We start from the raw sequence: 128065 nt of genomic DNA, 5'->3' as shown, positions 1-128065 counted from the left end.
TGCCGTTTTCATCTGTATGTGTTGGGCATGTTGGGGCTCATTTGATCTCTCAATAGCAAGTTTAAATTTTAAAACATTTTATCAGTTATGTCTTTACACATAAGTTTCAAATCAATTATCATACCCCCTTTCGTCCGACTTTTTCTAGAGAATATTGGAGCTACTTCAAATCTCCTTAACCACTCATATGTCATTGGCATTATGATTGTAAAAATCTCGCTATGCCGTTTTCATCTGTATGTGTTGGGCATGTTTGGGGCTCATTTGATCTCTCAATAGCAAGTTTAAATTTTAAAACATTTTATCAGTTATGTCTTTACACATAAGTTTCAAATCAATTATCATACCCCCTTTAGTCCTACTTTTTCTCGAGAATATTGGAACTACTTCAAACTACTCATATGTCATTGGCATTATGATTGTAAAAAACAGGAAAAGGAAATATCCTTCGAGATCAATGAAATCACAACAAAACGTTGACAATTGCTGACACTCGGGTGTCTGAATGAAAGATAACTTAATTTGTAACATCTCCTACCCCAAATAGCTTCTGTTTTAGTAGTATTCAGTGCTCAAATGTATTTGAACAAATGACCCCGAATGACCTTTTGCAGATGCCACACACCACTTGATATCTGATGTTGTAGTAAAGAAAGATTGCACGAGTACAATGAAACCATGTTGCTTTTATAACATATTCGGCTTGATTGTCTCTATTAATGAGAGATTATTTAATGAGTAACATCTCTCACAACCCAAGCACTAGCTTATGCAGTATTCAACCTCCAACATTAAAAGATTTTAAAATCAATTCTCCCGAAGGACGCCCAGAGAAAATATAAGAACATTGGTCACTATTCAATACCATATGAAAATCCAATCCTTAAAAAACCCCAAAAAACCGGGACAATTTAAAATGTTGCAGGTTTGGGTTTGATTTACCCTCCCCCATTGAATGCAAATTTTGGAAGTAACTGCCAGCGAGAGCAACCGAAATTTCTATAAAAATATCAAGAAAGTTTCAGCCATTGTCGTCTAATTGAAAGCTCTTTTTAATTGCTAACAAACTTTAAAAAATGATTCATAAATTTACTTAAAACCATAACATATGAAACTGCCCTCATAAAATAAATTTTAATTAGTTTGCTTTACTATTTTATGAATAGTTCAGATTTTAATTCCCTACCCATTTTTATTTTTTCTCTCAGATAACATTTTCAATTTAAATGTATTTTATTACTTGACCTTTACTTTCAATTTAGTAATTTTATAGCTATCTATTTAAACAACATGTTTTCAGCTAAAATTTCGCAAGTATTAACAATTACTATATAATCTTAATAAAGCTGCAATCTTCAATCTCACTGGTATAAACAGTAAGCAACAGAACCGTTTCTAAAATCATATACTCTGGATGTAGTATCATATTCACTGACTGAATTGCTTGGATTTTCCCAATGTAAAAATAGAATGAAACTAATATTCATTGACCATACGTCGTAAACTGTAACTACCTGCTCATTGTTGCATTTTGTTCTTTATGGCATTTTTCTCGATTAAGATATCATTACACGTCTATAATTGGAGTTAAAAGATAACATCGCAAAGATGAGTAAACGTTTGAATTACTTTGGTTTCTGCAGCTATTCCGATGTCGTTGGACACTTGACGACATTTTGTTTGTGTGCGTCTTTTGTCCGCAATGACAAGTTTTTATTTGGGGCGGGGGGGGACTTTTGTGTGTTTGTTTGTTGTTGTTTTTGTTTGTTTTGCTGCATTTTCTGTAACTTAAGTTCTCTAAATGACTAGACAAACGTATAATGAAGACAATCACGTTGTACATACATGCAAATGTATATGTGTTGTTATGACCCAAAATTATTTACAACAATATCGTTAATCAATTTCTTCTTATAAAACATGTTTAACAACTCGTATGATATTAAGACGTCTATAGAGGAACACCATTATTGATTTTAAGCTTGAAAATTGACATTGCTGTTAGAACTCCGGGGATGATAATCTGAACTACGTCTCTATTTTGTAAAAGAGCATTTACGAAACTATAACATGGTGGGCTTGCAGATGGTCACAAATCATTGCTTCTGATAAAATATAAAAACTTTAGACAATGGGTTTTGAGAATAATATTTTGGATTTTTTAACATGGCTTTATATTAAATCAATTGAAATCTTTGGAGAGCAAACTTTTGACGTAAGCTTGCTATTTTGTTGGTTCATCAGAGTTTGAATATTTTACCAACATTGATTTGATTTTATTTCTTTTAAGGTGATCTTTCTACAGAATAGACAATAAAAATGAACTATTAAATTGCAAAATATAATTTCTAACACAGTTATCCCCTCAGAATCTTATCAATATTCAATGATCATTGTTAAGTAACGTATTTTTTAGCTTTAAAAGGTAATGAAACTCTTCTTGTTATATTCGTGATTAAGAAGGAAAACAGTTTTGATTTAATTTTCTAATTAAATTATTTCTCTGTTAGAATCCAAACACATATTGAATAAAATAGCTTCCTTGAAACAAATGACATGAATGATAATCATTTCTTTTCGACACAGATTAAAAAACATACTTCTTTCTTTTAGATAAAAGATAAAATCAAAAACATAATTAAATTATTTATACTGTTATACACATTTTCAGGTAAAAAATATTTTAAAGTTTAAGCGTGTTAGTGTTAAGAAAAAACATTTATCAATAATGTGAAAGAAACAAAGGCATCAACATTTTTCCTTAAATCATTTCACCTCTTTCTCACAAATTGCCCGAGATTTCGTCTCGGAACAAGACGCATCTGCCCAACTGTAGGAAAGGGGGCTATAAAATAAAGCACAATCTTCATTTCCGCCGTGGTTTTGGGGTTCAGTGCCTTTCCAGTCAGTGAATGGTACAATATTGTTTGTACCTGATATCTTCCACAATCCTTCTGTTTCTATGTCTGTCATACCAATCCAGTAATGTGCTTCTGAAATACATAGTAGGTATTTTAAATATTAAGATATTTGATTAGCATATGTTTTTTAATTCTTCCAATCTTTGAAATTATTTTCACCGTAAGAAGAAAAAAAGTCTTTATCTCACCTTTGAAATAATTGGCCATCAATGATTTCAGAAATGAATTTTCTTCTTGTGTCTCTAAACGTACTACATGAGCATCCCATTTGCCACATTCCTTCTGAAATACCACAAATATCAAAATACACGCAGAATTATTCATATCGAAGATATGACTATATCAAAAGCTAATCAAGACACAAGAATAAATCAATTTTTGCCTATTACATAGAATTATAATCTAAAATAGGCTGCAACTACGTTGTCATTTAGCCAAAAGTAAATCAAATTTTAATGTATCTTACTGTAACGGTATTAATGTTAAAATATCCGCTTCAATCATGTTTGCTTTTGTATTTTCGATTGTTTATTGAGTTTTATGTTGCACATTTTACTTTAACTTGCCTTAACAGTACTATTATCCTGGCAATACGTTTGATAAAATTCAAGATAACACCAACTTGATAAGGCAATCAAGAAATAAGAGACGCTCAACTAAATATGATATTGAATGATTTCTAGCAAGAAGCATACATATTTCCTGGACTTGACTCGTTTATTTGAAAACCCATATTATAAATAGTTTACTATAAAGTAGAATTTTATAGTAAATAATGGTAAAATATTTTCCTAGGGTTTGGATTCATATACACCTCAATATGTATAACGAAAATAAGAATAACATTTGTAAACATCGAAGACTAAAATAATTCAATAATGTATATCAATTTACTGATTGACATTTGAACATTCAACACATATCAAATACCAAATGTAATATCTTGATATGCACGAAGAAAACAGTAGTAGCACAAGATACCTCAGCTGATTGAAAATCGAGGGTTTTTGTGTCAAACAAATAACACGAATCTTTAAATGTGATCCAGCCGTCCAAACATTTCATATTTCTTGTCATTTCGGATGCAATGTTTCCTGGAAAAAAATTAAAAGTAAATCAGTAAAGACAAAAAAATAACATTGGTTTCTGTGATTTTGCCTGTAAAAAGGTGATTTTGTTGGGTTTTTTTATTTATGTACTTCAACATAACTATGTTTATTTTATTTTTTTAAATACTTCATATGATTTTTGTGTGTATGCTATTGTATATAAGGGGATTTTTTTATGCCGATCGCCACTTAATTTTAAAGCATTGGATAATGATAGAATAACTACTGTCAGTTTAAAAATTTTAAAGAATAAATTACCAATCAAACATTACACTATATACATGACTATAATTATTCTTTGTATAAAACATTTGCATTTTTAAGTTCTGACAAGGTCATCAATTACTTCAATTAAATGGTTATATTTATCTCATTACTAAAAAGGAATTTTTATGAGACAATAATTATTTTATCAAATATTTCAAGTTTGCTACATGTTAAAATCTTACTTTCTCAATTTTAAGAAAATTATATTTTACCTTTACCATCTAAAAAATTTATCTGAAAAAAATTTTTAACTCTTTATAAAGAGGGAAATTTGGTATCCAGTTCCACGTTTTTCAGGGTTTTCCAGTGTACAGTAGAATTAAATTTTTCCATCGTAAACCACCAAAAAACATACAAGTATGAAGCATGTGTTCATTGCCATTGTATACTTTGTTACTTTTAGTCCAAACAAAAAACCTTTTAAAACTTTGATAAACTTTGTTAATCGAATGAACTGGGTAACAACTAAGTAAAAAGACGTAATAATATAAACTTATTAACTTAAGTTCGGTTGTTTATATATACAATGTAGATACATAAATCTTCCTTATGAGACTCTGATGACATTTACTCTTTCAATTGGGCGTTTTCAGCTTCTTATTCTTTCACTCAACAATACGATAGTTAAAACAATTAGGTAGTAAATACCATTGGACTTATCAACAATAATTTTTATATTGTTCGTATACAAATATTTCAATGAACAATAAGGGTCGTGACTTCTGTCAAATTCTTTCCTTCCGACAAAATTATCTTGAGATGAAGAATGCTTTTTTGAATCATGCTTGTTTGAAGATATCTGTACAGAAGATCGTTGTCCTCTCAGAGCAAGATAAAATATCGCTTGTTTACATGGGAAAAAATGTGACTAAAATTTTTCTTTCGCTATTATACAACATGTAAAATATATTTAACATTTAGACGACAAAACTACAGAACAAATAAACGTTTAGTATGTCACATGCTTTACTTTATTGCTTATGAGAATAAAAATATTGTGTGTCTGTTTTAGCCTTTTATGAGTGCTTACCTTAATTTTCGCACGTCAGTTTCGGACATCATCAGGAAAATATATTTGCCTTGCAAGATAAGATTCTAAGTAACTAGAGACAAAAATGAAGTTAAGCTTTACCCCCCGCGTGGGTCTTAAAAAACACTAGTTATTTCCCAGCCATCTTGCTTTTAGCCAAATTTTGGCAATTATTAACGATTATTATACAAGCAACTGCATGTATTAAACTTAAGGTTGAAAATTTACATATTTTATTAGAATTCTTGATTTTGATGCTATATTTCTGCAAAACTACTTAAAGGGTCAATATGCTTCGGAAATGCTCCTACTTTTACCTCTCAAAAGCTTGTTATTTAGGGCAATTTTTTTTGTTATCAAAGAGCTAAAGTTGGCCAATTATCTCAACCATTTTTTTTTGCAAATTGACTGCTGTCTCGTTAGTTTTTACCCATTCCAGAAATTTCATGTAGTATGGGGTTGCCAGAGGAGTCTTGTGCTACATCATAACATGCTTAGGATGACTTATTTTGCCGTTCTGAATGAAATTTTAATTTCAAACGCTGTGTAAGAAAATAGTTACTGGTGCAATATGTTCGCATCGGAATATCCGACCATCAGAAACCCGCCTATAGATGTCCCGATCTGAATAGCAGCATGTAACAGATATTCTTATTCTTCTGAAAATTTTAAAATCTGTTTAAAGTTGTGTTCTCAAACAGCAAACAGATAAGATGTGTAACAAATTAATTGTACAGTTCCAAACGATACATGTGGGGAAATTTTAGCTTTTTATGAACACTATAAATTCTGAAATAAAAAAGCAAATGCCATCAGTGAATCGTTAGAAAATAATTATTTTATATAGTGATACAAGAAAAACTTAGTTTCTAGTTTTTTTTATCTCAGCAAGACCTTGTAAAACTGGGGGGGGTTCTCATAGAACAGTACATTTGTGCACGACATCATATTTCACGAACATATTTTTGACAATTTGCAAAACTTCCTGGTGACTTTTAAAGTTTTAGTTAGACACTCATCTGTCTCATCATGTCGACTATCATGTCGACATGCTATTTTAAAAAAGGAAAAAGCCGAGGTTAAAGAAAATATGCTACCTTTATATTGTATCTAAAACTTTTAAAAAAAATATGGTTTCGCCAATCTTTGTATTTGTTAAACAGATATGGCAGGTCAAAATAGATCAACTAGATATACGCAACTTTAAAACTGTTTTTGTTATTCCTAACTAACGAGATAATCAAAGATTATACGACATGTTGACCTTTTGTTTGTTGTGATAAAAACCTTGAAATATCAAGGAAGAGAAAAAAAGGATGAATATTTGTAAGAAGTCAAGTTAGTAAGTTTTTTACAGCATTACAAAAGAATGACAAAAACATCCTTTCCTAAAACTCGTTAAGTTTACTTGCAACATGTACTTAAAATTTCAAATTAATTCAAAAACATGAGTAGTATTAATAAATACGTTCCATTCCCCTTAAATACTATATTAACACTATTATCTTTTCAAATTACATGTACTTAATGTTATACATAAACAGTTTTGGACTACTAGTATTTGTTAACATGCATAAGAGTAGAAATTATGCATTGTTCTAACTACATAGTAACCATGATTTAAATGCATTTGTACGACTGATGTATAAGCTTAACAAATAGAAGGGGCGCCGTGAAACCGAATTACGATATATTGCGATAATTGTAAACCTTATTGCAATACATATTATTGGGATTATATAGATTTTGATGAAATATTATGTAAAACTAAATTGGAACTTATAAAAGCTAAAAAAAACTATGAATAGCTGTAATATTTAAGTAAGACATAAGAAGGAAATGACAATGAAAAGAACTTGTTAGTAGTTATTAGAGATATTACTTTAAGATACAAGTAGCCATCCATATGGGAATATAGTCATTGGCTTATTGTTTACATCCTAATCAAACTGTCCTTAATAAATTGTACACACGAACCATGTGAGTTAATTATTGATTTTTTAAGTAATAATTGGATATCACATTATTTTCGCATTAATATTGAAACATACTATTTTTGACCAGCATTTAAAGAATGTAGCGGCAACACAAAAAGGTTTTGACACATTTTCAAGGCTTGAAAAAATTCGAAACACGTAAATGTTTATTTTGATTAAACAAAAAACATGTCCACGGTCTATTCATGTTTTTTAAACTTCCCTGTGACTTTGTTTACAAACAAAACTCTTTGAAAATTCGTATAAATCTTAAGAGAGCAATTATTTTGGATTTAAGAAAGACAGAAAACTCACATTTTTATCTAATCAAAGTCATTGAAATTAATAGACTTAAGAAGAAACATAATTACACTAGAATTTCAAAAATAATTTGAACAGAATTTACCATAAATATGCATGATTTATTATAATTATAAATTTCTCCATTCGTTATTTTGATTTTTTCTTGTTTAAACCGTCACGAATGTTTCGGTAAATTTGAATCATTCAGCCACAGTTAAACAGCTGCATCCTTGTACATATTAACAAACCAATCTAGATTTTAACTGGTTTTATAAACTTTATGCTAAAACATATCACTCTGAACATATATATGATTGACTGCTTCCTTCAGTGATGCTCACTTTGAACATAAGTTTCATGTCAAAGGGTGAGAAAAATCTGCAGCCTTACAGGGTCTCTAAACCCCGGGAAAAATCGGAAAACTATTTTTTCTTCCCCCTCGACTGAGCTAAAAACCCGGCCCCTTTTCACATCTTCCCCTAAATAGTGAAAGAAGGGAAAAAAAGAATGAAATTTTTTTAAATTTGGTAAAATTGGGAAATGAAATTTCAGAAGATAAATTTCTCTCCTAATTTTTCGTTTTTTGTTCTGACCCAAAATTTTAAAAAAATAATTGAAGATTATAACCCCTATTGGGGAAAATTTTATAAAAGAAAAATTTCTTTTTAACCAAAAAACCATTTTCCGGGTTTAATTTTTTTCCCCAATTAAATTTTTTTATACCTTTTAAAATTAAAAAAATTTACGAAATGATCTTTCAAAAAATACCTTTTTTTTTTATTTTGTTATTTTCAGAGATAATTTCAATATGAATGGGTTCCCAAAATTTAAAATGCGTGTAAAAATTAAACCCAAAACGCTTAAAATTTTTTGAAAAACACATATATTCACCTAGCGTAGTTTTATTTGTAAAATGGAGATTTGCCCGCCCAAGATCCCATTTATAGATTTTATTAAAAGCTTCACAACATATATACCTTAAGAAATGCAGCTGAACTATACAATAGTTAAGCAATCATTTTAGAATTTGTTTTCAGTTCATTTTACTTTCCAACAGTAAATTGATTGTACCTTTAAAAAAAACAACATTTTAATTTTATCATATCATCATTACCGACAGCATAGCAATCAAAATGCTTCTTTTTGCCCTCACAATCCTTACTGTAATCATCATTAGCATCATCACCCTCATCAATGCAATGAACATATATCCGCTTATAAGCAACATGACTTTTTCATTTATATTTTTCAATTATTAATAGGACAATCATCATTATAAGAATCAACTGTATCAGAACTTTCATCAACTTCATCATCATCATCAAGATGAATGTGTCGTCATCATCATCGTCAACATATCTTCAAATTCTAAGATGATCATCATTATTATGAGGCATAACAGCATGATCATTATTTTGAAGAATGGCAGCATTTATTTATCAACAGCATCATGAACATTATCATTATCATCATTATCATCATCATCATCATCATTACAATCAGTTTACTCGCTTATCTTTATTAAAAGCTATCATTTTACAATTATTAAGAATTATGAGAAGCATCAGCAGGATTACATGATCAGAATCATAGCAATTGTCAACATATTTCCCCGAATAATCATTATTATCATCATTATAGGCCAAAATTCTCCCAATGGACAAGTATTCTCATCCCTCCCACTGATCTGGTATTAAATACCATACCCCAAAAATGTATAATGTGCACCCCCTTCATCATCCCAACCCATTTATGAGTACCTTTTTTACAACTTTTTGACGACACTTTACCTGACCCCCTCCCCCACGCTTGGACTGTTATTTTAAAAAAGGCGTCCGTTCCGACAGGTATCCCATGGACAACCTCTTGAAGGCACTTTTTATGATATACTAGTATATAACTCTACACATTAGAAAACTCTTTTATTAGACTAGTTGAAAAACATGTCATAGCCAAATGTCTTTACTGTAATCAAAATGTTAAACACGGTGTTTTTTTTTTTTTTTTTTTTTTTTTTTTTTTTTTTGTTGTTGTTGTTTTTCAAGATTCCTAAACATGAGATATAATCAAGGAAAATATCTCTTTAAAAAGATGTATTGTTTAAGTGTAACAACCACACCTAAAATTTAGTAACGTCATTTAGGTCATTCAAAAATAATATTTTTAAAATGCGCAGTATGTCAATATTAGAAAAAAGTGTTTTTAACATTTTTTCAAACATAACTCTTTCAAATTTCATCCGATATAACTAAGTTAAATTGTTAAAATAATGCTTTACTAGTCCGACAGAAGTTTGGCAAATAAAAAAAGATATACTAGAATATAAGTTAATAGTAAGATCATCGAAGAACGAGGATATCTGATTTATACAGGGATGGGGGCGTAGTCCCGCGTATGAAACAGATTGTCGAGTGTTTTGATGTTCTATTTTTGTATCATACGCAAAAATAAAAACGCATTCCCTGTCGTCACAATATGAAACCCCAGAAAAAAGGTAACCAACGAGCCAGCATCTGAATATGACTTTTCTATCTTGATCCCTTTCTCTGTCGTTACAATGAGTAAACCCCAGGAAAAGAAAAGTCTGTTAACTACAGTGCGAGTAGTTAATGCATGTACCTACACTCCAGTTTACACACTGTGCATGTATTGGTATACGATTTAATTCTGAAACCTTTTCAAAATAAAGCTCTCCAAAATATGATACTATTAGTTATAAAGGTTTTTGACAGGTTGTATGGCCCTATACAAACGGTTGTTTGTTTATATAACCCGAACTGCTAGGCGGGGGTTATATTGCTAACAATAGTTAATGTATGGCCATATAAAATTTCGGGAGTCTTTATGGCGAATTTATAACACAGCAAACTGCCGTTTCAGGGAAAAAATATGATTTCTTAATAAACTGACAGCTGCCGTGTATATTATTAGTTATAAAGATGTTTGACAGGATACATGTATATGGCTCTATAAAAACGGTTGTTTGGAAATATCAACCAAGACCAAAATCCAATATTAGCGGCGATGTCTGAACGCCAGGATAGGTATAAAAGACGTTAATACTTGGTAACTGCTAAGCAATAATGGTCCTTTAAGCCATTGTGTCTTTTGGGCCTGCGGTCATCAGGCCTTTATGTACATCTTCGGGACATTATCGCATAATGGCGAGCAGCAACCAAGTATTAACCTCTAAATTACATCGTTTAAATGTTTTAATATATTTAGTTACTCTTAAGACATGAAGGAATCTGCCGAATCAAGACGAAAAATGTTTTTAAAGTTGATCGGTCAGAGCACATTTCAAGAAATATTTTAGATATTGATAAAAACAATAAAAACGTATCATTTCGATGTTCCTTGAAAAAAATGTTTATCGAGTTCTACATGATTCAATATGCCATTTATATGATGAATTACTAAATTAATTTATTGTTCCAGAACATTTTATTTTCAACAAAAAAAACATCCATAAATAACTTTTTCATGGTTTGTTATTACACACGATGCTTAATACTATCAACATGATTTTAATGGTATTTCATTTTTTTCCACCATAGATCTCATCACTTTAAATGACCAATTGCTCGCAATTCAAATGTAAACAAGAACAGGTTGAACCGGGTGAGGCTCCCCGAATAGGTTTTGGACACAGGAAAGTATACCTCTTGTTGTGTCAGAGTTATGTCACAGACAAAGTTCAAAGTGTAAAAATAAACAAAGGGCAATAACTAAAAAATTAAGCAAGGCAGAGCTAAGGTTATTTTGCACTGCACTTCTTTTTAATGAGATCAATCTACCTACAAAGTTGCATGTTCATTCCTCTTATGGTTTTATGGTTATGTCTCGGTCAAAGTTCAAAGTGTAAAAATAAACAAAGGGCAATAATTCCAAAATTAGGCTAGACAGAGTTATGGTTCTTTTGCACTGCACCTCTAATCAATAAGATATATCTACCTACAAAGTTTCATGTTGATACCTCTTGTTGTTTCAAAGTTATGTCCCAGCCAAGAATAGCGGTCGGACGGACGGACAGACGGACGAACGGGCAATGGGGCGACTTTATGCCCACCCTTCTGGGAGCATAAAAGCCATTGAATATAGTATGCAACTACGCTACATATTAGGTGAATATGATACTCATCTTTGAAGTCTATTGTTTTGCGTACTTATGCAAATTCATAACCAGATGAGTCTCCGTGTACTTGCCCCTCACCGCTGTTGATTCGAATCTCGCTAAGATTATTTCATTTGAGAAAGCTATCAAGCTAGCTTGCGGAACGTCGGTGGTTCTACAAAGGTTCTCTTGCAACCAATAAAGCTGGAAAATCACTATATAACCTTTATGTTTTGGTGTGACGTTTTAAATTCTAAAAACTCATTAGGACTTTCCAGTCCAAGTTATAAGTTTATAAAACTTATTTGGAGAAGAATAATTCTGATTTGTTCTTTGTATAAAAACCTAATTACAAGTTACAAAGTTCAAATTAGATTTATTTTATATTCAGTCTTTTTAGCTCAACATTTGGACCTACAAAGTCCTTATTAGGATTTTGTTTTATAAATTAGGCTTTTCAAACGTATTATGTTTATCATGAGTAACAATTCCTAATTAGTTGTAACTAGGAGTTACTTAGGAGTATGAAACTTCTTATTAAGTGTATGAAACTCCTAGATGGAAGTAACAAAGTTCTTATTAAGGGTGCATATTTCTCAATTAATTAGATTTGCTAGGGCGTGCAGTCGTGTTGATGATTTTAATGAACGCAATTTATTTATTACTAACAAACTTCTTAAACAAGGGTATCGCTATCATAAATTGCGTAAATATTTTACAAAGTTTTACCATCGTAATTCAGACTTATTTTTAAAATGTAATTGTAATTTAAATATTCTTTTACGACTTGGTATTAGCAAACCTGACTTCTATGGAGATGTGGTTTACAAACTTCGTAGGATCATGGGTCATAGAAATGTTTCTGCCGTCTTCACTAAAATTATCAAACGGTTTATTAAAAGAGGTTATGACCCAATTATTTTAAGGCATACCGCATGCTTGGTGTTCAACCCTTTTACAGTTGGACGCTACCCTTTCCTATTTTAATTACATCTGACTGACTAAGTGGGAGACTCTATGATTGACAATTCTTAAAGCCCTTTGGGACTGAATTGTTTTAATGTTCGTCTTCTGTCTTGCTTCGTCGGGCCCTTGTAGGTGATTTTCTTGTTGCCCTGCCTTCCTTTAAGGCATCGAGTACTTTGGTAATGGTCATTAGACTGTACCTTTTTCTACATATTTACAAAATTTTATTTATAATGTGTTTTATTTATTTCGTCTAATGTAACCATGACCATTGTTAGAATTTCACTTGGCGGGGATTAATTTTATTTACACTTTCATGTCATTCAGGAACATATTGGGGCTAAGAGTGAGGTTTGGCGCGCCTTAAACTGGTTAAAACTCCCCAGTGGTTTAACTATCACTGACCGTTCCAAAGCGGTACCCCTCTGTGTTCCTTCACGTGTTTTTCATGTCTGTATTGTTACTTGTTTCACCCTTACAACCCGTATCCCTTTCATTCCCTTATGGGCCCGTTTTAGTTGATATTATTTCGCATGACATGTCCAACTCCTTTCACCCTTATGCCCGCTCCAGGTTTTTTTGAGTGTGTCGGGGCCGCGTCCTGTGAACGTTGCCTTTGCCTTGCTGATCTTTATTCTTGTTTTTTTATGTTTTAAAAGTAAAAGTGTTTTTTTCTAAGCCTTGCGGTTATTTTCATGTCTATATATTTTATTTTCTATGATTAAAGTATGTTATATTGTTACTTACAACAAACACATGGAAGTGTCTGTGAAACATGTGTAAAAAACATGTTGTTTTATTTTTTATTTGTTTAATTTTGTTTATCGTGTAAGAGAGTAGGTATAAATTGTTTTGGATAATGTATTCCCTCTCTTAAAAAGATAAGCGTTGATACTGAAGAACCTGTTTTTCTGCGATATTGAAGAAAATAGGGGTAAAGAAAATAAGCAAAATGTTGTAGATACCTTTATTTTCCATTTCACGAACGATAGGATGTTCTAACTATTTTGGCAAAACATTTGAAAACTATGTCATAATTTGACATTGAATTGCCTCATCATGAAATGTGATGTTTACTACGAGGATAATTCAATATTTATATTCTGACTAATGAACTATCAATAAAAAAATGTTTTCATATGGATTGCTTAAAGCCAAAATCCAAAGAGCGTATTAAACCTACGTTTAATATCCACCAATGTAGTAACTGCGTCGACCATTAACTATCAAAAGTCAATGTAATACATGTACATGGAAATAAAAAAAAGCTTCAGATATACTCGAAACATTTGTAACTTAAGATTATATGATAGTAAATACATGAAATATTATATGTATGTTATATCTGCCTTAAGCAGTAAGCGATATTAATGGCTTAATGTAAGAAATATAAAAAGGTCATTAAATGGTCTCAATTTTGTTTAGACTTTTCACATGCTACAAAAGCGGTCCTCGAGCTGCAATTTATGTCAGCCCATTTGAAGTTTCCGCGAGAATAAAAGGCGGCACAGTCTTGACCGGTCGGGTCATTCGACTCGTTCTGAGGTTCTCCAGTATACCAGTCGAAGAAGGCAACAATTTTGTCTGTCCCTGTCATTTTCCATACTCCTTCCTTCACTGCATCAGTCATGCCAATCCAAACCAAATAATCTAAAATGTATGAATATTAACAAATTTGCTTACAAATCATAATTCTGTTAAGTATTTAGGAACAATCATGAAAGTGCTGTTTAAAACATTATTGGCCATGCAAAACGAATGCGACTGTTTAAAAACTTAATGAAACTGAAAGGAAAAGGGAAGACAATGAGTTGCCTGAATATTAAAGCATATCAAATGTAGTTTTCAGATACACTACCCTATTGTACAAATATATAAGAATTTTAGAATGTTTAATTCAACATTGAATTGATATATTAAATAATTACTAATATTTACGATCTGGATAAAAGTAACCGTAGAAAACAACAGCAAGTGTTTTGCTGGATATTATTTTACATAAACATTAAACATGTCGTGCAATATCTTCTTTTCATAAATGTTTTTGCATCTTTTATGCATATTAAAGCGGCCAAACCCTTTAAGGTGGTAGAAAGGACATACGTATTTCTGATGAAAATATATTACTTTATTGCTGCGTGTAAATAACAATTTTTACGTTTAAAGGTTTGTTTCTTCCGTTTCATGGTGAAGAACAAGTAATAACGAAGAATAATTAATGCTCAAAACGATTCTCTTTTAGATAAGAAGTCGGAAAAAACAGCATTATTGTGACTCTTCAAGCATTTTTACCTTCCTTATCTTTATAAACCTCTGGCATTAGACTTTGCAAATATGCATTCTTTTCTCTTGTTTCTAAATGTACCAGATGAGCGTTATGTCTTTTACAGAAATTCTGTAAAAAAGTTATTAAGAAAATGATTTATTCTAATTTAAAACAAGTTTATACATTGAATATTCATGTTACATGTATATACAGTTGTATATATACTCATTCGCTCATATCTGTACAGATAAAAAAACTGTTTTACCATGTGCAAAATAATAATACTGTTATTCGTTAACAAAGTAAATAAATATGAAAAAATGACTACCTCTGCCGTAGTGAAATTGACAGGAATGGAATCAAAAAAGAAGCAGGAATCGTTATGTTGAATCCATGCATCTGGGCATTTTCTCGTTCTCTCTAAAATCACACAAATTGTGACATTTTATAGTTTCAAAAAGATAATTTTTTTCGTAAAAATGTTTAACCCCCCTTTAAAGGAGGGGGAAAGGGAAAAAAAAAAAAAAAAAAAAACCCAATTTTTTTTTAAAAAAAATTTTTTTAAAACAAAAAAAATTTAAAAAAACCATAAAAATTTTTTTAAAACCCCAAAATTTAAATTTTTTTTTTTTTTTTTTAAAAAAAAAATTTTAAGTAACATTTTTTTTTTTTTTAAAAATACTTGAAAAATTTTAAAAAAAAAAAAAAAAAAAAACCCCTTTAAATTTTTAAAAAAAAAAATTTTTTTAAAAAAAAGGGTTTTTTTAAAAAAAGGGGTTTTTTTTTTTAAAAAAAAATTTTTTTTTCTAAAGTTTTTTTTTTAAAAAAAAAATTTAACGTAACATTTACTTGAATAGAAAAAATAACAGCATGTATAGTTTACATTCGCAACAATAAATGTTATAGCCATTAAAAATAAAAGAAACACTTCAATGCATTTTCAGTAGTATTGTATTTTATAACAAATTAAATTAATAGTAATACATGTATACAAACACAGGAATATTCTATAATAAGAAGTATTTGATTGGTATGGAGATAAATCAATCTAATACATGTATTTTCATCTTTGATATATGTTGTGAGTCGAAATAATGAAGAAAAACGAGGGAAAAGAAATAGATATTCTGAAATTTTAGTGTTGAGTAAAGCATCATTCATTCATAATAAGGTACCGAGGAAATGGTTAGGTCGGGTACCTTTAAAACCATCACCAGCAGAAAAAAAAAGTTTTGTGATTATCTTCCGCATATATTATGATAAACGAAAGAATATTCTAAATTTAGAATTATGATTGTTGTTTGCGTCCAGTATAGACACACAAACATCTGAAAATGAATGCTTTATTATCACTGATCATCGTTTAAAGATTGAAGATAACCTTTTAAGTAACTTCCTAATTCATAAAGATTATCCGACGAAACAAAATACTTTATTGTGCGTGTGTGAGGTTACGTGCGTGCGTGTGGGTATGTATGTGTGGTTTAATAGGGTTCAGTCCGCCCTTTCCAACACTAAGGTACGGTCCACGAACATGTTACCAGTCATATCCTAAGATAGTATTTAAGTTGCAAAATGGTGACGTATTAATTTTGAATCCAGTAATTTTTGTGACCATTAGTTTATGCATCATGCTAAAATGTTAATGAAGTTGCCAAAATAAAAAAAATAAGTATACCGGACCCTGAAAGTTCGTATCGGACTTTTAAGATAGATTTTTTATTTTACTTTTCTTTAAGAAACTCAACAAAAACAGAAAAAAGAAAGATAATCAAGTTATGTTTTACAACTAAAAACCCCTTTAAAATATGAACAAGTAGGAACCATGCTTCACCTGAACGAAAACAAACAAATATATTTATAAAAATGAAAAAGTAGGACCATATTTTTCCTAAAAAGAAAAACAACAACAACAAAAACAAACCATTTACCTTGAAACTATAGAACTATTTTCAAACATGCGTGAAAAGAAATATAATTATTCATGTATAGAAATAAATGAAAAAGAGTCTCCATAAGCAGTGTCAGGCCGTATCAGCAAATCTTTCAGCTCGACATACGTTTTTGTCCCAAATTTTAAATGTCGAGCTGAGACCCCAGGGAAATCTGTCATTATTTTATTTAAACTCATTATATAACATAAACAAGGGATACAAGTTGTAGCCTCGAATTATCAGCATGCGTTCGTAAAATGCATTTACGCATGTAAACTATCTGAAATATCCTCTTTTCTTCCAACGTTATTGAAAAAGATAAAATATGGACTGCTCATTACCCAAGTTCTCTAAAAACTGTTTATAAGACGTGTACCATTGCAAGAACTAACTAATATTTCAATATTTACTTTGGCTTACCAACTGTCGCCTATTGTACAGGTGCGTTTATGTTGCGAGTTTTTTCATGCATTGATGAATAACCGCTATTCTTTGCGGCAATATGCTATTGTTATCCTTATTATTACTATTCATAAACCAATTAAACTCACAGTCACTCATAGAAATTGGGTTTGGAACATACGGACAACATTCAAAATGGAAGCCAAGGATAGAAAATAAATACAAACCAAATTTATTGGAATAGTTTGTACCATAAGTTAATGATTGCATCTTTGTTCGTGGTGGGTGATTGATATGAATCGGTTTACATGGTTAAACTTCCTCATATGAGCATACGTTGAAACAATATCTCGTTTTATTTGTGTAATTTTGCAAATCGAAATTTTACGAACGTGTGTTTAATAAAAAAAAATGGTAGTTTTATATAAAAGATTGTCCTTGTATTTTTTTAAATAATAAATTCTTTCATGAAAATCCAACATTGAAAAGAAAAATGATGAAACTGTCGTATACTGCGTTCTATTTACTTGCAATTTTGAGTTGTATCCCTTGTTATATTATATGTATAGTAAGAACATAAAAAGATGACATTAGCCCCTGTGGCTGGGTCGTGAAGCAGGCTAGACATTCAGCAAACGTTCAGCTTTATAATCTTTTTTGTCTTCTTTCTTTAATATCTATCTGTGACTTAAAGCTGGCTAGACTTTCAGCACAACGTTTATTTTACATTCATTTTAATCTCCTTTTTCAAATGTCAAGCTGGGATGAGAAGCTAGATAGACTTGCAACAAACATGTGAAGCTGGCTAGACATTCAGCAAACATTCAGCTTGACATTCGGTTTTTTTTTTAGTTTTTTTTTTAATTGTCGAGCTGGCTTGGTATTGTAGCTGGCTATACATTCAACAAACATTCAGCCTGACATTTTTCTTACTCTTTTGGATGTGGAGTTGTGATGTGCAGCTGGCAAGACATTCAGCAAAACATTCAGTTCTACTTTTGTTTGCTTTTGTTGTTTGTTTTGTTTTTTTTTTGGGTTTTTATTTTTTTTTGGGGGGGGGGGGTTGTCTCCTTTTTCAGTGAAACATTCAGTTCTACCGTCTTATTTTTTCTTTCGTTTGGTCTTTTTCAATGTCGAGATGAGATGTGAATCTAGCTTAGTTGTCAAGGTGTTTAGACATTCAGCACAACATTCAGCTCGGCATTTGATTTTTTGAAAGTTGAGCTGAGGTGTGAGGCTGGCCAGACATTCAGGAAAACATTCATCTCGACATTCAATTTTTGTATCTTTTTAATGTCGAGTAAGGATAAAAAGCTGTCTAGATATTCAGCGCAACATTCTTCTCAAAATTCGTTTTTCGTTTTTTTTTTTTTTTTTTTTTTTGTTTTGTTTTTTGTTTTTGTTTTTTTTAATGTCGAGCTGGGTCGTGAAGCTGAGTTATTACTATGAACAACATCTAGCTCGTCCTTCGTTTTGCCTCTGTTGGAATGTGGGCTTGGGATGTGAAGCTGGCTAGACATCCAGCATAACATCAGCTCAACATTCGGTATGTCTCTTACTTTAACATTGCGCTTGGATGTGAATCTGGCTAGACATTCAGCACGACATTCGATTTTTGTCTCTTTTTACAATTCGAGCTGGGAAGTGAAGCTGACTTGATATTCAGCAAACATTCACCTCGACATTGGTTTTTGTCTTCTTTTTTGATATCGAGCTGGGTGTGAAGCTGGCTAAAGATTCAGCGCACCATTCAGCTCGTCCTTCGTTTTTTGTCTCCAATTTCGGTGAAACATTCAGTTTTACTTTCTTTTATGTCTCCTGTTTCAATGTCGAGCTGGATGTGAATCTAGCTTGGTTGTGAAACTGTATAGACATTCAGGACAACATGGAGGTCGACATTCGATTTTTTGTTTCTTTTTTGTACGTTGAGAAGGGGTGTGAAGCTGGCCAGTCATTAAGGGATAAACATTCATCTCGGCATTTGATTTTTGAATCTTTTCAAATGTCGACTGGGGGATGAGAAGCTGGCTAAACACTCAGCACAACATTCAGCTCGACGTTCGTTTTTCGTTTCGTTTTTGAATGTCAAGCTGGGTTGTGAAGCTGACTTAAAATTAAGCACAACATCCAACACGTCCTTCGTTTTGTCTCTGTTTGTTATGTCGACCTTGGATGTGAAGCTGGCTAGACATTCAGCAAACATTCAGCTTACAATTTTTGTCTCTCTTTGACATTCGAGCTGAGTGAAGTGAAGTTGACTAGATATTCAGCATACGTTCACTTCGACATTGGTTTGTGTCCCCTTTTTTCACATGAAACTGGTGTATGAAGCTGGATATTCATCGCAACATTCAGCTCGACATTTGTTGTATTGGATGTTTGGGGGGGTTGTTTTGTTTTGTTTTGTTTGGTTTGGTTTTCGTTTTGTCTCCTATTTGAATGTCGGCCTAGGATGTGAGTCTGTCTTATCATTCAGCACAACATTCATCTCGGTATTCGTTTTCTTTTGTTACCTTATGTATGGCGAGCTGAGTTGTGTAGCTGATTAGACATCCATCCAGCACAACATCCAGTTCGTCCTTCGTTTTGTCTCTGTTTTGAATGTCGAGCGTGGATGTTAAGCGAGCTATACATTCAGCACAACAATCAAATAGTGATCTGAATGTTTTCTGAATGTCAAATCTGCTTCTCATTTCAAGCTCAACTTTCAAAAACGAAACACAAAAAATGAGCTTTTTGTTGTGCTAAATGTTTAGACAGCTTCGAATCACAGCTTGTCATTCTAAGAATATCGAACTGGATGTAGGCTGAATGTCCAGTCTTGACATTGCAAGAAAGAAACGAATGCCGAGCTGAATGTTGTGCTGAATATCTAGCCAGCTTAAAATTTAAACAGAGACAAAAAATCGAATGTCGAGCTGAGCTGAATGTTTGCTGAACGTCTAGCGAGCTTTACATCCCAGCTCAAAATTCACAATGGGAAACAAAAAAAGAATGTCGAGCCAAATGTTTTGCTGTGCTGAAATATCTAGCTAGATTCTCATCCCACCATTACATTAAAAAAGAGACAAAAAATCAAATGTTTAACCAGCTTCACATTCAAATTCAACGATCAAAAAGAAAGATAATGAACGATGAGCTGAATGTTGTGCTCTATGTCTAGTCAGCATTGATAAATCAAATGTCGAACTGAATGTTTAATGTCGATTTTTGTGCCAACTTAATGGAATCAATATTAATATTTTGTTCGTATTTCGAGTATATTTCTTATTGCATCTATTTATCTAGCTTGTATTTTACGTTTCTTTAACGTTGATGATTGATCAAACCGAACCTGCAACATTTTCAATTTCGTTGTTTTGGACGTTCTTTGGGGATTTCATAGTAACATTTATTCAATGGCGTATGCTCCTAAGTGCTAAAATTTTTATTTATGGTAGAGAAGTCGCTCGAGATGTGTGACCTTGAAAACGAATAGAAAATATGTATAATGTTTGAGATACGGTAGAGATATGTGTTCCTCAGATGTTTATCTTGTTAATTGTTATTATATTTCTTGCTTTGTGTCTATGCTAAGTATCTCCTCTTTACTTATAGACTTTTTTCCAATTTAACCTTACCATTATCCTGTCAACTGGTCCCTTTCCCGTGCATCCTTGTCCTTTTATCGATCTTTTAAATATTGCCTTGTAGGTTTGTATTATCTGTTTGGTTAGCCAGTGATCCTGTGTTGAGGGATTTGTTTATTGAATGTCGCTCTACCTTGTTGATATTTCATATAAAATTGAATAAGGCGAATAAGGACATTTTCAAAAAGATAGGTGTAAATGTATCTAAAATAATTGTTTTAACATCAAATTGTTTTGATTTTGTATATTTTGATTTTGAATACTGAAGTGCTGCCCATTTATATTAGGATCGCATACATGGTCTCTACTTTTTACGGGCAAAAAGTAAAACAAAACAAAAACGAATCAATCAAGGATAACAACTATTTTTAACGGCTTTAGCAGTGTTTAATGCTCAACACTTAAAGTATTGGAAGCAACGACCCGAAGGCTGCCACACAACACTTGATATCGGCTGTTTAAGTATAAAAATCCGGAAAAAGGAAGGCCATTTGAGTGCAATAGAAACAAAGGAACAGTTGGCCTTAACTACAGATCCGGTTTGATTGTCTCTATCAATGTGAGATAATGCAATGAGCTACATCTCTCTCATGACCTTAGCACCAGCTTATGCAGTATTGAAATTACAACACTAAATTTTCTCGGAAGAACGCCAAAAAATGAAACAACACCGTTTAACTATTCAATAAAAGAGAGCAAATAGGAATACTTCAAAAACGTAAAAAATGGCATATTTGACAATGGTTATAGCTCGATTTCATTAAGCCTGTCCATGGACGGTAGTGGAAATTGCAAGTAACCATCCACGCTGGCTGCACTGAGTATTTCTATCAAGTATCAGAAAAAGATTGAGCCATTGTCGTCAAACTGAGAGCTCTTCGTCGTAGACTGCTAATTGTGCACGCACTTAAAATAATTGTTGCGATTTGTTCTTTATGACAAATTTCTCGTTTTAAGATATCATTACTTTTTTATATAATTTAAAAGATTTCACTGCAATGGTGAGTATTGACTTAAATTACTTTTGTTTGCACAGCGTCCACGAGGTCGTTTCACGTCTGACTACATATTGTGTACGTGTGTACTTTTTCCCGAGCTTCAGTCATAACTTGCAAAAGCTCTTACGCAGCATTTTCTGTAACTTAAGTTTTCCAATGTCTGGGCATAGTTATACTGCAGACAATCGTTTATGTGCACTATGTTCTGCTGTTAATCGATTTCCTACTATACCCACCCCCTCCAACAACTCGTATGAAATCTTTATGCTATGAAATCTCCTTAACAACTCCTTTGATACCTTTAGTTTTTAAGAGTGGAAGCCATAACTGATTTGAAGCTTAAGGAATTGACAATGCTGTTATATCAGTTTCTATAACTACAAGGTTGGGAATCAGATCTGTGTATTACTTTGAGCCGCTGGGAATGACTAATAATATTAGTAGGTATCTCATGGAACATTACATTTTCCAAATTTTGATTTGTAATAATTTTTGTTTTCTTTTAGGGAAATACAATCGTTGCTCTTCATACAATGTCGACATTTGGTGTTACAAAAGAAAGAAATCAGCTCGATGCTGACCATCAATATGGTAACTGTATTATGGTGGGCTTGCTGGGGATACAGGTCAATGCTACTGCTAAAGTGTTTAAAGTTAAGACTATTTGGGTTTAATAAGAATAGTGTAAAGGGTGTTCTGAATGTCATAATGTAAAATCAATGAAATCTGGGGCAAGCAAAAATAGACACAAAATCACCATTTTGTAGGTTCTTTAGAGTTTAAATATCTATGGACAGCATGAAGTTGATTTCTTTCTGTAACGAAAAAATCAATAAAATGAACTACTAAATTGAAAAGATATTTTCAAACACAGTTGTCATCCTAGTTTAATACCCTTTGCATTTTTGCCATTGGCAGTTATTTTTACCGTTAAAACAAGTATACCATGTTACTAAGAAATTTCGTTTCGGATCTTAAATTATTTTTGGTTGAATAGTCAAAAAATAAACATTAGTTTTCAGCGGAATTTATTGCATGTGAATAATAACATGTGTGTGTCAAAATGGAACAAGCAGACAATTAAAGCATGCAATAAAGGATATTTTTTTTTAATTTTATTCGTGAAATATAACAGTTGTGATAGGCAGATGAAGGATATCATCGTAAATGGCCATGGTCAAAAATCATGTGATGAATATTCTAGATAGGATAACGCCTCGGGTAACAGTATTTTCCTCGGGGTGATATTATACTATTACTGACAAGCCATTGTGTTATTTAAATTATGTTATTCAATAAGCATTGTTTAATGACTTATATTTCAGGTTTAAAAGGTAATGAACCTATTTTTTGTTATTTTCATGATTAAGACTGACAACCGTTTTAATTAAGTTTTCTAACTTATTTATTTTACTGTAAAATTTAAAACACACATTGAATTAAACATTTTACTTAAATATCAATGTTTTCTTTTAATCAGACGAAAATATAAGTCTAACATAAAAATTAAATTAAAAAAAAATTTTATATACATTGTCGATTTAAAGAAAAATATTCAAAGCTCTAAGCATGTTGATGTTAAAAATACATTAATCTAAAAAGTGAATAAAACAAAAGCATCAACATTTTTTTCTAAAATCATTTCGTCTATCTATTTAATACTCCTGCTATCTTTCTCACAAACCACCCTATATTTCAAGGAACATTGCACATCAGCCCAACTGTAGGCAAGGGCGCAAGTTAATATAGCACAATCTTCATTTCCTCCGTTGTTTTGGGGTTCAGTGCCTTTCCAGTCTGTGAATGGTACAATTTCATTTGTACCTGATATCTTCCACAATCCTTCTGTTTCTATGTCTGTCATTCCAATCCAATAACGGTTGTCTGAAATTTATATCGTGTATTTCAAATAGTAATATTTTATTAGCATAATTATGTTGTTTCGTTTTACATTCTATCATTTTGAAAATTATTTTCACAGTAAGAATTAAAAATTTAAATCTTAATTCTACCTTTGAAATGATTGGTCATGATTGATTTTAGAAATGTATTTTCTTCTTGTGTCTCTAAACGTACTACATGGGCCTCCCATTTGCCACATTCCTCCTGAAACACCACAAATATCAGAATATATAAACAATGATACATATTCAAGGTACAACTATATCAAAAACTAGATTACTTTTAAATAAGCTTTCTATGATAGTTCTATTATCCTGATAAAACGTTTGATAAATATTTCGAAACACAAAGTTGAAATTTCAATCAAGAGAAATAGAGACATTCAACTTACGATGTAAAATTATTTCTAGCAAGAAACATTCAATCATGTATTTAAACTTGGCTCCTCCATTCTAAAACCCATATCATAAATTGTTTTAAAAAGGAAAATAGTAAATAATGATAATTTATTTTCCTTTCATTGATTAATGTTTGTATTCATATATTCCTCAATATTTATACTTTATTTTAGAATTATGTATGTAAATATAATAATTCAATTATGTATACATCATTTTACTTTTTTTGATTGACATTTGAACATTCAACATATTTAAAATAACAATAGAAATATATATATATAGACTAAGAAAATTGTAGAAGCACAAGGTACCTCAGCTGATTGATAATCGAGGTTTTTAGTGTCAAAGAAATAACACGAATCTTTAAATGTGATCCAGCCGTCTGAACACTTCACATCTCTTGGCATATCTGACGTCATGTTCCCTGCAAAAAAATAAAAAGTATCTCAGAATGGACAAAATTGATAATAATTCAAATGATGTTTGTATTTATAATATATTTCCGGCATTCATGTATATGTAAGTAAATTTTTCATGCCGTTCACCAATAAAAGCCTTAAGCAAAAAACTGCTTTCAACGTTAAAAAATGATATGAATATAATTTTGTATTTTACTAGTCAAACATTACACATAAAATGTTAAGGTGTATGAAAAATTTGCATTTTTCCGGACAAATGCCGGCTTGTTTCCATCTTGACTTCTTGTAAAATTTACAGGGAAGAACTTAATATAAGAAGAGTTTTCAGTGGTCATTTTAAAAATTCAAAATGAAATCTTGGAATCTCATTGGCAATTGTTAAATAAAACGTAAAGGACAGTTTTTGACATTCTAAGCTAAAATTAAAAGAAGAGTTCTTGTCGTTATATGATAAAATATTAAGGATTGTTCTGGAATAAAATGTACAGGATAGTTATTTAACTTTCTATTTAAAATGTTCAGACATTTAATCTCCGTTTAACAATACTTCCTCACACAAAAAAATTTACACTCAGATCTCAGTATATTTTCTTATAAACAGTTTATTTTACGTAAGAACTTACTGAGTTAATTTTCCACAAGATCTGAGTTTTAAAATTATCCAAAATAACGAGAATAATATACGTACTTATCAGATACCCTACGCTTATGTTGTTTAACAAGTGTCTAATATATTACAAATGTATATGGTTATTGATGTGTACAAGTGATATAATATTTATAATTTTCATATATTTTTGCAAATTGAAAAATTATTAATAAAAAAATAATTGCCTACCGATTGGGTGGATTTTGGTGATAACAATTGAGTTCATTTGCCTTAACACGACAAGTTTGTTAAAATACACATTCATATTAAGAGTCTATTTTCAAGATTTTTGACATTACAAGAAATCATTATGACATACTTTCATTCCTTAATTTAAGATACAAGTTATCTAGTTTTCTTCGGCCGAGAATTTTTTTAATGACACTTCTTGTTAAGATCTGACAAGGTCATCAATAACTTCAGATAATTGGGTACATTTATCATAGATACTCAGTCTAATTTTATCTTGCAAACTGGATATCAAAATATGTTTGCATGTTGTTACGACCTGGTCACATGTTTCGAACCTAAAACTTGTTTCCGCTATTTTGACAACGTTTACAAAACTCCCTAAAATATCATAACTTCATAAAGATAACAACGTTCGCTTCCGTTTGATGTGAGACGACCGGAATGGGTTTCGGCACTGTTTTGCGCTTTCATATTATGCTGCGAACCGAGCATGTTTCTCGAAAAAAAACGTGCAATTTTGTTCACATGTGGAGGAATTTCATCCAGTTATATAACATGAACACCGTGAAATTTTAAAGAAACATAATTCAATAAAAAATGATATTCAAACACTAAATGTAAAAATTTTAACGTAAAAAGAAATAAAATAGTTATATATTAGTTATATAGAGAATAACGTACATTTTCAGTCATAAAAGTCTTTTACGAAATATTCTAGTTTCCCTGCATTTTTTACGCAGTAAGTTGCGGGAACATTACAGTCGTCATGAATTCATAAAAAACATGTGACAAAGTTAAGAAAATTTAATTTAATGTGCAAAGTTTGGGAAAAAAAGTATGATCGGATAGATACTTATATTTATTTATCAGAAGAATATATACTTCGACTGATTTACATCCAAAAGAAATGACATGCAATAATATCAATGTTTGAAATTCATGTAGGTCAGTTGTGTTTATATTTTGAAGATTGGTATCTTCAGGACATTGAAGCGTTGGCAAAAAAATGACTTTTTGAAACGATATGAAATTCTGTTCAAACATGTTCGCGTGTTAGAAACTCTCATACTAATATAAGTAACAAATTAAAATTAATTCTTGTAATAAATAATACTTTAAGTTTTATTTATTCAAGGGCTGTGAAGGTCGGGAATCTAAAATCCGAGTGCCTGTGACATTTATCTTTATACGAAATTGTTTATGAGACAATACAAATTTTTATCAACTATATGTTAAAATATTACGTTCAATATACAATATTTAAATAAAAAACTATGTTACCTTTACTTTGGCGTTCTAAGACATTTAGTCTGGAAAAGAAATCGGCCAACATCTTTTTAATATTGGCAAATTGTGTTCCAATGTCAAAGTTTGTATCAGCGTTTTCCGAGTCGTATAGAACGAATCGGCAGTTTCCCATCGTAAACACACAAAATAGCGATATTAATATGAAGCATGTGTTTATAGCCATTTTATCGTTTATTAATTTTAGTCCAAAGAAAAATATTTGAAACTATGTCAATCGAATAGACAGAGTAACAACTGAGTATAAGACGTGATGATATAAACTTATGAACCAAAGCTTAAGTTTGCTTATTTATATAAATTCAGATTATATTTAGTATTTCTTATTGGCGATTTCAGCTCCTTATTTTTTCACCCAATCATAGGATAATTAAAACAATAAGGAAGTAAATAACAATAGTTTGAATTGTTGGTATATATCGTATAGAAATATTACAGTGAACAATAAGGGTCGTGACTTCTGTCAATTTCTTTCGTTCCGACAAAATTATCTTGTAGATGAAGAATGCCTTAGGGAAATAAAATTGTTGTTCATATTTGTTTGAAGATATCTGTACAGAATATCGCTGTCCTGTCTGAGCAAGGTTAAATAGTGCTGGTTAGTATGAGAAAGATTGTGACTTAAAGTCTTCTTTCGCTTTCAAACAACAATATGTAAAATATCGGTATTTAACTTTCTGACGATAAAATTACAGCACAAGTAAACGTTTAATCTGTCACATTTGTGAATGCAAAATATATTCTTTAGAGTCTGTTTAGGCCAGCACAAGTAATTACGTTGATTTTTGCGTGTTTCTTTTGAAAACTTCTGATAAGTTCGCCCACCTAAAAATGAGGTTCTTAGTGAAAAGCGACATTAAAAGTTAGTCCTCGTGAAGGTCCAAAATAGACACGAGGGAGCAGACTTTGATATTTTGATATGAAAAAGTGATATTGTTCTCTGTTTCTACGGTTAAATGTAGTTATGCATATTTTCTGCTAGGACAACTTAAAATCCTTATCTGAAATAGAAGACCACAATGTCTACAAATACAGGACCACCACATGCTTTATTTGTTATATTCTTAAACATTAATTTCTTTTATACTAGAGAAGCAAATTTGCCACTCAAATTCCTCTATTTCCTTCTTATAAAGTATGTTGGTTTTAACCTTATTACTTGGCGATTTATTTGTAAGAACTATAAGACCATTTAAACATGGACTATCTGTGCTGTTGCAAACTAAAATTTATAATAATATGATTAACATATTATATTCCAAAATGACAGCACTCGTTTCTTATTGTTTATATTATGTTTCTTTTCGTCTCTTATGGAATGCTTTTTTTGGCCCATGGTAGGAGCTGTTATTATAAGAATGTCATATTGTGTTAACTAGTTTCATTTTGATTCTTAAAAATCAAGTAAACAAATATGTTGTTATATTTGTATCTAATAACTTTATGTAAAAAGAATATGAACTGGGATATTTTGTCATGAAATTACAGGCTCAGTTTAACAGTTTGTCCCGAATATTAAAAGCCGGATTCCTTATATCGTTGTGGTCTACATTGATGTCATTTATATTCTTTTACATTTTTTGTTCTTTATCTCAGATTATGTTACTATTTTAGTTTTCAAGGTTTAGTTAAGCATTGTTTATTGTTTCGTTCTATACATTGTTATGTCAAACCTTTTTCGTCAGCAGTTTAAGGTGGTATGTGAGGTCCGAGAGAGGCTATGTTTATATTTGTAAGTCATATATATTTTTAGAATTTCCCTAAAAGAAGAACGTTCTCCTGCAAATGAGTATAAGCATTGGAAATGGAACTGTTAAAAACGATTATCTTATTGATTTTAACCATATTATGTTTATCTATTGCACAAAATGATTGTGTTTACCAAGTGTCCCAGTATCCGGATGTAAAAGCTATTCAGTTTTCTGCGATGTAATTTAACTGCTGTCACATGGTATTCACAGAGAAGAAACATGTTTTTTATAGATAAAACCATAGAGCGTATTATTAAGCTCGACATTTTGAAGAATAGAGAGCGATATTATACTCACAAGGCGTCGGCATCACACTTTGTTAACGTTTTGCTTGCAAGTTGGTTTCGCAAAAAATTGAATAAGGAAAGTGGTTGAAACACTTATTTGAGTGCATTATAGAAGGTCACTGGTCATTATTCTTATATTATATTTTGACAGAATTATGGCCCTTTTAAAACATAAAATTCTTCATTATCCTGGCTCTTGTTTAACTATCAAGCGCAGAAAACAGTCCTGCCGACAGTTCTTGTTAATATGCGTGATTCTGACACCATGCAATACCACTAATTGAAATAGCAACCCCCAGTTATCTTATTATCAAAACATATCATACATGCGCTTAATCAATACGAAACCGGTTTCTTTATATTGAAAACAAATTCGAATAGCAGAATCACCGAATCACTCGTATACTATTATATAAGAATAACTTTAATACATGATTTTGTGCATTAATATCTGCAGAAGTTAAATCCTTGGGGCGCAGGCTTTACATGCGTTTTCGTGCTTCAACAGATGTTAATGCACGAAAAGGGTGCATTAATCCTCTCTTCTATTGTATTGATTATTCAAGTGCACGCGATCTCTTTGTTTATAAGAATTAAAAGTTCAGGATGAACTAATAGTGTGGGAGGAGGTTGAGGTTCTTTGATATCCGGTCTTTCTAAATTTCTGTAAATATGTTTTAGTATGTAGCCACCTTGTGCCAGTCTTATTGAAGCTGCAAGTAATTTTTCATTGGTAATTCAAACAGCATATTTTGTGGCATATGCTCTAATTGTGTTATTATTCCGGCGAGGTCTTGTGAAATAAATTAGAAAATCAGAACAAAATGGAACTGAAAGTAATATTTTGGTTTTTAACCTTGGCATTATTAATATTAGTCTTTCATGATTTGATATTAAATGAGATCAAATTTAGACTTTATAGTTGATTATATTTGATAATTATGATATAATTTTCCATCTCTAAGATTGCAATTAGTTTAATGATGTTTTAGAATTAAGGGGTTGCGATCAAGGAGCGATGATCTCCCATGTTAATGATGAAAGACATAAAGAAAAACGAGTGAAGTTTGCTTATGTGGATGAAACACTTACAAGAAATATTTTTTCACCAAAAAACCAGGACTTGCAAAAGAAATATTTGAGAAACGATGAAAAAAGTCCTGTGAATTTTAATTGAATCACCAGCACATTGCATTATATCCGCACACAGCATATAATCTGCACGTTATAACATTAACGTGTCAAAAAAGTTTTAATAGTTTTGCCGTCGCAAGCAATACATATGTAATGCATTGGTGTGTTTGAGAACATTTTTTATACCAAAAGGAATGCTATGAGGGGAACAGATCTCGTCGCCCTCCACCAGTCAAACTAGAAAGTCGCTGTATTCCTGGTACAGTGTCGGCGTAACTGCCTTTGACAGTTTGTGATTTGCAGACTTCTTAACATTTGATCCCGGTTCATTCCAGTTATTTCGTTTTTCGTTTAGTGCACACGCATTATTGATTTAAAAGGGACTGTCTTAAATATTGCATTCTCTTTACGCCGACAACAAATTGCGATATTTCTGGAATAATATATCGATGCATGCTTATAAGCAATATATAACAAAAAAATGTATTATAATAAATATTTAAAATGTAAAAATTCCAAAACATGGGAACAATATAGAAAAGCTAGAAATAATGTAAATAAGATAAAGAAAAAGTCAATAAACAATTATTTTAATGAAAGGTGTATAGGAGGATGCAAATCATCAGAATTCTGGGATACAATCAAACCATATTTATCAAATAAATGTACTCTAGAACAGCCAAAAATTATTCTTAATGAAAATAATAATATTATATCAGACGACTCAGAAGTTGCTGAAATTTTTAATAGCTTTTTCACAAATGTAGCAGAATCTATAGGGAAAGATTATGAATACAATGTAGAAAATCATCCTAGTATTGCTCAAATCAATGATAGAAATTTTTTACAAGATGCCTTTAGCTTTGAACAAACATCACAAGGTAATATATCTAAACTTATAAATAATCTAAATGTTAAAAAGGCCACAGGGGCAGATAAAATTTCAGCCAAATTTATTAAACTAGGTAAACCATCACTAGTTGAACCGTTGACAAATCTAATTAACATCTCAATTAAATCACAAGTTTTTCCGACTAAATTAAAACAAGCACAAGTAAAACCACTTTTCAAAAAAAATGACGCTATGACCAAATCTAACTATAGACCAGTAAGTTTATTACCTATTCCATCTAAACTTTTTGAAAAGGTATTATTTGATCAGCTCTCTGCTTTTTTTGATGATATATTTGACAATTATTTATGTGCTTTTAGGAAAGGCCATGGGTGTCAAACTACTCTGTTAAGACTGCTTGAGGACTGGAGACAGGCCCTGGATAACAATGAATATGTGGCAGCAATTTTGATGGACTTATCTAAGGCATTTGATTGTCTGCCACATGACATTCTTTTAGATAAGCTAAAAGCATATGGCTTATCAGGCCCTGCCACCAACCTCATGCAATCTTATCTGTCAAACAGGAAACAGCAAATAAAAATAGGCAATATTGTAAGTTCATGGGCTAATATATCCAAAGGTGTCCCTCAAGGATCAATCCTGGGCCCTCTACTGTTCAATATTTTCATAAATGACATATTTTTCTTTATAAAAAAATGTACCTTATATAACTATGCAGATGACAATACCCTTTCTTTTCGGACTAAATATTTTGATGAACTAATATGTACCTTAGAACAAGAAAGTAACTATCTTATAAATTGGTTTCATTTTAATAAAATGCAAGCTAACCCTGATAAATTTCAAGCTATTGCTGTAGGGAAGAAAACTTTCACTAAATCCCCAGCTTTCAAAATTAATACTAGTGAAATAACATGTGACGAAATTGTAAAACTCCTTGGCATCGACATTGATCAACAATTAAATTTTAATTTTCACATAAGCAATATATGTAAAAAAGCTGCTAATCAGTTAAACATCCTCAAAAGAATAGGTCACAATTTAAATCAAACAAATAGGCTAACAATCTTTCATACTTTTATTTTGTCCAATTTTAATTTCTGTCCTATGGCATGGCATTTCTGTTCAGAAAATAATACAAACAAGATGGAAAAACTACAGGATAGAGCACTCAGATTTGTATATAATGATTTTAATTCAAGTTATGAAGATATGCTGATAAAAGTTAATATACCAACTCTAAAAATAAGAAGAATGAGGGCTATGGCCATTGAAACTTTTAAAATTTTTCATGATATGTCTCCTGCTGTTCTGTCTGACCTTATTGTCAAGAAAACTACTGGTATTAATTTTAAATATTCAAATATTTTGCAGATCCCGCAAGTAAGAACTACAACTACAGGTAAAAAATCTTTCAGGTATGCTGCACCTGCTTTATGGAATACTCTACCCGAAAATTTTAGAAAATGTTCAAATTTTGCTCAGTTTAAAAAGTTAATTTCATCCTGGAATGGTAAACAGTGTAAATGTATTGCTTGCAGCTAACTTCTATATCTTGATTTACTCCACTTTTTTATTTATTTTTCTGGGTATGAACATTTATCATTTAGCTTCTTCAGTTTTTTTCTTGCTTGCTTTAAATGTGTTTTTGCTATTCTTCCCTGCTTATGTTAATATTATCATTTAGTTTCTAGATAGGATGTTGCTTTATTTTGTGATCTTTTGTTTTGATTTTGCTTTTTGTTTTGTTGTTTTTTTTGTTTTTTTTTTGCTTATCTTTTCCAGCATGACTCAAGCTAGCTGTTAAATGAGTTCAACTAATGACTTACATGTTTAATACCTTCTGTCTTTGTGTAGCCTGATAATCCATAGTCTTTCATATTTAAATTATATATAAAAATGTATGTTGTTTTTTAGTATTTTCATTTATTTATTTATTTAAATAATTCATTAAATTTTTAATTGATTACTCGGTATATTATTGAACTTTAAGTAAATTTTTAGATACTAGACTTTGCTAGTGATGTAGATTTGGGTAAACTATTATTTTTAGTTTTTTAGCATATGATTCGTTTTTATAAATATATCCTAAAAGGTCTATTTTATGCATGTGATGTATATATATCATGTCTAATCATTTTTTATTGTAGCTGTTTTATCTTTGTTGATCTTATACTTTATGTTATTTACAGTCGGTTATAAAAGCTCCTAGAGCTTATGTTGTAATGTTGAAAACTTGCCGACTTGAAATAAAACTTATCTTATCTTATCTTATCTTATCTTATCCTGTTGTAAAATAGTGCGCATATTTATTATTTATATTTTTGCAGTTTTAGCCTCTTAATTATATCCGTACAAAGTGCGGCTATGTTTAGACTTGTAAAATAATTGTACATAAATTTGCACAAGCACAAACTATAGCATGTATGAATGTTTACACATTATAACGAAGTACATTCCCCCCATTTTGCCCTGTCTTTTCTTCAGACGCTGAAAAGAGTAACAAACTGTTATTAAGTAGCTTTTTGTAAAGTCCTTACTGTATCTACTATTTCCCAATTAGAATTTTTTTCCTAACAGCTACGTCTACGTCAGCAAAATTTAAATACCAACCAAATTGTTCATCTGTATCTGTAGTTTCCGGAATGAAAATTCATTTCACTCAAGTCGGATAATCAAAGATGGTGTCAAAGATGACCATCAAATCCTTAAATATTCTAGAATACTTATATTGGCTTATGTTTGTTTTCACATTTGTATTTCCAGTGAAATTTGGCACGCAAGATTTCATTTTTTCTAAATTTATACTGTAAAGCTTAATTTGATTGGAGAAAGAAAATTACACAGTTCTCTTATTAAAGGGGCTTCACTGAGGTCTGACGGGTAATTTGGTGTCCAAAAAAAATGTATACAAATTTCCCCACAAATCACAATAGTATGACTAAAATAACATGACTTACACTTTAACCAACCCTCTAACAACAATTATGCTAGAAAATGCATTTTCACATTAGCTTTTGATGAAAAAATGAAAGTTGGTTTCCCAGACATGTACAGAAGTTACCCACAATTCATCGGGTATAACTAAAATACGCAACGGACATTTTTGGAACAACAGAGTAAACGGGGGTAAAAAAAGTCTATTGATTTTTTCTCAACTCTCTTACCTATCATGTTTATATAACTTGAGTAAAACGAAGAAAAATTGTATAAAAGATAATCAAGGTAGCAATTTCTTTGTCTTGAAAAATCAAACGCCAGCGAAGCGGTCATTTTCTAGACAAAACGGAAAGCTATTATATACATGTACAATTATTTTCATTGACATTTCAGTTTCAATTTCAATATTCTAAGGCAAACATAATGCATCGGTGATATTTATACTAAAACGAGCACAGTGTAATCACACTAATAAAAGTATTTAACGCTATCTATAACGTATTTAAATCAAATACAGTTAATGACATGTCTCATTTGATTTGATTGTTTGTTTTTGGGATGGAGTGGGGGTTACGTCACACAAAACTGTGTAGGTCATTTTGGCGACTCTTCAGTTTTACTGGTGGAGAAAGAACTCAGGTGCCCCCTTTGCAAAATTGTTTCTGGCACAAACGGGCATCTGTGTATGTAATGAGTGACGTTTCGTAGGCTATCTTGATAGGATCGTACATACACGTTCCACACACAATTACATCATATTCATACCATAGGCAAAATTAAATGTACGTTTCCTATTGTAACAATATGAAACCCCAGAAAAAAACCTAGGAACCAGCTTCTGAATGTGGCATTTCCATCGTTATTCCATGAAAGCACCCCCCCCCCCCAAAAAAAAAAATGAGTACATCAATGGGCATGCTCTTGAGTGTTGGTATTTATTACCTGCACTCCAGTTACGCACTGTGCATGTATATGAATTCGATTTAACTCTGACACGTTTTCAACAGAAAAGTCTTCAAACTATGATACAATAAATGTTTATGATTCTATTAGAAACTTGTTTAGAATTTAATGATTTTTTGGTGAAAACGATATAGTTTACTTGTACTACATATAAGATCAAAGTGCTGAAGGCACTGAAGAAAAAACCGGATAAACTATCACATTTTCACTCCAGTTTCACAGGTAAATTAATTTTATATGTCGCGGTTTACATCTAAATATCAGCTAACCTTTGCTTTTTGAGACTTTTGTTTTTGAAAATAATCTAAACGAGTAAAATAAATCCTCTTTTATGGGCAAATAATTTAATAAGTAGCATCCCCGATTTCTCTTTCATAAATTGGCTTTAGCAAATTCTTTTCTATTCAAATATTAAAAACAGTCTGTCAGTGACGTGTCCTCTACTTGAAATCTTCCTGGTGTGTATTTTTCGGTAACAGGAAGAAAATGACAGTCTGTTCATTTGATCTTGACTGTGAAAAATCATGTTTTGTGAACCAATTTTTCCTGCCGATAAAGATTTTGCAAGCAATCTGGTGGTTTATGTTCTAGTGCTAACACTTAATTTTTAATTCCAAAGAACATTTCTTAGGAGACCTTTAACGTTTGATTACGGTATAATCACTATAACCGAAATACTTAGGAATTAATTCCTGTTACTGTGAAATTTTTCGTTCACGTGTTTAAAATACTTAAGTAGCTCTAAAAAATTTCAAAACGATATCCAGTATTTCCGAAACAATTTACAAAGGCTTTTAATACACAATCTTATAAATCTTAAAGTATTACGAGAACCACCCACATAATCTCCAGAAATACATACGAAAAACAAGATAAATCAAAAGGCTTCAAGCTCTGTGGTATTTTCTGATCTTTGCAATATAAATCGCACTGTATAACTGTATTATTTTCCTGTATAAGTTTATTTTTATGTACTATAATTCTTCTTGCTTGGTACCAGAGTTTGATACATATGGAATTTTGCATGACTAGAGTTGCATCAAAAAATCATTTATGTTCATTTTTATGACAGCCACACTTTATCCTTGCATATCGTGGCTATTTCCTTAACAAAGAAACTTTATAAAAAATAATTGCCTTGAATTGGATTTAAACCCCAGACACATTAAACGAGCGCGTTACCCTTGCACCACGAAGAAGATATACGAACAATGCCTGAATAAAATCAAGTAATACTGAATTTAGATTGTTCACTGCATTTCGGGTTAATTTCGAGGTTTTATGTCCAAGATAAACCTGTTCTTTAACATTGATGTAAATAATTTAACAAAAATCATCTCGCCAAAATAGTCCGACATGTATATATTCCTCTACTCGACAGTCAGATTTATTTGTGAAATAAGCTCTCGACATCGCTTAAAATAGCATTTTCATTGATTAAAATGATATTCATCCGCGTAATTTGTGAATGTGCATTCATTGACAATTCTATAAGCCAAAGCTACTTTTAAACTTTGAATGCGTTGTAAATTGTTGGATACTTATAACAAAATAAAAATATTTCTTTCTTTTAAATCGGTAGTTTTCAGCTGTTTTAAGAACTGTTTGTTGTTAGTTTTGTCGTGAAACCGCTGTGTCAGAGATTGAATGTTAGCTTTGTATTTCCTAATCTTCGATCAGAGATACAAAAAGGAATGGTAACATTCAATGAATACAACACCGACACGACCAAGCAACACAGGACCACAGCTAAATTATCAATGAAAACATTAATTTCAGGCTTTCAAGTGGTAAATAAAAAGAATAAACAACAAAAATGAAAAACAGGAAGAAAGAAGAGACAAAAGTAGAGAAAAGTAAAGGTTTTAGTACTATAAAGAAAGAAAAGCAGCGTTCTCTCCCTAACTTATTTATGCAATGAAATGCATCCGATCAATATTTAGCCATTGTAGTTTTTGAAACCAGTCACTCGTGTTTTCAAAATAGTCGGGAAATGAACCCGACTTTTTTTATCAAAACATTTACAAAACTATTAACAATGAGTATGCCATGATTAACAGGCTATAAGGAGTAAAAAAATGGTTTAGATATGCATTGCCCTTTACCGTCTATGAGATATAAGTATTATAAAACATAGTTTAAGCAATGGTTGTTGTATGAGGTGAGGTTAATAATATCTTACTGAATTCTTAAAGTTACTTTTACTTACCTGCCCTCCACATTTGTCTTGCTGTATCATGATTTTGTTTGTTTCGTTTAATTTGAAAGAAAGTTAGGGTTTAAAGAACAACAACTATATAATCAGTTTTAAGTTTATTTCACTAGTCACGGCAATAACCCTGCTGTGGAAGCTTGACTATGTCGGGGGCTGCGTCATGTGAACGTTGCCGTCGCCTTGATTGTCTTTATTCCAGTTTTCCTTTTTTACTCTTATAACGCTCTCAATTTCTTTTCCACCGGGAAGCTTTCAATATATTGGTAACATTAAAGCACAGCTCAATTGACCCACACTAGTACGGAGGCCTTCCAATAAGAAAGAAATTTATCAGGATATCTGCTAAATCAATAATGATAATAATAATATTAATAGAGCCAGATTGTAACTCTTTTCCGACCTTCTTGATAATGTTTACCATGTGCATGAAACAGGTATCAATTACCTATAGTTTTGAATGTCTAGATCAAAACATAGTAATCTTCTCATCAACAAAGTTTACATCCAATGCGGATAAATATGCAAGTATGTATGTAAAATGATAAATATTAAATTTCAGATCTATCTAGCAAAGGAGATCGATTTTTTCTTAAAGAATTTTAATTATGTGCACTAGACATACATTAGAAATATTATCTAATAAAGTTGAAGCCTAAATGTCCTATAATGAGGCCGGATTCATTCTCTATTAAGCCAGTGCTTTCAGTGCTTTGATCAGAGTTAAAGAGAAATCTCTGGAATAACATTCTGTGTGTGCGTGTGATTTTTTATGCTTACAATACTCAAATTCATGTTCGTTGTATAAAAGGTATTACGAAGTTTTTTTTCCTGAACGGGTGTCAGATAAACCAAAGTGACCTTTGAAATAGGACCCATTACACTGATTGACAAAGTAAATTTTCTTAGCCTAGATATCATGATATTTTAACCATTACAAAGTTAATACATAATATTTAATAATTACACGAAAGCTCTCAAATTAACATAGAATATTTGTAAAATTTGTGTATGTCAGTTTCGAACTCCGTACGTTTAGCTAAATTCATCATTGTACATAATGGAGAAAAAAACATGATTACAACAATGTAATGCTTTAAATATATTGAAATTGCTTTTGAAAGAGTTTTCTCACAAGAACATATGTGAACAACAAGAAATTTAACAAACAAACCCATTATTTGCTTTCAAATTTATGGATTGTTGGTATATTCCGGTTTCGCACTTTCGTTGCTGCCGATACACAAAAAATTCTCCGTTTCGCTTTTTAGTCATCCCGAGAATCATCACGTGACCGTTGTTTTTATTCAGATTTGCAAACTGAAAGGTGTTTAAACGCTTTTCCCACAAAATTGGAGAAAATATGTATTTCAAACGACTTGCCAATCCAAAGAACACATATCAATGTATCACTGATTCTGTTTGAATGTCCCTAACTCGCAGGTAACAAAAAATTATCGGTTCGTGAAATTTTACTTTTTTTTTGTGACATTCGGCCGTACCTCAGTGGAGTACCTTTAATAAACAAAATAATGATGAACGTGTGATATGTGGTCTTGCTATTTTACTCTTAGTTAAAACAGAGATTTCTTTAACCTATTTTGTTATTCCGCTATATGATGCACTCGTTAGAGTAATAAATTAATGTATAAATATCAAATCCGGAAAAATCTATGTTTGTATTTAAGGCATATAATTATTTGCTTCTGGTTATTTTTGAATTACTGGTCAAATCGTACCCACACACTATTTCTTAGTAAATGCTAATGAGGTATACTTACTATCGTAATGCCAATATTTACGTTAAATCGGCTGATTCGAAAGAGAAATACTATTACAAGAATCCTGTAAGATCCACAATCTACAAAAATGTTTAACCAATTTAATAAGCATGATTTTGTTTATGGTCACCTATGGGTTTGAACAGCATTCAAAACTCCTTTCCATTTAAGGTTGGTCACATTTTCTACATCAATTAAAAATAAATTTGATTCCGTTGCCTTTCTTTTCCAAGGAGACAAAATTTCGATTTCATAATTGTAAAATCGCGTTTGGTCAAAAGTGCGAAAAATGTGCCCTATTAGGCTCCTTGCCGGTGGTCCTGTGCTTCTGGGTTGTGTTGGGGTACGTTCATTGAATATCGCCCTTCTTTGTTGATCTTTTTTAATAGTTAATCACATTTCAGCAAAAGTGAGTATTTTGTTTCTCACCGACATCGGTGAACTATTTTTTGGTTAAGCCAAGGGGAGATAAGGGCAATGATACATGCATTGTTATGACGAAATATATATATATATATATATTTATTTACGGTAGAGATGTGTCATCTCGGAAAAGAGTTGACATTTATAAATGTTTGAGCAATTTGAGGTATTTCATTTCAAAATTGCATCCAAAATGATAAAAGCAATGTTTTATGTGGCATGGCTTTCTTCGATTTTTGAAACAAAATAAGTAAAGCTATATTTTGTGGCACTGTATAATTTTATTTTTTTTCATCCAACAAGGACTGACGATAATGACAGATGTAAATGCATCACGATTTTTCTAAAATAAATCGTTTTAAAACCAAATTGTTTTGATTTGTGTAATATGTAATTATTATTCAATTAATCAATAATTGATTTTAAATACTGCAGTAATGCCCCTTTAGACTCAGGATAGCATACATGGTAACTATTATCAAAAAAAACAAAACAAACAAAACAGACAAAAGAAATCTCGGATGTGAAAAGTTTGTAAAACCTTTATAATTTCATATACCTGCATTTCAGCATGGAAACAAAATTGGCTCAAATTTGATGAAACAATGCCTTTTAGCATGATTGCATTGCCTTATTTTGTAAGGTTCCACTGAAAAAACTTAAACAGTTTTAATTCTGCGCAGTTTCCCCGTTTACAATAAATCACTCTATGCCAGTTTCATCTGTATATGTTGTGCATGCTGGGATGATTTAATCTGTCAACAGCAGGTTTCAATAATAAAACAATTTATTAGATACCTATAAATGTTCTCCCTAAAAGCACGCAAATATTGAAGCGCAAATACGCTTCAATGGATAGAAATTTCCGTATTATGTTAGTGACAAATACCATATATGGAAGTGCCGGACTATTTTTGACGTTGGTTCCGATCTTAGCTTTGTATAACGTTGCATTTGGAAACGGGAACCAACATTATTGAAGGCGTGGCCGGTTTGCAAGAATTACGTATTCATCCGTCAGTCATGGATTTATTTCTTGACAACTACATTTCATTTTCTGAATAAAACGAAAAGGTATATAATAAAAGGAAAATTATGTTATAGTAGCTTCCTGAGACTATGTATTTTTCTACTCGCAACGTTGGAAAATATCTTCGGTTTCGCGAGATATCAATTTTCCACCGCTGCTCGTAGAAAAATACAAAGCCTCAGAAAGCTACTACAACATAATATTCCGTATTTATCAGGTATATCTTTTCACAAGAAGTTTAAAATCAATGATCATACCCCTTTTAGTTTTGCTATCAAGATAATATTAGAACTTCTTCAAATTGTCCTTAAACACACGCATGCCATTTGGCATTATGATTGTAAAAATCAGGAAAAGGAAAGATTCTTCAAGAGCAATAAAATCAAAGCAAAAAGTTGATATTTGCAGACTCGGGTTTAATAGGATAACTTCATGAAGGAAAATTTAATTTATAAAATTTTTAAAACTCCCACGCCCCTTAGCACATGTTTAAGTAGGATTCAATGCTCAATACTAATAGGTATTGGAACCAATGACCCCGAAGAACAACTTTTTGCGGATGACACATACCACTTTGCTGTTGTAAGTATAGAAATGCTGTAAAAAGAAGATCATTCGATTGCAAAAAGATGATAATTGCAGATCCGGTTTGATTGTCTCTATCATTGAGATATTATATAATGAGTAACATCTCTCACGACCCTAGCACCAGCTTATGCAGTATTCAATCTCCAACAATTTCCTTCAAGAGCAATAAAATCAAAGCAAAAAGTTGATATTTGCAGACTCCGGTTTAATAGGATATCTTCATGAAGGAAAATTTAATTTATAAAACTCCCACGCCCCTTAGCACTTGTTTAAGTAGGAATCAATGCTCAATACAAATAAGTATTGGAACCAATGACCCCGAAGAACAACTTTTTGCGGATGACACACACCACTTTGCTGTTGTAAGTATAGAAATGCGGTAAAAAGAAGAAAAAGTTGATTATTGCAGATCCGGTTTGATTGTCTCTATCATTGAGAGATTATATAATGAGTAATCCCGACCCTAGCACCAGCTTATGCAGTATTCAATCTCCAACACTTACAGTATTGAAATAATTATCCTGAAGGACCATGGACGCCCAGAAAAAAATATAAGAACCAGAGAATAATTGATTTACTAATCTTCTAAACAACTCACATGTCAATGGAATTATGACTAGTGTAAAAATCAGGAAAGAGGAAAGATCCTTCGAGAGCAATAAAATAAAAGCAAGTAGCTGACAATTGCAGACTCGGTTTGATCGTGTCTCTTATGAAAGATATTGTAATTTGTAACATCTCAAACGCCCCTTATTACCAGTTTTAGTAGTATTCCTTGCTCAAAAGTTCAAGAGCTAATGACCCCGAAGAACAACATTTGACTGATGTCACAAATCATTTGATATCTGCTGTTGAAGTATAGAAATCCGGAAAAAGAAAGATCACTCGAGTGCTATGTAAACAAAGAAATAGTTGACTATAATTAAAGATTCGGCTTGACAACTGTAGATACGGTTTGATTGTCTCTATCAATGAGAGATAATAAATGAGCAATCACTCTAGCACCATAATATTTTAGATGTTTTTCTACATGACTTTACATAAAATCAAGTGAAATCTGGGGCCAGCAAATTTTTGACGTATGTTTGCCATTTTGTTCGTTCATTAGAGTTTGCATATTTATAACCAGCATTGAGTTCAAGTTGACACTTGTCCAAAACAATCAATAAAAATAAACTATCAAATTGCAAAATATAATTTTTAACACATTTATCACCTTAGTTTCTTATTCAATATTTGATAATCATTGTTAAGTTACGTATATTTTGCAGGTTTAAAAGGTAATGAACCTCTTTTTATATTCATGATTAAGAAGGAAAACAGTTTTAATTTAGTTTTCTAATTAATTTATTTTTTGTTAATTTCAAAACACATACTGAATTAAACAGGTTCCTTGAAAATCAATGGTTATTTTTAAAAAAAGACGGGAAAAGATAATAGATAATAGAATAAGTCAAAAACACTATTTAATAGTTTTTGTTTAATAAAAAGTATTCAAAAGTCTAAGCGTGTTGGTTGTACGAAAATGCAAGTACATTTATCTTTAAAGTTAATATAACAAAAGCAGCAACATTGTTTTCTAACATCATTTCATATATCTATCTAAGACTCCTGCTATCTTTCTCACAAAGCGCCAGATATTTGTTGGAACATGAGATATCAGCCCAACTGTAGGAACTGAGATAATGAAATACAGCACAATCTTCAATTCCGCCGTGGTTTTGGGGTTCAGTGCCTTTCCAGTCTGTGAATGGAACAATTTTGTTTGTACCTGATATTTTCCACGATCCTTCTGTTTCTACATCTGTCATACCAATCCAATACAGTGAGTCTGAAAATAATAGGATGTAGTTGAGGTTGTTATATTTGCATTTTTTTAATTTTACCATTTCATGAAAACATGTTCAACGTAAAAAGTATACTAAGTAAAAATATATCTAACCTTTGAATTGATTGCTCATAAATGATTTTAGAAATGTATTTTCTTCTTGTGTCTCTAAACGTACTATATGAGCCTCCCATTTGCCTAATTCCTTCTGAAATACCAAAAATGTCAAAATATACACGAAATAATACATTTTCAAGGTATATTTATATAAAAAAAATGAAATGAAGTACTTTAGCTTTCCATAACATTACGATTATCCTGAAAAACGTGTGTTAAATATTTTGAGAACACCAACTTGATATTCCAAACAAGAACGAGACATTCAACTTGTGATGAAAAAAGAAGCAAACATTTTTCTAGACTCGGTTTTCCTTTCTGAAACCCATACCATAATAGTTTTTAATAGCAGAATAGTAAATAATGATAATTTATTTTCCTTTCATTGGTTATTGTTTTTATTCTTATAGTCCTCAATACTTATAACTGATATAAGAATAATTTATGTGAACATCAAATGCAAAAATAATTCAATAATGTATACATCAATTTACTGATTGATATTTGAACATTACACATATATCCAATACTAAGGTAACACACTAAGAGAATAATAGTAGCTCAAGATACCTGAGCTGATTGAAAATCGAGTTTTTTGTGTCAAAAAAATAACACGAATCTTTATATGTGATCCAGCCGTCCAAACATTTCATTGTTCTTGTTATCTGTGACGACGCGTCTCCTGCAAATAATAAATAGTATCTCAGTAATGACACAAAAATTCTACGTTGTAGAAGGTGATTTTGTTTGGTTTTTCGAATTTATATACTTTAACATTACTATGTTTGAAATAATGTCAAATAATACTTCTTATGATTTTTTGTATGCTTTTGTATATACGAGGGTTGATCAATATATTCGTGGACACACTCCATAAATTGTTTTTTTGGGAAGGAAAGTTAATATAATTATTTTGACATTTATTCAATCATTTATCAATTTGATGTGTAAGTTTCAGATAAATATTCCGTATATTTTATCCAAAATGACAGTTTTCAAAAATACATGTTAAGCTGATCGCCGCAGCTCAATTGCAACTTACGTTACGTCGGCGTTACATCTTCTAAAAAATGCAGCACCAACTTCTACACATCGTTCATGCCTGTGTACCCACTGACTGAAAATGTTCTTATCAAATGAATGCAACACAGAAAATGCCTTGGACTGCAAATCATGGAACCTGGTTAACTTGTGTCCCTTTACCTCTGCCTTCAATTTCACTCGCATAACGTTCTCATTGAAACAAGTTTTGATTGGTCTGCCGCATCTCTTATTATCCTGAAGTTCTTCTCTACCCTCATGGAAGCGTTTGTGCCACGTATAACATGTCTGTCTCTACCATATAAGGGCGTTTTTCGTGCCTATAAATTTATAATCTTGGATAATGAACATTACACAGCAAGATATACATTGTATGAAATGTTTGCATCTTTAAGATATGACAAGTTATAATTTACTTCAGATATATAGATATTTTTATATTTATAACGAAAACAAGATGTTTACGTGATTATACGAATTGTCAAATATTTAAAGTTTGCTGCATGTTAAAATTCTCACTTTCAATGTAAAGATATTTAGAGAAAAATATTACCTTTACTGTGAATATCATCTAAGGCATTCAGTCTGGATAAGATATTTGCAATCGTCTTAACTGCTGCAGAATGTGTCCCAGTTTCAAAGTTTGTTTCAGAGTTGTCTGAGTCGTATAGTACGAATCGACAGTTTACCATCGTAAACACACACAATAGCGATATCAATATGAAGCATATGTTCATAGCCATAACATCGTTTGTTTATTTTATTCCAAAAAAAACTTAAAATTTTGAGAAAATATCAATCGAATACACAGGGTAGCAACTGAGTAAAGGACGTAATAATATAAACTTATTGACTAAAGTTTGGTTGTTTATATATACAATGTAGATACATAAATCTTCCTTATGAAACTCTGATAACATTTACTGTTTCAAATATGCATCTTCAGCTTCTTATTCTTTCACTCAACAATAGGATAGTTAAGGTAGTAATTAGGTAGTAAATAACATTGGACTTATTAACAATAGTTGTATATTGTTCGTATACAAATATTTCAATGAACATTAAGGGTCGTGACTTCTGTCAAATTCTTTCGTTTTGACAAAATTATCTTGAGATGAAGAATGCTTTTGGGAAACAAATTATTGTTCAAGCTTGTTTGAAGATATTTGTAAAGAAGATCGTTGTCCTCTCATAGCAAGATCAAATGTCGCTTGTTAACATGGGAAAAAATGTGACTAAAAGTTTTCTTTCGCTATTATACAACATGTAAAATATTGATATTTAACATTCGGACGAGAAAACTCACATGCTTTACTTTATTGCGTATGAGAATAAAATTTTGTGTGTCTGTTTTAGCCTTTTATGAGTGCTTACCTTAATTTTCGCTCGTCAATTTCGGACATCATCAGGAAAATATATTCGCCTTGCTGTCAGCAAGATTCTAAGAGACTAGAGAAAAAAATGAAGTTAAAGTTAACCCTCGCGTGGGTCTAAATAAACATTAGTAGTTTCCCAGCCATCTTGCTTTTAGCTAAATTTTGGAGATTATAAACGATTATTATACAAGAAACTATTAAACTTAAGGCTGAAAATGTAATTCATTAAAATTCTTGATTTTGATGCTATATTTCTGGCAAAATACTTAAAGGGTCAATATGCTTCAGAAATGTTCCTACTTTTATCTCCCATAAGCTTTTATTTAAAGTGAACTTTTTGTTATTAAAAAGCTATAGTTCGCCAATTATCTAAAGCCGTCTTTTATTGCATATCGACTGGTGTTTTGTAAGATTTACCCATTCTGGAAATTTCATCTAGTATTGGGGTGCCAGATGACCTTTGTGCTACACAATGGCATGCTATGAATAGTGTTATTTTGTCATTATGAATGAAATTTAAATTTCATACGCTGTTGTAAGAAAATAGTTACGGGTGCAATATGTTCGGATCGTAATATCCGTCCATCAGAAACCCGCCGATGGATGTTTCGATCTACACCACAGCATGTGACAGATATTCTTATTCTTCTGAAAAGTTTAAAATCTGTTTAAAATTGTTTTCTAAAACTGCAAACAGATAAGATGTGTAACAAATTAAGTGTACGGCTCAAAACGATATATGTAGAAAAAATGAGCTTTTAATGAACACTTTAAATTTACTTTAAGTCGATTAAATCTACGAAATAAAAAAGTAAATGGCATCACAGAATCGTTTAAATTTTATTAAATATAGTGTTACGAAACGAAGTAAGTTTCTTGTTTTGTTCATCTCGGCAAGACCTTGTAAAACTGTTTTTTTATCTCATAGAACAGTAAATTTTTGCACGACATCATATTTCACGAACAATTTTTTGACAATTTGCAAAACTTCCTGGTGTCTTTTAAAGTATTAGTTATACAATCATTTGTCTTTTCATGTCGATATGCTATGTTAAACAAGAAACAGCCGAGGTTTAAGAAAATATGCAACCTTTTTGGTGATCAACTAGATAAAGGCGAATTTAAAACTGTTTTTGTTATTCCTAACAAACGAGATAATCAAAGATTGTACGATATGTTGACCTTTTGTTTGTTGTAATAAAATCTTGAAATATCAAGGAAGAGAAAAACAAGATGAATATTTGTAAGAAGTCAAGTAAGTAAGTTTTTTTACAGCATTAAAAAATAATGACAAAATGAATTATTTCCTAAAATGTTATAACTCGTTAAGTTTACTTGCAACATGTTCTAAAAATTTCAAATTTATTTTAAAAGATATTGAGTAAATACGTTTCATTCCCCTTAAATAATATATTAACACTATTATCTTTTCAAATTACTTAATGTTATACATTAACAGTTTTGTACTACTTTTCAACATGCATAAGAGTACTGCCAGGCAGGGCCATAAAGTGTGCATTGTTCTATCTTCATAGTTAGCATGATTTAAATGCATTTGTACGACTGACAAATAGAAGGTGTGCCGTAAAACCGAATTACGATATATTGCGATACTTGTTTACCTTATTGCAATACATATTGTTGGGATTATATAGATTTTGATGAAATATTATGTAAAACTAAATTGGAATTTATAAAAGCTAAAAAAACAATGAATAGCTGTAATATTTAAGTAAGACGTACATAAGAAGGAAATGACATGAAAAGAACTTGTTAGTAGTTATTAGAGATATTGCTAAGGAGCCATCCATATTGGCTTATTGTTAACTATCAAATCAAACTCGTCCTTATCTACAATAATAAATTGTACACACGAACAATGTGAGTTAACTATTGAGTTTAAAGTAATAAATGGATGTAACATTATTTTCGCATTGATATTGAAACCACCATTAAAAGATCTTGACATGTGGCGGCAATACATGTAGATTTTGACACATTATCAAGGCTTGAAAAAAAAGTCGAAACACGTAAATATATATTTTGATTAAACAAAAACCATGTCCACAGGCTATTCGTGTTTTTTTTTAAACTTCCCTGTGACTTTGTTTACAAACAAAACTCTTTGAAAATTTGTATAAATCTTAAGCAGAAAACAATTATTTCGGATTTAAGAAAGAAAGATTTTTTCAGATTTTTATCAAATCAATTTTTTTGAAATTAAAGACTAAGAAGATACATAATTACACTAGAATTTTAAAATAATTTGAACAGAGTTCCCGAACATAAAACTTTTTGTTATTTACCTTTAATATGCATTATATATAATTATAATTTGTCCATTCGTTATTTTGATTTTTTCTTGTTTAAACCGTCGCGAATGTTTTAGTAAATTTGAATCATTCAGCCACAGTTAAACAGCTAAATCTGTGTACATATTAACAAACCAATCTAGATTTTAACTGGTTTTATAAACTTTATGCTAAAACATATCACTCTGAACATATATATGATTGACTGCTTCCTTCAGTGATGCTCACTTTGAACATAAGTTCATGTCAAAGGGTGAGAAAAACATGCAGCCTTACAGGGACTCGAACCTGGGACGCTCGGAATACTATTCTTGTGCTCCATCGACTGAGCTATCCGGCCGCTTACACACCTTCTCCTCTAAAGAGTGAACAGAAAGAAAGAAAGAATGAAATATTTGAGTAAAATTACAAATGAATTATAATAGATGAACCTCAGAATTTCAATATGTCTCTTTCCTAATTTAATTTACGTTTTTGTTCTGACCAATACGTAAAAAAGTTACCGAAGATTATCACCACTCTGATATTTGATATAGAAGATTTCATTTCAATAGCGTACCATTTACTGGGGTTAATTAATTCCTAATTAGGTTAATTATACCATCGAAATTAAAATTGATGAACATGATCGTTAGTAAATATACTTTTGTCCTTTTTTGTTATTATCAATAGCTTAAAAGAAATTGAATATGAATGTACCAATATGAATTAAACTGCATTTTAAAATGCCAAATCGCTAAAATTTGTGACACACATATATTCACCGCGCATAGTTTTATTTGTAAGAAAGGAGATTCAGGTAGTAATTAAGTACAGCAATCATCATATTTTACTATTTTAGAAAATTTGTTTTCAGATCATTTTACTTTCCAACATTAATTTATTTTACCTATTTTTCAAAAACATTTTTATTTTATCATATCATCATTATCATCATCAGCAAAGCAATCAACATGCTTCGTTTTACTCTTCACAGTCCTCAACTCACTATAATCATCATTTGCATCATCACCATCATCAATGCAACCAACATACTTCTGCTTATAATCAGAATCATCAGCAACATGATTTTTTGAATTAATAAGAGAGCAATCATCATTATGAGGAACAACAGTATCACAACTATAATCAACATAATCATCATCGTCACGATCAATGTGTCATCATCATCCATAATATATCTTCAATTTTTAAGATGATCATCATTTTTATGAGGCATAACAGCATAATCATTATTATGAAGAATGGCAGCATTTATTCATCAACAGCATCATCAACATTATTATCATTATTATTATTATCATCAACATCATCATCATTACTATCAGTGTACTTGCTCATCTTTACTATCAGCTTGATATTTGACAATAATTAAGAATTATGAGAAGCAGCATCAGGATTTCAGCATCATAATCAGATCAATTGTAAACATACTTCCCATAATCATGGTATATATCATCATTATATGCCATTTTCCTACAAAATAATCCCTTTAGACAAAGCATTTTCATCCCTCCCCTTTGGTCTGGTTATCCTTGGACAACCTTTCGAAGCCACTTTTCCTGACAAATGCCCTGCCCCGAAAAGGTAAGTTCTATCCTTTCATCCTCCCAACCCATTTACAAGTTCCCTATCTACAACCTATGGACCGCACTTATCCTAAAACCACCCTCACGCTTGGAATTACATTTTAAAAAGGCGTCCGTTCCGATAGGTATCCCGCGGACAACCTCTTGAAGGCATTTTTCATGGTAAACTAGTATATAACTCTAGACATTTGAACACAATATAGCCAGATGTCTCCAATGAAATCAAAATTTTAAAAAACGTGTTTTTTATGGGTTTTTATTTTCTCAACATACTTTAACATGAGATATAATATAGGAAAATATCGCTTTAAAAATTATCTGTACCACGATCAAACAAACACAACAGTTTTTTTAAGTGTAACAATAAGCTTAAGTATCCACACAACACCTAAATTTAGTAACATCATTTAGGTCATTCAAAAGTAATGCATTTTAAAAGTGCGCAGTATGTCCATATTAGAAAATAATTGTTTTTAGCAATTTTTCTTTACTTTACTCTTTTAAACTTCATCCGATATATCTTAGTTATATTGTAAAAGTGAATGCCTTACTAGTCCGACAAAAAGTTAAGAGGCAAATTAAATATATATATATATAAGTTAATAGAAAGAGCATCGAAATACGAGGCTATCTGATTTGTAGAATGGAGCGTAAATAATCCCAGCGTATGAATTAGATAGCCGAGTGTTTTGACGTTCTTCATCTTCTGTATCATAGGAAAAAATAAAAACACATTCAAATTTATAATACAGCAATCTTCCTTAGTAGGTGAAAACATGATTTCTTAATAAACTGACATCAGCCGTGTATATACTTAGTTATAAAGATGTTTGACAGGATATATTGACCTACATAAACGGTTGTTTGGAAAAATCACACAAGACAAAAATCCAATATTAGCGGCGATGTCTAAATATTTCGCCATATTTCCAGGATAGATATTAACCTTTTGGGCATATTGCGAATAATGGCCGTTTTCATTGAAAAGCCTCCTGTAACAAGTTCAAACTGCTATGAAGCTATGAAAAATGCTTCAATACTAATGAAACTTGGCACAAATGTTGACTACACCATAGCCTCTGTATCAGCATGCTCAATGGTAAATTTCCTGTTACCATGGCAACGGGGGGACGTCTCAAAATTGCCAAAAATCACTATTTTGCATTGTTTGTTTTTTCCATCAAAACTGATTTCAAAGTGCTGCAACTTCTCAATGAATTGAGATAAGACTTTTCAGCGTCGGCCTTCTGGCAACCCCCTGATGTAATTTTTGGTTGGGGGACGGCGCCGAAAAAGTGGTCACTTTTTTTAACAACATTTCTCAAACGAAAAACAGTGTTTTGGGCCTAAATAGGGCATTTTTCACTGTTTGAGGCCTCAAAAAGGGGGGGGGGCAAAAAGCCGTCGAAATACGCTTATATAAGGGAAAGGGTTAAGGACGTTAATATTTGGTTACTGCTACGCAATAATCGTCCTGGAAGCCATGTCTTTCGGGCCTGTGGTTCTCCGGCCATTATGTACATCGTCGGGACATTATCGCATAATGGCGAGCAGCAACCAAGTATTAACCTCTAAATTACATCGAGTAAATGTTTTTATATAATTAGTTACTTTAGGACATGAAGGAATGTCCCGATTCATATGCCAACTCAAGATGAACAATTTTAAAGTGCATTGTTTTCATATGGATTGCCAATATCCAAAGAGCGTATTAAACTCACGATTAATATCCACCAATGGTGAAACCATTAATATTTCCGCGTTAACATTATTTGGATCAACGATGTGTAAATAATAAACATATAGTAAACAATACTAAAATACAGTAAACTCCGCTTATAACGATCTCACTGGGACATTCAAAACCTGTTCCTTATATCCGGAGTTCCTTGTAAGCATATAGCGAATTAGTTCGTTGTATCAGGAGTTTTTATAGCGAACAGATTTACATATAACGAACTGATTGTTTACCATTGTCCGCCATTTTTTGAAGAGAATTTGATTAAGAAATAGAAATATTAGTCATTTATTTATATTTTAGACACAATACCCGAGAACGTACTTTTTGGAATTTGATTGCTATTTCAGTTTTAGTTTAACTCCTTATCTCAATTTCACATAAAATATAATATTTTGTTTCTAAACTATTTTCGTTTTCTTTCCATGATTGAGAATAAACAAGATTTTCAATTTTTCCTTCCTTTTATATTGAATATCTTCTATTATAATTTAAGGGTGATGCTTTAAGGGTAATGGATAATGCTTGCAAGCATGCATGATTTTGTTGAAGACCGATTATAAATTTTTATAATTATTTAACTCGAGCAAAACTATTGAAGAAAATAAATAAATAACCTATCTTGGTGAAAAGAGCTCATGCTAAAAATAGTCAAAATAGAAAACTATACAAATTCATTTGAATAGATGAATTGAAGTACATGCAACGATAAACGGTACATTCGGTTGAGTTTTAATCCGTGCGAATGAAAACGAAAGTTGAAAATGCAGGATCTATTTACGGATAGCCAATATTTTGGACTTCGTTATAAAAGTGTAATTTTCTGTACTATTAACTTAATTGGGACTAAGAAATGAGTTCTTTATAAGCGATAATTCCTTATAACCGTGTTCCATAAACCATATATTTTTATATTAAATAAAGAAGGCCAAAATTCGGGCCAAAATAAATTGTTCATTATAGCCGGAAGTTCGCTATAACCGTGTTCGCTATAAGTGAAATTTACTGTAATATACAGATGTGAAAAAAATGTATCTATCAAAAGTCACTATAATACATGTACATGGAAATAAAAAAAAACTTCAGATATTCTCGAAACATTTATAACTTAAGATTATAAAATAGTAAAAACATGAAATATTATATATATGTATTTTGGATCTGCCTTAACTGCAGTAAACGATACTAGGTTTAATGTTATAAAGTATATAAAGGTCATTTAATGGTCACAATTTTATTTAGAATTTTAACATGCTACGAAAGCGGTCCTCGTGCTGCAATTTATGTCTGACCATTTGAGGTTTCCGCGAGAATAAAAGGCGGCACAGTCTTGACCGGTTGGGTCATTTGACCTGTTCTGTGGCTCTCCAGGATACCAGTCGAAGAAGGGAACACGTTTGTCTGTCCCTGTCATTTTCCATACTCCTTCCTTCACTGCATCAGTCATGCCAATCCAAACCAAATAATCTAAAATGTATTAATATTTACAAATTTGCTTTCAAATCAAAATACTGTTAAGTATTTAGGAACAATGATAAAACATGTAAAAGTGCTGTTCAAAACATAGTTTCCCATGCAAAACGAATGCGGATTTTTAAAAACTTAATGAAAATGAAAGTAAAAAGGATAACAATGAGTTGCCTCAATATTAAAGCATATAAAATGTTGTTTTCATATAAACTACTCTATTGTAATAAATTATAGGTATTTTAGAATTCTAAATTCAACATTGTATTGATTATCAATACATCAAAAATAATTGCTAATATTTAAGATCTGGATAAAAATAACGTAAAAAACAACAGCAAGTGTTTTTCTGGATATAATTTACACAAACACTAAACATGTCGTACAATATCTTTATTTAATAAATGTTTTTGCATCTTTTTAGCCTTTATGATCGGCCAAAACCCATTCCTACGTTAAAGTAATGTGGCAGAAAGGACATACCTATTTCTGATGATGATATATCACTTTATCGCTGCGCTTAAACAACAATTTTTACGTTTCAGGGTTTGCTGCTTGCGTTTTATGGAGATTTCACTAGTAAGAACGAAGAATGATTAATGCTAAAATGATTCTCTTTTAGATAAGAAGTCGAATAATACAGCATTACATGTATAAAGTTATTGAGACTCTTCAAATCTGTATTACCTTTCTTATTTTTATAAACCTCCGGTATTATACTCTGTAAATAGGCATTCTTTTGTCTTGTTTCTAAATGTACCAGGTGAGCGTTATGTCTTTTGCAGGAACTCTGTAAAAAGATATAAAGATAAGTAAAAACAAGTTTATACTTTGATTATTCATGTTACATGTCTTTCATGTATTTTCGTCACTCAAATATATCATACATTATATGACACTTATTTATACATTAATTTTATTTATATATATATATAACTATTGAATATCTCAAAATACAGCTTGACTTTTAGTGGGATTTTAAAACGTCGACAGCATACTGGGAAAGTTTTGTTATCTACATTTCCAGATCTCATTCGCCAATATCTGTACAGACAAAAAACTGTGCAACCATGTGCCAAATAATAATAAATTAAATGTTATTCGTTAACAAAGTTAATAAATATGATTAAATGACTACCTCTGCCGTAGTGTAATTGACAAGAATGGAATAAAAAAGAAGCAGGAATCGTTATGAGGAATCCATGCATCTGGGCATTTTCTCGTTCTCTCTACAAATCACATTACATTTATGGCCAAAAATTGTTCAAAAGCAAGATCATAAAACAATAATATGTTTTTACAAAAACATCTAATTTCTATTAATTTGTTATGTTAGTTATTTTAAAATTTCGTAATAGCATTTAAGGTAAAAAGAAACAGCAAAGCAGGTTAAAGTTATTTATTTTATACATTTTAAAAATTTGTATAATTTAACAGTGTAGCTTTTCTACCTTTAACGGAGTTCTGTAATTCTTCAACTCGGTTCTTCAAGTCACCTATCTGCTGGTTGACAGAGACAAGTGACTCTTTTACATCTTCAATCTCACGTTCTAAATTTCCACTTTCACCGTCCAATTTTAAATCTGGCCGTTGAGAATCACCACCTGTGCCATATATTATAATATGTCCGTCTGTCTTTGAAACTAATTGTAAAATCAACAGAATAATTCCTGGGTTCATTCTTCTCTTTTAAAGTTTTGAAAGAAAAAGTAATTACTTGACTGTAATGTGCGGCTCTCACAACTGTTCTGTTGTAGTTGTTCTTATAGTAATATGTTTATCAATTTTCAGCAAATTGTTATACTTGTTTATAAAGGTAGTTCAACATATAATTATTTAAGGTAAAACCATATAATTTTCCTTCCCAGTTACCTTGTCAAATGGTTCTAGTTTTGGTTCTGTATCGACGGAAATGACTAAGGAATATTATTGTTTCAGTATATGTTTTATTTTTTATCTAGTATTTATATCTTGCTGCTCTGCTATAAATGTAATATCTTAATCATGTTTGCATATTTTGAAATATGTAAAAGTTATTGGTTCCTTAAAGATAAGATAAGTTCGTAACATTACTTGAATAGAAAATAACAGCATGTAGAGTTTACATTCACAACAATAAATGTATTAGCCATTAAAAATAAAAGTAACACTTCAATGCAGTTTCAGTAGTGTTGTAACAAATTAAATTAATAGTAATACATGTATATCAATACAGGAATGTTCTATAATGAACTATTTCGTTGGTATTGAGATTAATCAATCTAATACATATATTTTCATCTTTGATATATGTAAGTCGAAAAAATGAAGAAAAACTAGGGAAAAGAAACAGATATTCTGATAGTTCAGTGTTGAGTAAAGCATCATTTCATTCATAAAAAGGTACCGAGGAAATCGTCAGGTCGGGTTCCTTTAAAACCACCAGCAGCAGGGGGAAATAAGTTTTTGTGATTATCTTCCGCATATGTTATAAAAAAGAAAGGATATTCTAAAATTAGAGTTATAATTGTTAATGCGTCCTGTTAGTCTGAAAATAAATGCTTCATTATCTCTGTTCATCATTTAAAAATAAAAAATAACTTTTAAAGTAACTTCCTTATTCATGAAGATTATCCGACAAAACAAAATATTTTATTGTGCGTTTGTGCGGGAGAGTGCGTGCGTGCGTGTGCGCGCGTGTGTGTGTGTGTTGTTTAATAGGGTTCAATTCGCCCTTTCAAATTATGGTTTATTTAAGAAATAATATATCCCAAACAGTGGCTACGCCCTCGTGATATAATTCCTCGCACCCGAACTCCAAACAGTGATGTTATTGAGCGATAAAATCACTAATTTGGATATATTATTTCGATTCTAACACGACAATAACAAATAAATGTTGCGGTAGGGGAGACCGGGGCAAAATGATCCATGAGGCAAAATGATCCATCGCGATTTTTCACGTGATGACGTCATCTGTGACGTCATCAATTTTCTCCGACAAGGCGTCCGGAGTTCGGCCATATTTGTCGGGACAAACGATATCGTGAACTTTACTGATAATAAATCGTGAAGAAAAATCGATTTTGGAGCTACGTAAGAAAATTTTGATATTTTTTAACTTTTGTTTAAAACAAAAAAAATAATTACGATATTTTTGTTTGTATGTATTGGTATGATAGTATATAAATCCTGCTTTTGTAAACTTCAACAAATGTTTCTTAATTTTGATGAATTTTTTTTACATAATGCTCATTGAATGTGAATGGTGCTGTTGGGGCAAGATGATACAGTACGGCCGGGGCAAAATGAAACAGTGTATCATCTTGCCCCATACATTAAAATAAATTTCAGGATTTATGTCATCGTGATTCAACGTACCCGTAACTATAAAAAATATATCTATATGCTTGCTTTTGTCTTTAAAATATCATTAAAGTAATGAAATGCCATCATATTGTTTCAGAATGGTTCGTAATTACGTCAGAAAAACCAATCGAGGTTGTACTCCAGGTGATGTGATACTAAAGGCCATCAGATGTGTGTCGTCAGATGGAATGTCTATACGACTGGCCGCTGAGAAATATGGTGTGTATTTTAACAATAATTCGTTAACTGTACAGTAATATCGTTAAATAAAGTATTTGCTACAAGCGTCTTTTATTAATTAGAATTTGATACCGCTTGCGGACATATATATGCGCCCGTCGATTTTTGTGCGGACAATAACCTACAGTTATGCATTGTTTTAAAAATGTCATATTTGTTCTCTTCCATGAGAAAAAGTGTACATTCATGTAATACATTTTCCAGATATGCATATAATCAAGAGTATACTTCATTGTCAGATGATAAGTTGGATAATTGACACACACACACGCACACGCACACACACACACGCATACGCACATAAACACAAACACACAGTGGAACACTAGTATAATTACTGTTTTAAAATTATATGATAATTTTCATTTAGTGGTAGTATACCAATTAGGAATTAATATCTTTCAATTAGGACTAAGTAAAGTTAAAAATAGCATAAGAGATTTTTTGTCAATTCATTGTAGAAATAATTAATGTTTAATTTTCAGGCATGAGTCATTCGACATTAGGCCGTCATATCAAGAGAACATCCAATGCTGAGCAGTCCGCTGATGATCTCCCTTCACTTGGTCGTTTTCGACAGGTATTTACACCTGAACAAGAGAAGATTCTAGAAGAATATCTCATCGACGCAGCTAATATTTACTTTGGACTTTCACCAAAAGATGTCAGAGTATTCGCTTACGAATGCGCTGTAAAATTTAAGATAGAGATGCCAGAGCCATGGCAGTTAAACAAACAAGCCGGTGCCGACTGGTTTTCTAATTTTATGAAACGCCATCCTTCCTTATCCATTAGAACTCCCGAGGCCACGAGTTTGTCAAGGGCTACCAGTTTCAACAAGGAAAATGTAGCATCCTTCTTTAAAAAGTTGGCTGAGGTGATTGACAGGGAATCGATACAACCTTGCGACATTTGGAATGTCGATGAGACTGGAATTACTACTGTCCAGAAGCCACGGAATATCGTAGCACCGAAAGGAGTCAAACAAATTGGTACGTTAACTTCAGCCGAGAGAGGGGCACATGTTACTATGTGTGCTTCTGTGAGCGCAACGGGAAACTCAGTTCCGCCTATGTTTATATTTCCAAGGAAGAACTATCACGATCACTTTGTTCGAGACGGGCCGGTCGGATCTATAGGAGCTGCTCATCCTAGCGGATGGATGACGGGGGAGAATTTCACGACCTATATCAAACATTTTGCATCGCACGCAAAACCTTCCCTTGAGAAGAAAGTGTTATTGTTATTAGATAACCACGATTCTCATATCAGCATTGAGACACTAAACTTCGCAAAGTCAAACGGTATTGTAATGTTATCGTTCCCTCCACATTGCAGCCATAAATTGCAACCACTTGACAGATCGGTGTTCGGGCCCTTCAAGAGGTACGTCAATGGAACTCAAGATGCGTGGATGCGCAATCACCCAGGAAGCACTATGACTATTTACGATATTCCTGGACAGGTCAAAACAGCATGGCCTTTAGCTGCAAAGCCAACCAATATCATGAGTGGCTTTCAGGTGTCTGGTGTCTATCCTTTTGATGTCAATGTATTTGGAGAGACCGAATATGCTCCTTGTAGTGTTACAGATAGACCTTTGCTAGACGAAACACTGAATGCGCCTACTGTCTCGCCTACTCATGCCGTGTGCACAGAAGGAACTCTCCATAATACACTTCCGTATAATACGAATCGGTGGCAATCCTGGGACGAAATAAATCGTTTTATGAATGGAAATGGCAGAGAAGTTTTTCCTGTTGCGGGTGATGGACATTGTCTATTGCACGCCGTTGAAAAGTGCATTGCCTTTGAAGGGGTAGGTCAAGCAACACATGAGGAACTGTGCGAAGGACTTGTCAATGAAGTAAAAAACCACATTGACTATTATGACGACTTCACGACCGACGACCAGGACGCCATTTCAGACATTTTGAGCTATGTATATGACAAAAAATACAACACAAATACTGTTGATATGGTTTTGTCGGCTCTTTGCAACCTGCTTGGTGTGTCGGCCATTGTGTACAGATTCGGGGACGATGGTATGAACATTCATGGAATGGGTCCTGGAAGACCAGATGTCGTGTTTAACGGCGATATCCATTTAGCTTTGAAGGGAGACGGTGTAAATGCGCATTACAATGCCCTCAGACTCATTGACGACGGAACGGCAGAATCTACAGAAACATTTACTGCCGTGCCTTTATTTACACCTGAAACTATTCGACCACACCCCAAAGCACCACCGCGTAAATCTTCAAAAGGTCGCTCTAAAAAGAAATCAGCTATTCTTACAGACACTCCTGAAAAGAAAAGAATTGAAGAGGAAATACTTGTAAGAAGTCAGAAAAAGAAGAGCCTTCCTAAAAAGAAAAAGAGCCTTCCAAAGAAAAAAGGAATCAAAAGGAAGAGTAAAAATGATACCTCTGAAGAGGAGGAATGGTTCTGTTTAGTTTGCTCAGAGCCTTATTCTAATAGTCTGCCACGCGAAAAATGGATCCGATGTTTCGGCTGTAGAGAATGGGCTCATCAGGAATGCACAGGACTGAATAAAACGCAGACATACATTTGCCAGAATTGCGAATCCGATGATGACATGTATATTTAAACACGTAGCATAGTGTGTAACCGTCATTCTGACGTATTCAAGACAAATTGACAAGCATAAAATGAGCTTGAAACTTTTCATTTTATGAACGGAGATTATTTGATTTGTGTGACTGTTGTTAATGTTTTAAGTTTTGAAAATTCATTTGAGCTATCAAATTGTATAGGAATTGTGCAAAATACTAATAGATATATCTAATATGTAGCAGGCAATATTATTTATATTACTGAAATACTAATTTTGAAAGCTATTAATCTTACTGTATCATTTTGCCCCGTATGCTGTATCATCTTGCCCCGAGCACGGGGCAAGATGATACACTCGACCGGCCTTATTAAATTGATTATTTCTCGTATGTAAATAAGTTATTTCGAAATGTGCTTACTTAAAACAAAAGCCAATATACGGATGTATATTATTATGCAACAAAGAAAAAAAACTCCCCAATAGATAAAGAGAGAGAAGGTAAAAAGTTAAAAAGTGGATCATCTTGCCCCGGTCTCCCCTACTTGATAGTTAAGCAAAATTGCGCCTGATTTGTTTCAGCGTGTCGGATTTTGAGTGGTTACGTCACGTGTATAATGATTACGTCACATGTCTAAATATAGAACGTCAAACTGTGCATCTGTTGCATAATAACATACACTTTCTGTTCTTCTATGTTCAATAGGGACAAATGCGGGTCGTGTTAGAATTAGATTTTTGTACTCGCGTCAGCCTATCAGAATGGGCGGGGGAATCTCTCTTAAATTGTAGATATGGTAGCGGAATTCGAGTCAAGGCTGATCGATCTATTTAATGTTGTTATCTGTGTTATTCTATGATCTTTTGTAATGATTGTTGACTGTTGAAATTCAGATGAAGGCGCAAAGTCTTTTTTCTTTATATGGTTTATTAATCGCGGTGACTAAAAATAAATGTCGCCGGCTTGAAAAAACTTAGTTTAAATGATTACTCTATTGATAAACAGTTGAAAATAATTTATTAAGATAACAAATATATTAAGAGTTGAAAGGTGCAACAATATATCAATAATATTGAAAGATTGACTACAACGCGGACTGTCAGACTTCGAAATAAAAAAAGAGTCCTACGATAAATAAAAAGTTTATTATTTTGGAATAATGTCTCAAAAAGCTCGACATAAAAATTTAAGTACATATTTAAACTATTTAAATGAGATGTAAATTGTTAAGTTTAAACTCAAATTTAGAAATCTAATTTTTTAAAGATAATTTTGATTAGAAAGTGCTTTTGCTGGCGACTGCTTAGTACTGTTCGTGGGCGTTCGGAGCCGATAGCGCGCATGCTCAGTCACCGTTTCCGAGCCGGTGCTCATTCGCAGTACATGTAAAGGAGCTAATAAACATGTACAATGCATGTTAGAATGCCGGGACAGAGCTGATGCAAATGTGCAGTGAAAATAAAAGAGCCGGTAACACGATCCGCATAATAATACAGATCCGACTATCAAACTATGACGGATATTAAATAAACGCATGCACGAACAATACAAATATGAAAATGAAATCTAAATGTTGTCAACAGATATGAAATTAGCGAAGTACATCTATTCCACACAATGGCAGTAATAAACAGCGGTATTTAACGAAAATGTTCAATGAATACTAACTATAGCTAATACGTTGGACGTTTCATGTAGATCTATACCAAAATATCGAAAATAATTCCATAAAAAGAACCGTAATTGGTGTCTATATTACATTTGCATAAATTGTATAATAATGGTTTTACCTAGAAACATGAACCCTCCGATGTCACACTGCTAACCCCCCCCCCCCCCCTCCACAAAAACAGTTCGTCCGCGAACAATTTTGCAAGATATTCATACAAGTTATACAATAGATATTTAATAAAGTAAGCACCTTTTTCAATTTATTAATCAAATAACATATAATAATATAAACTTTTGATATTAAACTTTAGAATTGTGAAACAATTAATATATAATTACTTAACAAATATTGAACTCTTTAACAGTCCATAAAATTATATTTTCACTTATTCACTGATCATTAAACATCCTACCATAATAACTGTTCATTCAGTTTACAATCAATTCAGTGAAGTAAGGATTATCTATAGTAAATAAATAATAATCATTTGATAATAAAATATTGTTATAGAAATACCACAATGGAATAAATAAAAAAACACTATCATTTTTCATAGTTAATATTAAATATTTCATTCATCATCTTAAAATATTCATATTTCACTGACACACACCGTACACTTAAAATAATTGATGTCAATAATGTAAGTCACTTGTCATGTCAAAATTATTTATTCTCTCAGTTTCTGCAGGAAATGTTTATTTTATAAATGCTAATTTATTTTCCCCTTGATATGAACACTTTAATTATATTACTTGCTAATGTTCTTCCTTAAAGTGTTAAATAATGTTCTTCTATAAAATGTTAAATAATTTCCTTTCTGTTAATGTTGAATTTGTTCACTAATGTTCTGCTATTTAAAAGTTAAATAATGGTATTCCTGTTCATGATCACAAATGTTCTTCTTTGCAAAATGTTAAATGATTTCCTTTCTTTTCATGTTCTCTTATGTTGTTCTTGTTATTAATTTAAAAGAGAAATTTAGGTCTTCCATGTGGATTTCTGGCACAATGTTTAGAGAGTATATAACTGGTTTGCGTTGTTTTTGGTTGCATAACATTTTCCATTGGTTTTGGTGTTATGAATGTCTCTAACATGTATTGGTCGCCTGATTCTCATAATACTGATTCTTGATTTAATAAATTTGCTCCATTTGTAAGTATAATTTATGTTTCCATTATCTATTCCTAGTTGCAAAGCATTTTAATTAATTTGGCATCCAGTGTATTGAGATAAGCGGAGGGAGCACAATTTAGATATGATCTTGAATCATGCATATGTCATCAGTTTTAGAGTTGAGTGGTATGTCTTTAATTCTCATTAGTCTGCAATTATCTGTTGTCGTGTTTCTGTGGTTGTTTCTGTTGTTTCTATTGTTGTTTCTGTTTTTCGTTGTTCTTCTCTTACACTATCCATTTGGAGTTGTTGTTGTTTTTGTCGTTGTTTTTCTTCTTCTTCTTAGTTTTCATGAATTTTGCTTCTTGGCATTCCAGGTGTTTTAATCTTCTTTTAATTCAATGTGTCTCTTGTTCAGTTTTTTGTTCTAAAATTCTCACACATGTTTTTTTTTCAGTTTGCTGCTTTTGATACTCACCTATGTCATTTAAAAGTTTTCCTTATTCATTGTGTCCGTTTTCATCTGTTACTGTTAATTCGTTTACTTTAAAGGAATAGGAATGGATGGATTGATGTCTGTCTAATATAAATATTCATCATTTAAAAAGAGGAACCATGACAGTTTTCCTATTGACATCAACCCTATAAGAGAGAAATTCGTGTTTTAAGACACTATTTTTTACTTGAGAAATTAGTTCATGGGCGCCGCCATTTTGACGTTCTGTCATTCTCGCGAGACAGACGAGACCGAGATTGTGACGTGTTACACCCACTTCCGGTATAGGTGTACACGCTGGTACAACTGAAATATATCTTGATGAAGAACTTATTAATTTTGTTGCGTACATTATATATTATTTATGAAAACATCATATGGAACTGAATTGCTTTAATTAATTAATTGAAGACGCCGCGACATTAATTATTATTTGTGAATGTCCGATATTCAAGCTTGCTGATGATCTAAGCAATGACTGCTTAATTTTCAAGGATAAACCATAAATTTAATTTGGGTACTATGAGAAACTTCTTCAAATTGACGATAAATCCTTTTATTTTGTACTTAATTTTCGCTAGACAAGCTGCAAGTAAAATATTAACTAAATCCAATATGCAGACGCGATTTTCCGCCATTGACGCTAAAAATGAGAATGGCGCAGGAAAATCGGCAGCCAGACTAATATCGTATGAAAACAAAACTGTCCGCTAGGTTATTAAGGCACTCAGTCAAAACTGGTAGCAACAGGTTGCCCATTCCCTATACGCATATTCTCGGGTTTATCCAGTTCCCTAAAGCTTTTTTCCACGTTAGCTACTTACCAAATTCCTTTCCCCGACAGATACGCATTTCTACTACCGTAAATTTAATCCAATAAAACAAAAAATCATAAATCTACTTAATATTTAAAATGATTATTGGTAACTGAAAAAAAATGTGTTGCTATTTTATGACGTGCTGTAATTTACAGTATAATTTGACAGGTGTGGAACCTAATTCCCCCTAAGGTCATTCAGTTCACTGATGAAGCGTAAAAAAAATACATGTCTATTTCGTCATTAGAATATTTGACAAGGGTGCTTGACCAATCAGGGCAACATTGTGCATGATCAAAAGGTATGTCGGCACAGAGGCACACAAGGAGCAATAAAAATCGTCAGTACACAGTGTGACAAGAACATTTGGTGCAAATTAGGAATATTAAAATGGACAATGCGCAGTATTAGACATAAGTAGTAAGAACCAGCAATTGTGTGAATAAATTATGCAAATTAGATTTTTGAGCAGCCAATAAAAATGTTTTGCCTGCAGTTAATATTAGGCTACGATTACGATGCGCGGCATATCAGTCCCTGGATAGGTTTTAATTAAGGCTAATTAATTGATTGACTGTGCTTATATGTTCGATATTTATCTACTGTTTTGAAAATCATATAATTATTTTTGCATTTCACCATTGTTTTTTTTCAATGTTCTTTTTATTTATTTATTCCACTCCGATAATTTTTTATTCGATCCATGTGCTTAAAATTAACACAAATGATTTAAAAATTCATCTTTCATACAAATAAAACAACAAATGATAAGCATGAAAATCAACAAAATTTTATAACGTTCGACTTCCATATAATTTTGAAAAGTGCCGTTCGGCTAGACAATACAGTGCGTCCTGGCTAGTCGTACGTGACTCACGTACGGCTAGAACTTTTGGCTAGCCGTACGTTTCTTTATTTTTTATTATTATTATTATTTATTTTTTTTTGATATTGTAACGTTTTTTGAACCATAAAAAAATCTCCTCTACACCTCTTGTGAAAATTAAATTGTCTGGTCAACACTTTATTATATTAATATTTCCTTACGATTCAACTAGATTTATCATGAATCTAAAGATGTGGGGAAATGACATCACGCGCACCTGTTTTTATACGGCCAATACACAAACATGGCCGCGCTTACTGATTTGTAGAAATCGGTGATTTAGCGATTTAAATTTTGTTATCATTCGTTTAATATTATTATTTGGCGGCAGAAAATTTGCAGATTTATTATTTATAGTATTCTTTTTCTGAAATCAAGTTTTTATTCTAACCTTGTCTTTCCCTTTAACTTTTTTTTGTATTGTTGTTGTTGTTGTTGTTGTTGTTGTACAGAAAAATACCAAACTCCAGAGGTGACAGTAAGTAAGTCCTGTACAAATTGATTAGATTTCTGCGTTTGCTGACTTGTAGATGTTGCTGATATGTTGTTTAGTTTGTTTTACTGGGTGTGATGTGCTAAGACAGGTTGTGGCTCTTGTTTATCTTTATTCTTTTTTCTTGTACTGATTTGACATTTTGTTTTTTATTTAATTTTAACACTTTTTTCTTAATCTGTTGTTGATATAATCTATGGTATGGTGACGATTTATTCTTAGCTCTTCCCCTATTTCCTTTGTTTTGATTTTTTTTCTTTCCCCTCTTTTACATGTTTCTTCATGTCGATTTAGATTGGTCTGCATACAGGAGATGTTACACCACGCTTATTTATACACATCACAAAGTCTCATGGTAATCCTCTCTATGCCTTTTGTTTAGGTCTTCTCTGTCGAATCCAATGCAACATTTCCTACACACATAAGCATCAAGATGGTATATTTAATGGCAACGTGCTATTTGTTGGAGGTGCTGAAAATGACATCCTAGATATAGTTATATAAATATAAAAAAAACTATTTTATTTTGGAAACAACAGACAATTATGGTGTACAATTTGATTTTTCGTTTTTAAATTAATTTTATAGTAGTGGTCTGACAGTTTTCGAATTATTACATACATGTATGGACCTACATGTAGCAATCGATTTTCTAATTTCGGGGCTCGGGGTTCTACCACTTACTTATAAATGATGTTTCATTGGTCAACCATACCCTATCGCCTATGTTGTATGCATTCGTATGTGCGCGACGATCGTAATGCATCTTTTGTCTGTCGGATGCGAGCAATTTCATGTATATTATATATTATTGTTTGTTTTTGCTTGATATATTTACTTGGTGATCTAAAATGTTCTATCGGTATACATGCACTAAAAACTAGGTCAGTAGGTAATAACGGTTATGTTACAGTAACATTCGACCAGGTGAATACCCTGTTGATTCGTGTACAAAACTTCTATATGCTGAAAGGAGAAAAGGTATATGGGTATCCCAATCACGTTGATTGTTTTTTACTATCTTTGCTAACATATCGGCTAATGTTTTGAAAACATTGGTCTTGGGATGAAATGATGAACAGCGTGTCTTATCTACGCCTAATTTGTTGCATAGTTTCTGAAAAAAATGAGATTCAAATTGTCTTCCTTGATCTGTTACTATCTGTCTTGGAACAGCGAAACGACTAATAAACTCTGAAATGAAAATATCAGTACAAGTAGTGGCTAAAATGTTTGGCATTGGATGCAATTCTACCCATTTTGTAAAAATATCAATGACTCCAAGGATGAATCTGTTATTATTATCTGAAGTAGGAAATGGTGCGAAAATATCAAGCTGACTCTTTCAAGAGGGCAACCTACTTGATATTGATTCATGCTTGCTTTTGCACGAGTTGGTGGAGGTTTTCGGGACTGACATTTTTCACATGAATTGTACCAAAATTTACATCCTTGTTACAATTAAGCCAATAAAATAGTATATGACGTTTCAATTTTGACGTGGTGATACCAAGATGGGCTGCTGTTTGTGGTTATGTATTAAATATAATTAAATATAATACAAATGTACATTATTTCTGTATTTTTAGGTAGTATAAACTGCCAGTAATGTGTACCGTCAGTAATACCCCTTTTTCTATATAGTAGTCTGTTATTTAGTACAATACGGTCCCATTGTGACCAGTATCCCTTAACTTTTGAATTTAGGTTTGAAATTTCCGTCGATGCAAGTCTTTTGTTTTCTTTTTTTCCACTGTAGTATAAGTTTGAGTACTGGATCATTGTTGACTTCTTGATGTATCTCTTCTATCTCTTTTGGTTTTATCCAGCTATCTGATAGTTCAACTGAAGTTTGATGCCTCATTATTCTTTGGTATTTCTTGTGTTATACCTCTGCAGGTCTCTTTTTTGGTGCCTTCTCTTGATGATTGCTCACGTCTTCCAAACTTGTAAAAGGGGTCACAAGGTCTCCTTGAAAGGCAATCAAAATAACCATGTTTCGCACTACTTTGATACGAAATTTCATATGAACACCATTGTTTATAGCCATTTGGTTAATTGGCCGCTTGATCACTTCATATTCATGAGCCAATTTATAGCTGCATTATATGTCCTTTTCTTAAAAGACACACCGTTCTTTTCTTAAAAGACACACCATACATATATTGATGAAAATATTTAAATGCTTCTACTACTGCTAGTAGTTCTATTTTACTAGTTTTAGATATTTGACCTCTTGTTTGTTAAATGTCCTACTGAAATTACTTTCTCTACATTGTTCTGTTTTATGAGCATACTGCTCCAATCGCAGTTGAGATTGCGTCTTAATCTATACTTGGCTGTATAATAGTATAAGTGGAACCGGTATCAACTAGTGCTTCTTATATTGTGACTTACATTTCACAGTCATATATATTCCATTATAATTTATGGGTCGTTTGATAATCTGTTCCGATTATTTCTGTACTGGTTGAAATTCTGTTATATCTATTATAAGGTATATCTGCTCTCTTGTCTTGATTTTTCTCAGTGTTTGCGCATATGTCCATTTTTACCACAATAAAAGCAAGTAAGATGACTCTTATTTTTAGATGACTTTTTTGGTTGTTTAGTGCTATGTTCTATTTTAGCAAAATTCTGGCAACAAAGTGATCCCTCGGAAGCATTAATCACAACAAAATAACATAAGAATTGCAGACTCGGTTTGATTGAGTCTGTACATGAGTGATAATGAATAAGTGCAACATCACTCACGACCCCTAGCACCGGTTTGAGCGGTACTCAAGCCTATCTTCTATATAGTCAATTCTAAGGTGCTTAAATGCCTGATTGTAGTCGTCATTTCTAATACTACAACTGAACTCAGGCTTTTTCTTCTTTCTTGTAGAAATAATAGACTTTGTAATGTCATGAATACAGCTCTCTGTAGAGTACCTGGTCTAGATTGTTGTACATAAAATCTCAATTCACTATCTTCTAAATCTTACAAGAACTGTGTGATAGCTTCTTGTTCTACTGTTAAATGTGTAGCTCTTGGAAATGATTTGCTAGTTAGTTCTTTAATGCTACCTGCAAGATCTTGAATGGTTTCATTCTTCCTCTGTCTTCTGCTTCGCAAATGTGCTTTGTAGAGACCATTTGGTTATTTGGTTCAAACTTTTCTCGTCAGATTTCTTTTAACCGATTATAGACATTTGGTTCATCTAGCGAAATGTCACTTAAGGAACCGAGAGCCTTTCCTCTTAAATTAATCAATTATTCATGACTTTATCAATTAATGTTGGGCCATCTATTAATTCTGGCCACTAAATGAAACTGTCTTTAATAATTTTCAAATCAAGATGTACCATTATATGAAGCTGGTACCATTAGACACGTCAAGGGTTGGGCAGTACCTAATGTACTACATTCAAATTTCTAGGCACCATAGAATTTGAGAATTATATCTGCTATCTTTCTCAGGATATGAATGTCTTTTCTCTAAATAAAACCTAGGGTTGTTAAAATTATAACCATTTAGTCTACTTCAGTGCCCTGGACACATCTGCAGTATCTCTATAAACTGGATCACCTATAAAATAATCTCGTCCTTTATCCCCAGGGTCTGTGCTTGAAACCTGTCGTACCCTAGGTAGCATTGTCACCTGCCCGTGGTTCGCAAAATCTTGTCCGTCAGGACGTATGTAAAACTTATGTGACTACCCCTGACCCGCAATAATTGCTTGATTGTTACTAATATGCGACAGGGACCTTTCAAAGGCCAAAGGATTTAGTGCGTTGGAATTTTGTTGCAAACTGTGCTCTATAAAATTTACCTTTGCCAATGCATTCTATTAAAACAGGGTCCTTTATTAAGGCACCCTCATCTCCACACCTTAAAATTTCTTCATTCCCCAAACATCTCTGCCTATCACATACATTTTCGTCATTTTGCTTACTTCAATTATGGTCTTATACCGCTAAAGACACAGGCGGTTCGATATAGGTTCTTTAATCAGGGTTAGTCTGTTGTCTTGGCAGTCAAATTGTTACATCTCCAGTTGCTAAAATTCACCATTTCAACTATCTTCTTCCCTATATTGAGCGTCTTGGAAAGGTTCATCTGTATCTGACTAATATATTATAGTGGGAGAGAGGTTTTCACTCATCATGTGCTCTGTAGTAGATGTCAATGCTAAGGACATATGAGAAATAAGAAAATACTAAAAATATAACAAATCTACAAGGTCTCTATTGTTGAGGTTGCACTGTATCCAGGTATGGTCTATGCGACTGGTATTACAGTACCTCCTGGTGTAAAAGAATTATAAATCTTTATTTATGTAGGCAAAAGATATATGAATTTCCTTAAGGTTTTACTCTCTTGGTTTTACTGTACCAAAATTTAAAAAAATCAATTATCTAAAATTTTATTATCAATGGCTGGTCTCTATCAAACTGTAATGATGAATAAATGACAAACCTCTTTGTTGTGATGAATGTTGCACTCTAAATAAAAGCTGCAATATTTTTTTCCTGTTTATTTAAAAATTTATCAATGACCTATTTTTGGAGTTTTCTTTATTACAAAATGCCAAGGTTTACCACAGAAGCAAAGACACTCAAGGAAAAGTAACTGTGTTAATAAAATACAACAGTCGTAGTGCGAATAGTCTGCCTTGGTTTATAATAATGGGCGGAGTTGAACTTCACGGATGTTAGATGTTGATGTTTATAGAGTTATATAGTGTAAATGTTCCAATATGGTTGACTGAATATTTGATTGGGATAGATTTAAGTGCGACGCGACGTACGGGAATGTGTTGTTACTTGTTAGTTCACTAATGGTTTGTTGACTTTAGAAAATTCAAGGATTTGGGGGCTTATTGTTTATTTATAGTTGTTGTACTCGGTCGGCCGTCACTCGATGGCCTATCGAAATGGGCGGGGGAAATCGCTCTTAAGTTGTAGATATGGTAGCGGAATAATTCGAGCTCTATTTAAAGTTGTTCTCTGTATTTTTCTATGAACTGATGATTGTTGACTGATAAAAAATTCAGATGAAGGCGCAAAGTCTTGTCTTTCTATGGTTGGTTTAAACATATTTATTCAACAAAACATTTAACAAGTGAACAATATTTACAAAGTACATTTTGGGATTGGGCAGAAAGCTATAAAGCTTATAAATGTCCTCTTCCAGGTTGATACGTCGCGGTGACTGAAATAAATGTCAACGGCTGGAGAGTCGCAGAGTCGCAGTTTAACAGCAATAATTACACCATTGATAAACTGTAAAATTAATATATATTTAGATATCAAATAGATTAAGAATTGTGAGGTGCAACAATGTATTATTAATATTTAAAGCGGACTGTAAGACCTGGAAATAAAAACAGTCCTACGATAGATCAAAAGTTGAATATTTTGGAATAAATGTCCGAAAAAGCTGGACATAAAATTTTAACGTAAGGATTTAAACTATTTTAATGAGACATAAATTGTTTAACTTGGAAAATTAAAAAGTGCTTGCTTGGAAAATCTAGAAGATGACTGCTCGGTACTGTCTTTGGGCATTTCAAGCCGACAGCTCGCATGTGCAGTCACCGTGTCCGAGCCGGTACTTGTTCTCAGTACATGTAAAGGAACCGGAATGATCAAATAAACATGTACAATGCATATTAGCGAGCCGGGACAGAGCCGAAAACTTGCACAGTGTAAAATTAAAGAGCCGGTAACACGATTCGCATAACAATACAAATCCGACTATCACATTATGACGAATATTTAATACAATATACAATGTAAACGCTTGCGCAAACAATACAATACAAGGATGAAAATGAAAGTTAAATGTTGTCAACAGACATGAAATAGCGAAATACATCCATTCCACGCGATGATAGGCATCAGCAGCGGTGTTTAATGAAAAGGTTCAATTAATACATACTATAGGTAATAATAATTCCTATGTCGGACGTTTCACGAATACAAAATAGATCGAAAATAATTTCATAATGATAACCGTAATTGATGTCTATATTACCTTTGTAGAAATTGTATAATAATGGTATTACCTAGAAACATGAGCCCTCAGATGTCACGCTATATATATATGACTAAGAGATGCACAGGAGGCCAATGAGATCATTACATGCATCATGTTAATAATGTTGATGAAGTTGTCAAAATAAATAAACTAGTATACCGGACCCTGACAGTTCGGATATGACCTTCAAGATATTTTTTTTACTTTATTAGGAACTCAACAATAACAGAAATAGGACGATAATCAAGTTATGTACTAGAGCGATGTTGGGTATATTGGGACATCTAAGGCATATTTGTGTATACTGTGATTTTAAATATGCTTGTTTTAGTATTGGCATTGGATACTTAGGGTAGGCTCTGTATGACTGTCTTCTATAATGGGCCACTATCATAAGCATATGCAAAACAAACGCGATATACCTTGTTAAACAGAAGAGCACGAGGAGGCAGTTTTGCGACACGTCGGGTATTTATTGACAGAAAGAAGGGCATTTTGGGACACATTAATTTTAGTGAAAAAATTGTAACAACACATAGAGCAGTAAATCTTATTTTGCATAGTTTAATTTGATTGAAAATTTTCCTTAAATAACATATCTAAATCAAATACTCTATTTTATGTATAGCGACCAATTCATTTTTGTAAATGCGTATTTTAACCGACTTAGTGTTTTAATTACTTTTGTACACTCTCAGCATGTCTCCGCCATCTTTCGTCACATGATATTGATTGACACCTCGAAACACAAAAATCAGGACATTGGAATTCGACGACGGATTGTGTTTACAAATAAAACCTACGGACGAGTAATTGGTTAGAACAAAGTTAGGTACCTGTCCAGCATAACCTTGTTTTCAATGTTGCTCTTTTACTTTAATTATTAAGTGGAATATAAGTCTGGATGTAACACCTTTTTCTCATTTTTATTCAAAATCTCATAGCAGCTTTTCGGCCCTTTAATTGTGAATAAAATTCGGTACCAGTAAGTTAATTTTATGGGAAAAAAATTGAACTTCCCAACCTTTTCAATGTCGTCTGAAAATATATTGTTTAAAGAATTGATTTACCTGAAATGGGGTCTTAGTTATTACACATTGGCATTTAAAATAGAATTCCTCAGGTGTTGTTTATTTTTGAATGTCACAAGTTCTCTAAGGAAATTTTAAAGTGACATTATGCTCATATTTTCATAATCAAGTTAAACAGAATTGACTTTATATTTCAAAAGATTGACTGTCAAAAATTAAATGGTGTTTGACCAACAGTTGATATTGGAAAATGTTCAGGATAAAATAATAAATACCCTTAAAATTTAAAAAGTCTTCCACTCCTTTTATCAACTAAGCATTATAGGTAAATTCTAATGGATCTTTACAGAAATTTCATTTGGATCTGTGTGTTATTCATTGTGTATGCGAACTTTATTATCAAATTGAAAGGAATTATGGCAAAATGAAAACTTATTTTGATCTTCACCCGTTCACTTTCTGTATACCCTTGGATGGGCATAATATCACTTTAAACAACATTCAAAACTTCAAAACATATGAATCGCTGTACTATTTTAACTGATGTATTGCATAGAAAACAAATTGCTAGGAAACCAGTAATGTTTTCAGTTAAAACGTTCAGATTGAAAATTCGGATTAAAAAAAAAACTGGTCACCATCTATTACATATATAATTTTAGTTTCAGGAGAGAAAAGGTAATTTAATAAATATGTTTGTTTTCACGTCTACTTTCTGTACTTGTAAAGTACGGATTTTCTACTATACAATTATCATTAGGTTGGTTATCATCTTGGCTGTTTGTGCGAGCACAGTATTTCAATGCTCATTTTTCTCTTTGTAATTCAGGGTTTATTTTTCAGTATTGGTAGATGGAAATGTTCATGTTGCTTTCTAAGCGCCTTATTTTGCATTATTTGAATCCTTTTCTTTTGGGCATCTGAAGATGTATTATATATAATAAAACAATGATACATTGTGTCTGTGCTCATTTTGTGCCTCTAATGGAATTATCATGTTTAGAGCTTTTTGGCACGGTATAATCAAATAAATCATCTAAATAGGTATTTAGAAAAGGTCATGCCAAGGAACATAGCTTTTTCTTTTCTTTTGTTTTTCATATTCAATTTAAATATTATTTATTACTAAATTCATTTTGAGATTTTGCCTTAGAACGATGGTTCTTGTTGCTGGGTCTTGTTGAAGTTGTTGATTTTGATTACCGATAAATATCGTTTTCATATAATTATAATTGCATCTTTATAACTGCCAGTTCTTTGATCCCGATATTGTGCAATTTGTGCATTTATCGTTTTAGTTTCGTAATTGAATGTTTCTATTGCTCGTAAAGGCTTTTCATTATCCAGCTATAGGTTAATAGATTGATTCACTTCCACGTGGGAATCCATTTACTGTCTCTACTACTTCTGAAAATGAACCATGGAGTCTAACATTTATAGGTTAATAGATATTTTAACAAAACCCCTCTCAACCTATCTAAACGTTAGACACATTTCCTAGGTCAATTCAAATGTCTATTGTTTGGAAAAGTTTGTTTTGTCAGTTGACTGAGCAGTTATCTAAAAGTTATGAAATTTGTAACTAAGATCGTTCAGCTTGACATTATTGTTATGTTTGTGGTAATTTAAATTCCTTCTATATGATCTTTTTCCAGATGTGTTGCTCAAGTATTTTTACTTGAATAATGTAGGCTATTATTATCCTAAAGATATATGTTGCCTGTTGAAAATGGTGCAGCACGACATAACTGTAAGTTGTGTGCATGTTTTTTGGTACTTTAAGCTCCTTCGATTTGATCTTCTTCTAGATGGGTGGTTCCAGTATTCTAACTTGAATAATGTTACAGTAGTATCCTTAGAGATACATTAGCTGCTTTTTTATTTATTTTTTGCGTCTTATCTGTAATATGCAGGTATATTAACCCCCTGATCCCCTTTTATGTAGTTTTCTGGTTTAGGGCTGCAAAAGCAATACTTTACTTGGCTACCATACGGTGTTTTTCATGGAATGGCATAAACGTGTCACATTGTAGGTTTCATGATAACTGCACATATGCTTCTCCAAAATTTTGCCAACTTTAAATGTAAATGTTGAAGTATGCTTACGCATGTGCTAAGGACGTGGACGGTGGCTCAAACCTGTCCAGTAACGTCGAAAAACAGGCAAAAATCTGGAAACAAAGCGATCTATTGGAAGCATTAATTACGACAAAATTAAATGAAAATTGTAGATTCGGTTTGATTGGGTCTGTACATGAGAGATAATGAATAAGTGCAACACACTCCCTAGCACCGGCTTGAGCGGTACTCAATTCTCAACACTTATTATTGCTGCCATCAATGATCCAGAAGGACCACAAAAATATAATAAAACAAAAGTGAAGTACGAGCATTAATTATAACGGTTTTAGTAGTATTCAATGCTCAACACTTAATGAATTGGAAACAATGACCCAGAAGGACAACTATTTGCGGATGCCACACACCACTTGATATCTGCTGTTGTTAGAATAGAAATCCGGGAAAGAAGATCACTCTCGAGTGCAATGAAAAACAAAGAAATAGATGATAATTGCAGATCTAGTTTGATTGTCTCAATCAATGAGAGATGATATAATGGGTAACATCTCTCACGACCCTAGCACCAGCTTGATTAGTTTTCAATCTCTAACACTAACAGTAAAGAAATCGATTTTCCTGAAGGACGACGGACGCCCATAAAAATATGACAAAATAATGAAATAAATAATAAAATAGATAGGAAAGAAGAGAAGTCTTAAAGAACGTCAAAAAGGGCAAAATTAAAATTGTTGCTGGCTCGGTCTGATAGATCCTGTCAATAGAAGGTACAATCATTAGTCAACAGAATAACTTAATAATCATATTTCCTGGATGCAGTATCATACTTTATGGTTGAATTAGATTTTCCCAATGTAAAAATAGAATGAGTCTCTTATTCAATGACCATACGTCCTAGATAATTCATTACGCATTCACATAAAATTAATAGTTACGTTTTGTTCTTTGTAGCATATTTGTCGATTAAGATATCATGAAAACTCTTCTATAATAACTTTTATAGATAGTTTTTATCTAATTCATTGACAACTGGCGTTTTACCTTATTGTTTTGTTTTGTGTTTTATTTTATTTTTTATGGGGGTGGGGGTCATTTTGGTCTGTTTGTTTGCTGTTGTTTGTGTCTTTCTTGTTTTAAAATCGTTGTTTCTATTTGTTTCTTTTGTTGTTGTTGTTGTTGTTGTTGTTGTTGTTGTTCTGTTTCGTTGTTTTGCAGCATTTTCTGTAACTTAAGTTCTCGAAATGACTGGGCAAAATTATACTGAAGACAGTCACGTTGTACATATGCAAATGTATATGTACAAAATATTTTGTTGTAATGACCCAACATTATTTACAACAATACCGTTAATCGATTTCTTTTCATGAATCTCCTTAACAACTCGTTTGAAACCTTACGTTGTGAATTATCCTAAACAGCTCGTTTGAAAAGGGTATGCTTTTGTTTATTACTTTAAGCCGCTTGTAATGATATTAGATAAGGTATTACAATATCACAAAGAACAGTAAATTTCTCCATGTTCTGATATGCAATAATTTTTGTTTTCCTTCACGGCAATGCAAACATCGATCTTGATATCTTACAGGCATTTGATGTAACAACGAATGAAATCATCAAATAGTGTCCATCAATATAGTAACTCTAAATGAATTATAGCATGTTGGGCTTGCAAAGTCAATGCTACTGATGAAATATCTAAAGCTAAGACTATCGTGTTTGAGAAGAATATTTATAGTTGTTTTTCGACATTACTTTATGTAAAATCAAGTGAAATCTGGGAGGAGCAAAATTTTGACGCAAAATCACCATTTTGTAGGTTCATAAGAGTTTGAAATATTATAACCATTTTATCTCTTTTAAGTTGGCGTTTCTTCCAAAACAATCAATAAAAATGATCTTTTAAATTGCAAAACAATTTAGAACACAGTTATCACCTTTGTATCTTACTCAATATTCAATTATCATTGTTTAGATACGTATTTTGTCAGGTTAAAAAGGGTAATGAACTTCTTCTTGTTATTTACGTGATAAATGATTAAAAAGAAAAACAGTTTTAGTTTAGTTTTCTAATTAGTTTATAGCTCTGTTAAATATAAAACATATTTTGAATGAAACAGCACAGTGAAAATCATTCCTTTTCAAAAAAGACTGAGAAATGTTTTTTCTCAGAGTAATAGATTACTTCAGAAAAGTAACTACATAATTTATAAACATTTTCAGTTTTAAAAAAGTATTTAAAAGTCGTAAGAAAAAACATTAATCTATAAAGTGAATAAAACAAAAGCATCAATATCTTTCCTAAAATCATTTCATATATCTAATTTAGACTCCTGCTATCTCTCTCACAAACCGCCGGAAATTTCAAGGAACAAGACACGTCTCCCCAACTGAAGGAATAGCCGCTACTAAATACAGCACAATCTTCATTTCCGCCGTGATTTTGGGGTTCAGTGCCTTTCCAGTCTGTGAATGGAACAATTTTGTTTTTACCTGATATTTTCCACAATCCTTCTGTTTCTACATCTGTCATACCAATCCAGTATGTTGAATCTAAAATTTATAGAATGTAGTATAGAATATAATATTTGATAAAGCATTTTAAATACAATATCTTGAAATCATTATCACAGTAAGAAGGAATCATTAATCTTTAACTCACCTTTGAAATGGTTGGCCATGAATGATTTCAGAAATATATTTTCTTCTTGTGTCTCTAAACGTACTACATGAGCCTCCCATTTGCCACATTCCTTCTGAAATACAACAAATATCAAAACACACGCAAAATTATACATATCCTAGTTATAAATACAATGTATATCAAAAACTAAACAGCACACACGTTAAAAGCATTTTTGCCTTTCCACATTGAAACAGAATCTGAAATATGGTGCAACTACGCTGTCATTTAGCCAAAAGTAAATCAAATTTTAATGTATCTTATTGTAACAGTTTTAATGTTAAGATATCCGCTTCAATCATGTTTGCTTTTGTATTTTCGATTGTTTATTGAGTTCATGTTGCGCATTACTTTTACTTGCCATAACAGTACTATTATCCTGGCAAAACGTTTGGTAATTTTTAAGATAACACCAAGTTGATATGGCAATCAAGAAATAAGAAACTCTCAACTTGATATGATATTATATGATTTCTATCAAGAAATATACATATTTGCTGGACATGGCTCCTTTATTTTAAGTCCCATATTATAACTTGTTTTAAAAAGCAGAATAGTATAATAGATTCATATATTCCTCAATATTTAAAACGAAATAAGAAAAACATTTGTAAACATCGAAGACTGAAATAATCCAATAATGTATATCAATTTACTGATAGACATCAAATCCCAAATGTAATATCTTGATATGCACTAAGAAAATAATAGGAGCACAAGATACCTCAGCTGATTGAAAATCGAGGATTTTTGTGTCAAACAAATAACACGAATCTTTAAACGTGATCCAGCCGTCCAAACATTTCATATATCTTGGCATCTGGGATGTCATGTTACCTGGAAAATATTTAATAGTATATCAGTAAAGACAAAAAAATCTTCATTGGCATCTGTGATTTTGCCTGTAAAAAGCTGATTTTTGGGGTTTTTTTAATTTATTTACTTCAACATGACTTATTTTTAAATAATTAAAAAAAACTTCATATGATTTTTCTGTGTATGCTATTGTATATAAAGGGCATTTCTTATGCAGATTGCCACTGAATTTTAAAATCTTGGATTATGAACAAATGACTTATGTCAAATTTAAAACTGTTTAGTATAATAAACTTTTCTAATCAATCATTACACCGAAAATATACGTTGTATAAAATTTTTGCATTTTTTGAGATCTGACAGGGTCATTCATTTGTTCGGATATATGGTTAAATTGATCTTTTTTACGAAAATAGGTGTTTTTGATACTTAATAATTTTGTCAAGTATTTCAAGTTTATATCTTACTCTCTTATTTTAAAAATAAACATATTTTACCTTTACCATCTAAGGCATTCAGTCTAGAAAATATAATTTCCAACATCTTCATAACAGCGGCAAATTGTGATCCATTGTCCACGTTTGTATCAGAGTTGTCTGAGTCGTATAATATGAATCGACAGTTTACCATCGTAAACACACAAAATAGAAATACAAAAATGCTACGATTTATAGCCATTGTAAAGTTTGCTAAATTTAGTTCAAAGAAAAACCTTTTAAAACTTTGAGAAAATGTGAATTGAATGGACAGGGTAACAACTGCGTGAAAGATGTAACAATATAAACTTACTTACTCACGTTTGGTTGTTTATATATTCAATGTTGATACATAAATCTTCCTTATGAAACTCTGATAACATTTACTCTTTCAAATGGGCTTTTTAGCTTCCTATTCTTTCACCCAACAATATGATAGTTAAAACAATTAGGTTGTTAATAACATTGGACTATCTAACAATAGTTTGTATTGTTCGTATACAAATATTTCAATGGTCGTGACATCTGTCAAATTCTTTCGTTCCGACAAAATTATGTTGTTAATGAATATTGCCTTTGAGTAACAAATTACTGTTCATGCTTGTTTGAAGGTATCTGTACAGAAAATCGTTGACCTGTCTGAGCAAGATTATATATCAGGGAGACTGTGACTAAAAGTTTTCTGTTGCTATTATACAACATGTAAAAATGTCTAAGCCACCTTGTTTTTAGCTAAATTTTCGCAATCATTAACGATTATTTAACAAGCAACTATTAGAGATAAGTAATAAGACTGCATTGGGCGTGGCGATACATGATTTGTGAAATATTTGTATTGGAATGCTTTAAAAGAAACATGTCAACTATCTAATTTCTCAGAATTGTTTCACATGAGAGGACTTAAATAACAATATTCCTATATGAGTCCATATAACATTTGTAGTGTATCACAAGTTTATGATGATACATGATTAATGTCTATGCTCCGGGTACTGTTGTTTAAGAGGAAACAGATTAATTACATAAGTCTGTGTAAATGAAGTGATACCCATTGCAAAGCAAATTTAGACAGCAGGAGCATCATACAAATTTGTGCATTTTATATCATGCTACACCCTTAATACAATGTATCTTAGTTTTAGTAAAAATAGAAATAAAATTGTTGTTCATGTTTGTTTGAAGACATATGTACAGAAGATCGTTGTTCTGTCTGAACAAGATTTAAATTTCGCTTGTTAACTTGAAAGAGATTTTGATTTAATCTCTTCTTTCCCTTTTATACAATATGTAAATATCGGTATTTTAACATTCTGACGACAAAACTATAGCATAAATAAACGTTTAATCGGTGATATGTTTTACTTTAATACTAAATAATGAGAATAAAAGATATATTCTTGTGAGTCTGTTTCGGCCCGTACCAGTACTTACGTTGATTTTTGCATATCTCCTTTTTTAAAACTTCTAGAAAATTCGCCAAGTTAATAATGAGGTTCTAAGTGTCCTAAGTGACAAGCGACATCAAAGGGTTTATGTTTCAATGGTCTAAACAGACACAAGGGAGCAGACTCATATATTTTGATTATCAAAAAAGTCATATCGTACCGTCTGTTTCTACAGTTAAATGTGGTTATGCATATTTTTTTTACGACAACTTAAAATCAATATATAAAGTAGAAATTCACAATGTCTATAAATATAGTACCACCATGTGTTTTATTTGTTCTATTCTCAAACGTAAATTTCTTTTATTTTAGTTAATCATTTTTTACACTCGAATAACCCTATTTCTTTCTTGGATATAAGTATAGTCTTAAACTGATTTCCTTGCGATTCAATTGTAAGAGTGGCGGCGTAGTCGAGTGGTTAACGCGTCGGATTAGTAATCTAAGGATTGCTTACCGCGTAGGTTCAAACCCTGTCAGGGGCAAGCCGTTGTTTCCTTGAGCAAGAAACTTTACATTCATTGCATAGTACTGGTTGGTTCCAGGAACGGATTCGAGAGTGTTTCAATAAGCATATAGCTTCCAACACAATCGAACTAAAATAAATTTGTATAAACTAATTGTAAGAACTATAAGATTATTTAAACCTGGCTGTCTGTGCTGTTGCATAATAAACATTCTAGTAATGTGATTAACATATTATATTCCAAAATGTAGGCACTCGTTTCTTATTATTTAACATATCTTTCTTCTTACACATTACTAAAAGTGCTGCAAATGCATAGAGTAAAATGGCATTAAAGACGCTTACGTCAGCCAACAGCAAGTTTTACATACTAAATTGTTCGTCTTAATCTGTATTTTCCCGAAATGAATATTCATTTAACTTAGTCCAATGCAAAGCTTCGAAATTAAAGATGGTGTCAAAAAATGGCCCCCAAATCCCTAAATATTCTAGATTACTTATATTGGCTTATGTTTGTTTTCACATTTGTATTTAAATTGAAATTTTGCGCGTAAGATGTCATTTATTATACATTTATTGACGGTGATAATCAATAGTGAGCCATTGAATATGATGTGATATTCACCGGTAAATGTCAGATTGACCAAAGCGATAGCCGAGGTCAATATGACATTTTGCCAGTGAATGTCACATCACATATATATCAGTATATCAGTAAAGACAAAAAAATCTTCATTGGCATCTATGATTTTGCCTGTAAAAAGCTGAGTTTTGGGGCTTTTTTAATTTATTTACTTCAACATGACTTATTTTTAAATAATTAAAAAAAAACTTCATATGATTTTTTTGTGTATGCTATTATATATAAAGGGCATTTCTTATGCAGATTGCCACTGAATTTTAAAATCTTGGATTATGAACAAATGACTTATGTCAAATTTAAAACTGTTTAGTATAATAAACTTTTCTAATCAATCATTACACCGAAAATATACGTTGTATAAAATTTTTGCATTTTTTGAGATCTGACAGGGTCATTCATTTGTTCGGATATATGGTTATATTGATCTTTTTTACGAAAATAGGTGTTTTTGATACTTAATAATTTTGTCAAGTATTTCAAGTTTATATCTTACTCTCTTATTTTAAAAATAAACATATTTTACCTTTACCATCTAAGGCATTCAGTCTAGAAAATATAATTTCCAACATCTTCATAACAGCGGCAAATTGTGATCCATTGTATTTTAGATAAGGAAAATTCAGCCAGATAATGATACTACACCTAGTCATTACTGCGCATGTGTAAATCATATTCACTAAGTAAATATAATTTACGCTCGTGCAAGCTGTTGTTGTTGCTGTATGATTATTGAATATAAGTCTCATTCTATTTTAAGGGAAATCCTTTTCAGCAAGACATTGCTGTTGTGTGTATATATGTGTGGTACTTTTAGTTCTTTGGATTTGATCTTCTACTTGTTGGATGGTTTCAGTATTCTAACTTGAATACTATAGTATCCAATAGGATGCATTTGAAATTCGCCTTTTGACGTTTTATCTGTGATATGCAGGCTTCGAAACCTCTTATCCCCTTCACAAATTTCATTACATGATAACCGCCGTATGAACACATCTGCAGATGTTTCTTGATTAAATATTTTACCACTTATATGGTCAAGTGTTATATTTTTTCTAACGCCGGTGCTACGGGCATGGACAATAACTTACACTTTTCAGTATCGTCCGTGAACAGGCTCAATTAAACCAAGCCTGCAACATTTTGAATATTGCCGTTTTGAGCGTTCTTTGGGTGATATGCATTTCTTGTGTGTTTCCATTTTCCTGTGTTTGGGCAAAATACGCCATTTGTCGTGGTACATTTAACATTGAAGGTTCCATGATCACCGCCGTATGAATACGTGTGTGGTTGTTTCTTTATCTCATTTAAATTCTACCGTTAGATATTTCATGTTGAAATATGCTTAAATCAGTTCTGATACTAGTCGTCAGTTTCCATTACCGTCATTTACTAGTAATAGGATCAATCGAACTGAGTCTGCAACATTTCAATTTATTGACCCTAAATGTCATTTTGTTTTCATTTTATTCCGAGGAGACACATCTCGATTTCGTAGTTGTGAAATGGTGAATGATATTAAGTGATAAAAAACTTGTGTCCTGTTAGGCTCCTTTCACGTGGTCCTGTGTTTCTGGTTTGTGTTGGGGATATGTTAATTGAATATGACCCTTCGTTGTTGATTTTTGTTTTTATATTTAATCATATTTTAAACAAAATGTGAATATTTTGTTTTCAACCGATACCTGTGAATTAGGTTTGTGTTGAGCCAATGGATGGGTGAAGGGATGATACATTTATTGTTAAGAGGACAACTGTTAATTAACGGTAGAGAAAACGCTCGAGATTTGTCACCTCGAAAAAGAATAAATGTTTAAGGTTATAGTGGGGTATTTCTCATCGAAATTGCATCCAAAAATAATGACAGCAAATCGAATGTTTTACGTAGCATGATATTCCTCATTATTTGAAAAAATAAGCATATAAACAGTGGCAATATTCCTTTTAATTTCTCAGTTAATCCAAGACCGACAAATAAGGACTTTTTCAATAATGAAAGGTGTAAATGTATTATTTTTTTAAATACTCAGAAGTTGCTTCTTTAAACTCGGAGTAGCATACATGTTTACTAGTTTTTATGCAAAAGAAACACCAAAAGAAAATCTATTTCGAATGTGAAATGTTTGCAAACATTGATATTTTTATATGCATACCTGTATTTCAGCATTCAATTTTGATTAAACAATGCCTTTTAGCATGCAGGTATTGCCTTAAATGTAACTCTTTTAGAAGGTTCCACAGATACATATAAATAGTTTGTTATTCTACACAGTTTTCAGGTTCGGAACTCCTATTAACAGTTAATCACTCTATGCCAGTTTCATCTGTATGTATTGAGCATGTTGGGGTCATTTGATCTATCAATAGCATGTTTACATTTTAAAACATTTTATCAGTTATATCTTTACACAAGAAGTTTCAAATCAGTTATCACACTCCCTTTAGTCCGACTTTTTCCAGAGAATATTGGAGCTATTTAAAATCTCCTTAACCACTCATATGTAATTGGCATTATGATTGAAAAAACCAGGAATAGGAAATATCCTTCGAGAGCAATGAAATCACAGCAAATAGTCGACAATTGCAGACACTTGGGTGTCTTCATGAAAGATAATTTAATTAATTTGTAACACTTTTTATGCCCAATAGAACCGGTTTAAGTAGTATTCAGTGCTCAAATGTATTTGAACCAATGACCCCGAAGGACAACCTTTTGCAGATGTCACACACCACTTGATATCTGCTGTTGTAAATATAGAATCCGGGAAAAGGAAGATCGCTCGAGTGCAATGAAAACAAGGGAATAGTTGCCTATAATAACAGATCCGACTTTATTGTCTCTATTAATAAGAGATTAGGTAATCAGTAACATCTCTCAAAACCCTAGCACCAGTTTATGCAGCATTCAACATCCAACACTAAAAGTATTTAAAATCAATTCCCCCGAAGAAGGCCCAGAAAAAAATATAAGAACACTGATCACTATTCAATACCATAGAGCAAATAACAATCCTTAAACAACGCCAAAACCGGCACAATTGTAAATGCTGCAGGCATGGTTTTATTTGGCCTGTCCATGGACGCTGTAAATTGGAAGTAACCGGCTAGCACTGAGTATTTCTATCAAGTATCAGGAAAAGTTTCAGCCATTGTCGTCTTATTGAAAGCTCTTCTTAATTGCTAACAAACTTTGAAAAATGATTTATAAATTTACTCAAAACCATAACATATGAAACTCCCCTCATAAAATAAATTTTATTTCGCTTGCTTTACTATTCTATTAACAGTTCAGATTTAAATTCCTTACCCATTTTTATTTTTTCTCTCAGATAACATTTTCAATTTAAATATATTTTATTACTTGACCTTTACTTTCAATTTAGTAATTTTATAGCTATCTATTTAAAAACATGTTTTCAGCTAAAATTTCGCAAGTATTAACAATTATTATATAATCTTAAGAAAGCTGCAATCTTCAATCTCACTGGTATAAACAGTAAGCAACAGAACCGTTTCTAAAATCATATAATCTGGATGTAGTATCATATTCACACTGAATTGATTGGATTTTCCCAATGTTAAAATAGAATAAAACTAATATTCATTGACCATACGTCGTAAACTGTTAACTACCTGCTCATAAAAATGATTGTTGCATTTTGTTCTTTGTGGCATATTTTTCGATTAAGATATCATTACTCGTCTATAATTGTAGTTAAAAGATAACATCGCAATGATGAGTAAACGTTTGAATAACTTTGGTTTCTGCAGCTATCCCGATGTCGTTGGACATTGACGACATTTTGTTTGTGTGCGTCTTTTGTCCGCACTTCAATGACAACTTTTTATTTAGGGGGGGGGCTTTTTGTTTGTTTGTTTGTTGTTGTTTTTGATTGTTTTGCTGCATTTTCTGAAAACTTTAATTTCCCCCCAAAAGGACTAAAACAAACGTAAAATTTTGAAGAAAATTCACGTTATACATACTTTCCCAAATGTTTATGTTTGTTATGACCCAAAAATTTTTTTACAACAAAAATCGTAATCAATTTCTTCTTATGACCATTTTTTAAAAAAAACCCTGTATGATTTTAAAGGGACGTCTATAGAGGTCCAGAACACCATTATTTATTTTAAGCTTGAAAATTGACATTGCTGTTAGAACTCCGGGGATGATAATCTGAACTACGTCTCTATTTTGTAAACGAACACCGCTATTTTTGCATGACAAGGTTATACTTTTTTATTACTTTAAGGTATCACACAAAAAGTGACAAAACAGGACATTTCTCCATGTTCTTGAATCAGTTTGCAATAATTTTCTGATTTCCTTTTTCAGGAAATTTTACAACCCATCGATCTTCATTACCCTAAGACATTAGATGAAAAAAAGCAAGATATGTCTCAATACTGTTCCGAAAATGTTGGTGTGAATCTTACGAAACATAAAATTTGGTGGGCTTGAAGATGGTCCTAATCATTGCTTTCGATAAAAATTATTAAAAACATTAGACAATCGGTTTTGAGAATAATATTTTGGATGTTTTTTAAAAATATGGCTTTATATTAAAATCAATTGGAAAATCTTTGGAGGCAAAATTTTGACGTAAAGCTTTGCCATTTTGTTGGTTTCATTTCGAGTTTGAATAATTTTACCAAACATTGAGTTGATTTATTTCTTTTAAGGGGTTGGCATCTTTCTACAGAGAATAGACAATAAAAATGAACTATTAAATTGTAAAATATAATTTCTAACCTCAGTATCTTTTTCAATAATCATTGTTAAGTAACGTATTTTTTAGCTTTAAAAGGTAATGAAACTCTCCTTGTTATATTCGTGATTAAGAAGGAAAACAGTTTGGATTTAGTTTTCTAATTAAATTATTTCTCTGTTAGAATCCAAACACATTTTGAATAAAACAGCTTCCTTGAAAACAATGACATGGATGATAATCATTTCTTTTCGACACAGATTAAAAAACATACTTTTTTTTAGATAAAAGATAAAATCAAAAACATAATTAAATTATTTATACACATTTTCAGGTAAAAATAGTTTAAAGTTTAAGCGTGTTAGTGTTAAGAAAAAACATTTATCAATAATGTGAAAAAACAAAGGCATAAACATTTCTCCTTTAATCAGTTCACCTCTTTCTCGCAAATTGCCCGAGATTTCGCGGAACAAGACGCATCTGCCCAACTGTAGGAAAGGGTGCTATAAAATAAAGCACAATCTTCATTTCCGCCGTGGTTTTGGGGTTCAGTGCCTTTCCAGTCAGTGAATGGTACAATATTGTTTGTACCTGATATCTTCCACAATCCTTCTGTTTCTATGTCTGTCATACCAATCCAGTAATGTGCGTCTGAAATTCATAGTAGGTAATTTAAATATAAAGATATTTGGTTAGCATATTTTTTTAGTTCTTCCATTTCTTGAAATTATTTTCACCGTAAAAAGAAAAAAGTCTTTATCTCACCTTTGAAATAATTGGCCAAAAATGATTTCAGAAATGAATTTTCTTCTTGTGTCTCTAAACGTACTATATGAGACTCCCATTTGCCACATTCCTTCTGAAATACCACAAATATCAAAATGCACGCAAAATTATTCATATCGAAGATATGACTATATCAAAAGCTAAACAATACAACAAGAATAATTCAATTTTTGCCTATTACATAGAATTAGAATCTAAAATAGGCTGCAACTACGTTGTTATTTAGCCAAAAGTAAATCAAATTTTAATGTATCTTACTGTAACGGTATTAATGTTAAGATATCCGCTTCAATCATGTTTGCTTTTTGTATTTTCGCTTGTTTATTGAGTTTATGTTGCACATTAACTTTAACTTTCATAAAAGAGTACTATTATCCCTGGCAATACGTTTGGTAAAATTCAAGATAACACCAACTTGATATGGCAATCAAGAAATAAGAGACGCTCAACTAAATATGATATTGAATGATTTTAGCAAAAGCATACATATTTCCTGGACTTGACTCGTTTATTTGAATAACCCATATTATAAATTGTTTATTATAAAGTACAATAGTAAATAATAGTAAATTATTTTCCTAAGGTTTGGATTCATATACACCTCAATATGTATAACGAATATAAGAATAATATTTGTAAACATAGAAGACTAAAATAATTCAATATTGTATATCAATTTACTGATTGACACTTGAACATTCAACATATATCAAATAACAAATGTAATATCTTGATATGCATGAATAAATTAGTAGTAGCACAAGATACCTCAGCTGATTGAAAATCGAGGGTTTTTGTGTCAAACAAATAACACGAATCTTTAAATGTGACCCAGCCGTCCAAACATTTCATATTTCTTGTCATTTCGGATGTCATGTTTCCTGGAAAATAATTAATAGTAAATCAGTAAAGACAAAAAAATTAACATTGGTTTCTGTGATTTTGCCTGTAAACGGGTGATTTTGTTTGGTTGTTTTTTAATTTATGTACTTCAACATAACTATGTTTTTCAATTTTTTTTAAATACTTCATATGATTTTTGTGTGTAAACTATTGTATATAAGGGAATTTCTGTCAATTTTAAAACTTTAAAGAATAAATTACCAATCAAACATTACACAGACTATATTCTTTGTATAAAACATTTGCATTTTTAAGATCTGACAAGGTCATCAATTACTTCAATTAAGTGGTTATGTTTATCTCATTACTAAAAAGGAATTTTTATGAGACAATAATTAATTTATCAAATATTTCAAGTTTGCTACATGTAAAAATCTTACTTCCTCAATGTTAAGAAAATTATATTTTACCTTTACCATCTAAAGCATTCAGTCTAGAAAATATAGTTTCCAACATCTTCATAACAGAGGGAAATTGTGATCCAGTGTCAACGTTTGTATCAGGGTTGTCCGAGTCGTACAGTACGAATCTACAGTTTACCATCGTAAACATACACAAAAGCGATACAAGTATGAAGCATGTGTTCATTGCCATTGTATACTTTGTTACTTTAGTCCAAACAAAAAACCTTTTAAAACTTTGATAAACTTTGTTAATCGAATGAACTGGGTTTAAACAACTAAGTAAAAAGACGTAATATTATAAACTTATTAACTTAAGTTCGGTTGTTTATATATACAATGTAGATACATAAATCTTCCTTATGAGACTCTGATGACATTTACTCTTTCAATTACTCTTTCAGCTTCTTATTCTTTCACTCAACAATACGATAGTTAAAACAATTAGGTAGTAAATACCATTTGACTTATCAACAATAATTTTTATATTGTTCGTATACAAATATTTCAATGAATAGTAATAGTCGTGACTTCTGTCACATTATTTCCTTCCGACAAAACTATCTTGAGATGAAGAATCCTTTTTTGGATCATGCTTGTTTGAAGATATCTGTACAGAAGATCGTTGTCCTCTCAGAGCAAGATAAAATGTCGCTTGTTAACATGGGAAAAATTGTGACTAAAAGTTTTCTTTCGCTATTTTACAACATGTAAAATATATTTAACATTTAGACGACAAAACTACAGAACAAATAAACGTTTAGTATGTAACATGCTTTAATTTATTGCTTATGAGAATAAAAATATTGTGTGTCTGTTTTAGCCTTTTGTGAGTGCTTAACTTAATTTTCGCATGTCAATTTCGGACATCATCAGGAAAATATATTTGCTTTGCAAGATTCTAAGTGCCTAGAGACAAAAATGAAGTTAAGCTTTACCCCCGCGTGGGTCTTAAAAAACATCAGTAATTTCCCAGCCATCTTGCTTTTAGCCAAATTTTGGCAATTATTAACGATTATTATACAAGCAACTACATGTATTAAACTTAAGGTTGAAAATTTACATATTTTATTAGAATTCTTGATTTTGATGCTATATTTCTGCAAAACTACTTAAAGGGTCAATATGCTTCGGAAATGCTCCTACTTTTACCTCTCAAAAGCTTGTTATTTAGGGCAATCTTTTTTTGTTATCAAAGAGCTATAGTTGGCCAATTATCTCAACCATTTTTTTTTTTTGCAAATTGACTGCTGTCTCGTTAGTTTTACCCATTCCAGAAATTTCATCTAGTATGGGGTTGCCAGAGGAGTATGGTGCTACATCATGGCATGCTTAGGATGGCTTTTTTTGCCGTTCTGAATGAAGTTTTAATTTCAAACGCTGTGTAAGAAAATAGTTACTGGTGCAATATGTTCGGATCGAAATATCCGTCCATCAGAAACCCGACGATAGATGTCCCGATGTGAACAGCAGCATGTGACAGATATTCTTATTCTTCTGAAAATTTTAAAATCTGTTTAAAGTTGTGTTCTAAAACAGCAAACAGATAAGATGTGTAACAAATTAATTGTACAGTTCCAAACGATACATGTGTGGAAATTTTAGTTTTTTATGAACACTTTAAATTCTGAAATAAAAAAGCAAATGGCATCAGTGAATCGTTAGAAAACAATTATTAAATATAGTGATACAAGAAAAACTTAGTTTTCTAGTTTTTTTCATCTCAGCAAGACCTTGTAAAACTGGGTTTTTTTCTCATAGAACAGTACATTTGTGCACGACATCATATTTCACGAACAAATTTTTGACAATTAGCAAAACTTCCTGGTGACTTTTAAAGTTTTAGTTAGACACTCATCTGTCTCATCATGTCGACTATCATGTCGATTTAAAAAAGGACACAGCCGAGGTTAAAGAAAATATGCAACCTTTTATTGTATCTAAAACTTTTAAAAAATATGGTTTCGCCAATCTTTGTATTTGTTAAACAGATATGGCAGGTGAAAATAGATCAACTAGATATAGGCAACTTTAAAACTGTTTTTGTTATTCCTAACTAACGAGATAATCAAAGATTATACGATATGTTGACCTTTTGTTTGTTGTGATAAAAAACCTTGAAATATCAAGGAAGAGAAAAAAAGGATGAATATTTGTAAGAAATCAAGTTAGTAAGTTTTTTACAGCATTACAAAAGAAAGACAAAAAAATCCTTTCCTAAAACTCGTTAAGTTTACTTGCTACATGTACTTAAAATTTCAAATTAATTCAAAAACTTGAGTAGTATTTATAAATACGTTTCATTCCCCTTAAATAATATATTAACATTATTATCTTTTCAAATTACTTAATGTATACATAATACAGTTTTGTACTAATTTTAAACATGCATAAGAGTTCTGCCAGGAAGGGCCATAAAGTATGCATTGTTCTATCTTCATAGTTACCATGATTTTAATGCATTTGTACGACTGACAAATAGAAAGTGTGCCGTAAAACCGAATTACGATATATTGCGATACTTGTTTACCTTATTGCAATACATATTATTGGGATTATATAGATTTTGATGATATACTATGTAAAACTAAATTAGAACTTATAAATGCTAAAAAACTATGAATAGCTGTAATAATTAAGTAAGACATAAGAAGGAAATGATAATGAAAAGAACTTGTAAATAGTTATTAGAGATATTGCTTTAGATACAAGTAACCATCCATATTGGAATATAGTTCAAATTGGCTTATTGTTTACTCCCTAATTAAAAAACTCGTCCTTTTAGTCTACGATAATAAATTGTACACACGAAACAATTGTGAGTTAAAATATTGGTTTTTAAAGTAATAATTGGGATGTTAAATTTATTTTCCAAATTGATATTGAAACATCTACTATTTTTGACCAGCATTTAAAGAACAAGTTCTTGAAATGTAGCGGCAACACAAAAAGGTTTTGACACATTTTCAAAGGCTTTAAAAAAGTCGAAACACGTAAATGTATATTTTGATTAAACAAAAACCATGTCCACGTCTATTCATGTTTTTTAAACTTCCCTGTGACTTTTTTACAAACAAAACTATTTTGAAAAATTCGTATAAATCTTAAGCAGAGAACAATTATTTCGGATTTAAGAAAAAGCAGAAAACTCAGATTTTTATCTAATCAAAGTCATTGAAATTAATAGACTTAAGAAGAAACATAATTACACTAGAATTTCAAAATAATTTGAACAGAATTTACTATTAATATGCGTGATATATTATAATTATAAATTTGTCCATCCGTTATTTTGATTTTTTTCTTGTTTAAACCGTCCCGAATGTTTCTGTAAATTTGAATCATTCAGCCACAGTTAAACAGCTGAATCCTTGTACATATTAACACACCAATCCTGATTTTAACTGGTTTTATATACTTTATGCTAAAACATATAACTCTGAACATATAAATGATTGACTGCTACTTTCATTGATGCTCACATTGAACATAAGTTCATGTCAAAGGGTGAGAAAAATCTGCACCCTGACAGGGACTCGAACCTAGGACGCTCGGAATACTATTCTTCTGCTCTCTCGACTGAACTATTAGGCCGCTTACATATATTTTCCCATTAATAGTAAACAGAAAGAAAGAAAGAATGAAATCTTTAATTGAGTAAAATTACAAATGAATTCTGGAAGATAACCCTCAGAATTTCAATAAGTTTCTCTCCTAATGTTGCGTTTTTGTTCTATGTAAAAAAAGTAATTGAAGATTATCACCTCTATTGACATTAGATATAGAAGATTTCATTTCAACAGCGTACCATTTACCGGGGTTTATTAATTCCAAATTAAGTTTATTATACCATTGAAATTTAAATTGATGAACATGATCGTTAGTAATATACCTTGGCCTTATTTGTTATTATCAATAGATAAATAGAATATGAAAGTATCTATATGAAGTTACACGGCGTTTTAAAATGCCAAATCGCTTAAATTTGTGAAACACATATATTCACCTAGCATAGTTTTATTTGTAAAAAGGAGATGTCAGGTAGTAATTTACCCAAACCAAGATCCCATGTATAGATTTTATTAAAAGGAAAGCTTCTCATCAAATATATCGTAAGTATACAATAGTACAGCAATCATTATATTTTACTATTTTAAAAAAATTGTTTTCAGATAATTTTCTTTCCAACAGTAATTTGATTGAACCTGTTTTTTAAAAACATTTTTATTTTATCATATCATCATTATCATCATCAGCAGCAGCAAAGCAATCAACATGCTTCTTTTTACTCTGCACAGTCCTCACCACAGGACAATCATCAATATGAGGAACAACAGTATCACATCTATAATCAATATAATCATCATCGCCACGATGTGTCATCATCATCATCAACAATATATCTTCAATTTTTAAGATGATCATCATTATTATGAGACATAACAGCATAATCATTATTATGAAGAATGACAGCATTTATTTATCAACAGCATCTTCAACATTATTAGTTTTATCATTATCATCAACATCATCATCATTACTATCAGTGTACTTGCTCAGCTTTACTATCAACTTGATATTTGACAATAATTAAGAATTATGAGAAACAGCATCAGGATTTCAGCATCATAAGCAGATCAATTTTAAACATACTTCCCCTAATCATCATAAATATCATCATTATAGGCCATTGTCCTGCAAAATAATCCCTTTGGACAAAGCATTTTTATCCCTCCCCTTTGAACTGGTACTCTTTTGACAACCTTTTGAAGCCGCTTTTCTTGACAAATGCCCTTTCACCCCCTCCATCCTCCCAACCCATTTAAAAGTACCCTATTTACAACCTATGGACCGCACTTTTCCTGAAACCACCCCCATGCTTGAAATGTCATTTTAAAAAGGCGTCCGTCCCGACAGGTATTCTGTGGACAACCTCTTGAAGGCACTTTTCACGGTATACTAGTATATAACTCTAGACATTAGAAATTTCTACCATTAGAAAAACACAACATAGCCAGATGTCGCTATTGTAATCAAAATGTTAAACAAGGTGTTTTTGTGCGTGTGTGTTTTTTTTTCCAACATACCTAAACATTAGATATAATCAAGGAAAATATCGCTTTAAAAATAATCTATATCACAATAAAACAAACACAACAGATGAATTGTTTTAGTGTAACAATAAACTAAAGTATACACACCACACCTGACATTAAGCATCATCATTTAGGTCATTCAAAAATAATGATTTTAAAAGTGCGCATTATGTCAATATTAGAGAATTTTTTTTAACTTTACTCTTTCAAATTTCATCCGATATATCTAAGTTATATTGTTGAAGTTAATGTCTTACAAGTCCGACAGAAGTTTGGCAAATAATAAAAGATATAAAAGTTAATAGAAAATCGAAGCTATTTGATTTATACACGGAGGGGGCGTAGTCCCCGCGTATGTACAGATTACCGAATGTTTTGATGTAATTTTTCTTTTGTATCATACTTGGCAAAAATAAAAACACATTCCCTGTCGTCACAATATGAAACCCCAGAAAAATGTAACCAACTAACCAGCATCTGCCTATGAATTGTGTATCGTTTTCCCTTCCTCTGACGCCACCATAAGTAAACCCCAGGAAAAAAGTCAATTAACCAGCATTTGTATTCCCGATAGAACTAGAGTGCGGGTAATTAATGTATGTACCTGTACTTCAGTTTACGCACTGTGCATGTATTGGTATAAGATTTAACCCTGACACTATGATATGGCCCTATAAAAAAAATTGTTTGTATATATAGCGGCTCGGGTTATATTGCTCATATTCATACTCATAGCCTTTAACCCATTACGCGATATATACGCCTTTTTACGCCTTTTCTTGGTGTCTCAAATGTTGAAAAAATGCATTATTTAGGCCCCAACACTTTTTGTTTGAGAAATGTTGTTTAAAAAAGTGACCAATTTTTCGGCGCGGCCCCTAACCAAAAGATACATCAGGGGGTGGCCAGAAGGGGGATATGCCCCATTCTGTTTGGGGGGTTTAAAGGTGGGCGGAGTTCCCCTCATCGCCAAGAAAATGTTTGACTTGTGAGAGGCTAAAAATGACCCCAGATTGATAATAAGGTAACATGTAACCAACGCTGAAAAGCATTTGACTCTATCTCAATCCATGGAGAAGTTGCAGCACTTTGAAGTCAATTTTGATGGAAAAAATCAACGCAAAATAGTGATTTTTGGCAATTTTGAGATATCCCCTCGTTGCAATGGTAACAGGAAATTTAAGCCTGAGCATGTTGTTGCAAAGGCAATGGTCCATTCAACACTTGTGCCAAGTTTGATTAGTATTGAAGCAGTTTTTCTAGTTTTGTAGCAATTTGAACTTGTAACGGGAGACTTTTAGATGAAAACAGCCATTTTTCACAAAATGCTCATGAATTAATGGGTTAAGTAAACTAGTAAAGTAATGATATTTTAATCGAGAAATAGGCCATAAAGAACAAAATGCAACAATTATATTTTAATTAACAGGCGTAATTTACAGTCTACGGTGTATGGTCATTGAATATGAATCTCAATCTTTTTTTAGACTGGGAAAATCCAATTTAGCCAGTAAATATGATACTACACCAAGTGAATATGATTTTATAAAAAGTTCTGTTGACTACTGTTTGGACCGATGAGATTGTAGCTATATTTAGATCATATAATAAGATTTCTTAATAAACTTACAGCAGCCGTGTATAAAGATGTCTGACAGGAAATATGGCTCTATAAAAACTTTTTTTTGGAAATATAACCCAAGCCAAAAAATATCTAGGATAAGCGGCGATGTCTAAACGCCGTACCTCCAGGATAGGTGTAAAAGCATTAATACTTGGTTACTGCTTCGCAATAATGGTCCTAGAAGACATAACGTATTTCGGGCGCTCAGACCTTTAATTACATCTTGGGACGTTATCGCATAATGGCGAGCAGCAACTACGTATTAACCTCTATATAACATAAAGTAAATGTTTTTAATATATTTACTAACTTTAGGACATGAAGGAATATCCCGATCTATCTGCCGACTCAACATTAACGATTTTTAAAGTGGACTGTAAAGTGGGTTTGTCTACAATGGGCACATTTCAAGAAATACTTTAAATATTGATAAACAACAATAGAAACGTATCATTTGGATATTATTACAAAATATTTCTTGAAAAAGAAATGTTTATCGAGTTCTACATGATTTAATATGCCATTTATATGATGAATTACTAAATTAATATTTTATTCCAGAACATTTTATGTTCAACATCCATATATAACCTTTTTATGGTTTGTTAATGCACATGGTTCTTAATACTATCAACATGAATTTTTATCGTAATGCATATTTTCCATCATAGACCCAATCACTTAAATCAAGTTTATTATGCAACTACGCTACATGTTAGGTGAATATAATACTGATCTTTGAAGTATAATGCTTAGCGTACTTATACTGATGTTGGTTCGATCATCAGGATTGTTTCATGTGAGGAGGCTATCCAGCTAGCTCACGAACATCAGATTCTACTCAGGTTCTCGTTCGTGCACAGAAGTGCACCAGAGGTCTTCATTTACCAAACAATAAAGCTGGAAAAAAGCTGGAAAATCACTATAGACCTTATTTTATTGGTGTGACATTTGAAATTCAAAAGACTTATCAGGAATTTACAAGTCCTTGTAAGAATATTTATAAAACTTATTAGGAGAAAAATAATTCTGATTTGATCTTTGTATAAAAGCCTGATCAGAAGTTACAAAGTTCAAATTAGATTTTATTTTATATTCAGGCTTTTTTGCTTACAAAGTCCTTATTAGGATTTTACTTCTTTTAAATGAATTTAGTTTATTATGAGTGAAATGTCCTAACAAGGTGTTAATGGGAGTAACAAAGTTCTAATTCATTTTTTATCTCTCCTATTTAGGAGTATTAAACTCATAAACGGAAGTTCTGTTTAAGATTTTACGAGTTAAACTGCTTTTTTGAGAACATTAAGAATTTGCACTACACGTTTCCGTACCATAACACTTCTGAGAACGTTGTCATTGTTTTAGAGATTTCCGACCATGCAACCATATACATGCATCGAGGACATGTTGTAAGGAAAGTAACCGTGCGACAACATACACGCCCCACAGGATTCCCCTTCTCTCACGAGAAAGGGACAAAGACGTGTCCGCCTTTTTATTAAAGGGCACACTTAAAAATATGTCAATCCCTTATCTATATGGAGGCTTATTTGCACAAATGTGTCTTGAATTGGTTTATATACAAAAACAGAAAAGCAAACTAAGCGGGGGAACAGATTTCGTCCTTTAAGGTTTGCTATCACATTTTAAAAGACGTCATATATAATTTTCTTGAAAGTTTACAATTTTTACTACTTTTTAGTCTATGCATAAAAAAATTATTATATGTTTGTAAAACATGAACGTTTCAAAAACGTTTAATATGCATTAAATATGGGAGATATACTTTCTCAAAGATAGTCAGCCATTAGTACATAGTAGGTTCAGTCTGCAAGGATGTGCACTCTGGTTTACATGTATCTTTATACTGGTAAATTCATTTTGGTTTCAGCTGTGTAAAGGTAAAATTATAAAAATGTGTTTTATCACCAAGGAGCTCAATTTATAACACCGGTTTAGATGACTTCAATTTTAATTAATTGTTTTGTACATCACAGCAATTCCTTTCACTTACATAACGTTAATATTGACGTAATACCAGTTCATTAACATGAAACTATTTATTGCGACATTTAATGGTAGTATTGTGACATTTAATGGTAAAGGAAAATATTGCGATATTTAGCGTCATTATTGCGACATTTATCGGCAAAATATTTCGAGACATTTAGCGGCTATTGCGACATTTAGCGTCGTTTCGACATGTAACGACGCAACAATCATCACTAAACAGTGAAAATATCATCGGTAAAATTACCTCCCCTTAACAGAGGTATTTTAAAAGAAATCAGAATAAATATAATTACACCGTTTTATATAAGATTTAACCATAATAATAAATATCTCTAACGATACCAAGCAATTTACCTCTAATACCAATATCATATAATTTGAAACATAGGGCATTTCTATGGTGGCTGATTTGTGTCATTCGTGTTTTCGCCACGCGACCCCGCGAAGTGAAAATTTTAGAATTAACAAGTTAAAGTTGCTGGGGCGTGCAGCGAAAACACGCTAATTAGTGGGGAACGAAGCGAAATTTTAGAAATAAGATGGCGGGGCGCGGGCGAATTTTAATTAAAAAAGCTTTGCCCCGCGACCCCGCTTATTAGCGTGTTTTCGTCCCGCAACCCCGCAAAGCGAAAAGGTGAGAATTAACAAGTTAAAATGGCGGGGGCGCAGGACGAAAACACGAATGACACAAATCAGCCACCAAACATTCCTGTAATACTATCAAAGGTCTTTTTAAAAAAAACATACAGTACAAACGTTAATTCTTATTTAAGTATTTTTGAACACCAGACAATGAAATAAAGGGGCATCTACATTAGGATTTTCTTTCCGGAAACCAAATTGTGCATGAGATAACAAGCTTTTTATACACAACTCTCAGGAAAAACACTGTCTCATATACAATTAGAGGTGTCGCAAATATAAATACCTAATCATTCAATGAAGTTTTTATTTCAAAGACAATCATTCCCAGGAGATTTATTCCTTTTCAATGTTTTAACAGCAGATGCAATAGTAAAATATCTACCCAATATTTCATCTCCATGATCAATATTATTCTAATCATACATTGATTCTAAATCTTCAGATTCATCGTTTGTTGACTGAAAAATGTCGTTTCCAAAAGACTGAAATTATTCAAAAAATTCTCCAACAGAAATATTATTCTTCATTCTATTGTTTGTTATGTTTAACATATTTCTAAAATTATCGTTTATCTAAAAAATGTAACCTTTCAATTTTACGCCCCTTAAAGCAATAAAGCCACTTTAATCTAACAATATGTTTATAATTACTTTTTTACTTTTAACAACGAAGTTCATTCCTTAAAGTTGACATATTAACAAGCTTTTCAAGATAGATATACTCCCATATTTTCATAGCATTCCCACAAACGTTATATCATTAGAAGCGAAATTCATTTTGGAATTAATAATGGTGTACAATTTCAGTTAGTATGTCCTTTATATGGTCATTTAAGAACTTTGTATATTAATAAAAATACTATGATATGTCATATATGAATACATTTAATGCTCTTATGTTACCCGTTCATTTATACTGTGAACTGTACGTGTTTGCATGGGCTTGTGACATAGCAAAGAATAATATGATTGTTGAATGAATATGATATGATTATTTGAAATTTTGAAATATGTTGTGTCATCCCCTAGTCAGTTCTTCAGTTAGAACTGAATGATATTCAATTATTAGTAAGAAAAGATACAATGCCTTACAGATGCTTACAGATGAAGTAAACACTATTTCGAAAGTGAGTACTGATGTTTAACCATGTACATTCCTTTTTTCTTCTTCTCTTCTTTGTTTAGTTAATCAAAATATAAAGGAGGGGTAATATCGAAGGCATCTGTTATTAGTTTTTTTAATTATTTACAAACATCATCTCTATATTTTTTATCAGATTTGTTCAGAGTATTATTTTTGAAAAGTTAGATTGCTTTCATCAAATCATTGCCGCTTAGGAGAAATCGCTGTAAGTTTTAAGTGTTCTTCCAAACTTGCGGTCATTTTCATGTACACCGATGTTTTACTTTTCTTTCTTTTCTAAAAGTCCAATTTTGTCGTTCTCCGTGTTTTCGCGAAAGTTCGACATGGCGTTTAATCAGTTACCCTAAAACTCCGTCTTTGGAAAGCAAAACTATCAAGAAATATTCCAACTTCAATGACTTTAATTTTTTGTTTTCAATTGTTATTTCATATAGGTCAAAACATTTTCAGGCTACGCACGACAAAAGTTAAAAATTGCTAATTTTAATTAACAAAGGGCTATAACTCTATAGGAAAAGAATAACTTTACAAGCAAAACCCCAGATGCACAACAATATATGCTGACTAATAATTCTGTCGAATTATTGTCTCTAGGTCAAATAGTTAGTGCTTTGCACGACACAAGTTAAAAAATTGCAAATTTTACTTAGTTAAGGGCAATAACTCCACAAAGACTGCATCCACAAGCAAATCCTCACGTCCACAACTATACATTCTTACTAACATTTCTGTAAATTTTCATGACTCAATGTGAAATACTTTTTGTGCTACACGCGACACAAGTTGAAAATTTATACTATGTCAATGGCAATAGCTTTGACAAAACTAGATTAATCCGCATGCCAAACCCCACGTGCCTAACTTTACATTCTGATCATCATTCCTGTCGAGTTTGGTGAATCTAGCTCAACCACTTTAAGAGGTACATGCAACAGAACATGAGAACAGACGGATGGAAATATAGTGATATGTCTTCCAACGGTATAATTTCGTTGACCATTAGTATTTCCACGCTGCCATTATTTGGATACATGATGTGAAGATAAGATAATTACATATAATTTACTAATATGTATCTCTTTAAAAAAATAGGATAAACAAGATCAACAAGGAAGGGCGAAGTTTAATGAACGCAACCCCCAAGCGACCCAGCAACAGGGACAAGCGGCAATGAGACCCGGAGGACCAGTCAATATTTGGAAATCAGAAACAAAACCACACTGCTCATATATTTCGGAAAAAATATATTGCTTTATTCAGCTAATGGTAAATATGTTTAATATAATTATAGAAACGTTATATCTTCATTAAGCAGTAAATGATTGATAGAAGTTACAAAAGTCATTGAATAGGCTCAATTTTGTTTGGACATTTCACATGCTACGAAAGCGGTCCTTGTGCTGCAATTTATGTCAACCCATTTGTACTTTCCATGAGACTGAAAAGCAGCACAGTCTTGGCCCGTTGGGTCATTCGAAATGTTCTGTGGCTCCCCACTCAACCAGTCGAAGAAGGGAACAATTTTGTCCCTGTTGTCTTCCATACTCCTTCTTTCGCTGCATCAGTCATACCAATCCAAACCATATAATCTAAAATATAGGAAATTCACAAACTTCATATAAATCATATAAAATGTTAGATATCAAAATACAATCAAATACTTTCCAAAACGTACTGTGCCTTTCAAAATGAATGCCATTTTTTAAAAACTCAAATGTATGACAATCCTTAAACTGAAGGGGGGAATGAAAATTCTGGAAACAAAGTGATCCCTCGGAAGCATTAATCACAACAAAATAACATAAGAATTGCAGACTCGGTTTGATTGAGTCTGTACATGAGGGATAATGAATAAGTGCAACATCCCTCACGCCCCCTAGCACCGGCTTGACCGGTACTCAATTCTCAACACTTTATAGTGTTGGCATCAATGATCCCGAAGGACCAGAAAATATAACAACACTGATAACAATGAATTATCAAGTAAGCATTAAAGCATATAAGTTTCAGATACACTTTTTCATGCTATAAAAATTAAGGTAGTTTAGAATATTATAATTTAAACATCGAACTGATTATCAGTAAATAAATAAAAATTTGAGCTGGATATAAGTTATCATAGAAAACTACTATAAGGCTTTTGCTGGATGTTTTTATAACACAAACACTGAATATGTCTTATAATATATTCATTTGAGGATTGGCCGTTCTTTGAAACGCACAAAACAAACCCTTAAACTATCTGTTTCTGGATAAAATATATTATTTTATTGCTGAGCGTGAACAACAACTTATAAAAACAAACCCTTAAACGCTTTTTTTTGTTATATAAATTGTTGTTCACGCTCAGCAATAAAGTAATATACTTTATCAAGAAACAAATAGTTTAAGGGTTTGTTTTGTGCGTTTCGAAGAACGACCAATCCTCAAAACTGTTCATCTTAAATAAGGAGAAGGTTTATACATCATTACATGTATAAAGAGATTGAGAATTTACAATTTTGTTTTACCTTTCTTATCTTTATAAATTTCCGGTATTATACTCTGCAGATATGCATTCTTTTCTCTTGTTTCTAAATGTACCAGATGAGCGTTATGTCCTTTACAGAAACTCTGTAAAAAGATATAAAGAGAATGGTGTTTACTAAGTTAAAACAAGTTTATACATTGAAACATTCATGTTATGTGTCTTTCAAGTGTTTAAGCCACTCAGACATATCATAATATGACATTTATTCATACATATATTCCGTTAATATGCATATATATATATACTATTGAATATGTTAAAATACAGCTTGACTTTCAGTGGGATTTTAAAAAACGTGGACAGCATGCTAGGCACGTTTAGTTATCTACTCATTCGCCAATGTCTGTACAGATAAAAAAACTATTCAACAATGTGCCAAATATTGATGTTATTCGTTAACAAAGTTAATAAATATGATAAAATGACTACCTCTGCCGTAATGAAATTGACAGGAATGGAATCAAAAAAGAAGCAGGAATCGTTATGTGGAATCCATGCATCTGGGCATTTTCTCGTTCTCTCTACAAATCACATTACATTTATGGTCAAAAATTGTTCAAAAGCATGATAATATGTTTTACAAATACAACTAATTTCTATTAATTTGTTATGACATGTTAGTTACTTTAAAATCTCGTAATGGTGTTTAAGATTAAAAGAAACAGCAAAGCACTTTAAAGTTATTTATTTTATATATTAACATTATTAAGATATAATTTAACAGTGTAGTTTTTCTACCTTCGACGGAATTCTGTAATTCTTCAACCCGGTTCTTCAAGTCACCAATCTGTTGGTTGACAGAGACAAGTGACTCTTTTACATCTCCAATCTCACGTTCTAAATTTCCACTTTCACCATCCCATTTTAACTCTGGGCGTGGAGAATCCCCACCAGTACCATATATTATAATATGTCCGTCTGTCATCGAAACAAATTGTAAAAACAACAGAATAATTCCTAAATTCATTGCTCTCATTTTAAGAATAGCAATTATTTGACTGTTATGTGTGGCTCTCACAACTGATCTGTTGTAGTTGTTCTTATAGTTATAAGTTTATCAATTTTCGGCAAATTGTAATAGGTGTTCTTAAAGGTAGTTCAACTTATTAAAGGTAAAACCATATAATTTTTCTTCCCAGTTACCTTGTCAAATGGTTCTATTTTGGTTCTATAAAGACGTAAATGACCAGGAAATAGAATTGTCTCAGTAAATGTTTTATTATTTTATCTAGTATTTATATCTTGCTGCTCTGCTATATATGTCATATTTTAAACATGTTTGCATATTTTGAAATGTAAAAATTATTGGTTCCTTAAATGAAGTATGTTCTGTAAAGATAAGTTCGTAACATTACTTGAATAGAACATAACAGCATGTAGTGTTTAACATTTACAACAATAAATGCATTAGCCATAAAAAATAAATATAACACTTCTATGCAGTTTCAGTGGTGTTGTAACAAATCAAATAAATAGTAATACATGTATATCAATACAGGATTATTCTATAATGAAGCATTAGATTGGTAGGGAGATAAATCAATCTAATACATGTAAATATGTAATTCGAAATAATGAAGAAAAACTAGGGAAAAGAAACAGATATTCTAACAGTTTAGTGTTGAGTAAAGCATCATTTCATTCGTAATAATGTACAGAGGAAATCGTCAGGTCGGGTTCCTTTAAAACCATCACCAGCAGGAAAAAAATAAGTTTTTTGTGATTATCTTCCGCATATATTATGATAAAATAGAGGATATTCTAAATTTAGAATTATGATTGTTGTTTGCGTCCTGTATAGACACGCAAACATCTGAAAATGAATGCTTTATTATCACTGATCATCGTTTAAAGATTAAAGAGAACCTTTTAAGTAACAAAATATTTTATTAAGCGTTTGTGAGGGAGCGTGCGTGCGCGCGCGTGTGTGTATGTGTGGTTTAATAGGATTCAATCCTCCCTTTCAATCACTAAGGTACGGTCCCAGAACATATTATCAGTCATGTCCTGAGATAGTATTTAAGTTGCGAAATGTTGACCTATTAATTTTGAATGCAAGTAATTTTCTGAATGTGATTCAATCCTCCCTTTCAAACACTAAGGTACGGTCCCAGAACATATTACCAGTCATGTCCTGAGATAGTATTTAAGTTGCGAAATGTTGACCTATTAATTTTGAATGCAAGTAATTTTCTGAATGTGACTATATAGGCCAATGTGACCATTATGTTATGCATCATGCTAAAATGTTAATGAAATTGCAAAAATAAAAAAAAAAACAAGTATACATGACCCTTAAAGTTTATATCGGACTTTCAAGATAGATTTTTTATTTTACTTTTCTTTAAGAAACTCAACAATAACAGAAAAAAAGAACGATAATCGAGCTATGTTTTACAACTAAAAAACCCGTTTTAGATATGAAAAAGTAGGAACCATTGTTAACCTGAGCGAAAACAAACAAATATATTTATAAAAATGAAAAGGTAGGAACCATATTTTTCCTGAAAAGAAAAACAACAACGACAAAAACACAACATTTACCTTGAATCTATAGAACTATTAACAATTATACGTGAAAAGATATATATTCATTGTATAGAAATAAATGAAAAAGTCTCCATAAGTAGTGTCAGGCCTACGGGGCCGTATCTCGATCAATTCATGTATGTGATGGTACGTGTACACTGCTTAGATGTTTTTGACCTGTCTTCTACTTACGATAAAGTTCAATACGATTATGTTTGTGTTAACTAGTGCATTAAATGTAAGGACCCTTTTTATCTTTCCTTTATAATAATATTAATACACTACATGATATATTCGTATACAGTCAATTCTATGAGACCCTAGCAGACCACAAATTTTAGTTCATTCGACTTATCATGATTGGTTATATTTTCTTTCGTCATACCCGGTTTCTGTTTAACATTTAACGTTCAGCTTGACATTCGATTTTCAATGTCTAGATGGGATGGGAATCTGGCTAGAAAATCAGCAAGACATTCAAAACAAGTTTCGATGAATCACTGTTTAAACATCAGCTTTTCAGCTAAAGGTAAGCAATTATTAACGAGTACTATATGATCTTAGGTAGCTGTAATATCACTGGTTCAAATAGTAGTGAACGGAATAATATTCACTGGGTGTAGTATAATGAATTTTCCCAATGTAATAAAAAAAGGCTCAAATTCAATGTCCATTCGTTAGACTGTTAATTATACGTGCACTTAAAAATAATTGTTGCGATTTGTTCTTTATGACATTTTTTTCTTTTAAGATATCATTAGTTTTTTTATATGATTTTAAAGATTTCGCTACAATGGTGAGTTTTTATTTAAATTACTTTGGTTACGAGGTCGTTTCAAGTCTGTCTACATCTTGTGTGCATGTGAATGTTTTTTCCGCGCTTCACAACTGACAACAATTTTGTTGTGTTTTTTTTCAGCTTTTTCTGTGACTTAAGTTTTCTAATGACTGGGCATAGTTATACTGCAGACAATCACGTTATACGTATATTCAAATGTATGTGTGCAATATGTTCAGCTGTAATAACCCAAAATTATGAATAACATTACCGTTTATCGATTTCCAATCATTAAACGTCCCAAACAAATAGTATGAAAACTTTATGCCAAGAAATCTCCTTAACAACTCGTTTGATACCTTAAGACTTTCATAGAGGAAACCATAATTCATTTTAAGCTTACGAAATTGACAGCATTAAGTTGATTTAATTTCTGTTAAGTTAACGTTTCTACGGAACAATCGATAAAAATGAACTACTAAATTGCAAAAGATATTTTCTAACACAGTCGTCATCTTAGTTTATAACCCCTCACTTTTTTGTAATATTAAATTCCCAAAGGTCATCGGGAGTAATTCTTACATTTAAAGCAAGTGTATCACGTGACTAAGAAATTTGTACTGTTACAGGGTAACAGTACTTTTTATCAGTATAAAATCTGGTCACGTTTTTTCCTAAAAAAATGGCTACCATTTTGTTTCTACGATTTAATCTCTTTTCTTCGAAGTTCACCACGAAGGGGGATTCTTAGGGAATCACCAGAGTGACAATGACACTCAGAAACTTAAGTTTTTTTCCACCCTTCAGTCTGCTTTTCGAGGCTTCAATACCTTGTTTGAATAGTCCAAAATTAAACATCCGTTTTCAGCGGAAGTTATTGCTTAGGAAAATTACATGTCTGTTTCAAATGGAAGAAGCAGACAATTAAAGCATGCATCAAAGGATTTTTTTTTTAATTTAATCCGTGAAGTGTAACAGTTGTGATAGACAAAGGAAGGTTATCATAGCAAATGGCCATGATCAAAACCATGTGATCAATATTCAGGATAGGATCAGATTTCACTGACCGTAACCGTATAAATGAGCTTGTGTTTTTCTTCTAGATGAAATTATGGAACACAGCTTATTGTATGTTTATGAGTGGTTGATATCATCATTTGCTTTAAGAATTAAAGAAAATTAACTTCTTAGGTACACTTATAACGTGCAAAGTTATTCTTACTCTTGGTTCAATTTGTAACAGTAACATTTTGTTGAATTTTTTTTAATGATTACAGAATTTGTTCTAATAATGATAATAAAATAAATAACAAATATAATGTTATAAAATCCGTGTTTGATTCCATGCTTTTCGGGTTAAAAAGGTAATAAACCTATACTTGTTATATTCATGAATAAGAACAGTTTTAAGTTAGTTTTCTAAATAGTTTATTTTTAAATTAAAACACATATTAAATTTAACATTTTCTTTGTAAATCAATGGGGTTTTTTTCAAATCAGAAGAAAAAGAACAGTCTTACATAAATGATTTAGTCAAAACCTAATTAAATAATTTATATACATTTCCAGTTTTAAAAAATATTCAAACATCTAAGCGTGTTGGTTGTAAGAAAATACATAAATCTAAAGAAGCATCAAATTTTCTTTCTAATACCATTTCATATATCTATTTAAGACTCCTGTTATCTTTCCCACAAAACGCTCGAAATTTCCCTGAACAAGGCACATCGAGCCAACTGTAAGAAGACGGGCCATAAAATATAACACAATCTTCATTTCCGCCGTGATTATTGGGTAGACCGTCTTCCCAGTCTGTAAATGGTACAATTCTTTTTGTACCTGATATTTTCCACAATCCTTCTGTTTCTACATCTGTCATACCAATCCAGTAAGCTGTGTCTTAAATTTATAGTATGTAATAATAAAATGTCATTAGCATAATTCTGTTGTTTCGTTTTAAATTATATCATTTCTTTTAATAATATTTCACAGTAAGAAGGAAAACTTTAATCTTTATCTCAACTTTGAAATGGTTGGCCATGAATGATTTCAGAAATGTATTTTCTTCTTGTGTCTCTAAACGTACTACATGAGCCTCAAATTTGCCACATTCCTTCTGAAATACCACAAATATCAAAATACACGCAAAATTATACATATCATATAACTATATATAAAACTAAACAGCACACACGTTAAAATCATTTTTTGCCTTTTGACATTGAAATATAATCTGAAATAGGGTGCAACTACGTTGTCATTTAGCAAAAAGTTAACCTCTTACTGTAACAATTTAAATGCTAAGATATCCGTGTCAATCATGTTTGCTTTTGTATTTTCGTTTGTTTATTGATACTTAAGCTTGCCATACTATTATCCTGGCAAAACGTTTGGTAAATTTCAAGACAACACAAAGTTGATAAGGCAATCAAGAAATAAAAGACACCAACTTAAAATGGTATTATGTGATTTCTATTATTATATATATTTCTAGACTTGGCTCCTCTATTTTAAAACCCATATCATAAATTGTTTTAAAAAGCAGAATAGTAAATAATGATAAATATTTTGTCTCATTTTTAAAGGTTTGGATTCATATATCCTTCAATATTTATAACGAATATTACAATAATATATGTAAACATCAATTACTAAAATAATTCAATAATGTATATGTCACGGATATACGTGAGTTCTCACTCGGGAGGATAGGGCGTTCAAAGAGGAACCTGTAAATATATTGTTGGCACACAATAAAATAGAAATACGGAGTCAATGAAAAACAACAGCTCTCGCTAAAAGTTCTCATTTCTTGTGCTATTGATAATTCCAAGCGAAATACATACACATATCATTGTAATTCATGTTTACAATGTTTTATAACCTCAAATATACCTGTAAATATATTGTTGGCACACAATAAGATAGAAATACGGAGTCAATGAAAAACAACAGCTCTCGCTAAAAGTTCTCATTTCTTGTGCGCATGCGTAAAGGTTAGCGTGACCGAATTCAAAAATGAAGTGAATGAGGCCCGTCAACTTGTTACAGGTCAAATGAAGTTATTAGTATGAAGTTGAAAAATGATATGAATTATTGAAAAAGAGACGTTAGGGGAATGATATAGAGTATGGGTATGAATTACAGAGCATTCTAGCAAAGACAAAATGACCCTGTGACATATTTCAATTTACTGATTGATATTTGAACCATCCACATATAACCAATACCAAATGTAATACTTAGAGAAAAGTAGTAGCTCAAGGTACCTCAGCTGATTGAAAATCGAGAGTTTTTGTGTCAAACAAATAACACGAGTCTTTAAATGTGACCCAGCCGTCCAAACATTTCATATTTCTTGGCATCTCTAATGTCATGTTTCCTGGAAAATAATTAATAGTATCTCAGTAAAGACAAAAAAAATCAACATTGGTCCCTGTGATTTTGCCTGTAAAAAGTGATTTTGTTGGGTTTTTTTTATATTTATGTACTTCAACATAACTATGTTAAAATATTTTTTTTAAATACTTCATATGATTTTTTGTGTATGCTATTGTATTTATGCCGATCGCCACTTGATTTTAAAACATTGGATTATGATAGAATAACTACTGTCAAATTTAAAACAGTAAAAGAATAAAGGCAGTTTAACAAACATTACACAGACTATATACGTTGTATAAAACATTTGCATTTTTTAAGATCTGACAAGGTCATCAATTACATCAGTTAAATGGTTATATTTATCTTATTACTAAAAAGGAATTTTTGTGAGTCAATAATTATTTTATCAAATATTTCAAGTTTGCTACATGTTAAAATCGTACTTTTCATTTTTAAGAAAATAATATTTTACCTTTACCATCTAAAGCATTCAGTCTAGAAAATAAAGTTGCCAACATCTTCATAACAGCAGCAAATTGTGATCCATTGTCCACGATTGTATCAGTGTTGTCTGAGTCGTACAGTACGAATCTACAGTTTACCATCGTAAACACACAAACTAGCGATACAAATATGAAGCATGTGTTCATTGCCATTGTATACTTTGTTAATTTTAGTCCAAAAAAAACTTTTAAAACTTTGATAAACTGTTAATCGAATGAACTGGGTAACAACTAAGTAAAAAGACGTAATAATATAAACTTATTAACTAAAGTTCGGTTGTTTATATATACAATGTAGATACATAAATCTTCCTTATGAGACTCTGATAACATTTACTCTTTCAAATGGGCGTTTTCAGCTTCAACAATACGATTGTTAAAACAATTAGGTAGTAAATAACATTGGACTTATCAACAATAGTTTTATATTGTTCGTATACAAATATTTCAATGAACAATAAGGGTCGTGACTTCTGTAAAATTCTTTCGTTCCGACAAAATTATCTTGAGATGAAGAATGCTTTTTGAAATAAATTATTGTTCATAAGATATCTGTACAGAAGATCGTTGTCCTCTCAGAGCAAGATAAAATGTCGCTTCATAACATGGGAAAAATTATGACTAAAAGTTTTCTTTCGTTATTATACAACATGTAAAATATCGATATTTAACATTCAGACGACAAAACTACAGAACAAATAAACGTTTAGTATGTCACATGCTTTACTTTATTGCTTATGAGAATAAAAATATTGTGTGTCTGTTTTAGCCTTTTATGAGTGCTTACCGTAATTTTCGCACGTCAGTTTCGGACATCATCAGGAAAATATATTTGCCTTGCTGTCAGCAAGATTCTAAGTGACTAGAGACAAAAATGAAGTTAAGCTTTACCCCCCGCGAGGGTCTTAAAAAACATTAGTAATTTCCCAGCCATCTTGCTTTTAGCCAAATTTTGGCAATTATTAACGATTATTATACAAGCAACTACATGTATTAAACTTAAGGTTGAAAATTTACATATTTTTATTAGAATTCTTGATTTTGATGCTATTTTTCTGCAAAACTACTTAAAGGGTCAATATGCTTCGGAAATGCTCCTACTTTTACCTCTCAAAAGCTTGTTATTTAGGGCGAGCTTTTTTGTTATCAAAGAGCTATAGTTGGCCAATTATCTCAAACATTTTTTTTTTGCAAATCGACTGCTGTCTCGTTAGTTTTACCCATTCCAGAAATTTCATCTAGTATGGGGTTGCCAGAGGAGTCTTGTGCTACATCGTGGCATGCTTAGGATGACTTATTTCGCCGTTCTGAATGAAGTTTTAATTTCAAACGCTGTGTAAGAAAATAGTTACTGGTGCAATATGTTCGGATCGGAATATCCGTCCATCAGAAACCCGCCGATAGATGTCCCGATCAGCAGCATGTGACAGATATTCCTATTCTTCTGAAAATTTTAAAATCTGTTTAAAGTTGTGTTCTAAAACAGCAAACAGATAAGATGTGTAACAAATTAATTGTACAGTTCCAAACGATACATGTGGGGAAATTTTAGCTTTTTATGAACACTTTAAATTCTGAAATAAAAAAGCAAATGGCATCAGTGAATCTTTAGAAAATAATTATTAAATATAGTGATACAAGAAAAACTTAGTTTCTAGTTTTTTTTCATCTCAGCAAGACCTTGTAAAACTGGGGTTTTTTTCTCATAGAACAGTACATTTTTGCACGACATCATATTTCAAGAAGAAATTTTTGACAATTTGCAAAACTTCCTGGTGTCTTTAAAAGTTTTAGTTATACACTCATCTGTCTCATCATGTCGACATGCTATTTTAAAAAAGGAAAAAGCCGAGGTTAAAGAAAATATGCAACCTTTATATTGTATCTAAAACTTTTTAAAAAATTATGGTTTCGCCAATCTTTGTATTTGTTAAACAGATATGGCAGGTCAAAATAGATCAACTAGATACAGGCAACTTTAAAACTGTTTTTGTTATTCATAACTAACGAGATAATCAAAGATTAAACGATATGTTGACCTTTTGTTTGTTGTGATAAAAACCTTGAAATATCAAGGAAGAGAAAAAAGGATGAATATTTGTAAGAAGTCAAGTTAGTAAGTTTTTTACAGCATAACAAAAGAATGACAAAAAAATCCTTTCCTAAAACTCGTTAAGTTTACTTGCTACATGTACTTAAAATTTCAAATTAATTCAAAAACTTGAGTAGTATTGATAAATACGTTTCATTCCCCTTAAATAATATATTAACACTATTATCTTTTCAAATTACTTAATGTTATACATAAACAGTTTTGTACTAATTTTAAACATGCATAAGATACGGCCAGGAAGGGCCATAAAGTATGCATTGTTCTATCTACATAGTTACCATGATTTTAATGCATTTGTACGACTGACAAATAGAAGGGGTACCGTGAAACCGAATTACGATATATTGCGATACTTGTTAACCTTATTGCAATACATATTATTGGGATTATATAGATTTTGATGATATACTATGTAAAACTAAATTAGAACTTATAAAAGCTAAAAAAACTATGAATAGCTGTAATAATTAAGTAAGACATAAGAAGGAAATGACAATGAAAAGAACTTGTAAATAGTTATTAGAGATATTGCTTTTAGATACAAGGAGCCATCCATATGGCAATATAGTCATTGGCTTATTGTTTACTACCTAATCAAACTCGTCCTTATCTACGATAATAAATTGTACACACGAACAATGTGAGTTAACTATTGATTTTTAAAGTAATAATTGGATGTCACATTATTTTCGCATTGATATTGAAACATACTATTTTTGACCAGCATTTAAAGAACAAGTTCTTGAAATGTAGCGGCAACACAAAAAGGTTTTGACACATTTTCAAGGCTTGAAAAAAGTCGAAACACGTATTAATGTATATTTTGATTAAACAAAAACCATGTCCACGGTCTATTCATGTTTTTTAAACTTCCCTGTGACTTTGTTTACAAAAAAACTCTTTGAAAATTCGTATAAATCTTAAGCAGAGAACAATTATTTCGGATTTAAGAAAAGCAGAAAACTCAGATTTTTATCTAATCAAAGTCATTGAAATTAATAGACTTAAGAAGAAACATAATTACACTAGAATTTCAAAATAATTTGAACAGAATTTACTATTAATATGCATGATATTATTATAATTATAAATTTGTCCATTCGTTATTTTGATTTTTTCTTGTTTAAACCGTCACGAATGTTTCGGTAAATTTGAATCATTCAGCCACAGTTAAACAGCTGAATCCTTGTACATATTAACACACCAATCTAGATTTTAACTGGTTTTATAAACTTTATGCTAAAACATATAACTCTGAACATATAAATGATTGACTGCTTCTTTCATTGATGCTCACTTTGAACATAAGTTCATGTCAAAGGGTGAGAAAAATCTGCAGCCTGACAGGGAGTCGCAACCTGGGACGCTCGGAATACTATTCTTCTGCTCTCTCGACTGAGCTATTAGGCCGCTTACATATATTTTCCCATTAATAGTAAACAGAAAGAAAGAAAGAATGAAATCTTTAATTGAGTAAAATTGCAAATGAATTACAGAAGATAAACCTCAGAATTTCAATAAGTTTCTCTCCTAATTTTGCGTTTTTGTTCTGACCAATATGTAAAAAAGTAATTGAAGATTATCACCTCTATTGACATTTGATATAGAAGATTTCATTTCAACAGCGTACCATTTACCGGGGTTAATTAATTCCTAATTAAGTTTATTATACCATTGAAATTAAAATTGATGAACATGATCATTAGTAAATATACCTTTTTCCTTATTTGTTATTATCAGTAGATAAATACAATATGAATGTTCCTATATGAAGTTAAACTGCGTTTTAAAATGCCCAATCGCTTAAATTTGTGACACACATATATTCACCTAGCATAGTTTTATTTGTAAAAAGGAGATGTCAGGTAGTAATTTACCCAAACCAAGATCCCATGTATAGATTTTATTAAAAGGAAAGCTTCACATCAAATATATCGTAAGTATACAATAGTACAGCAATCATTATATTTTACAATTTTGGAAAATTTGTTTTCAGATCATTTACTTTCCAACAGATTTTTGATTGTACCTTTTTTCAAAAACATTTTATTTTATCATATCATCATTATCATCCTCAGCAAAGCAATCAACATGCTTCTTTTTACTCTTCACAGTCCTCACCTCACTATAATCATCACTTGCATCATCACCATCATCAATGCAATCAATATAATCTGCTTATAATCATCATCATCAACAACATCATCATCATTACTATCAGTGTACTTGTTCATCTTTACTATCAGCTTGATATTTGACAATAATTAAGAATTATGAGAAGCAGCATCAGGATTTCAGCATCATCAGCAGATCAATTGTCAACATACTTTCCTAATCATCATTAATATCATCATTATAGGCCATTTTCCTGCAAAATAATCCCTTTGGACAAAGCATTTTCATCACTCTCCTTTGGTCTGGTACTCATTGGACAACCTTTCGAAGCCACTTTTTCTGACAAATGCCCTGCCCCGAAAAGGTAGGTTAACCCCCTCCATCCTCCCAGCCCATTTACAAGTACCCTATTTACAACCTATGGACGGCACTTTTCCTGAAACCACTGGACTTTTATTTTAAAAAGGCGTCCTTTCCGACAGGTATTCCGTGGACAACCTCTTGAAGGCATTTTTCACGGTATACTAGTATATAACTCTAGACGCTTGAAAACTCTTCAATTAGAAAAAAACACAATGTAGCCAGATGTCTCTATTGTAATCAAAATGTTAAAAAAGGGTGTTTTTATGGGTTTTTATTTTTTCAACATACCTAAACATGAGATTTAATCAAGGAAAATATTGCTTTAAAAATAATCTGTACCACGATCAAACAAACACAACAGGTGTTTTTGTTTAAGTGTAAAAATAAGCTAAAGTATTCTCACCACACCTAAACTTTAGTAACATCATTTAGGTCATTCAAAAGTAATGATTTTAAAAGTGTGCAGTATGTCAATATTAGAAAATAATTGTGTTTTTTAGCAATTTTTCTTTACTTTACTCTTTTAAACGTCATTCGATATATCTAAGTTATATTGTAAAATTGAATGCATTACTAGTCCGACAGAAGTTAAGAGGCAAATTAAAATATATATATATATATATAAGTTAATAGAAAGAGCATCGAAGCACGAGGCTATCTGATTTGTAGATGGGAGCGTAAATAATCCCTGCGTATGCATTAGATTGCCAAGTGTTTGGGCGTTCTTCATATTCTGTATCATTGGCAAAAAAAACACTTTCGAATTTATAATACAGCAATCTTCCTTAGTAGGTGAAAACATGATTTCTTAATAAACTGACGGCAGCCGTGCATATACTTAGTTGTAAAGATGTTTGACAGGATATACCTTTCTTTGTTCTTGAATTCTCTTGCAGTTCTGGTTTGTCATGTGTTGGTGATGTTGGTGGACTTAATATGTTTTCAATTGCTTTAAATATTCTTCGATCTTTTTCCCGTTTGTTTCTCTGATTAAGCTTCCAATATCTTGTAGTGTTTCTGTGCTCTCTTACTGATATTTGTGCAACATATTTGACTAAACCTTGTTCTTTCTTTCTTTTATACCGTTCTCTCTCTTTCCTCTTATATTCCTGTGCGATTCTTGCAGTTGTTTGGTAAGTAAATCTCGTAGGTCTCTTTTTTTCTCTATACTTTCATAGAGATCTCTAATTTCATACCTAAATCGTAAGGCGTTTTCCAAACCCTGTCTTAAGATACAAGACAGTGCTCTCTCAGACGCCCCAATAGCGATATCTAGATTATTAAGTCTTATCTTTAATCTTGAAAAAGCTTCTGAAAGTAAAATTATTTAGTTAACATAGGAGGTTCAATACAATATCTATCATCTTCAAAACGCGCGACTGCAGCATTAATCAATTGCCTATCATATATGTATTAACATTTCTCAACATAATTAATTATATAATGTAATTATCATTTTTATAATTATTATAGTTATTATTATTATTTTTATTTTTATTATTATTATTATTATTATTATTAGCATCAACATTATTATTATTATTATTATTATTATTACATGTATTATTATTATTATTATGATTATTATTATTATTATTATTATTAAATCCGGCTCAACATTTGGTAATTTACTCTCTATCTAAATAATATCATTTCCGAAACATTTTCGTCATTACAACAACATTTATTTGCGTTTCGGTAATGTCCGTTACTGAAGTGACATATCTGTATATTCCTTTAAAAAGCATTTATAGGATCATGATGACTTTACAAATAAAACGACAATAATCAAATGTAGCTGTTAGAAATTCATAATTTGCAGGTAAAGGTCTCAAACATTGGTTGAAAAAATATGTTCAATATACGGTTATGATACATAAAAAGAATACGCTTTAAACTCAATGTCTTTTGTTTTCCATGTAGGTGAAAATATTCTCGAAACAGTGGATCGATATAAGTATCTTGGTGTTGTTTTTAATGATAAAGGGGATTTTACATATCACTGTGAAGCTTTGGCAAAAGGTGTTGGTCGTGCATTCGGAAATAGTATTTCTAAAATTCATAACTATAAAGATTGTGGATATCAATCATTTACGAAACAGTTCGAATCATGTGTGATACTAATCTTAGACTATTGTGCTTCTGTATGGGGATTCAAACATTACCAATCAATAGACAATATACAATACCGTGCTATACGCTATTATCTCGGTGTTCACCGTTTCGCCCCAAAACTTGCACTCACTGTAGACACTGGATGGCTACCAAGTAACTATCGCCGTTGGATATCAATAATACGATATTGGAATAGACTTATTTTTTTCAATAATTATAGGATTACTAAACGCGTCTTCAACATGGACTACAATAAATGCAGTAATAATTGATGTAGTGACGTTAAAACAGTTATGACAAAATTAAACTTGGTCTATCATTTTGAGAACAAAACCGTTATAAGGATAGATTATGTTAAGGCCTGGATAACTAAATATTATACGGATATTTGGAAAACTAACATATAAAAAGTACCGAAATTACGAACCTATGTTACCCTTAAGCAGAATTTTATAACAGAAAAATGTGTACAGTTAAATTTGAATAAAAATGAAAGATCAATGTTATCTCAGTGTGGCTCTCCCGTTAAAGATTGAAACTGGACGTTATATCAGTGAAACACCAGAGCAGAGAATTTGTTTGTTTTGTACCGATAATAAAATAGAAGATGAAAAGCACTTTTTAGTCCAATGTCCCTTTTACAACAACATCAATGTAGACATTTTTAGTGAACAATTTATGAATGCAGATTTTATGAACATGAACGATGAAATGAAAATGAAATATCTTGTTGTAAGTTTTCCACAAAAAGTAGCTAAATTCCTTGTTAATGATTATCTTAAAAGAAAGAAATCCTTGCTTAATCGTTAAAATATTTATCATATTATAATAATATTGATGATGTGTACGGTATAATAATTTCATGTGAACTATTTATAATGTATATATGTTTCAGGTGAATTATTGGTCAATTGGGCTGGGTGTTATGTTAAATTATTTAATTTCGTTATTTGTAAACTGTCATACACATGTCACTATAATAAAATATTTACTTTACTTACTTACTTTATTTGGCAAATTAAATGATAATTTCGTCAACATTTTTCAAACAACCCCTAGGCAGTGCCAATGTAATTACCGTAACTATTGAGCTGTTGAAATCATTTTTATATATTTATATTTTTTTTTTTTACTGATTTTTGGTTTCATTTATGTTCCACATAAGTGTGTTCTTTTGTTTGAAAATTATATTTGAGTAAAGAAAAGTAAAACGTTTTTAAACGCCGGTGACAGCGTTTGGCCATTAAATAGAGAATCACCCATTATAAACATGGCCGAAAGTAGTGCGAAACATAATGAAATAAAAACGAACAACATAAAAAACAAACATAGCTTTAAAAATGTAAATATAAAATATAAAAAAGCATGGACCTTAGCGGTATCTTACTACACGTAGGACATTGAGAATTTATAATACATGTATATTTGTTATTTTAAGCTAATGTATTACAGAATATGATTAATTTTAATATCCCCTGTTTAAGCAAACGTCTATGTTATTGATAGATCCCTACCCTGACCTTTTATTTTAATAACAATACACATTGACATTTGCTCTGTTGTTAACATAAACGTTGTGGTGAAGATCTTATTGTAATCCACTAATCTGATAATTAGATTTAGACAGGTCAGGAATCTAATCAATGTATGTCATTGAACAAGTTATACGAGTATTGTTAAAATCTTATTGATCAAGGGAAAGGATTGCGAACGACCAATAAGAAAGCGTAGTCTTAATCAAAAACATGTTGCTTTTAAATATAGTCTAACTGACATAGAACCTACCTTTTTCATATTTGGCTAGAGCATGTGTCATATGACGTGCATACTAGTATATGTACTTGATAATGACATGAAAAGACATATTGTAAGTCGGATTTTTTGTTTCTTTTTTATTTATTTTTTTTTTTCAAGGAAATTTTATCTAAATTTCAGATGTAACATACAAAAAGAGGAACTGTAATATATAGAACCTAAACTACAAGCTTGTAATTTTTACACAATAGCCTGTTTGTAACACAGACACTTTTGGAGGAAGATCGGGTGCGGGTCGAACTTTTGTCCACAATCCGAACCGAGTACAGTCTTGCCTTTAAAATCCAAATAACGTTAAATTACGTTTAAATAAATCTCAAAACATACAAATGTACACTTATTATATAAACCATTAAAATTTAAATGTTAGTTGAGCCAGTTTGAAAAAGTTGTTATAGATATATTTCAAAACGATATAATATAAAGCAGCTTGTGGAAATAAGGACAGTGCGTACATACCTACATGCACCTACCTTCATTTACTACCTACTTACGGGACCACTTCTGAAGACAGAGAAATGCGAGCGATGAGCATTTTAAGTGTAAGGCAATATATGCGAGCACGGATTCGAAATAGCTTACCGAGGCTTAAAATACATTTCATTTAATATACATTTGTCAATGTTATAAAAAAAAAGGTGTGTGTGTGCGCGCGTGCGCTTGCGTGTGTGCGTGTGTGCGTGCGTGTGCGTGCGTGTGTGTTAACTACAAATTTTTAGTCAACAATTTATTTAATCAAAAATCTTGTAGTAAGTAACTTTATGCGGTAACGACAGAAGGCGGAGCTATAAAGCGCGACGAACTGTGCAACGTAAAAATATTTCAGGAAAATTTAAATCCAAATTCATATATTCTTAGTAAAGGTTTTAATATAAAAGAATTGTGTAACGCAATTTTCTATATAACACTGATTATTTAAAACGGTCTTAAAGTACACTTAGATTATATTACACAGTGACTTATTTAAAGCTTTAATATCGTTTAATTAATTAGCCATGCTGTTATTTATTGCATTTGTTTTAAACTGAAATGATATACAAGGATAATAATGATATTTCATTTCGTTTTTATTCGTAATTTATACTTCAAATTTTTATTGCCCAGTAAGATAAGCACAGACAATTTCAACCAATCAAATGTGACAGGTTAGTATTTCAGCACATAAATACACACACTGATATGAAGTTCATTAGTGACGATTCTGTCACTAGTGAGACGAAGATGTTGTTGTTATGCCGCTTATTCATATCTTTGCAGATCATTGCTATTGTGGGAATTCACTTTTCTCAGTCTTTTGAATTAAAAAGTTTCTCGGATATCATGGGATTTTCTTTTGAGAAATATGAAAAGCAAGTATTTGATGCTTGCCCATTTATAGACTTTTGTACAAAACCTGCGAAAGCCAATTATACTTACCGTATAGCCACAATTAAGCCGTGTTGTGCACAGTGCTCATGTAGTCCCAACTGCTTCGTAAGGCAAAACTGCTGCATCGATGCACTGATATCGACAGAAACTTATAACTTAAACATACCGGACTATATCACATGTCACACCACGGATATCAAACCATCAAAACTATACTCTCCCAAGTATAAAATGATAGTATCTTGTCCAGGTGATGATGGTGAAAATCAATCGTGTATAAAACCTATTGATACGACACAACCCGACGATTTAGTGTTAGTTTCAAGTTTAGACGGTCTCGTCATTTTCTGGAATGAAGATTGTGCGAGATGTCATGGAATTACTGATATAATCAGGCAAGTAATATTCTTAAATATATTGCGTCTTTATATATCAATTTTTGACCTTTATTACTTTGTTGCGCACTTAGAAGAAACGTTAGGTCCTCTAATGGGTATGAATTATTTTGCCGCTTAGCGCTTAAGGGGCCAATTATTTGTATAATGTCACATCATGCTTATTGTTCTGCAAAATATGCCATAACTTTCAGTCCTAAAACATTAACAAGCTGAAAAAAAGAAAAAAAATCAACAACGAAAAGAAAAACACGAAAACAACAAACAAAGCTGATATTTGAAATTGACAAATTCTTATATCGTAATTAATCAGTAAACTGACTATGTTCGTTTCCCTAATTGTTATAGTACATGCAACGAGTTAGTTACGAGGATATAACACTGACTGGGTGGTACTGCTAAAAAAATGTCGAGGCCGCATTTTCATTAAATCAGAAAAACGTGCATTTCTCTCTCTTGTGCCCTTTCACTTTTTCACCTTCTCACTCCCAGATAAAATGAACCAATATCGGAAGCTACCTTATAGTGAAAACTTAAAACAACGTCCATTGTTAGAGAAGGATCGTAAACGAGAAAGCTATTTGGATTCAAGATTTAAAGGCTTTTTCAGTGGAAATAATCCATTCAGTCATTCAGCGGATTTCGGCATTTGCATAATTATATAAGAATAAATTCATTTCATTAATTTCCTTTCTTACTTATGTTTTGTTTGTTGTTTTGTTTTTTGTTGTTTTTTTTTTTTGGGGGGGGGGGTTGTTTTTTGGGTTTGTTTTTTGCTACTTGGGAATGTTCGTTACCGCTGCCCCATTGGAGCCTCAGTGAAAAAATATACTAATATATACAAGGTGCTTGAAAGCAGTTTGTTTTGAGTTTGTTTTCCTATATGAATCAATGAAAAAGCTGTACTGCTATATATCGATACAGTTTTCAAATGCTCATTGAAAGTGTACTGAGTATAATGGGTGAATAAGAACAAAGAAAAATGTCCAAACCATGCCATAACTATAGTTTATTCAAACACGATCCGTTTTTCTCATTGAACATAGAAGAACCGAAAGTGTGTGTTATTATGCAATAAAATCACTGTTGACGTTCTATTGAGGCATGTAAGTAATCATTATATTATGTGACGTAACCACTAAAAATGCGACGCGCTGATAATAAGTATGGAAACAAATCAAGCACAGTGTAGCTTTATATCGGGTACAGCGGCATTTATTTATTGATGTCGTGTAAGAAGCAAATTAATATATGCAAATCGGTGATTTAGTCGCTTGTTAAAATTACTGTTTGTCGTTCGGATGCGCATCATTATATAACAAATCTACGGTCATCTAAATAATAAAAGATATTCTGAAATACACTTATTACACTTTATATTTTGGTAAATTATAAATGATATGAAAAACATTGCATGGAATTGATTTCAGATGGAAGTTTTCTGCAAGAGATTGTATAGATGACCTGTACTCCTTGGGTTTGGAGGGTAAAGAGTTGTTGTCATATGCAATTACAAATTGTACAATTTTCTCCATGCCACCAGATGGTATTGATGTGTCACAGTTTAGATGTAAAGAACATGAAGTTAAATCAACTGACCAGTGCGAAATACTTGACGATATTGAACTTCTACAACTATGTGGCAACAATATGTGTAGGTTGTGTATTGATTTTGATATTTTCATATCAACTCTGTGCAAGGAATAAACTTAAATGCATTCAAAATAATATATTTTTTGTAAATATTTTTGTAAAACAACACTTAACTGTTTACTGCTATTATATATCAGAAACAATAGACAAGTTATTACTATATATAATTATATATATAGATAAAATTTATTGATAAAATGACCTAAGGAAACAAAAGACTGGGCAAAAGACGCCTTTGTTCTAACATCGTACTTTGGATACAGTTGTCTATACTGTTTAAAAAATTCAATTTATTTTTCAGTGCCTACATTCGACCAGAGGCTGACAGCTTTCAGCGGTTTTCAAACAAAGAATTTATTTTGCCAATTTTGTTTCGTACCGAGAAATCACACATTTTTGGAAGAATGTGGTATTGTGTTCGATTTTTTAACCCCTCTAAGTTTCATACTAAATCTCGATCTCAATACTAATTTCGAGAATGATGACGGCGGTACTTCCACAAAATTCGACCTAAGTATAAGGTGTGGTGAAAATGAAATCAGAGATACATTCTTTGTAAGTCTAGAAATATTGCCATTACAAACATCTTAAAGTCCTTATCCTACTTTCTTTGTGACATTTTTGCATGAAGCAAGTTTGAAGATGTAATTAAACACTAGTATATCTGAAAATTAATTAAATCTTAAATTTTTCTACGTAACATATTATTAAATGTATAATATGGAAACATGAAGGCAAATGAGTTCAATTAGAAACATTTTACAATGTAAAAGATGAATGGACAGACGTAGAAACGAACTGTCTTTCAGCTTAAGTTGTAAACAAAGGTTTTAAATCTTGCAATTATACATTCCAACTTGGACTACTTAAATGATTTTTTTTCTTTTTTTCAGGACAAGTGTAGACAACTGGGATGTCCGTTTCCAAATATCACAAAACACAATACTTGCAAAAAGCCTAAAGTTTACCCTATAAATCCGACGCTCTCACTTTCGTTTAAGATCGATATAGAACAAACCATCTATGAGGTGGAATTATCCGACTGGAGCAACGAGTTTGAGCTGCAGCTTGAAGATTTCATTCGAATATCAAACTTAACTGACTGCAAATATATAAATTTTACTCAAAGTTACTATATTTCTAAATCAAAAAGAGTTCTTGACTTCATAGTAGTCGATGTACACTTTGTTAGGACCAATACCTGCGGCACAAATTATTTATATGATATCTTTTTGACAAATACATTTCCCGAAGATGGGTATGAATCATTTTCCGTATTTAATGATACTGTTCAAAATTATACATTAATGCGTAACATTCCAATTATGCCAGACGATTATTTAAACTTGTCTTTGATAAGAGGGAAAGATTTATATGACATCAAAACGTACACTAAATTAAATAGAGGGCATATATATATACAATTTGCTAATTTCTTTTTCAATAAAATTGAATCTCTCCCTTGTCCATATATCTGTTTGCTAGAAACAGAATACAATACGATTGCATCAATAAATACATTCTCCACTGGGCTTCAGCAAGGCAATAAAAGTCTCAATGGACCAAACACCATTGATGGTTTTATTTCAAGAGACTACTATAATAAAAATAATGAATCTAAAACTATGTATTTCGTATGCTACGAAACATTTATAAAAATAACTCGAAAATCGCCGATTAAAAAAAGCAGGTATCTAATAAAAGGACTGATAACCCTCATTTTAACGTCTCTGTCTATAATATGTATAATTATATGTTTTGTGGTATATACCATTTCGGCGAACACACAATCTCTACCGAGCAAAGTGTTCAGACTAGCTTTATGCCATGTATTACTAGCACAGGTAATATTTCAGTTTGGAGTCGAAAGAACATCACTTCCTTTTCCAGTATGTGCTTTCATTGGAGTATTGACTCATTTCCTCTGGCTTTCTGCTGTTTTCTTTTTAAATGCTTTTTGTGTTTTAGTTGCTTCAAAATTACAGGCTATAAGAGATGACACAAAATCAATCAAATATGGGCTGGCAAAAACATTACTACTTGTATATGGTTCGTCTGCTTGCTTTGCTGCCGTAAATGTTACATATTCTAAGCTAAAAACTGACACAATTGGGTACGGACGTAATCTCTGCTATATCGACGAAGCTTTAATGCGATTATTACTTTTCGCACTCCCTATTTTTTGCACTGTCGTTGTCAACTGTTTTGTTTATCTCTATATCATTTTCACTATCAAATCCACATCCAATATGGCCGGGAGGAAATCACGTGATGTTACATACGCCACTGTATATTTTAGGCTTCTATTGCTGACTGGGATAACATGGGTGTTTGGATTCCTTAATGAATATTTTGAATCTGATGTTCTTGATTATTGTTTCATTGTACTGATAGGCGGACAAGGGATTTTCCTATTGGCTGCATTTTATGCTGGGCGACTTTGTTGTAAAATAAAGAGAATGAGCGTATATAAGGCATATACCAATGACACGAATGACAAAAATGTAACAAAAAGTCAAATTATCGATACTCAAATTGAAGATGCAAAACCTTGAATATTTAAGATTAAGGGGAATTTTCCTAAACGGTAATCTTTATGTTGTTATTTGCCAACCATGTACATAATATGTCATTAATTTCTTGGTCCTGTATGTATTTTGTACTAATCTCTCTGAAATATGTAAGGTTTTAAAATTCAAACAATATAAGATTAAAATGTGTGTTAAGCATTCATATATCATCAACTTTTCGCATTTTATACTGTACATGTATATGTCAATATATTTGTTTGTGTCATCTCAATTATTTCACATCAAACGATTTCAAAGCAAGCTGTACTGAAATATGAACATTTTGGTTGTTGTCATATTTTTATATCATTTTATTGTCTTTTATATATTTACACATAAGATTAAGTATACTTATTAACATTGACTTAGAAGTGTTCTTCCGAACCTATAGCTAACCTTAAGTATTAATAAAAAGTGCAGTAGTAATCTTTGACGTCGAATTATTTTGTAAAATGTATACGTGTGTCCAACTTTTTGTGAACTGTGTACGTGCGTTGAACTATTTTGTGTACTGTATACGTGCATTTTGTTTGACATTTGTGGATACATAAGATATCAAGACTATCTTTTACAAAAAAGTTAAGATATAAAAAAAACTTATGATTATTAGAGTTTTAAGACATTTAATTGATGTTCAATCACACTTATATATTTTATAGCTTTGTGTCTTTCCGTTTATTGTACATGACTATTTTATAAGATATTTAATTGTATAGACTGTCATTTTCAAATTCAGAAATTATCAATTATTTGTTACCATTTGAAATTACAATTATTATACATGTATTTGAAAACTTACTATTCAATATTGTTAATGTTTGATGTGATCGTGCCTTTTATTTGGAACACCTTGACGAATATTTATAATCACCACAAAGTTAACACAGATTGAAAGTAGCTTTACCACGTGACCTTTAATGTATATAAAGATCTTTATTTCGCAAAAGACAACTCAACTCACCATGGAGAATATTTGTTCAAAGTTATATGAAAATCAATCCGTGTATATACAAGTTATACTCACAAATGAATATTTTAATTTGTTATTTGACCTGTGATCCTGAAGTAGACCTTGAACATTGCCTCAGACACTTATATGTTTAGCGCGACACAGCCTCGTAAAGAAGAATATTTGTCCCGAGTTATATTATCCCTCCATTCATGTAGAAATTACGCTCCGGACACGGGTTTTGAGCTCAATACCTAAGTATGATCTTCATTTTTTCAGTGTCGCTCCTGGGTTTTGTGTGCGACACACCACCTCATCATAATAATTATTTATACATCCTTCAAAGAATGAACAAGACATAAGATGTAGACCGGACAAATCCGAACGGACCCAAGGACGGACGCACATACACCGACCTATTCGCCAAAAGTGACGACTAAGTCGAGCTCACTTGAAAGCGGGCTTTTTTATAAACCACAAAAATCGTCATCACAACAAGCACAAAGAGCATTGTATTCTCGTAAATAGTTATTCGATGTTGTTTTTCAATATTTTTGAAAACATTAGGGTCTTTGCAACTGATTCATTGGTTTACTTTATATTTAATTGTGGTTGCGAAATATGTTTTTTTTTAACTGAGCACCGAAAATTAAAACAGTTCATATAAGATTTTAAAGCAAACTTTACAAACTCGAACACAATCATCAAATGTTACAATATTTGGTAATTTTGAAGACTCCCACATGTTAAATGCGTAAGTTTATAAATTATTTATGGAGCCATGATTTTAATGGTAATGCAGTATTAAATGGTCTGAAACGTTAAACATTCTGCATGAAACAGGTGTTTCCTATCTATGGAAGCATTCTTCTGTAACAAATTTCAAACTACACTTTGTTTCGATCAGTATATTCAAAAATTCTATTCTGAACTTCGTAACTAGCCTCAATTACAGACGTACTTATTAATAAAGACAGGATTTTGAACAAAGTAAAATTCATCAAGTGCCTGAAATGGAAACCATAGAATTGCACTATCTAGCTTGGATGTTCCTCTTAGAAGAGGACAGTCATATACAAGAGAATTAGAACTTGCACGAAATGGTATATACTATAGTTTTACTAGTTGTTCAATTTTATATAAAAATTATCCATGCGTGCCGATATATTATTGTCAATGGCCTAATGCAAACAAATTAAAAAAAATAACCTTGTCCTTAAAAGCGTTTGGAATACAACATATGTATTTATTGCAGATCTTTAGTTGTACGGCCATAGTTTAGCTAAAATATCTCGTACTCACTGACCTTCAAGTGTATATGTAACTTGAAAGGTGGATAAATACGCCACTTGAGCATTTCGCATAGTATTGTACAGGTCGTATTGCCCACCCACACAACCCTTTTACTGTTGTTTGTCTTAAACAGTTTGTGTATCCCCTTCCGCATAGCGGAAAGGGTTATAGGAATGGCTTCCGTCTGTCCGATTCAACACGTCGCCCTGATTAAGTAGACATTTCTGTCAAAAAATAGAAAAAATAAGAACACCTAAAGAATGTTCAAAACGGCAAAATTGAAAATGTTGCAGGCTCGGTTTGATGGAGCCAGTTCATGGACGGTACTGTCAAGTTTATCTACCACCCACGCCACCTAGCACAGGCTTTAAATGGTAAAATTTTGAATTTAGAAACATCCGCAGATGTTTCCATACGGCGGTAAACATGGAACCTTTCATGTGATACTTATGTGCCATTCCACGAAACGCGGCGTATGGTTCCCAAGAAATTAAAAGAGTGAAACAATGGGCGGAATAAACATTTTGAAAGGGGATCAGAGGTTATGAAGCCTGCATTATCACACATAAGACGTCAGAAGACAAACGACAAAGTTAAAAAGCAGGCAACATATCCTTATGGTGATTCAACATTATTCAAGTAGAATTATTGAACCACTCAACTAGAAAATGCCGAATATATTTAAAACTAAAATTACCACAAACGCAACAAAAAATTTCGTGCCGAACGATCTTTAAAGATTTGAAATATAACATCTCTGATTGAATTTACGGGGCGAATTTTTACAGCCTCCACACGGCTCAAAAACACTGATCAAGTTATTTGATAATCATCTCTCAATGCATAAAAAAATTACAGTCCGGACACGAATGTTGTGTAAGTGGGAACGCACGAACACACATACAGATAGACGGACAGATAAACGTACGGACGGTGCGATTTTAATATGGCGCTCTTAGGGGGTTGGGGCATACAAAGGAACATAACGGACGGCTTGATTTATTTACTTTCCAGAGAAAATGTCAAAGAACATTCTAAGAAATTTCTGATAAGGAAATCTTAATATTTGCACTGCGTCAAAAATACATAAACTGTATTGAATTTATTGAATGAGTTAAAAAGAAATAAGGCTATCCAAAAAAGTTCAATAAATGAAGTAAAATAAGAAATTTCCTATTTATTTGATGGGCGGTTAATATTGTTACGCTACCATTTAGCGTGACGTTGCGCCACTATGACATCACATATTTGAATAGAATCCGTTGGACTAAAATAACAGAGTGGGTTCATTTGCTTTAGGACGGGATACAAAAATAAGTAACTACTACTTGAATGAATAAGTGTCATTTATTTTTACTCTTAAAAGCTACTATCAAATGAGTTGTTGCTGTAATGTCGTTAAATGGTTAAATGCTAACAATTTTATAAAACACGAGTATAAGTATTATTTTCCTTTTTCCACGAAATTAAAATGCCCTTATAACTGCTATATTTCACCACGGATCCTAATTGCATAAATACGTGATTTCACTCATAACATGTGTAAATACCGTTGACTATACACAGCCAATGTTAATTTACAAAATGAAGCGTTGTTAAAAAACGGTTACACCATGAAAGTATCAAATCTTTATTTAGTTTGTACTTCGGAAAGCAATAGGTATGTTAATATTCTAATCTTACATAGATATTTGAAACTTGGGATCAAGTTAAACTTTTGATGACACTTTATCAAAAATAATGTTCAAACCACCAATTTAGGGATAACTGCTCTTTATTCGAGTATGACATGCTAGGAAACATATCAATCGTGATTACGTATTGAAATATACGTACCTTGGTCACCTGCAAAAGGGCTGTAAGTTAGCAAGCATCGTTACAGCCCAAAGCGAAATCGTTCTCGAATCGGATATTTCTTTTCGATGCGGAAACACATGACAGATATTATGCAAACACAAAACAATATTCAGTTTCTTTACTTGGTTTTACACATCCTCTTATGTCTGGAAGGACCTGATCGATTGACTTAAAACTGACTGATATATAGAAAATCCACTAAGCAGAAAAATGCGCCGTACGTTATATCACTGATATGATACTTTGTGCGCCACTCGTTATCATTTCCGGAAAATGCCCCAATATTTATATTTACAGCGGTTATTCCATCCAGAAAGGGCATAAATGCTTAAACGACATACTTTTGTTTGGTTTCAGTTGTAACTTATATGTTAACAGTGAATTTTAGAGAAGAATCCGTACGTTACCACGATCAAGCCGGTTGAAAAAATATCTCGCTTCGAATCTGGTGACGCGGATTTCAGATTAAGTACGGGACGAAACATCATGAAATAAAATCCTGTGTGCCCGGAAAATTGTGGAGAAGGTTGTTATATGTACCTTTATATTAGGTCATCACGAATTGCTGAGAATCGGCTGCACCCGCCATCTTGTTTGTTTGGGTAACAAACGGCGTGATTCTCCCCCGTGAAAACGAGTACAGCGGTGATACAGCGAACTTTAACAATACTTAATTATTTCTAATAGTGGTTTGATATGATTGGGTTCCGCTAATTACTAATATAAGAGTCATTTCTACACGCTCAAAACTGATCTACTGAGTCATATCAATGCTGCCATGACATGACAGACCCATTTATCTTTATGTCATGTACAATTGAGCAGTATTGCAATTACAGGGACCTCTGACTTCAAATCACTTCTATTACAGCATCTGCCATGATGTTGAATTCTCATACCTCCTCCACCCACCTCTATCCTTGATGGATGTATACAAGGAGAGCACAAGAAAAGCATTGATGCAAAGCATCAATGGGCGTCCAAGCAAGAAATGCAGCATATCGTGATTATTAATAGCAACGGATATATACAATCATTTATAATCCATTTGTGTAAGGCATGATCAACACCACACTTGTGTATTGTCCCTAATTATGTGATCGCTATTAGCGAAGAGGTATCTTAAGGTATCTGTTCACACTAAGTAAAAATATGACACTGTTTATATTACCATGTTGATCATGTTGAGCATAATTGTTTTATTATACAATAATTGTAATATCTATTTTATTTATTTTTTTTTTACTTATTTTATGAATATTGTTTTCTTTTTCTTTTTGTGTTTTACGTGCTATTTTAATACTGCGTTTTTACGTTTAATACTTTTTTTTATTAAAATTATAAAATAAATCAATTGAATAATTCATAAATTCAAATTTGTAACTTAGAATGATTCCTAAGCATCTTTAATAAACACGAATAAGAAATTAAATAAAATGTTTCAAAGTTGATGGTGTCATATTAATAATACCATAAAAATTCGCCGGTCTCTAGTAAATGCCGGTCAATATAGACCGGAAGAGACCGGGAATTACCGATAGCAGACCGGCGAATAGTACATCCGTCTATAAATAGATATTCGGAAGGTCATCACTCTATATACAGCTTTCGGATGCATGTACAACAATAACATACCATGTACTACAATATGATTAATAAAAAAACCGTAGAGCGCGAGTAATAGAGCGCAATTAATTGACGGAAGATTATTTCATTTGAATATGTTTGCATTGCGAAATTCTCCAGTTCGCTATTCATTTTTAATAATCAAAACACCCTCCAATCGGAACGATCGGCTATTATGACCGACTTAAAGGTCCGAGAAGTTGCAATTGCCCTTTCACAAAATTGATTTCATTCCATAAGAGGCGCCGTGCCTCGGCGCGGACGCCAACAACAAGCATTACATATCTAATTTAAAAATATTTGTAAACTGATATTTGACATTGTTCTTTACATTTAATCATTTGACTATTTAACGATTTAATATACTAGCTATATACATACAAATAAAATACATTGTATATAGCCCTTAATGTTTTTATCTAAATTTAATGCATTAAAACATAATAAACATAATCTTGTTGGCAAAATGATGGTTGTTCGAATGAAGCAGACACATCTCTCTTGCCAGCATACCCATCTTGATTTTAAACAAATTGGTCTGTGAGTAAAACTTTTCTCTATTCTATTGTATATTTATCTTGTTTGCATGAACATTTGTTGTCAGGTATTCTCTTTTTGTTTGAAAAAATCTTTGAATTTGGCACTTTTAATATCTTGCTGGAAAAAGAGGAGTCTGTTAGCAGAGCCGGTATACCCGTCTTATAATTTATTTTTGTATTAAGCAAAATTTTCAATTAGACAACTCTGTTTACATTTAGTGCATTTTTATTGACTTTTTTTATCATGTAATATATGAGGTAGGTGTCTCCGGGTCAAGTGATCTGTTCTTCAGTTTTTGATCTGCTTGGTTTGGTCACTAAGCCATCAGCTTAACTAGACTTTAGCTATATGTCAGTGGTACATTTTTTTCAAACAAAGTGCTAAGATAAAAAAAATTGAGCTGTGTTTATCTGATTCTTGAAATATTTTCCAAAGTTTACAGAGCCTTTAATTAAGACTAAACATAAATATTGACTTCACTTGTTATAACGTCATGGAAATATCATCTGAAGCATATTAAATTTTTGACGCTGCGTAAGAGCATAAATAGTATTGAGAAAATTAGAATCCAATAAAAAGAATTCCAAAAATGGCAATATTGATAACGTTGCAGTCTCGGTTTGATGGAGCATGTTCGTGAACGGAACTGTCAATTGCTAACTACCCACCACGCACCCTGTCAACGTTTTAGCAGATGTCAATATCTTAACATGAAAATGGTGAAATTTTG

At 31.7% G+C, this 128065-nt stretch overlaps 6 protein-coding genes across 9 annotated transcripts; all 6 read right to left on the bottom strand.

Annotated features, from left to right (window-relative positions):
* Window positions 1-2766: 2766 nt before the first annotated feature.
* On the bottom strand, window positions 2767-3998 carry LOC132752243 (perlucin-like protein). The gene is made up of 3 exons (XM_060742560.1): window positions 3903-3998; window positions 3110-3203; window positions 2767-2993 (listed from the first exon to the last, which is right to left on the bottom strand). The coding sequence occupies exons 1-3, from the start codon at window positions 3996-3998 to the stop codon at window positions 2767-2769; spliced, it is 417 nt and encodes a 138-aa protein (XP_060598543.1).
* Window positions 3999-13647: 9649 nt separating this feature from the next.
* LOC132752231 (perlucin-like protein) lies at window positions 13648-15368 on the bottom strand. The gene is made up of 3 exons (XM_060742546.1): window positions 15281-15368; window positions 14979-15081; window positions 13648-14336 (listed from the first exon to the last, which is right to left on the bottom strand). Exons 2-3 carry the CDS (start codon window positions 15004-15006, stop codon window positions 14098-14100), a joined length of 267 nt encoding a protein of 88 aa, XP_060598529.1. The 5' UTR covers window positions 15007-15081; window positions 15281-15368; the 3' UTR covers window positions 13648-14097.
* An 8076-nt stretch (window positions 15369-23444) lies between these two features.
* On the bottom strand, window positions 23445-27097 carry LOC132752229 (perlucin-like protein). The gene is made up of 4 exons (XM_060742543.1): window positions 26760-27097; window positions 24530-24642; window positions 23928-24021; window positions 23445-23799 (listed from the first exon to the last, which is right to left on the bottom strand). Exons 1-4 carry the CDS (start codon window positions 26947-26949, stop codon window positions 23567-23569), a joined length of 630 nt encoding a protein of 209 aa, XP_060598526.1. The 5' UTR covers window positions 26950-27097; the 3' UTR covers window positions 23445-23566.
* A 24827-nt stretch (window positions 27098-51924) lies between these two features.
* Window positions 51925-100435, bottom strand: LOC132752228 (perlucin-like protein). 2 transcript variants are annotated; one of them, XM_060742540.1, is made up of 4 exons: window positions 100108-100435; window positions 99799-99890; window positions 99350-99452; window positions 51925-52216 (listed from the first exon to the last, which is right to left on the bottom strand). In XM_060742540.1, the coding sequence occupies exons 1-4, from the start codon at window positions 100343-100345 to the stop codon at window positions 51996-51998; spliced, it is 654 nt and encodes a 217-aa protein (XP_060598523.1). In that variant the 5' UTR covers window positions 100346-100435; the 3' UTR covers window positions 51925-51995. The 2 variants fall into 2 exon arrangements, with proteins under 2 accessions (XP_060598523.1, XP_060598524.1); XM_060742541.1 differs by lacking the exon at window positions 51925-52216 and adding an exon at window positions 97449-98428 and having other exon boundaries at window positions 100108-100431.
* On the bottom strand, window positions 84308-86685 carry LOC132752230 (perlucin-like protein). 2 transcript variants are annotated; one of them, XM_060742545.1, is made up of 4 exons: window positions 86334-86685; window positions 85783-85895; window positions 84994-85087; window positions 84308-84879 (listed from the first exon to the last, which is right to left on the bottom strand). In XM_060742545.1, the coding sequence occupies exons 1-4, from the start codon at window positions 86509-86511 to the stop codon at window positions 84656-84658; spliced, it is 609 nt and encodes a 202-aa protein (XP_060598528.1). In that variant the 5' UTR covers window positions 86512-86685; the 3' UTR covers window positions 84308-84655. The 2 variants fall into 2 exon arrangements, with proteins under 2 accessions (XP_060598528.1, XP_060598527.1); XM_060742544.1 differs by having other exon boundaries at window positions 84321-84879; window positions 86328-86685.
* A 3652-nt stretch (window positions 100436-104087) lies between the features above and the next one.
* LOC132752251 (perlucin-like protein) lies at window positions 104088-106899 on the bottom strand. 2 transcript variants are annotated; one of them, XM_060742568.1, is made up of 4 exons: window positions 106539-106899; window positions 105946-106058; window positions 104702-104792; window positions 104088-104578 (listed from the first exon to the last, which is right to left on the bottom strand). In XM_060742568.1, exons 1-4 carry the CDS (start codon window positions 106714-106716, stop codon window positions 104343-104345), a joined length of 618 nt encoding a protein of 205 aa, XP_060598551.1. In that variant the 5' UTR covers window positions 106717-106899; the 3' UTR covers window positions 104088-104342. The 2 variants fall into 2 exon arrangements, with proteins under 2 accessions (XP_060598551.1, XP_060598550.1); XM_060742567.1 differs by having other exon boundaries at window positions 106533-106889.
* Window positions 106900-128065: the final 21166 nt, after the last annotated feature.

The sequence above is a fragment of the Ruditapes philippinarum genome, unplaced genomic scaffold (genome assembly GCF_026571515.1).
Source record: "Ruditapes philippinarum isolate M1 unplaced genomic scaffold, ASM2657151v2 ctg629_1_1_1_1, whole genome shotgun sequence".
Taxonomy (NCBI): domain Eukaryota; kingdom Metazoa; phylum Mollusca; class Bivalvia; order Venerida; family Veneridae; genus Ruditapes; species Ruditapes philippinarum.
This window is presented reverse-complemented; position numbering and strand designations above follow the sequence as displayed.

What these genes read in the sequence shown, in the direction of transcription:
- LOC132752229 (XM_060742543.1), bottom strand. Translation starts at nt 26,949, where the DNA reads ATGGCTATAAACACATGCTTCATATTAATATCGCTATTTTGTGTGTTT. An exon ending in CTTAGAACGCCAAAGTAAAG is followed by an intron (nt 24,643 to 26,759) that starts GTAACATAGTTT and finishes ATTTTTTTGCAG; the next exon opens with GGAACATGACGTCAGATATG. An exon ending in CATGACCAATCATTTCAAAG is followed by an intron (nt 23,800 to 23,927) that starts GTAGAATTAAGA and finishes TATAAATTTCAG; the next exon opens with ACAACCGTTATTGGATTGGA.
- LOC132752251 (XM_060742567.1), bottom strand. Translation starts at nt 106,716, where the DNA reads ATGGCAATGAACACATGCTTCATATTTGTATCGCTAGTTTGTGTGTTT. An exon ending in GAATGCTTTAGATGGTAAAG is followed by an intron (nt 106,059 to 106,532) that starts GTAAAATATTAT and finishes ATTATTTTCCAG; the next exon opens with GAAACATGACATTAGAGATG. An exon ending in ATTCATGGCCAACCATTTCA is followed by an intron (nt 104,579 to 104,701) that starts AAGTTGAGATAA and finishes TACTATAAATTT; the next exon opens with AAGACACAGCTTACTGGATT.
- LOC132752228 (XM_060742540.1), bottom strand. Translation starts at nt 100,345, where the DNA reads ATGAGAGCAATGAATTTAGGAATTATTCTGTTGTTTTTACAATTTGTT. An exon ending in ATTACAGAATTCCGTCGAAG is followed by an intron (nt 99,891 to 100,107) that starts GTAGAAAAACTA and finishes TGTGATTTGTAG; the next exon opens with AGAGAACGAGAAAATGCCCA. An exon ending in TCAATTTCATTACGGCAGAG is followed by an intron (nt 99,453 to 99,798) that starts GTAGTCATTTTA and finishes ATCTTTTTACAG; the next exon opens with AGTTTCTGTAAAGGACATAA.
- LOC132752243 (XM_060742560.1), bottom strand. Translation starts at nt 3,998, where the DNA reads ATGACAAGAAATATGAAATGTTTGGACGGCTGGATCACATTTAAAGAT. An exon ending in TCGATTTTCAATCAGCTGAG is followed by an intron (nt 3,204 to 3,902) that starts GTATCTTGTGCT and finishes GTGGTATTTCAG; the next exon opens with AAGGAATGTGGCAAATGGGA. An exon ending in GATGGCCAATTATTTCAAAG is followed by an intron (nt 2,994 to 3,109) that starts GTGAGATAAAGA and finishes TATGTATTTCAG; the next exon opens with AAGCACATTACTGGATTGGT.
- LOC132752230 (XM_060742544.1), bottom strand. Translation starts at nt 86,511, where the DNA reads ATGGCAATGAACACATGCTTCATACTTGTATCGCTTTTGTGTATGTTT. An exon ending in GAATGCTTTAGATGGTAAAG is followed by an intron (nt 85,896 to 86,327) that starts GTAAAATATAAT and finishes ATTATTTTCCAG; the next exon opens with GAAACATGACATCCGAAATG. An exon ending in TTTGGCCAATTATTTCAAAG is followed by an intron (nt 84,880 to 84,993) that starts GTGAGATAAAGA and finishes TATGAATTTCAG; the next exon opens with ACGCACATTACTGGATTGGT.
- LOC132752231 (XM_060742546.1), bottom strand. Translation starts at nt 15,006, where the DNA reads ATGCCAGAGGTTTATAAAGATAAGGAAG. An exon ending in GGTTTATAAAGATAAGGAAG is followed by an intron (nt 14,337 to 14,978) that starts GTAAAAATGCTT and finishes CATACATTTTAG; the next exon opens with ATTATTTGGTTTGGATTGGC.